This window comes from Coenobita brevimanus, chromosome 43 (genome assembly GCF_032717465.1).
Source record: "Coenobita brevimanus isolate Jiangsu-jjx chromosome 43, ASM3271746v2, whole genome shotgun sequence".
Classification (NCBI taxonomy): domain Eukaryota; kingdom Metazoa; phylum Arthropoda; class Malacostraca; order Decapoda; family Coenobitidae; genus Coenobita; species Coenobita brevimanus.
The window spans coordinates 6,417,666-6,561,844 of record NC_136996.1 but is presented as its reverse complement, the minus strand read 5'-3'; the positions used below and the strand labels follow the sequence as shown (position 1 = coordinate 6,561,844).

At 42.0% G+C, this 144,179-nt stretch overlaps 1 protein-coding gene across 1 annotated transcript; it reads right to left on the bottom strand.

Annotated features, from left to right (window-relative positions):
* Positions 1–61,634: 61,634 nt before the first annotated feature.
* Positions 61,635–142,531, bottom strand: LOC145397796 (uncharacterized). Its single transcript, XM_080270818.1, has 6 exons — positions 142,468–142,531; positions 141,718–141,879; positions 70,865–71,053; positions 63,191–63,295; positions 62,649–62,710; positions 61,635–62,297 (listed from the first exon to the last, which is right to left on the bottom strand). The coding sequence occupies exons 1-6, from the start codon at positions 142,529–142,531 to the stop codon at positions 61,635–61,637; spliced, it is 1,245 nt and encodes a 414-aa protein (XP_080126944.1).
* Positions 142,532–144,179: the final 1,648 nt, after the last annotated feature.

Genomic DNA, 144,179 nt, shown 5'->3' with positions numbered 1-144,179 from the left:
CCAAAACATCATTAATATACTGAACCCCAGCAATAAAATAACACTAGAATACAACGCTAGTCGCGAAGAAGTGCTATAGAAAGGATGCAGGGCAGTAGTATTGTCTCACTCAGCCACTGAACTACGGGAAATAACCTACAAAAAGATGAATTATTCCTCCCAGTTATGATATAGTTATGACTCAGCGTTGAAGAGAGAGAGATGGAAATTTTATTTCGAGTTAGTGTAAAAACAGCAATGTCGTCTGCCTGACTTCTTCCCTTGGCAGCAATGCAGGTGATGACGCCACCTTGTGCGTGGAATGTGGGATTTCCAGGCCATTCAGCACGAGGACGCATATCTAATTTTCCCAAGTGGAGGGGTTATATATAATTTTCACTGAGTTATTCTGTACGACAAGGCGGACTAAAGCTACTTAAAAGCTTCTGAAAGTATCAGAAATAAAATATAAAACGTCTACATGATATAAAAACATCTGGCCACCCCTGGGACTCAACTCGTAGCGCCAGGAACACAAAGCACTCATCCGCTGACGTCCTTTTGTACACTAACTCTGCTAGATGCAGACGACTTCAAGCATGTTTAAAAAATCTCAGGATGATTGAACAGAAAAGGTCTTTATTAACCCTCAGACTGAGAATGACTTATTTACTTTGTTCAAGCCAATAACACACCCCACCCAACCCCATTCCAACCCTCTCCAATCCACCCAACCCCGATCCTAACCCTTTGCTCCCCATTCAACATCGCTCGTACCCCATTCCACTCCACTCAGTATCTGGTCCTACGCCACTGCACCCCACACAACCTGGATCCTACCACGGCTGAAGAGTCACACTATCGTGACAATGAAATAGGATACAAAAACCCACACTGGCAGATGAAAAGATATATTTCCAGACAGTTTAGGCGACAGCCATCACCCTCTTCAGTGGATCTACAGACCACTCTTGGTCTGCAGATCCACTAAAGAGGAGGACAGCTGCCGCAGAAATTGTCTGGAAATACATCTTCTTTCGTCTGCCAGTGTGGGTTTTTGTAACCTGATCCTACCCTTCTGCAGCTCCCTCAAAAGACGGATCCTACCCCAATGCACCCCACCCAACCCCGATCCTACCCCAATGCACCTCATCCAACACCAATCCTATCCCATTGCACCCCACCAAACCCCGCTCGACCGCAGTGCACCCCATCCCATCCAATCCCAATCCAATCACGCTGCACCCAACAAAACCCAAATCCTACTGTACTGAATCCCAATCAACCCCACTCCTGTCCCACTGCTTTACATCCAACCCCGATTCCACCACACTGCATCCCACCCAACCCCAATCCTGCCCAACTGCACCCCACACAAAGCCAATCCTACCACACTGCATTCTGCTTAACCTTGATTATGCCCCACTGCACCCCATTCAATCCCGTTCCTATCCGACTGCACCCCTCCCAACCAAGATCCTACACACTGCATCTCAAACAACCACAGTCCCACCCCACTACACCCCACACATTTTCGATCATACCTCACTGCACTCATCCCAACCCCTATTCTACCCCATTGCACTCCACCCAACCAAGATTCTACCCAACTACAACCAATAAAGCCCGGATCCTACCCAACTGCATCCCACCTAAACCTGATTCTACCCCACTGCACACCACCCAACCCAGATCCTACCACAATGCACCCAACCAAACATCACTCATACCCCACTGCACCAAACCCATCCCCACTCCTACCCTACTGCACCACACTCAACCACGCACTTCTACCCCACAGCCCCCCCACCCAACATCGATCCTACACCACTGTTGTGTTGTGTTGTAATATTCTCTCCGCACTTGTTGGGGCACGGGCAAACAAAGAGCCCGTCAGGGAAGAAGCAGAAAAAAAGCTCTCCAATGAGAGCATAGCGGGGACAGCAAACGGGCAAACAAGGGAAAGGCGGCTGAGGCAGGGGAAGTTGCGATGGTTGGTGGTGAGATCGGCTGCCCGATGATCGACGAGTCAGGGCAGGGCTTGACGGTGGATGATGAGGCCGGCAGCACGATGGTCAAACGAGGGCAAGGCGGGACGAGCCAGGTAGACAGCACGGTGCCGATGGAGGAGGCGCTGACAAGCTCAGGCGGAAGCCGCCCCGACGCTGCCCTCAACCCCCACGCCCCTGATGGAAAAGGCAAAAAAGACTCGCCCAGCTCTACAGCAGCAGCAGGTGAAAGCACAGAGGGGAGGCCAGGTCCTGGTCGTCACAGATAGCACAGTCCCGGTCCAGGTTGTGGCGGAGGGAGGGTCGTCGGCCGGGTAGTCTAGGGCCGAGAAGCCTCGACCTCCTGGTGGGCAGACCAGGGCACTCCCTCAGATAGAAATGACGGGCCAGTCCCTTGGCTGATACGGCTGCTGTGGAGAGCTGCTGCGGATGTCACTGATTGCATTGCGCAGTTGACCCTTGTGGCGGTGTGGTGCGGTGAGGATCTGTCCGTTCTCCCCTTTGGGACTAAGATGCGAATGAATGTGTTTGAATGGATGAGTAAATGGGGAGTGTGTCGTCCTGTCTCGGCTATCTCCCTTTCCTTGAGGGAAGCAGCCTAGGTATATAGATAGATAGTTTATAAGACTCCAACATCCATGTATACATTGGCCTTGGTCACCTAATGGCAGCTCTCAACACTGCTTGATCTCTGGCAGCTTCCCTATTCAGTCCCTCAACTTTGTTTCCCTTGGAATACCTGTGTCACTTTCATCTGATGGAACTGGCTCATTCTTGTAGTTTAAATATACAGACACCACCACGTTTCCCTTAACAGGCTACCTTGACAGGCTGGGTTAGCACTCATGATGGATTAAAATATATATATATCTATCTATCTATCTATTGCCAGACGCCTCAATCCCGTTTGGGGTGGCCACAAACAAATCGCCTCCAAGTCGCCCTGTCCCCCGCCATTTCACTCCCCTGCTCCCAGCTCACACCCCCCTCTCTCATATACCTCTCCACCCCATCCCTCCATCTCATCCTCGGCCTCCCCCTCCCTCTTTCCCCCTCCACCTCACTCACATACACTCTCTTCGTCAGTCTTTCACCCTCCATCCTCTCCACATGGCCAAACCACCTCAGTGTGTTCCTCATAACGCTTCCTATCACATCCACATCAACACCACAACGCTCCTTTATATCCTCATTCGTCAGCCTGTCTCTCCATGTGACTCCACAGGCTCCTCTTAAATAACTCATTTCCACTGCTCTCACTCTTGACTTGTGTCCTTCCAACAACGTCCAAGCTTCACTTCCGTACGTTAGAGTTGGTATCACAATACTGTCATGTAGTAACTTTTTCACTTCCATGCTCACTTCCCTGTTTCTTATCACTGCTTTCAAGGAACCAGCAACCTTTCTTCCCTGCTGTACCCTTTCAAGCACTTCACCCTCCAAACCTCCATCCTTACTCATCACACTACCCAAGTACTTAAACGTACTCACACTTTCCAATTCCTCACCATCCAACCTCGCTGTACATTCACTGACTTCACCTCTCTCAAAGACCATCACTTTACTCTTCCCTACATTCACCTTTAGATTCCGTTTCTTACACACTCTCCCAAACTCATCCACCAAGCCTTGCAGCTCTCCTTCGTCTTCACTCAACAACACGGTATCATCTGCAAACAACAGTACAGGGAGTTTCCAAACACTATCCTCTCTCACCATGGCCACTCCAACATCCACTACCCTACCTTGTACCTCTTTTATTACCCCATCCATGTACAGATTGAACAACCATGGAGACATGACACATCCCTGTTTCAACCCAACCTTCAAAGAGAAAAATTCACTTAGATCACCATCCACACGCACTGCAGCCTTCGCACCATCGTACATACTCTTCACAGCATTCAACAACTTTCCATCTACTCCATATATTCTCAACACTTTCCACAATCCTTGTCTATCCACCCTGTCATATGCTTTCTCCAAATCCATGAATGCCGCATACAACTTCTTTCCCTTCTCTAGAAACTTTTCCACTAAAGATCTGAGAATGAATATCTGATCTACACAACCTCTTCCCTTCCTAAAGCCTCCCTGTTCTTCTCCAACTAATTCCTCTGTTCTTTCTCTAACTCTGTCAATAAGTATCCTACCATACACTTTTCCTATTATACTAAGAAGACAAATGCCCCTATGGTTACCACACACTTCTTTTTCCCCTTTTCCTTTGTACAAGGGAATAATTATACCTGACTTCCAATCCTCTGGGACTCTACCTTCCTCCCAGGCCAATCTGCACATCTTCCACATCCATTCTACTACTATCTCTCCCCCATGCTTCAGCATTTCACCACACACTCCATCAATTCCTGGGGCTTTCCCCGATTTAACTTTCTTCATTGCTTCCACAACTTCTATCCTACTGATTTCTTCCTGTCTTCTCACCTCCCTCCTTCTCCCAGCCATTCCCCAGCCACTTATACTCGCATTACTTCCATCCTCTACGTTCAACAATTCCTTAAAGTGTTCTCTCCATCTGCTCACTTTTTCTCCCTTCTCCACTAGTAATCTACCATTTTTATCTTTCACTCCCCTGCTAACTTCACTTCCACCCTGTCTTACTCTTTTCACCTCTCTCCAGAACATTTTCTTACAGTCCCTCCACTTTACACTCAAATTTCTTCCAAATTCCTCATCCACTCTCTTCTTACTCTCTCTTACTAATCTTTTCACCTCTCTCTTCCTTTCTACATATAACTCTCTCTTCCGCCTCTCAACCTCTTCCACGCCCCTATTTCTCATCCATTCATTGTATGCTTTCTTCTTTTGTGCCACAGCCTGTTTCACCTCTTCAGTCCACCACGCTGTTCCTTGCACCCCCCTCTGTCTTCTCTTCCTTCCACACACCACATCACATGCTGCACATATTTCTTCTGTAAATATTCTACACACACCTTCCACGTCTCCCATCTGCTCCAATTCATATTTGCCCAATCGTTCCTCCACTTCTCTCTTATACTCTGCCTTTTTCTCATCCTCCTGTAGCCTTTCCACTCTCCTTGCAACTACTCCTTCCTCTCATCTTTCCCTTCTTCTATTCCTCCAACTTTCTTGTACTTTAATTCTGGCCATCACCAAGTAGTGGTCAGAAAGTCCACTCCCCCAACCTCTATACACTCTTGCATCCATTACACATCTTCGCATCCTTTCATCCACACACACATAATCAATCATTGCCTTCCTTTCATTCAGTTCACCACCCACCCTTCTCATCACTCGCCATGTATACCTGTGAATCATTTTATGCCTGAAGAGGGTATTGGCTATCACCAACCCCTCCCAGCACAAATGTCCACTAACGCACTCCCATTCTCATCTATCTCAGCAGGCACACCCCACTCACCAACTATTCCATCCACCTTCACATTCCCAACTTTACCATTCATATCACCAATCAAAAACACTCTCTCATTCCTTCCAAACTTTTCCATGCACACTTCTACATTTGTCCAGAACTCTTCTCTCACTCTTCTAGCACGATCTTGCGTTGGCGCATACACACACACAATCGCCCACATTTGTATTCCAACTTTCAACTTTACCCACACAATCCTTGACCCAACTGATCCATACTGTCTTATGCTCCTCTTCCATCTTTTACTCACAACTATACATACTCCTTCCTTTGCCCTCTCATTCTCACCTACTCCTGCACATATACCCCATCCATACTCCCATTCTCTCACATTTTCTCCTCTCCATTTTGTTTCAGTTATTCCACATACATCCACTTTCGCACCCTCAAGCACCTGGACAATCTCTCTCTCTTTCACCTCATCATTCGCTCCCCTTACATTCCAGGTTCCAATTACAATGTCCTTTGTCCTTTATATAAATATATATATATAAATATATATATATATATATATATATATATATATATATACTGTATATATATATATATATATATATATATATATATATATATACAGTATATATATATATATATATATATATATATATATATATATACTGTATATATATATATATATATATATATATATATATGGTAAATAAAACAATAACAATACTGATGATAATAATAATAATAATAATAATAATAATAATAATACTGCTAGTAATTGCTAATAATAATAAAAATTAATAATAATAATAATAATAATAATCTATCTATAGCCAGACACCTTAATCCCACAAGGGGTGGCCACAAACAAACTGTCTCCATGTCGCCCTGTTCCGTGCCTTTTCACTGCCCTCTCCCCAACTTATATATACTGTACCCCCTTCTCATATAAGGTACCCTCTCTGCTTCATCCCTCCATCTCATCCTCAGTCTCCCCCTCCCTCTCTCCCTCTCCACCTCATTCACATACACTCTCCCAGTTAGTCTCTCACTCTCCATCCTCTCCATATGGCAAAACCATCTCATTGTATTTCTCCTAACGCTTTCTATCACATCCACATCCACACCACTATGTTCTTTCATTTCCTCATTTGTCAGTCTTTCTCTCCATGTAACTCCACATGCTCCTCTCAAATAACTCATTTCCACAGCTCTCACTCTGTCTCTCCAACAAGGTTCAAGCTTCACTTTCATACGTTAAAGTTGGTATCGCAATACAGTCACGCACTGACTTTTTTACTTCCATGCTCACTTCCCCGTTCCTTATCACTGCTCTCTGAGAACTAGCATCCTTCCTTCCTTGTTGTACCCTTTCAAGTACTTCACCCTCTAAACTTCCATCCTTACTCATCACACTACCTACCTGGTAAGTACTTAAAATGCACTCACATTTTCCATTTCCTCATTATCCATAATAACTGAAATACCAAGGGGAGACCACAGAGAGGCAAGACAAGAGACCGAGCAAGACGGGCATACGGACCCAACCACCACACACCCGTCTTCCCCTCAACAGAATCCACGAGAAGTACGTCACCCTGCTGCATTACCCTCTACCTGGACCAGCGCTCACCATGATCAGGGCAGGATCTGTGTACCAACAGACTCCCCAAGTAGGACCGCGACGACGCCCACCATGTTCGTCGGGGAAAGGACGCCCACTGTGCTCCTTTCACCTACTGCCCCCTGTAGGACCGCAATGATGCCAACCGTGCTCGCCAAGGAAAGGACACCCACTGTGGTCCTTTCCCCTACAGCCCCAAGCAGGACCGCGACGATGCCCACCATGCTTGTTGGGGAGGGAATGCCCGACATACTTCCCTCACCTGCAGCCCCCACTTGGAGCAGGACCGCGGTAACAACCACCGTGCTCGCCGGGGAGAGGACGCCCACTGCGCTCCTCTCACCTGCAGTCCCAGGGCATAGCAGAACTGCAGTGGTGCCCACCGTGCCCATTGGGGAGGGAATGCCCACCAGGCATCCCTTGTCAGCAGCCCCCACCAGAAGCGGGACCACCACGACGCCCGCCGTGCTCACCAGGGAGATGATGCCCACTGTGCTCCTCTCACCTATATTCCCAAGGTCTAGGAGAATCGCAGCGGCGCCCACCGTGCCCCTTGGGGATGGAATGCCCACCGTGCTTCCCTCATCTGCAGCCCCCACCGGTAACAGAACCGTGGTGATGCTCACTGTGCTCGTCGGGGAGAGGATGCCCACCGTGCTCCTCTCACCTGCAGTCCCAAGGTCTAGCAGAATCGTGGCAGTGCCCACCGGGGAGGGAATGCCCACCGTGCTTCCCTCGTCTACTAACCCTGCGGAACCCACAGACGGTCACGCCCCTTGCTCACCTCACTCCTCGAGAGGCTGACTGGGAGGCCCCTCCTGCTCACCCCACACCACAGGGGGCAGAGCTGGCTCCCCAGCGGAGTCAAGGCTGGAAGGGGTCTGGAGCAGCCCTATAATGAGTCTGGGGTACGATCACTACAACCAGCTCCCCTATGTCACCAGTTGCTGTCAGACTCCTGGAGAAGGAGAAGCCACAGGCAGCCCATGTCAGATTCCTGAAGAAGGCAAGACCACAGACACCAGTCACCAAGGGACACCCCCAGGACTCCCAGCCGAGACCTCCCCAGACCAGCCAGCAAGCTGTCCTCCACCAAGGGTAGCTGCAAGGCAGCGCGCCTACTCGACCTATTCAGCTCCAGCCCCGAGAGACGTCGCACCTACGGAAGCCCCTCCAGTGAAAGGCCTCCCTCTACACTGCCCAACAGCCCTCAACTGACAATCTGGCATACAATAGTGGTCCTGCACCCCTTCAGAGAGGGCACACATGATGGGACTCCTCCCACGCCTGGGCTCCACCTGCAGTTATCCTATCTTCCTTAGTCTCAAACTCCAATCCCTGTATCTCCCATAGTGTGTGTAATCTTTCACATTGTATTGTGCCAAGCCACTATACTCTTTATGTGTAATATACGTGGAAGAGTGGTTAGCCTGTGTTTTTGAGCCCTGTTCCTCTGGTTGCATGCTCTAGACCCAGTCTTGGAAAGAACCCAACATCAGATCCTCATACTCTGAGAGCAAGAAGTTGAACTCTGAGTACATGGCATAACAATTACAATAATAATAATAATAATCATTATCAACATCATCATCATCATCATCATCACCATCATCATCCGGACCTCCTTTCCCACCCTAGAGCGGGGTGAGGAGTAGCAGCATCTAGACAGCCTAAGTTCCCCAATACAATGGGCCATGCTTCCATTCACTCATCATTCAAGCCCCCGGAATCCTGGCTGTATCTGATATGCCAAAAACTTGCACCACAATCTGTAGCTTCACATAAATGTATCCGGCAATCAATGATAATCATCATCATCATTATCATCATCATCATCATAATAATAATAATCATAATAATAATAATAATCATCATCATCATCATCATAACAATAATCATCATCATCAAACAGTAATAATAAAATCTAAAATAAAAGTTTGAGAGAGTGGGGGCCTTATTTATAAAGTTATGCTGTGTGGCTGCTCATGCCCAGATACACCTATGTTCTATCTATCTATCTATTGCCAGACGCCTCAATCCCGTTTGGGGTGGCCACAAACAAATCGCCTCCAAGTCGTCCTGTCCTCCGCCATTTCACTGCCCTGCTCCCAACTCACATCCCCCTCTCTCATATACCTCTCCACCCCATCCCTCCATCTCATCCTCGGCCTCCCCCTCCCTCTTCCCCCCTCCACCTCACTCACATACACTCTCCTCGTCAGTCTTTCACTCTCCATCCTCTTCACATGGCCAAACCACCTCAGTGTGTTCCTCATAACACTTCCTATCACATCCACATCCACACCACAACGCTCCTATATATCCTCATTCGTCAGCCTGTCTCTCCATGTGACACCTATGTTATACCAGTAATTTGTTCAATTTGCAATCATTTTATATCCAACTGGTTTTTTGGCAACATATCCCAAATCCAAATCATAAATCAAGCTTTGCCCATAGTTCATTGAAATTGTAGGCATAGAAGCTCTCCTACATTTTTACCCATAGCATTTTCTAATAAACATGTTTTAACAAAATAAAACAAAAATATCACCCTGACAAAACAAGCAACAAATAGATAGAGACAAGACATGCAATACACAGACAGACAAAACAAGCACACCAACAGTGAAAGTTCAGCAAAAGTTTCCAAGATTACTGACTCATTTTTCCACATTTCTTTTTTCAATTTTGATTTTTTGGGGGTGATTCATCGGATTTCTTGACTATCTATTACAAATGACATAGATCTGGTAGGATGCACATTTTATGGCAGAAAAAAAAAATGAGAAGGAACTTTGATAAACATGCAGTTTCTATTAACCAATCATGATGGCTTCTTCTAACCTATAAAAAAAAAAAAGTAAAATTTATTCGTTCTCACAATGCATAGGTTTTTGTCCTGCTGTTGCTTATTTCACACAGATCAATGATGGAAAAAGTACTAAGTTAAAGCCTACTTCCTTCCTATGGCACTTCTTCATGACTAGCATCATATTCCAGGCCAAAATAATTCACTAAAACACACCTCTTGATGTAGTTACTGATCCTGGTTCATCTGAAATGTGAACCTAGTGGACTGCAGGCTGAATTTTCCCAAGTTAGGTTCCTGCAGTCCACCACCCAACTTTCAGAGGATGGGGAAGGAATTGAAGGACGTTTATTTGGCCAGGGTGCTTCGTTTATGTTGCCAGGGAGCTCCATCACCCGGTCATATCAGTACCATCACATGAAAGCATCTCCTCCAACGCAACAGCTTCCTTGGAAACGAAGGCTTTTATTCCTGGCCCAGTCTCGCCATACTCTATCAGGCATTTCTCCCATTGCCATACGTCTCTTTACATTCTTATCGCTTCTACTTAGTATTACAATACAACAAACTAATTATTAATACTCACTATAAAGATTTAAGACGTCAATGTCCAGAAAAAGTAAATTAACTTTCCGCTGCGGGGCTTACACGGTCATCGCTATGGCAACGTGCATGGCGGTATTTGTTTATATTTATTTTTAGCAGTTTTTACTAGGATCAAATATATTTAAATTAATTATTTTCAATCAATACAGAAATATAGCCACCAGATACGTACGCTTATATTGATTTACTTTCATTCAAGTTAACCCAATTCTGTATTTTGTAATACGGAGTTAAGAAGACTTCATCAAAACACAAACCATAAATTGATAACATTTACGAATGGATTTTCGTACTTAGTGTTGATTGATGCACTTTTGTCCTTTTTATAGAGTTGAATTAAATTTTTAAGTTATATTTTTACTGACTGGGTTAAACTATAAAACTAGAAAATGACCCTTCCTCTCATGCCCTTCCTTGATTTCCTTTTCCTTCATGCCATTCTTCTTTTCTTCCTCTTAACCCATCCTTACCATTCCTTGTCTATTTTTTTTTTCTTCCTTTCCCTGCGTTCTATTTACCTTCTTCCTTTTTCCTCCTTCCTCTATTAATCCATGTCATCCCAGGCATTTTTGCAGTTTTATACCCACCTAATCCCGGACCAAAAACGGAAAAAATTTTTATTGCATAAAAAAATCCAAAAGGACATATAAATCTAGGAAAAGGAGAAAAAAAGTACTCCTTATAGGAGAAATAAGAGCAGGATGGCCGACCATCGTGTTTTTAGCCCAGTTTCCCAAGCCGCGAGCTACGTTTTCCTACCCAGCCGAGAAGGATGAGAGAGAACGGGTGAGGAGAATGGGGGATTCCTCGTTCTCAATATCCTCCTCCATTGGCTCATATTCCTCCCCAGAGAGTCATCCAGGTCTTCCTCTCCTGAAGAATCACTAAATGAAGGGACAGAAGGGTCCGTGTGATCATTTCAACAGCCTCCTCCAGCCCAATGAGGCGGAAACACGGCGTGACTTTCGCAACACCCTGACATTATGACGGACAGTGGCACTCTCTACCCACCCACTGGGGGGGGAGGGGCAAGGTAGCTCAGAGGTAGAGCTTCGGGCTCGTGACCGGGGGGTCGCGAGTTCAAGCCGCACCCGGGTCTGCCGTGCCGGGAGGAGTGGCTCCCTCCTGTAATCTAGCGGGGCTATATGACCTTAGATGTTTAGCTCGGGGAATTCATTTTTCCATTACCCACCCACGGACTGCACGCAGAACCAAACTCAGTACTACAAGTGCTTGGGCACAGTGTTGCCAATACATCAAGCAACTCCTTGACAAAAAATTAGCTAGATTGAGGCAGTTTGAGACATGCTACAGCTCTCGAATTTAGCTGTCGGCACCATCACGTCGGTGGGATTAAGCGAAACGCTTGGTACTGTCAGCACAATAACGACGGCGGGATGTTCTCTCCTCTTAATCCTTCCTTATCATTCCTTCCTTCTCCTGTGTGTGTTTTTTCCATACTCCCTGTCTTCTTTAAGCTTTCTTTCTTTCCTCCTTTCTATATCCTTCCTTCCTTCCTCCCTGTCTTCTTTCTTTTTCCCTTACTTCTTCCTCCCATCCTCCTTGCCTGCTTTCCTTCCATCTTGCTCATCATTTTACCTTTTTTTCCTCTTCCTTTCTCTGCTTTACCTTCTCCCATCTTCCTTCTTACGCTTCTTCTTTTCTCAGTCCCATCCTCCTTGCCTGATTTCCTTCCTGAAATACCGGCCGTGGGAACTGAAGACACCGCTACACCCCCAGGGGGACACTTGTGACTGGTGTTTGTATGTACCTGAATACGAGATGTACCAAGGGGAGACCACAGAGTACGTGCTACAAGAGACCGAGCAAGACGGGAATACGGACCCAACCATCACGCGCCCCTCTTCCCCTCAACGGAATCCACGGGATGTACGTCACCCCGCTGCATTACCCTCTACCTGGACCAGCATTCACGAAGATCAGGGCAGGATCTGTGTACCAACAGACTCCCCAAGTGGGACCGCGACGACGTCTCCCATGTTCGTCGGGAAAAGGACGCTCACCGTGCTCCTTTCACCTACAACTCTAGTAGGATTGCGACGACACCCACCGTGCTCGGCGGGGAAAGGACGCCCACCATGCTCCTTTCACCTACAGCCCCAAGCAGGGCCGCGACAACTCCCGCCGTGCTCGTCAGGGAGGGAACGCCCATCGTGCTTCCCTCACGTGCAGTCCCCGCTGGGTGTAGGACCGCGGCGATGTCCACCGTGCTCGCCGGGGAGAGGACGCCCACAGTGCTCCTCTCACCTACAGTCCCAGAGCATAGCAGAACCGCGGCGGCGCCCACTGTTCCCATCGGAGAGGAAACTCCCACCGTACTTCCCTCGTCTGCAGCACCCCACCCCCCGCACCCCCCTGAGAAATAACACACCTGACGGGACCCCTCTCACGCCTGGGCGCCTCCTGCATGCAGTTACTCTATCAGCCTTAGTCACAAATTCCAATCCCTGTATCCTATAGTGTGTGTAACCTACCACATTGTACTGTGTCCAACCACTGTATTCTTTATGTGTAATATTGGTAAGCCTGTTTTTTCAAGCCCTGTTCCTCTGTTTGCATGTTCTGGACCCGGTCTTCGAAAGAACCCCATATCAGACCCTCGTACTCCGAGAGCAAGAAGTTGAGCTAAGAGTACGTGACATAACATTACTCACTCCACCATGGTCTTCACTTTGCCTTAGCTACGAGGTGAAAATGAGTTTCCTTGATTACTAGTCAAATCAACCCTCCACTCCTGACTACACTTGCTGGGAGGTGTTGGGAATCTTTGTTACATAAAAAACTAACTCGGCCATACCAGTCACCTAACCTTGAGGCTGTGGTCGTGGTTGTTGTTGGCGTGGTGGTGTTAATGTGGTAGTCGTAGTGTTGGTGATGTCGTGGTGGTCCTGGTTGGTGTGGTGTTGACAGCGTAGTGGTCTAGTGCAGGTGTTGTCTCAGTGGTTGTGGTGGTGTGGGCAGTCACTGACTTCCTATATCTCCATCACACCAGACTCGCAACATCAAGGCCAATATTCTCGGTTGTGGAAGCTCCCTAATATCTTTCCCAAGTGATTTATTACACCATACTATCCTCATCTGTTATATAAGTAGCCATATCCAAAACAACCAGCTAAGCGAGAGGTGTTAGGGAGCTTCCTTAACCGACAAGAATATGAGCCGAAGTCCCATTATGACTGATCTGGGTTAGCTGGAGTGCAAGATGGCAAGGGTGCTGACAAGAAGCTTACACGTGGTGGCACTGTGTTCCCAGTATGGAGTTAGGCGGCTGCAACATCCACCCAGGAGCCAATCTCTTTTTAGGAGGGCTACTGGACCTTAAGATAGGTCACTGCCCCCGAGAAATAGGCCCTGAAGCCTTTGCCCAGAGTCGGACACGTAAAAAAAATAAAAATCCCGATTACTACAAGGGAGCGCGGATCTCTGCACAGTGTATGTGCTGCACTGTACCTGTAGGACGGCCCATAAGGAAGTTACTTACCTTTAGTCGATAGGTTTCCTCAGGTAATACTGATATTCTTGGGTATATTAACTGTACAAAGATATGCAATATTTTACTATATGATTAATAAAATTATTACAAAAATTCACATCAAGCAATACAAATTTGACAAGGCGAACAAAAACAGTTTCTAGAAAACCAGATTGCAAGGTGTGGCAAAGACTAAAACATTTAAACAACTTAGCCACACAAACATATGGAAGAATTTCTTCTCTTAGTCAGTTGTCTGTCAGTGGAATAACATGTCCAATACAGCTGTGATGTCTGTTACAGAAAATCAATTTGTGAAAATTTATAATCAGATAAAACACACACACACACACACACACACACACACACACATACACACACACAGACTACGATGGTTGATAAGTTATACAGACTAGCTAAAGAGGTGAGCCATGATGGACCAATGGGTGCAACTGATCTCATTTATTTACATTAGCGAGTTATGTGCTAAGATACCAGCCAGCACAAACTCCTGGATGCGTTGCACAATATTTCTTCCTCAAAACTGGTTGATTATATTTAGGAAGACAGGCTAATCACCTTTATACCAATGGAACTTGTAACAAATTTTCGTGATCATGATCCCAAAGGTGACTGAGATTTTTCCAATATTTAAATGCCATCAGGGGCCCAGGTTGGTTTCTCTATCTATCTATTGCCAGACGCCTCAATCCCGTTTGGGGTGGCCACAAACAAATCGCCTCCAAGTCGCCCTGTCCCCCGCCATTTCACTCCCCTGCTCCCAACTCACACCCCCCTCTCTCATATACCTCTCCACCCCATCTCTCCATCTCATCCTCGGCCTCCCCCTCCCTCTTTCCCCCTCCACCTCACTTACATACACTCTCTTCATCAGCCTTTCACCCTCCATTCTCTCCACATGGCCAAACCACCTCAGTGTGTTCCTCATAATGCTTCCTATCACATCCACATCAACACCACAACGCTCCTTTATATCCTCATTCGTCAGCCTGTCTCTCCATGTGACTCCACAGGCTCCTCTCAAATAACTCATTTCCACGGCTCTCACTCTTGACTTGTGTCCTTCCAACAATGTCCAAGCTTCACTTCCGTACGTTAGAGTTGGTATTACAATACTGTCATGCAGTAACTTTTTCACTTCCATGCTCACTTCCCTGTTTCTTATCACTGCTTTCAAAGAACCAGCAACCTTTCTTCCCTGCTGTACCCTTTCAAGCACTTCACCCTCCAAACCTCCATCCTTACTCATCACACTACCCAAGTACTTAAACGTACTCACATTTTCCAATTCCTCACCATCCAACCTCGCTGTACATTCACTGACTTCACCTCTCTCAAAGACCATCACTTTACTCTTCCCTACATTCACCTTTAGATTCCGTTTCTTACACACTCTCTCAAACTCATCCACCAAGCCTTGCAGCTCCCCTTTGTCTTCACTCAACAACACAGTATCATCTGCAAACAACAGTACAGGGAGTTTCCAAACACTATCCTCTCTCACCAGGGCCACTCCACATCCACTACCCTACCTTGTACCTCTTTTATTACCCCATCCATGTACAGATTGAACAACCATGGAGACATGACACATCCCTGTTTCAACCCAACTTACAAAGAGAAAAATTCACTTAGTTCACCATCCACACGCACTGCAACCTTCGCACCATCGTACATACTCTTCACAGCATTCAACAACTCCCCATCTACTCCATATATTCTTAACACTTTCCACAATCCTAGTCTATCCACCCTGTCATATGCTTTCTCCAAATCCATGAAAGCCGCATACAACTTCTTTCCCTTCTCTAGAAACTTTTCCACTAAAGATCTGAGAATGAATATCTGATCTACACAACCTCTTCCCTTCCTAAAGCCTCCCTGTTCTTCTCCAACTAATTTCTCTGTTCTTTCTCTAACTCTGTCAATAAGTATCCTACCATACACTTTTCCTATTATACTAAGAAGACAAATGCCCCTATGATTACCATACACTTCTTTCTCCCCTTTTCCTTTGTACAAGGGAATAATTATACCTGACTTCCAATCCTCCGGGACTCTACCTTCCTCCCAGGTCAATCTGCACATCTTCCACATCCATTCTACTACTATCTCTCCCCCATGCTTCAGCATTTCACCACACACTCCATCAATTCCTGGGGCTTTCCCTGATTTAACTTTCTTCATTGCTTCCACAACTTCTATCCTACTGATTTCTTCCAGTCTTCTCACCTCCCTCCTTCTCCCAGCCATTCCCCAGCGACTTATACTCGCATTACTTCCATCCTCCACGTTCAACAATTCCTTAAAGTGTTCTCTCCATCTGCTCACTTTTTCTCCCTTCTCCACTAGTAATCTACCATTTTTATCTTTCACTCCCCTGCTAACTTCACTTCCACCCTGTCTTACTCTTTTCACCTCTTTCCAGAACATTTTCTTACAGTCCCTCCACTTTACACTCAAATTCCTTCCAAATTCCTCATCCACTCTCTTCTTACTCTCTCTTACTAATCTTTTCACCTCTCTCTTTCTTTCTACATATAACTCTCTCTTCCGCCTCTCAACTTCTTCCACGCCCCTATTTCTCATCCATTCATTGTATGCTTTCTTCTTTTGTGCCCCCTAAATAATCTGACATGATACCTTAACCATGGCCAGCTATGCACGAAAGAGGAACATATTCAAAAAGTGATGCAATGAGAACTTACTGTGATTACACTTTGTCTACAAAAATATACACAGCACTTAAGCAAATACAGCTTGTACCTCTTCAATACAGTGATCTACATTATTCTTAGTAAATACTGATGGCTTTATTCAGCTCTGGAGTGACTTTATGTAATGTATTTGGATTAGATACAGCCTTCATTAACCCCTTCACTATTATGATCCTCTTTTCACTGGAATGAAATTAGGTTTTAGTGGCGAAAAGACAGAAAAGCCTTCGCTTGAACTACTTCATAAAAGTGGAGGTACTATCACCACCACCACCACCACTAATACCATCATCATCATCATCACCACCACCTTACTCCATCCTGAGTACCCCTGGATAGGAGATAGACGTGACATGCAAAGTATAGTGACTTGTAGCCTATATACTTTGGACAGATCTAAGCACCTCTAGGTTACCTTATCCTTACACAACTTTCTCACTCTCTCAAACACTCCTCTTCCTTCTCTTTCTTCAGTGTACTGTTCCACTCACTTTTTCCACACCACATAAGGTCTGCCTCTACCAACACTGCCCTCGTACCTCATTTTCACAACTTTGCATGTTCTGTACAGAGGATTTACTCTCTAGATTTTTAACTTTGACAGTTCCTTTTCATATGTCTTCATTCCTCATGAATAGGACAACTCTAGTATATCATTCCAGCTAACATATGATCATCAAATTTAACCGAGTCACGGGAATACTGGTGTTTCTCTATCTATAGCCAGACAGTTTAATCCTATGTGAAGTGGCCACAAACTGCCTCCATGTCGCCCTGTCCTTTATCATTTCGCTACCCTCTCCCCAACTTACACCCCCTTCTTTCATATACCGCACTACTCCAACCCTCCACCTCATCTTTGGTGTCCCCCTCCCTCCCCCCCTCCAACTCACTCACACACACTCTCCTAGTTGGTCTCTCACTCTATCTTCTCCACATGGCCAAATCACCTCACTGTATTTCTCCTAACGCTTTTTATCACATCCACATCCACACCACAATGCTCCTTCACTTCCTCATTGTCAGTCTCTCTCTCCATGTGTTAATACTGTAATTTTTGTCTCAATGACTAATGAAACTAGAAAAAGAGAAGATTAGACAGCCTTCTTGTCCTTCCTGCAAATCAACACCTGGGTTATGACAGGGAACTGTGTGTGTGTGTGTGTGTGTGTGTGTAATTCACCGGGTCGGTCAGGATCACTTGATGATCGTGATCGTCAGCTTTTACCCTCCCGGAAGGGAGCTGAGAGCTCATATAGTCCGATCTAAGGGCAAGGCTGTGACCTTCACACTCGTACACACCCGTCCCCTTGCTCAAGGGGGACAGTAACCACCCACTTCGTCAGTGAAACTTTTCGCAACCTGAGCGAGGCGCGAACTCCCGTCCACCAGTTGGCAAGCGAGAACGTTACCACTGCGCCAGCGAGCGGTGTGTGTGTGTGTGTGTACGTTTATGAGCATGTGTTTGTGTCTGTGAGCATGTGTGTGCGTTGTGTATCTCAGTCAGCATTTATTCCCTCCACATCCACACCTATAACCCTTCTCACTCAATCTTGTTCCTCCTCAGAAACAAACCACTTTCCATTACACACCATCCTGCCTCTGATAATCCACTACATTGTCCTTTCACCTGAGCACAAGAGCCTGTGTAAAAGTGGTCAACATATGCTTCCCTACATTATTCTGAGTCTAAACTTTCTCCCACAACACGCCACCCTGCCTCATGCACTCCACCTTACCATTCAAGTGGTGGGAGTGGCTCAGTTGCACCAGATGAAAAACACTACCTACTCCATTCTCATTTACACACAAGGTTGCTTTCTCATCTAACCAAACTTTGAATTATCAAACTTAATCTAATCCAACTTAATCTATCCTAACCTATCCTAATCTAGCCTAACAGCCTATCCTAACTTAACCAGAACCCAGTCGAGTCCCATGCAGCCAAACATTACCAAAAATAACAGCACACATACCTAGGTTTTACCACAACTAGTGAGGAGCCAGACACTGATGAGGACCCTACATGTGGTGGCACTGTGGACCCTGTGTGGATCTGCTGTGGCAACTATCCAGGGGTCAAACCCGAAATTTCTCTGCACCTCACCATGAGAATAACACTGGCCCAACCCTGGAGAGGTGCTGCCTTCTGCAAGGGGGCATCTGGTGTATGTATTGTACTGTACCCCTAAAACAGTCCCACAGAAGCAGTTATTACATGTAGCTGATGGGTCGGCTTGGCCAAACAGACTGGATTAAGGAAGAACTATGACTAACAAAAAGAACAACTGAACAAAACTGTGTACTATGGTGTGGTGTGGTGGTAGATCTCTTGGGTCTGACAAGGCTGTATCCTACAAACTATGACTGGAGTCCTGGAGGTGAACACAGGGTTTTCTACTTTGTAAAACGTTACCAGGGACATACAGTAATATCCTACCTTTAAATATTCTGGACTACAGCAGCCTAGCCTCAGGTCTCAACACTTTCAAAAGAATATCAGAGATGTATTAGAGATGGTCATCGCTGTACCTAGGAGATAAAATGTTATCAGGGCCATAGCTCTGTCTCCTACCCTTCAATGTACTGATTTTTTTTTTCTTTTTAATGCAAAGAAGAAGAGACCAATGGCCAGAAGCCTGAAAAACTGTTCACTCCTAGATAAAATAAAAACAAAATCACAGAGACAAATTCAAGATACATACATTCTGAGATGCCTGGACACACCGGGTTTAAAAGACTGGAGGTCATAGACAACAGGAAATATACACAGAGGAAGACAGCTCCAGATTACTAAGGTAACCTAGCCACCAGAACTTCAATTCCAAAGGGAGATTCATGGAACTTGCGATTAACGTTTTAACTTTTAAGTACATGTAATGCAATCTAGGGAAGTAGGCACACAATCTACATTTAAATATTGTGTACTATGGTAGCCTATCTTTGGGCGCACACACTCCAAAGGAGGCATATGGGACTATCAACACCCATTACCATGAATATATTATACAACTTAAGAGTTCGCCTAGTTATCTATCTATCTACCTACTGTCATATGCCTTAATCCCATAAGGGGTGGCTTCAAACAAATCCCTTCCATACAGCTGTCCTCTATAATTTGGCTGCCCTCCCTCCAACTGACCTCCCTCCCCCTCATGTCTCTATCCCATCCCTCCTCTCATCCTTGGTAATGTTAGGAAAATAATTGTGAAGCATAACTAACCCCTTCACTACAAGGTGCCTTCAAGTGGTGGCACTGATATAACAGGTCGGATCCACTGCCCATCCCTAACTGCTTCACTTCAAGATGTTGGTATAATTCTGAATAACACTTTCTGATGGCATTAAGCAAATAGGTATGTAAGTAGGTTGATAAGAAGGTAAGTGGGTATGAACGTAGGTTGGTTAGTAGGTAAGCAGGTGTGTAGGCAGGTTCATAATAATGTAAGTAGGTTGGTAAAGACAGAGTAAATTATCTTGTGGTAGCAGGAAAATTGGTAGGTGTTGGACAGCCTTCATGTGGTGGCACTGATACAACCTGTCAGAATCACTATCCATTCCTAACTCACTCCTAACCCACTAACCACCAGGCGTCTATATAATACTGAAGTGAATTATTGACAGGTACCGTAAAGCCTTCATGTGGTGGCATTGATATAACCTGTCGGAATCGCAGCCCATTCCCAAGCCTCACACCACAAAGCATCCATACTAAACAAACCCCAGTGGTAGCAATGAAACCAGTCTACCATACCAACTGGATTATGGTGTGTCTTTCATGGGAAATAAAATAGTTTGGTGTTACCCACAACAAAATACAATAAGACACTGGAGGGACACATCTGTTTTACCCTATTAATACCACAGGGGGGGACTGAGGTATATTGTTACATGCATCATATTGCACTTAAAATTAATACACCCTCCTGTAATGTTTCTTGTTTATTATTGTGGATAAAATGTAATGAATTTATTGGTCTGAATTCATAGTCTACATTACTGTACAGCCAATAAATGGATGACTGGTGGTTCAGTGAGTTAAGGTGCTCCAAATGACTTCGGTTGAGGTCACAGTGTACAACCACTGTGATAAGGAACTGAAGAGAGAGAGTGCTAGAGATTGAGCAGCATGGAAAGCTGCCAGCAGGTGACTTTATAAATGAAGAGCAAAACGAAACTGGATTTGGCCCATGAGAGTTGAAACCAAGGGATAGTTAGGGTTTATGGTTCACATAATGCCACTTGAGGGAGAAAACTGGTCACTCATTGTTCAGACATTGCTGGTCTGGGTTGCTGGGCAGGACAATTTGTTGGAAGGGTACATGACCTACAAATCTCCACCTGCTGTCAAGCAGTTGTAGAACTCATAGGTCCAAATTTGGAGTTCCTTCTATTTATGAACTTTTAAAAATTACCAGTGTGGTCTTTGTTAGGACTACTGGCTTTGATGGGTTAAATGTGTGGACTGAACAGCATAGCTCTTGATGGGGCAATAAAGGACTAGATGATACAATCATTAACATACAGAGACTCTTGTAGTGAAGGAGTTATATACAATAAAGGACTAGGTGATACAATTACAGTATTAACATACAAAGACATTTGCAGTGAAGGAGTTATATACAATCCCTACTAACCTTTTACTCAGAGGTGTGGTGCTAACAAGGAGCCTACACGTGGTAGTGCTGTGTACCCTGCGTGGCATCCACCCGAGCCAAATCTCTTCACACATCCATGCACTTCACCACGGGAAGGATCCTGGTCCACCCCTGGTGAGGCACTGTGTACCACAAGGGGTGATGGATCCCTGCATGGTGTATGTACTGCAATGCACTATAACGGTAGGATGGTCACACAGAACCCCTGTGGTCAGTGGGTCTGCTTGACCAGACAGATCAGGGTTTAGCAACACTACCAACAATAAGACGTGTCTCCACTACACAAAAATTGTCTGGTGGTAGGGATAAGTAACTAAAAATGATCTAACAACTTCAACTAACAGAATACTTTAGCTATTGATCTAATCTACTTTTGCTTGACCTAACCTACCTTAATCTAACCTTGCTTTGCCTAATCTAACCTTATCAAACCCTGCTTTACCTAATCTAATCTATTCTATTAACAGCTTAGCCATCTACCCTACCCTACCCAAACCTTTCTTCATCTAACCTAGCTGAACCTAACTCAATTTCTGTGCAAATCTAACCTTGCTTAACCTAATCTAACCTTATCAAAAAATCTTTAACCTAATCTACCCGACTCTACAATCGCTTAACCATCTAACCTACAGTAACCTTGCTAACCTAACTTAACTCAACTCCTTTTCTGTGCAATCTTCTCACGCAATAGTTAACTCATACTCTCAGTCCATCATGAATGTAACAGGTCAACCATGCAACTGTCTTCACAATTATGTATATCCCTCTGCCTATTACCTCCATTTTTTTCTTTTTAATACAATGTGTCCTGGCATCTCAAAATGAATGCATCTGAGTTTGGTTACAATTTTCCTTGGAAGAGCACTTTTTGCAGGCTTCCAGTTTTGACTTTTCTTACAAAATCTAATCTAATCTAACAAACCTATAAATAAATAAATAAATAAATAAATAAATAAAATATATAAATAATTTTTCACATTATTAGAAATGGGGTTGTCAGAAAAAAAGTGAAACAATGTTAGATGAAAGCCAGGATAATAGTGCCAGAGAGGGATGCCTTCAGGTGGTGGCACTGACAAAGAGGCAGCTCCACTGCCAAGTTATACAATCATCCTTTATCTTCCTTCCTATTTCCCCAAAAGGAAGATAGTGGCCTGTGTTAAAAAGGACTGTTTCAGCCTGATGTCCACAGGGTTTACTTTCCAATGAACCTGGGGTGAGAACAAGCCATAACAAAATACAACAGACATCCTAGGGCAATATGTGTTACTACTACTGAACACTGATACCACAGGGGGGGACTGTGGATATATGCTACAATATACAACACTATACATTATCACTAACTACTGTACTGCAATACACATTTATAATGATGTCTATTTAATTTTGTTGTGGCTATCATTCGGAGATTATTATTTAGCTAAGGTATTCTGCTGTGGAGTTACAAATGATCTCATTTTTCATTCATTCATTGCCAGACACCATGTATCCCACACGGGGTGGCCAGTGGCTTAGAGTTAATTGTTTTACAGGGAGGGGCACTAATCCTCCACCAACCCCACTTGACACGTACAAATGATCTCCACTAAGATTTTAACAATGTTTTCATTTAGTTTAGTTTATAAAGCTATAAGGCACAAGAGAGGGATGCCTTCATGTGGATGAACTGATAGGATCATGCAGTGGAGCTGCCTGTTTATACAAATGTGTCTCAATTCCCTCCTCATCCCCTCTCACTGTGGAATTTAAAATCATCCTCAAGAACACCTTTAACAATGCCCTCCACTACATCACAAAAATAGGCACTGACAAGAATTCTACACATGGTGACCCTGTGCATCCTGGGTGGAAAGGCTGTTTCATTCATCCAGGAGCCAAACCTCCTCTCACTTCCCTGCACTTTGCCATGGGAAGGACCATGGTCAGACCCTGGTGAGGCACTGTCTACCATAACAGTGCACTGGATCCCTATGTAGTGTACGTACTGTACTGTACTATACTCACACAAGATAAAATAACTAAAATAGACCAAACCTTACTTTCCTTTCTATAAATTCATTTTAAAAGGCTTTGCAATGATGGAGAACACATACAGTGGCAAAGATACCGTCAAGCAAGAGTACTATTTTATACGAACATTCCTCACCTCCCTCCCTATCTCCCAAAACATGATGGTAGATGCTGAGATAAGAGTAACTTTAGCCTCCAGTGCACCACCTTCACTAACATATGAAAAATGAAAAAAAAAAAATATATATATATATAATGGTATATATATATGTATGTATGTATATATATATATATATATATATATATATATATATATATATATATATATATATATGGTGACAGTACAAATAAACTGGCACTAGATATGGCCTAATCTCTTACACTAACATACCCTAGTCTAATACACCAGACATATTCACATCTAACTCATTAAAGACATATTCACATCTAACTCATTAACAAACAATCTTCTGGTCAGTCTCTCATTCTCTATATCTCAACCTTGGTCTCCCCCTCTACCTCATTCACATACACTCCTAGTCAGTTTCTCATTCTCTCCACCTCATCCTTGGTCTCCCCCTCTACGTCACTCAAATACACTCTCTTACAGTCTCACACTCTCCATCTCAACTTTGGTCTCCTTCTCTAACTCACATACACTCTCGTAGTCAGTCAGTCTCTCTCCATCTCAACCTTGGTTTCTCTCTATCACTCACACACATTCTCCTAGTCAGTCTCTCATTCTCTATATCTCAACCTTGGTCTCCCTCTCTAACTCACTCACATACATTCTCCTAGTCAGTCTCTCACTCTCCATCTCAACCTTGGCCTCTCCATCTACCTCAGAAACACACACTCTCTTAGTCAGTCTCTCTCCGCCTCAACCTTGGTTTCCCCCTCAACCTCACTCAAATACCCTCTCTTAATCAATTTCTCACTCTCCATCTCAACCTTGGTCTTCCTCTCTAAATCACTCACATTCACTCTCCTAGTCAGTCTCTCATTCTCTCCATCTCAATCTTGGTCTCCCCTTCTACCTCACTCACATACACTCTCCTTGTCAGTCACTCATTCTCTACACCTCACTCACATACACTCTTCTAGTCAGTCTCTCATTCTCCATCTCTTTGGTCTCCCCCTCTACCTCACTCACACACACTCTCCTAGTCAGTTTCTCATTCTCTCCATCTCAACACACACTCTCCTTGTTGGTCACTCATACTCTAGACCTTACTCACATACACTCTCCTAGTCAGTCTCTCAGTCTCGATCTCTTTGGTTTCCCCCTGTCCCTCACTTGCACACTCTCTTAGTCAGTCTCTCATTCTCTCCATCTCAACCTTGTTCTCCCCCTCTACCTCACTCACATACACTCTCCTAGTCAGTCATTCCATCTCAACCTTTGTCTCCCCCTCCATACACTGCACTCTCTTAGTCAGTCTCTCATTCTCCATTCTCTCCAAGTACCTCCCCTATCACATTCCAACACATCCACATTATTATTAAAATATCAAATGTTTACAGAGAACAGTATTTCAAAATTTTGACTCTAAGGCTGCTATGGCTCCCTCCCACTTAAATATAAATAAATTACTGTCACCTGGAAGAGATGCTAGAGTTATCCTGGTCATTAGAGGGGTAATGGGGATAGTATTAACACCATCTTGCTCTAATTACTCACTCTCACTCACTCGCTGGTGCTAACATTCATTCATTCATTCATTCATCATGATGCAATTTTGAAAGGGCACTTGCGATGTAGGGTTAAATTTAGGTATCTGATCAAGTGGGGTTGGCGGAGGATTAGTGCCCCTCCCTGTAAAACAATTAACTCTAAGCCCTTGGCCACCCCGTCTGGGGATACATGGTGTCTGGCAATGAATGAATGAATGAATCTCTCCAGCTAAATTCTATCTAACTCTCTGTCTATCTGGCCACCTATCTATCTATCTATCTATCTATCTATTTAATCTACCTATCTATCTATTGAACACATGATTCAATTTCAAAAGGCAACTTGTAAGGAATGGATAAATTTTGATTGTAATATATATGATCTCTCCAGTTAGGTTCTACCTATGTCTATCCAGGTACATATCTAACTATCTATCAGTCAATCTATCAATTGATTTTTCATCTACTTAAGCTGAAAACTCTGCTAGGACCCGCCAAAAGTTCTATTTTAAAAAGATATTCCTATGTTTAATGGGTTAATGAAGGCTCTATCAAATCCCTTCTATTTCAAAAGTGTACACAATGCTGAAAATGTTTAAAATCATGTAATGAATGCAAGAATTAAATTTTAAAAAGATATTCCTGACCTCAGTCGATTTTTGAAGACTATATCTAACAGCTCCAGTTCAAAAATTCAATTCCTAACCTAAGCACTATTAGAAAATGGATAACATCAAATTAAAAATGAAATTCCTATATAAAGTGTGCTCATGAAGGTTTTGTCGTACCCCTCACGTTTTAAAAAAAATCTATTCTAAGCTGAATCTAGTATTAGAATATGGTAGGAATAACATGAACAAGTCATCTCTGGTCCTAATTACTTAATATACTCACTTATTCTCACCCAAGGAATCACACACTATTCCCATCCCACAATTCCCAGTCAAGGAATCACACACACTATTCCCACCCCAGAATTCCCAGTCAATGAATCGCACACACTATTCCCATCCCACAATTCCCAGTCAAGGAATCACACATACAGTACTATTCCCTTCCCACACCTAACTTTACGATTATTATGAACATCCATCATCGTCGTCGTTGTCGTCATCATCGTCATCATCATCATCATCACCATCACCATCATCACCATCACCATCATCACCATCATCATCATCACCATCATCATCATATCATCATCATCATCATTATTATTATTACTAATATTATTATTAACCTGATTTTCTTTTTCCCAGCTATAACATACAATAAATAACCATATTATCCAGAACACAACACTCTTTTTACTCTAACTTGGCCTAAAACTGCCATCTCTCCATCTTGAATGCTGGGTTAAATGCGTGATTAGCAAGAGAATATAATGCCTGTCATGAAGAAGTGCTATGGAAAGCCTGTACAGATACAATATTATCTTTTTCAGCCATTGAGTTATGTGAAATATGCTGAAAAAAAAATGAAAAATTGGACCAAGTTAAAATAAAATGAGTATGTAACCTTAGGACTCTCCAGAGATGAACATACTTTTACATCATCATCATCATCACTATCATCATCATCATCACCATCATTAACATCATTATCACTGTCATCATCATCATCATCATCATCATAACCACCACAACCACCACCAACATCATGATTGTCATCACCATCATCATCATCGTCATCATCACCATCATCACCACCACCACCATTGCCATCTTCACTATCATCATCATCACCAGCACCATCACCACCACCACCATCACCGTCTTCACTAACATCATCATCACCAGCACCATCACCACCACCACCATCTTTATTAACATCATCATCATCATCATCATCACCATCTCACCTATGGAAATAGCAAAAAGGCCCATCCACACAGTCAGACAAGTGTGGTGAACTGAGGTACCATCCACTCATTTGACACAGTTTTTAGAGTATGTTTCATGTAACCTGACAAAGATCTGTAAACCCTTAAAGCTCAGTTGATGGCGAAGGTTAGTCAAGGAAGCTCCCTAACACCTCTTCCTTAGTTATTTATTTTTGAATATGGCAGGTTAATATCAATTTGTGTGTTATATAGAATTATTTAAATGCAAAGAAGAGGATGCTACTTAGGAAGAGGTGTTATGGTAGTATTAGAATGATTTAAATGACACAGTAGACGATAGTATTAACAGGCAAATAAATAACTTAGGAAGAGATGTTTGGGCAGTATTAGAATTATTTAACTGACACAGAAAAGAGTAGTAAGGAGTAAGTAAAATAAATCACTTAAGGTGTTGGGGTGGTATTAGAATCAAATGACACAGAAAAGGAGTAATATGCAAAATAAATAACTTTGGAAGAGGTGTTAGGGAGCTTCCTTAAGTGATTAGAATACAGGCCCTAGTGTCATCAGATTCTGACTAGTAACAAAGGAGACTCATTCCTACCATGCTTCAAAATGACATGTTGTACAGTATGGATGAGCTGAGAGAGAGAGAGAGAGAGAGAGAGAGAGAGAGAGAGAGAGAGAGAGAATCAGCATTAACCAGAACATAATAATGAATTTACACAATTATCCTTTTAAATACCAATGGATATCAGAATAACATGTGAACAAAATAACAGACCTATAGAACATGTGAGAACAAAATAAGACCTACAGAACACGAGAACAAAATAACAGACCTACAGAACACATGAGAACCAAATAAGACCTACAGAACACTAGAACAAAATAAGAGACCTACAGAACATGAGAACAAAATAACAGACCTATAGATCACACGAGAACAAAATAACAGACCTACAGAACACATGAGAACACAATAACAGACCTATAGAACACATGAGAACAAAATAACAAACTTATAAAACACATGAAAACAAAATAACAGACCTATAGAACTCAAGAACAAAATAGCAACCCTATAGAACACATGAGAACAAAATAACAGACCTATAGATCACATGAACAAAATAACACACCAATAGATCACATGAGCAAAATAATAGACCTATAGATCACATGAAAAAAATAATACACCAATATATAACATGACAACAAATAACTGACCTGCAGAAGACTAATTCAAATCTAACCCTACTTACGTGTAATTTTTAAGTCATAGCACATTACACAATACTGTACCATATTAAACAACACAATATTGCATTACATATCCATCAATAAATTAAATAAATATAAAAGCCTCTGCCAGCAATTATAATAAACTAGAAAAAGTAAATGATAATCTACACACATCCATGAAATTTCCTGTAGCTAAGTAAAACTGTTGGATGGCAGTTACAACTGAATCACAACTGGGTCTGCATACCATATATATCAAAGCCACATTAATTATACTTAAACAATAAATAATAAATTGTTGTTGCTGTAGTGCTAGCCCAGTCACTGATCTAGCAAACCCATCAACCACAAGCAAAGCAACTGCCACTGCAGGGCCATCTCATGCAGTTAACTGATGATCCCTTGTGGATGACAGTGGAACTGACAAGGCATAAGCTGGGAAGCTGCATTTTGTGCAGGTAAGTGTATGACCAGGGTTTGGCATAACCTGATGGTTGTCTGACTGACTTTGTTGGATCGGTGTGAAGCCACATGTGGAATAAGTGTATACCTATCAGGTGGAGCCATGATTCAGGATTCCCGAGGCTGGAATGGTTAATGAATGTGTGGCCCATTTCATTGAACTGACTGTGTCTGATAGGTAAATGTGAAGCTATGTGTGGAGAAAGTGTCTGATAGGTAAATGTGAAGCTATGTGTGGAGAAAGTGTCTAATAGGTAAATGTGAACCTATGTGAGGAGAGTGTCTGATAGGTAAATGTGAAGCTATGTGTGGTGAAAGAGTGTCTGATAGGCAAATGTGATGCTATGTGTGGAGTAAGTACTGTATCAGGTCAAGCCAGGATTCTACAAGATCAATGATGAATGAATCTGTGTGTGAAGCATTTAACTGGGCACAGCATACTGATGATATGTTTTTCCTACTATGATGATGATGATGATGATGATGGATAAAATCATCCAGTGGCAGATAAAATAAAATAATTCTGTACACATCTGGATGGGCATACAATGAACCTACATTTCAATGAACCTGCATTTGTGCATCATGATGGCCAATGAACATCAGATTTAACAAACCTTCAGATCTAATATCACACAGATGTTCCCAATTAATCAATTATACTCTATAGAAGGAATACTGAGGGTAATTTCTCTCAGTAACAAAGTATGAGGGATGGTATGGAACAAAGTATGAGGGTGATGCAGAGAAACACACATTAAAGAATGTAAGGAATGATGTTCTGCCCCTAACTGACATTTATCACATTAACACATTTCTCCAACATGCATTTCTCTGTATCAACCTTCATACTGCAGATCATTCCCTGTATGAACCCTTATACTGCATATCAACATCTCAAAACTAAGGTACTTCATATAATACTAAAAAAAAACAAGATACAGTGTAATGAACATATACCCTGATGATGAAAAATACAAAGACAAGTGTATGTTTTGACAATACATATCCTGTATACCATTATGCATGCAGGACCATACCTTATCCAAGAACGCAAAAATTTAACGGAAAAGAACAAGCTAGCAAAACACAAATGGATGAGGGGGTGTTAGTATGAAGAGTCATGCATGTGAGAATGGACCGTGTGTGTGTGTGTGTGTGTGTGTGTGTGTGTGTGTGTGTGTGTAAGAGGAGAGTGATAGCCAGAACTAACTCTTCCTCACTCTGGCAAAGTAGATATTGGGGAAAGGGTACCTGTGAAAGTGGAATTGCAGTACTGACTATGTTTGTTGTGTCAGAAGGAGAATGACAACCAGAATTAACTTTCCCCTATGCTGGCAATGTACACACAGGGCTTGGGCATTTTGTATGAAGAGTATTATATGTGCTGCTAATATCAACACACAAATACTGATACTGTACATATAGATATCTTGTATGTTATACTCCTTTCACCTTAACTTAGCCAAGACTTTTGTACTTTTGCAGCTCATTCCACATAGACTTATGGTAGAATGAGGCAATATTAAAGATCTACATCCTTCCTATAGCACTTCTTCATGACTAGCATCACAGTCTTACAACTCAGCATTAAAGATGGAAGGATGACAATGTTGGGCCAAGCTAAAGTGAACAGGGTAAACAGAGGGTCTTCTATATAAATTTTTAAATCTCAATTGTGTATGGAGGAGTGCCTAGTGGTATAGATCTTTGAATGCCCAGTCAGAGTGATGGACTTGCGCCTATCTTATCTTTTTTTTAAAGAGAGAGAGAGACAGAGAGAGAGAGAGAGAGAGAGAGAGAGAGAAACCAAAGGTCTATTAATTTGTAAAAAAAAAAAAAAAAAAAAAAATCAGATCCATTCAACATGCCTGGACACCCTGCATTTAAAAGACAGATCACAGGCAGAGGAAAACACAGTTTAAGGAGGAGAGTTCCAGAGCTGACCTGTTGCATAGATGAAGGACAGAGTATCAGTTAACCCTTGTGTTACAGAGATGGAGAGAAACTGAATACAAGAGCTATGCAATGATGGGTGATGCAAGAACACTGTAATGCAAGTAGACAGTTCAGGAAAGCAGTGACCTCTGAAGTGGTAATACAGTAGTAACCTCTGAAATGGTAACAGTCATCTCTGAAGTAGTAACAGTAACCTCTAAAATGGTAACAGTAACCTATGAAGTGGTAACAGTAACCTTTGAAGTAGTAATAGTAGCCTCTGAAGTGGTAAAAGTAACCTCTGAAGTGGCAAAAGTAACCTCTGAAGTGGTAATAGTAACCTCTGAAGTGGTAATAGTAACCTCTGCAATGGTAACAGTAACCTATGAAGTGGTAACAGTAAAGAGATAAATGTGCAACAGTGTCACAAAGAATGAGAGGCTGAAAGATGTGTGGGGACCCTGGGATAAGCTACTTAATTAAAATATTGAGAGAGAGAGAGAGAGAATAATCAACATCATGCCCAGTGAAATGGGTCACACACTCACTCACCATTCCAGCCCCTGGAATCCTATAAATACTGTACATACATACATATATACTGTACATACACACACACACATATACACACACATATGCATGCATACAAATATACACACATACATACATACATACATGCATACACACACACACACATCGCTCGCTGGTGCAGTGGTAACATTCCCGCTTGCCAACTGGTGGACGGGAGTTCGCGCCTCGCTCAGGTTGCGAAAAGTTTCACTGACGAAGTGGGTGGTTACTGTCCCCCTCGAGCAAGGGGACGGGTGTGTGCGTGTGTGAAGGTCACAGCCTTGCCCTTAGATCGGACTATATGAGCTCTCAGCTCCCTTCCGGGAGGGTAAAAAGCTGACGATCACGACCATCAAGTGATCCTGACCGACCCGGTGAATTGCACACACACACACACACACACACACACACACACACACACACACACACACACACATTCACACACACACACACACATGCACACACACACACACACACACACACACACACACACACATGCACACACACACACACAAGCACACATAGGCCTACATATATACATACATACAAACATATATCATAACTTCTTTTCCCCACTTCCAGCAAGCACAAGGAAAAAACACAACAGTGAAACACACACACAAAACACAACACACACACACACACACACACACACACACACATACAAACCATAATGACATGCATATATATACACACTATAACATACATACATTCGTCATCATCATCACCATCACCACCACCACCACCACCACCACAACCAAAACCATCAAAATCATCATCATCATCACTATCATCATCATCATCACCACAATCACAATCACTATCACCACCACCACCACCATCTTCATCAAAGTCACCATCATCATCACCATAATTGCCATCATCACAATCACCACCACCACCATCACAATCAGTCTCCACCACCACCACCACCACCTCCACCAACACTATTACCATCACCATCATTATCATCACGAACACCACCACCACTATCACAATCACTATTATCACCACACCACAACCACCACAATCATCACCTAAAAACCCAATTCTCACTATGTACAGTATATATATATTAATTTTTTTCCACAATACATACACAATATAATCACACATTTCTAGTCCTCTCCAGCATCCATTTTCCTTCCCCCCAAAGGAGAATGTTTACTGGGTGAGGTATTTCTCTCTCTCTCTCTCTCAGAAAGGATGGCAAAGTCTCTCTCTCTCTCTCTCTCAGAAAGGATGGCAAAGTCTCTCTCTCTCTCTCTCAGAAAGGATGGCAAAGTCTCTCTCTCTCTCTCTCTCTCTCTCTCTCAGAAAGGATGGCAAAGTCTCTCTCTCTCTCTCTCTCTCTTTAAGGGCAGCCACTTAGAAAGGATGGCACTGTATTATAAAATCTCTTACTCTCTCATTAAGGCCAGCCACTTAGATAGGATGGCACTGTATTATGAAAATCCCCCCCCCCCTGTCTCCCTGTCTCTCTCTCTCTCTCTCTCTCTCTCTCTCTCTCTCTAGCACTGAATGGAGAGACAGATTTGAAAAATGATATATACAGATATAAAAATAGACATTCTTGGACAGATATATGGATGGATGGGTAGATAACTACTGTACTCTGATAGATGAACATAGAGATGGATGGATGGATGGATGGATGAAGGAAGGACAGAAAAGGAAAGGATAAGATGGAAAAGAAAGGAAGGAAGGAGGAAGGGAAGGGAAGGGAAGGCAAGGGAAGGGAAGGATGGATGGATAGAGAAACAGATGGTTGGATGGATGAAATGATGAAGATAAATGGAAATACACAGACTGATGGATACATACACAGATACACAGAAAAAGAAATACATATCCAGGTTGATATATAAAGATATACAAACATACAGTATACTGTAATGAAAAACAGATTATAAAAAATCCAACATAAAATATATATGATATAATGAGAGAGAGAGAGAGAGAGAGAGAGAAAATCCAGCCTATTTACCTAAAAATTCCTTAACCAGTGGCATTTTCAAGGTAGATCACAAGCTTACTTCCCCTGATGGTATGACAAGGAAAAAAAAAAAACTCTGACTGGGGCATGCCAACCACCAGACCACCATCAGACCACCACCCTCTCACCCACCCACCCACACACACCTCTTGGGGATCATATCTACGCATGGCCATCACTCTAACTGGGATTTTTAAAAACAGTTAACAATTCTCCTTTCACACTTACTTGGCCTAGGCTTGTATTCTTGTCAGTAAAGGAAGCTCCCTAACACCTCTTCCTCAGCAACCTATTTTTGGATATGAGTGGGTAATATACTTTTACACAATATTTATGTAGAGTGTAGTGATATCACATGGAGAGACAGGCTGACGAATGAGGATATAAAGGAGCGTTGTGGTGTTGATGTGGATGTGATGGGAAGCGTTATGAGGAACACACTGAGGTGGTTTGGCCATGTGGAGAGAATGGAGGGTGAAAGACTGACGAAGAGAGTGTATGTGAGTGAGGTGGAAGGGGAGAGAGGGAAGGGGAGGCCGAGGATGAGATGGAGGGATGGGGTGGAAAGGTATATGAGAGAGGGTGGTGTGAGTTGGGAGCAGGGGAGTGAAATGGCGGGGGACAGGGCGACTTGGAGGCGATTTGTTTGTGGCCACCCCAAACGAGATTGAGGCGTCTGGCAATAGATAGATAGATAGATAGTGGTGATATCGGAAGGGTTCATGTAATACAGATGGGGACAGTAGAGTGCAATAAGCAAAATAAATCACTTATGTGATGGCATGAGGGAGCTTCCTCAACTGATATGAATGAGGGTCCTACAAGTTCACCTTTTTGTGGCTAATTTCATGTAGCTCAGTGGCAGAAAAAGACAATGCTATGGCTCTGAAGAGATGGCAAATTTAGGCCAAGTTAGAGTAAAAAGAGTACAGACACAAGCAACAGAAAAACACACACACACACACACACACACACACACACACACACACACACACACACACACACACACACACACTACAAAACTTATCCCTTTCCACATGAAGCAATTCTTGTTGTTTAACCCTAGCCCATCTGACTGAGCAGATCCATCAACCAAATGTAAGCTACTTTTTAATATACAGCTGTCTCATATATTCCATTGTGTGTGTGTGTGTGTGTGTGTGTGTGTGTGTGTGTGTGTGTGTGTGTGTGTGTGTGTGTGTGTGTGTGTGTGTGTGTGTGTGTGTGTGTTATGTTCTGTGTGTGTGGTATGATGGGTGTGTGGTATGTTGGGTGTGTGGTATGTTATGTTGTGTGTGGTATGTTATGTTGTGAGTGGTATGTTGTTTGTGTTATGTTGTGTGTGGTATGTTGTTTGTGTTATGTTGTGTGTGGTATGTTGTTTATGTTGTGTTGTGTGTGTGGTATGTTCCTTTTGTGTTGCGTGTGTGTGTGGTATGCTGTGTCTGTGTGTTAATGTGGCATGTGTTGTGCAGCATTACATTGTCTGTGCTGTGTCTGTGTTAGGTTGTGGGTGTTATGCTGTGTGTGTCTGAGTTATGTTGTCTGTGTTAGCATGGCATGTGCTGTCCAGTGTCCATTATGTGTGCTATGTTGTGTTTTATTTTATATAAGGACGAAGGAACCAAAGGCCTATTCTACAAGCAGGGCACATGTCTTCTGCTTTCCATCCAACTCAATCTAACCTGATAACTTTCTAGAGCTGGGTAATGTTCAGATCTAAGCCTAGGTAAGTGAACTCAATCAGCTCTATTCAAGGATGCCTCTGATGGTTTCCCTCAGGAGTGTGGGGAGTTTAAATGGTGAATGAATGAAACTATCCTTTCCCAAACTTATGACCTTACCACACAAGACACTGTTTAGATATCCATAGGTGATTAAGCACATAAGTATCAGTAATAACAACTAATAATAACAGCACTAATAATAATAACTACAAATAATAACTAATAATAATAATCTGGTCTTTTGTTTCCAGTAAGTGCCAGTTCCTCCAAAAATCACTAACATTCGAGATGCATTTGTTACTTCATCATCACATCGACAGTATGACATAACAGTAACATTCGAGATGCACTTTGTTACTTTATCATTAGACTGACAATTTGACCTAACAGTAAACAAAAGACATCAATGGATATACACAGATGGTTCCCAGGCTCTTAGTGTGTGCTTTGGTTGAAGTTATGACACCTGATTTTAGCTTTACTTCCAAAGTCAAGGTGTAAACACTGATACTATATATACTCTTAGCACAGAAACTCAACCACAAGCAGAGTCCAAGCTGAGACTAACATTAAAAACAGCATTACACAACCTCATTTCTTTCAAAAGTTTCCAGCAACTATGAAGTAATTAGCTGGCTTTGGTAACTGGCTAAACAATTGTCTCTCACCTTTCTCCCTATCCCATTGAAGGACTGACTGACTATAGCTGTTTTATCTTAACTTGGCCCAGATTTTTGTCCTTTTGCAGCTTATTTCACATAGCTCAGTGGTAGACTAAGACAATGCCGTGACTCTATATTCTTTCCACAGCACTTCTTCATGACCTGCATCACATTGTAGCATTAAGCTCTTGTTACAAATCAGTATACCATCAGATGGCAGTGCTAGGCCAAGTTAGAGTAAATGCATATAACTGATTGAAATATTGCTGATGGTACAACTGCCAGGGTCACATGCAACCAGAATTTAAAAAAAGGATAGTGGACTGCAGGATGAGAGTAATTTCAGCCAAGAGTCCACTGAGTTCACAAGTAGATGAACCTGGAGCTACAACAACAACAATTGTTCAATATGGGATGTCCACCTTAAGTATTAAAACACAAGGCTGCCTCATAAGATCATCCACACAAGAAATTTCACACAGGGTTGGTTAAAACATTCATTCACTCTTGCTCACTGGCCATGCACTCTGAGCTTTATGTGAGACTGTTGTTGCAAATGCGTGCACTCATTGCAAAACATGTCTCAACTCAGTGCAAGCCAACACGAGAGAGAGAGAGAGAGAGAATCTGCTAGGTTAAGTAAGGAAGAGTCAGCTCCTGCTTTAATACTTGGCAGACAACAGTGAATTCTGAAATATTTTTGAGTTTTAATCCACAATACACTCCAAATCAATGAAGGCTTTGGTGCCCCTACAATAGTAACCTAATATTCTGAAGCTGCAAATATAGACATGAAACTTCTATGGTTGTTAATTAAGCCAGGATGAGGAAGAAATAAACACAGTGGGAAGAAAAAGATACAACCTATATATGTATAGCAATCTTGATCTGAAGAACCCACAGTGTTTTGAGAGAGAAACCAAAAAAAGACCTGGGACAAAGATACAGAGTGTGACCTTGGAGATAAGGGACTGAATAGGTATATGTAAAGTATAGTACAAGTATAGTAATCTCAATCTGAAAAACCCACAGTGTTTCAAGAGGCAGACCAAAAAAGACCTGTGACAAAGATACAGAATGTGACCTCAGGGATAAGGGACTGAATAGGTGTATGTAAAGTATAGTAATCTCAATCTGAAAAACCCATGGTGTTTCGAGAGGCAGACCAGAAAAGACCTGTGACACAGATACAGATGTGACCTCAGGGATAAGGGACTGAACAAGGAGGCTGCAGGGTATCGAGCTGTGTGAAGACCAAGGCCGACGTATGCAAGCATGTTGGAGCCTTTATAAACGATACAAATGATATGATTACCCAGACTGCAATGAAGAGAGATGAGTCATATACAGTAGTTCCTTTGATGTAGAGAACAGCAACAAAGAGAGTATGTGGAAATCTTTTAATCTGATAGTCACCTTCTCAGTCTCATCTCCAGTTATTTCTCCAACATTTCCCTAGCATGGAGGTCTCATAGCACATACATTGCATTCACCTATCTTTGTACCTAAAGTGTGAGTAAAACATATATCACAGGTAATCAATGCAACCAAAACACATGCTCAAAGTCTGGGAACTACCTATCCACATCCATTCAAATCTACATGAAAATTATTACCCATAAAGTTATCTACCTATGGACTGACCCCTTAATCCTAGAAGGGATAGCCACTAACAAACTGCTTCCACGACACTCTACTTCATTAGGCTGCCTTCCCTCCAACTCATGCACCCTTGTCTCTAACACTGATAATTATACAGCCAGTGAAGAGGGATACCATTCTTCGGCTGCAAGGATATATAAATGCCCCTCAACTCCTGCACTATTCAACCGACACCAAAATATATGCAACCATCATCATTACCATCATCATCATCATCATCCAGATCTCTTTTCCCACTTAAGGATGAGGTTAGGTAGGGACCAGGAAAAAAAAAAAAAAAAAAAAGTCTAGGGGAAGAAACGTACCTAACCAACTTAACACACCCCATCACCATCACCACCACCATACCTAAACTTTACATGCATCATCATCTCCATCATCATCACACCAAATCAAACCTAACCTTAACACAACTTAACCTAACAAAACTTAATCAACCTTAACCTAACCCAACACTGTATTTTCTTTTATATTTTTTTGAAACTTAATATTTTTCTAGGGCTAATTCTGAGTAAAAAATGCTAAATCAACACAGGTCCAATTCTCAAGCATTAGAGAGCTACAATGAATCATGACGTTATGGGCAAAAATGATCTAATACCTCTCCCTTTGCAACTCACTCTGCATATACTACTTCTTCATTCTCCTGTATGTTATTACCGAAAACAATGCCAGTACTAAAACAATATGACATACAGGATAGTTTTAAGGTTCAATATGTATGATAAACTGCTTAGCATGGGTTTTAGGTGAAATGGGAGGCTCCTTAACACCTTTTCCTATGCAACTTACTCTCTGCACTGTACCTCATCATTCTCCTTTATGCTAACAAACCAAACTCACTTATCGTACATAAACTTTGCTCATATTAATGGGCTTGTTCTTCCACATGCATGGCCTAATATTTAAGAGAAGCACAAGGCTACAGCAAATGTAATTAAATCCAGTACAGTATAAACGTTTCTGGAATGACATCACGCAAAAAATATACATATATATCCATCCATCCATCCATTGCCAGACGCCATGTATCCCAAACGGGGTGGCCTAGGGCTTAGAGTTAATTGTTTTACAGGGAGGGGCACTAATCCTCCACCAACCCCACTTGACACGTAGGGATGCCAACAGCATCTGGTGTTCCCAGGCGGTCACCCATCCAAGTACTAACCAGACCCAACAATTTCTTAACCTTACCCTATAAATTTCAAGCACATAATAAAAAAAGAATGGCTCCTTTCTGTGGCAGGCTTGAGGTAGTTGAGTCATTTGCCTCATGGTTAATCCCCCAGTGGGGAATTTCTGACAAATGAGAGGGCCTCAAACCAAAGGCAGGAGCAATTAGTGGGGAACCCCCATAGATAGAGTCAGCGGTTGAATTAAGGTATGTGTCTCACCAGCCAAATTTTCACACCAATCTGGAAAGGCAGGTAAATATTAACAATGGGTGGTGGTGGCTGAATTAGCAGAGAGGTGGTCTGCTGTCCTAATAGTGTATGGTGTGTTTAGACTGCATAAAATGAAATATTGTGGTTTGTGGATAATGTGGGGTAATGACAATAAGGCTGAAGAATGTGTATGGTAATAGGGGTACAGTTGTAAACAAAGTGGAAAGCAGAGTGGCACAAAGAAAATGGCTGGTGCTGTGAAGGTCTTGATACAAATTATTAGTGTGTAGTATGTAAGAGAATTGCTTGAATGTGTTAGTAATTCTGTACACACATTAACATGCACAATACATACCATACATACAAATATCCACATCTATCTATCTCCATCTATAGCCAGATGCCTTAATCCCATAAGGGATAACCACAAATAAATCACCTCCATGTTGCCCTAACCCTTGCCATTATGCTTCCCTCCCCCCCCCCAACTCACACACCCCTCTCCCATACACTGTACCTCTCCACTACATCCACATACTTATACATAGCAGATAGGAAGGTCAATAATACACAGACATCTCCACACTGACCTCATCCGATATCTTCCTGGGTTTGTCTCTGGCCATCTGTCTCACCACATGATAAAAAAAAAAACTTCCACACACCTCTGGGAGACAAACTGTTGTGTAAGGCACTCTGCTAATCTCCAACCACTACACCACCTGCCATTATCTATAAGAGAAAATGGAAGTTATACAGACTGCATGAAGGGAGTGCGGGGAGGAGCAAACCAAGGATGAGATGGCTGGATGGAATGGAGAGATTTATGAGGGAGGGGTGTGTTGATTGGAGAATAGGAAGCCAAATGACAGAGGAGAGAGCAATATATAATAATTTTATTCCTAGGTAAGCATTGTATTCACTCTCTACAAACAAATTACTATATTCTGGTAAAAGAACATTTACACATTCAAATAGGTATGATTAATGGGCATTTAGCCAGTTTAAATACTTCTAACTTAAACCTAAAACTTTCTAAAACAGTATCTCATTCCTACTGTATATCCTATATATGCAGAATAAAATGTTATGCATAAGCTATGAAATTAAAAAATATAAACTGAAGCAAACATACAATGGAATTTAGATTGTTTGTGACCCCCAGTTTATCTGACTGTAAAACCCAGTTGACTCCAAGCTACACTCATTGTTGTTCTTCTGCAGTCCATCATCCTCTTTTATGGACAGGGAGATAGCTGAGGAACATTTGTAAACCCGGGCAGTGAAGTTGCCTTGTTTTATCAGTGCCACCAAGTTATGGCATTCCCCTTCAGCAATCAATCATTTCCTGTGGAACCCCACGGGATGCATAGGGCCTCAATGAACTCTCTCCACCAATATTTGTCTCTTGCCATCTCCTTCAGGTCCCACCAACACTCCTCTCCTGCTTCTTTTTTCATTGTCCTCAACCAGGTTTCCCTCGGCCTACCTCTACCTCTTCTTCCTCTAGCAATCCACTCTGGCACATCCTGTATTAAACAACCTTCTTTTCTGTATATGTGCCCCAGCCACTTCCAGTGAGACAGTCTCACATATTCATTAACTGGTTCCACTCTCGTAATATCCCTTTCTCTTTCATTTGCAACTCTGTCTTGCCACTTTACCCCAAGAATCCTTCTCAGTATTTTATTCTCAAATCCTAATACTGTACTTTCTGATCTGTTGCAATTGTACTGTACCATGACTCATGCCCGTAAATTAAAATTGGTCTAACCATGGACTTGTAACTTTTCACTTTAGTATGTACCGAAAGCATATTATTATTCCAAACAGATTTCAACATTCCAACAGCTCGCCAAGCCTGTCTAATCCTCTCCTCAATTTCATTGTTCAATGATCCATTAGATGATACAATCGTTCCCAGATATTTAAAGTTTTCAACATTCTTCACCACATTATTCCCAATTAGGGTAGGAGCGTTAGTATCCAATCAAAAAGTGCCATGTATTTATTTTGATCGTATACTTCAACTTGAACTATGTGCAAAAGTAACTTCGTTTACCCCTCAAATCCTTCAACAGTCACTAAAGTTTATATTAAGAGCAATGCCAAATATCTGTGGAACATCATTTTGGATATACATATATATATGGTATGTGATTGGAGTTAATGGTAGTACCAGCAAGTTCAATCACTTGACCGCTAACTCCAACCACATTCCATTAAAAATCTAAATGCCTAAATTTAAGCCCTCTCCCTCTAGGATAGTATTTTCCAACATAAAACCTTGAAAAAATTGTATTTATCTCTTGCCCTTAGAGGCCTAGTTACAAAATGAAGAGAAGCAAATTTTCTGGGGAAAAGAAACACATGATGAATGAGGATGCAAATAGTGTTTAATATACTTGCAAATAATGATAATACAATATATAGCTGAGCTTAGCAGTTTTAACCTTGTTCCTCAGAATTAGTAGGCTAACCATGTTCCTGAAAATAAGTTGAACTGCATATGTTCTTGGGAATAACTTAAATAAGTGTTCGTATAAATAAGGAAACTAATCATGTTGCTAAGAATATGATAATCATGTTAGTTAGCCTACCAGTAACCACATTCCTGAGAATAATTTGAACTATGGTAACCTCTTTAGTCCCATAACATGAGAATATATAAAGTAAATGTGTTCCTACGAATAACAAAACTAATCATGTTCCTAAGAAAAAGTAACCATGTTAGTTAGCCTGCATTGGCCTATGAAGCATAGTTTCTGGAAACTAAAATACAAGGTAAAACTACTTTCAAAGATCATTCTGGCATGAAACTTACTCCGCACTAGAGAAACATTATAGGCCTACAGGTATTACACTATTCCTAGACAACTCTTCCCAGCTGCTAGTACTCCATTTTCAACCTTAATCGTAGCAGTTCTACCCTGAATCACATCAGTTATACATTTATTTTGAATAACACAAACTTCATCTGGTGTCACTGGGAAAGAAAGGTCTTCAGAACTGCCCCAAACAAAGTGATCTTTCTTAGCTTCCAATTCCTTAAGAAAGTGTACTTCAAGGCCCTCTTCTTCTACTCTCTCTACCCTACCAAGACAATCTTTATGTGTAACAGTCTTTCTACCTCTGGAAGTAGAGTTAATGACAGGTAGCTTCACTATAACCCACGATCCTTGCTCAGATTGCTGTTGAAGATCTATAAACTGCATTGCATTTTCAGTGGACATAGTTTCTACGCCAATTGAGTTATCATCACTGTCTTCCAGCGATACCATGCTGGCTTCTAGCGATTCATCACTGGAAGAATCTCCATTTTCCTTAGCTAGAGTGTTCATTGATGTTGAAACAGGCAGAGGTTCAGACGTCTGAGCGGACTTGCCTTTCTTGGGAAGTTTGGAGTCCTTTTTGTATTTCTTGAGCTCTAAAGCTCGTTTTGCATTGCGTTCCTCTTCCAGCAACTGGATTGTGGCTGATGAAGAAAGAGCAAAGGTCTTGTCTCTCATGGTTTTTTTGTACTTAGGACCTTATGTTTTATGTGGTGATGGGAACCACTTATAGTTTTTAAATGCAGGGTTGATAGTTGATCCTTGTTTGGGCCTGTTCTTCATGCTTGGTGATAGGAATGTCTCTTTTGATGGTATTCTGAAATTAACTTCAGCTTTTTTTTGTAAGAGAAACCTTTTTACTTTATCAGTCAGGGCCAAACCACATGTTGTTGCTTAGCAGTGTATAGAAGGTTGAATGTTATTATACATAGAGTCCACACATTCTGCTTCTTGAAGTCCTTGCTGGACTAGAGATGCTTGGGGAGAATCAGTTTGTACACCAGTATGCACATGAGTCAGAAAATCAGTCTGTGTCCCTTTCTCTACCATACCACCTTGATCAATTCCATCAAATAGTACTGTAGAGCAAGCCTTCATTGCTTCAGGTGTGATCTTTGAATAGTCAGGAGCCTCAGGATCAAATGGATGAAGTCCACATTTCTGGAAACCATTAACAGTGTTTTCCTTCTTGCAAGCCTTCTTATACATAGAGAGAAAGACTGGAGCAAAGTAAGTCTGGTTAAGTGTTTCATCAGGGTGATCCTCTTTACCAATCTGCAGCTGCTGTCCTCCAAGCCTTTTTCAAGGGACTAAACACTGAGATGTCAAGTGGTTGCATGAAGTGAGTTGAGTTTGGGGGCAACCCATACAATTTTATTTGTAAATCCTTGAGATCTTTAGCCAAGTAAACTTCATGAAACTGAGCGCGCGATGGGCGGGGGGTGGGGGGGTGCGCAGTGTACAGGATGTCAACGGTTTCTGTATAGGCCAACACACGTAACCCTCACTTGTTCATAATATATTACAATTTTTGCAGAAATAGTGGTCTTAATAAATTTAACTCATTTACCATAGTCATCACCTTATCTATCACTGTGGTCGACTGATTGACCAGTGTGGTCGATTGATTGACCAGTGTGGTGGACTGATTGACCACTATGGTCGACTGATTGACCAGTGTGGTCGACTGATTGACCAGTGTGGTCGACTGATTGACCAGTGTGGTCGACTGATTGACCACTATGGTCGACTGATTGACCACTATGGTCGACTGATTGACCACTGTGGTCGACTGATTGACCACTGTGATCGACTGATTGACCACTGTGGTCGACTGATTGACCACAGTGGTCGACTGATTGACCACTGTGGTCGACTGATTGACCACAGTGGTCGACTGATTGACCACAGTGGTCGACTGATTGACCACAGTGGTCGACTGATTGACCACTGTGGTCGACTGATTGACCACTGTGGTCGACTGATTGACCACTGTGGTCGACTGATTGACCACTGTGGTCGACTGATTGACCACTGTGGTCGATTGGTTGACCACTGTGGTCGACTGATTGACCACAGTGGTCGACTGATTGACCACTGTGGTCGATCACTGATCGGATACTAACACAGCACAGTATATAAGAAAGTGTAGACACCAGGAAAATTATGAACCCAGTAACACATGTAAGCTTAAAAATGATGTCATGTCGCATGAATTCAATCATTTTGGAAGAATAATATTTTGTGATCGAATTCTAACACAAAGAGGATTTTGGGTTTAGTATCCGATCACCTGTCCTTGCTAGGACAATGTGCAATTTAAACAAGTATTTCGATTATCCTAGTGTTATTCCAACATTCCACAACAACATGATATCATAAAATTAAACAGAAAACGCAAGGAAATATAATTTTAGAATTTATGAAAAATGTACTACTCTTACGGACTTTGATAAGAATCGGGAGAAAATAGACAACATCTTATCTTTCGAGTATGGTAGAAGCTAAACTGTTTATCCCATTTACTTCATTTTTTCACATAACATTTAGCTTTCATTCCTCTACACTTTGGTGGTCTACCAGATAACATATCTTTGTAGTTTTTCTAGTAGCAGTTTTTATTCAAGAAAAATTGAAAGTGATCAGACACTAACACAGTGATCGGATACTAACGCTCCTACCCTACACAATTGATTTGGTTCTCCGCGTTCATATTAATAATTTCAGTCTTTCCACAATTTATTACCAATCCCACTTTTTCTCCTTCCTCCATCAGACAATCGAGCACCCTCTGCATCTCGCAAATACTTCCGCAAGTCAGTACAACATCATCAGCATAGTCCAAATCCATCAGCTTCTTATTTTCTTTCCAGTTAATTCCTGCACCTGTTCTCCTTACAACCTTTTTCATAACATAATCCATAACCAAAACAAACAACAATGGCGAAAGAACTCCTCCTTGAATCACTCCTGACCTAACTTGAAATGGATCACTCAAAGAACCACCCACCATTACCTTACAAAAAGTACCTTCATGAAGGCTTCTAATAATATTTACAAACTTTTCTGGTATACCATAGAATCTCATAATTTTCAACATAGCTCCACGTGAAACACTATCAAACGCCTTTTCAAAATCCACAAAACACATGTTAAGTGGCATTTTCATCTCATTAGCTTGTTGCATTAGATGCCTTACAATAAAAATCTGATCATTACAACCTCGACCCTTTCTAAATCCCGCTTGTTCTTCTCTTAAAATTTTATCAATTACTGGCTCTATTCTGTTCAACAAGATTTTGGAAAAGACTTTTGCAACTACAGGTGTCAAAGTTATCCCCCTCCAATTGCCACACACACTAAAATCTCCCTTTTTTGGTATTTTTATAATCACTCCATTCTTCCACTCTTCTGGAATTCCACCATTATCCCAAGCCACATTAAAAAGTTTCAAAAGCGCATTCATCAACTCGTCATTTTCCACCTTAAGCATTTTAGGGAATATTCCATCCTCACCTGGAGCCTTAAAATTCTTTAACTCCTTTATAGATTTTGCTACCTCTTCCAAAGTTATAGCCTATCCCCTGTTTCTATCTGCAAATCTCTCTCGGCTGGCAAAATGTCCTCTTCAGCTGGGATTGGTCTATTTAGAACAGATTCAAAGTGCTCTTTCCATCTTCCTTTTATATCCAAATCTTTAGTCATCAAATTACCATTTCTATCTCGTACAGGTATTTCCTTCCTTCTCCTTTCAGTCCCAGTTAACTCCTTTATGGCCTGATACGCTACTCTTGTGCTCTGACCGTCATTTTTACTTAATTCAATTTCTGCATCTGTCGCCTTTTCATCATATAGTCTCCTCTTATCACGTCTAACGAGTCTTTTTACTTCAGAATGTAAACTCCAGTACTTTGCTCTAAGTACTTCAACTACCTGGCCATCAACATGTTGTTCTTCACTTCTTAACTTAGCCTCTTTCCTTTTCTGAATTACATTCCATGTTTCATCTGACATCCACTTTTTCCTTCTCGCTTTTCCCCTTCAGCACCAAATAAAATATACATTAACTGCTGGTGTATGAACTCACCTCCATTTTACACAACGTGTGTAGCTGGGACCGAGTAAATGCGCAAGCTGTGCTGAGAAAATCCGCTGCATACTGGTAACTACATCATGTGAGTCAGCCTGAAAAGTGAACTGAAAATGCTACAGCTTTCAGACTGACTCTGTCTGACAGGTAATTATTCAGCTAGACGCAGAGGGATGGGACTGGAATGTACTGGTGTTGTGATGAGGAGGGGTACACTGAGATAGTGTGGGCATGTTGAGAGGATGGAGCCTATGGAGGAAGACAACTGGATGAGGAAAGACCTCAGGGATATGGGACTACCTCAACAGGGAGGCTGCCAGAGATCAAGCAGCATGAAGAGCCACCATTAGGGGATCAAGGCTGACACATGCAAGCATGTTGAAGCCTTTCTAAACAATACAACAATATAGAGGCTGTCTGAAATGTACACAATGTGACTCTGGCTTTTAAAATTTTGTGGCTAAATTCCATGAAAATAACAAAGAATCTGTCAATATTAGGAGATGACAGCCTCCTACCCAAGTGTGTTCAGTGGTCTACCCAAATGTGTTCAGTGTCCAAAGTGTGTCTCTTCTAGAGAATTAGATTTTCTGTGTTTCTGTGACACACAGACAAACCAGCAACCAGTGCTTATTAAGGGTGGCTCAAGTTAGCGTAATACTGAAAATAACAGAATGTTCTGATCTGGATTGCAAGGCTGTCCACGGTTAGGTTTCAATGTTTTAGGCTGATTAATGGTCTACCCCCTGGGGGTAGGGTTTTTTTTCAAGAATACTCCCAGTGACCCTCCCCGGAAAACAACTAACTAAACAAAACAAACAAGAAGCCTCGGACGAGGACTGACCAAACGTTGACGACCAAGGACCGGACAAAGGACATTGCAATTGGAACTTGGAATGTAAGGGGAGCAAATGATGAGGTGAAAGAGAGAGAGATTGTCCAGGTGCTTGAGGATGCGAAAGTGGATGTATGTGGAATAACTGAAACAAAATGGAGAGGAGAAAGTGTGAGAGAATGGGAGTATGGATGGGGTATATGTGCAGGAGTAGGTGAGAATGAGAGGGCAAAGGAAGGAGTATGTATAGTTGTGAGTAAAAGATGGAAGAGGAGCATAAGACAGTATGGATCAGTTGGATCAAGGATTGTGTGGGTGAAGTTGAAAGTTGGAATACAAATGTGGGCGATTGTGTGTGTGTATGCGCCAACGCAAGATCGTGCTAGAAGAGTGAGAGAAGAGTTCTGGACAAATGTAGAAGTGTGCATGGAAAAGTTTGGAAGGAATGAGAGAGTGTTTTTGATTGGTGATATGAATGGTAAAGTTGGGAATGTGAAGGTGGATGGAATAGTTGGTGAGTGGGGTGTGTCTGCTGAGGTAGATGAGAATGGGAGTGCGTTAGTGGACATTTGTGCTGGGAGGGGGTTGGTGATAGCCAATACCCTCTTCAGGCATAAAATGATCCACAGGTATACATGGCGAGTGATGAGAAGGGTGGGTGGTGAACTGAGTGAAAGGAAGGCAATGATTGATTATGTGTGTGTGGATGAAAGGATGCGAAGATGTATATTGGATGCAAGAGTTTATAGAGGTTGGGGGAGTGGACTTTCTGACCACTACTTGGTGGTGGCCAGAATTAAAGTTCAAGTAAGATGGAGGAACAGAAGAAGGGAAAGACGAGAGGAAGGAGTAGTTGCAAGGAGAGTGGAAAGGTTACAAGATGATGAGAAAAAGGCAGAGTATAAGAGAGAAGTGGAGGAACGATTGGGCAAATATGAATTGGAGCAGATGGGGGACGTGGAAGGTGTGTGTAGAATATTTACAGAAGAAATATCTGCAGCATGTGATGTGGTGTGTGGAAGGAAGAGAAGACGGAGGGGGGTGCAAGGAACAGCGTGGTGGACTGAAGAGGTGAAACGGGCTGTGGCACAAAAGAAGAAAGCATACAATGAATGGATGAGAAAGAGGGGCGTGGAAGAAGTTGAGAGGCGGAAGAGAGAGTTATATGTAGAAAGAAAGAGAGAGGTGAAAAGATTAGTAAGAGAGAGTAAGAAGAGAGTGGATGAGAAATTTGGAAGGAATTTGAGTGTAAAGTGGAGGGACTGTAAGAAAATGTTCTGGAAAGAGGTGAAAAGAGTAAGACAGGGTGGAAGTGAAGTTAGCAGGGGAGTGAAAGATAAAAATGGTAGATTACTAGTGGAGAAGGGAGAAAAAGTGAGCAGATGGAGAGAACACTTTAACGAATTGTTGAACATGGAGGATGGAAGTAATGCGAGTATAAGTGGCTGGGGAATGGCTGGGAGAAGGAGGGAGGTGAGAAGACAGGAAGAAATCAGTAGGACAGAAGTTGTGGAAGCAATGAAGAAAGTTAAATCGGGGAAAGCCCCAGGAATTGATGAAGTGTGTGGTGAAATGCTGAAGCATGGGGGAGAGATAGTAGTAGAATGGATGTGGAAGATGTGCAGATTCACCTGGGAGGAAGGTAGAGTCCCAGAGGATTGGAAGTCAGGTATAATTATTCCCTTCCACAAAGGAAAAGGGGAAAAAGAAGTGTGTTGTAATCATGGGGGCATTTGTCTTCTTAGTATAATAGGAAAAGTGTATGGTAGGATACTTATTGACAGAGTTAGAGAAAGAACAGAGAAATTAGTTGGAGAAGAACAGGGAGGCTTTAGGAAGGGAAGAGGTTGTGTAGATCAGATATTCATTCTCAGATCTTTAGTGGAAAAGTTTCTAGAGAAGGGAAAGAAGTTGTATGTGGCTTTCATGGATTTGGAGAATGCATATGACAGGGTGGATAAACTAGGATTGTGGAAAGTGTTAAGAATATATGGAGTAGATGGGAAGTTGTTGAATGCTGTGAAGAGTATGTACGATGGTGCGAAGGCTGCAGTGCGTGTGGATGGTGAACTAAGTGAATTTTTCTCTTTGAAAGTTGGGTTGAAACAGGGATGTGTCATGTCTCCATGGTTGTTCAATCTGTACATGGATGGGGTAATAAAAGAGGTACAAGGTAGGGTAGTGGATGTTGGAGTGGCCCTGGTGAGAGAGGACAGTGTTTGGAAACTCCCGGTACTGTTGTTTGCAGATGATACTGTGTTGTTGAGTGAAGACGAAGGGGAGCTGCAAGACTTGGTGGATGAGTTTGAGAGAGTGTGTAAGAAACGGAATCTAAAGGTGAATGTAGGGAAAAGTAAAGTGATGGTCTTTGAGAGAGGTGAAGTCAGTGAATGTACAGCGAGGTTGGATGGTGAGGAATAGGAAAATGTGAGTACGTTTAAGTACTTGGGTAGTGTGATGAGTAAGGATGGTGGTTTGGAGGGTGAAGTGCTTGAAAGGGTACAGCAGGGAAGAAAGGTTGCTGGTTCTTTGAAAGCAGTGATAAGAAACAGGGAAGTGAGCATGGAAGTGAAAAAGTTACTACATGACAGTATTGTGATACCAACTCTAACATACGGAAGTGAAGCTTGGACGTTGTTGGAAGGACACAAGTCAAGAGTGAGAGCCATGGAATTGAGTTATTTAAGAGGAGCCTGTGGAGTCACATGGAGAGACAGGCTGATGAATGAGGATATAAAGGAACGTTGTGGTGTTGATGTGGATGTGATAGGAAGCGTTATGAGGAACACACTGAGGTAATTTGGCCATGTGGAGAGGATGGAGGGTGAAAGACTAACGAAGAGAGTGTATGTGAGTGAGGTGGAGGGGGAAAGAGGGAGGGGGAGGCCGAGGATGAGATGGAGAGATGGGGTGGAGAGGTATATGAGAGAGGGGGTGTGAGTTGGGAGCAGGGGAGTGAAATGGCGGGGGACAGGGCGACTTGGAGGCGATTTGTTTGTGGCCACCCCAAACGGGATTGAGGCGTCTGGCAATAGATAGAGATAGATAGAATGGTCTAAGGCGGCTCCCAAAATGCAAGGACTTCAGTGTCTCATGTGGAAATGGGTTAGGATCTGGTTAGGTTTGGTAAATGGCTTAAAATTTTAATCATCAAGTGTTTCTTTGTGGGTCATGATTTTTTTTTTTTCCTCATTTCACTCATTGGAGCGGAAGAGGGGGGGTCAATAACTAAAATCCACGATATATGACAGAAATGGAAATTAAGATCAAACAAACTAAAAACTCGAGGAAACAGAAATTTCCAAGCTTGAGGTGGGTATTTCTTGACAACCATAAACTCACAAGTTCATATAAACGCCATTTTCACATTTAAAAAAAAAAAACTTTATGTATCTCAAATTCTCAAATGTAAAACATATTTCAGTGCTTGCCCATTCCCAAAATCAGCTTTATACCTTCCAAGAATCACGGATGGCATTTACTGTTGGCGATTTAAATCTCTCAGATCTGTTAAATGGCTGAACTCGGGACCTTTAATGTGTCAACAAGCTACCTTTCACAATACCAAAAATTAAGAGGAAAAGGACTTATACATCAATTAATTGCTGCTTGTCCTCGGAGGCGACACTATAAAAGAAAAAAAAAAAAACATCCAACATTAAAAATAAAATCCTACGTTAACTCCTTGAAGGGAGGTCTTGGCTCAACACCAATCTCTAGGCCTATTCTCCTTATATCTGATAATTACACCCTAATTTAACTAACTTCACAGCTCAATAATGGCACAAGACATCAATTAACATACACAAGGGAGATATCATAAAATTAACTGGACAAATAAGTACTGAATAACAAACCAAAATGATCCGCTCACGGTGACTCACCTTCCTCCCTGCCTCCACGCCATACCCATAATTCCTAAGTGACGTCACACGTATTTATTTTTCATGAATTTTATATATATTTTAATTACGGTTAACCAGGTTATTCAAACGATAATTAATATTCAGATTTTATAAAGAGATAAGCAAAAATCATCTCGTTGTTTTACTTTTTCTGGTACTTTGCCAGTGGCTATATTTCACATCACACCCTAATAATTATCTATCTATCTATCTACTGCCAGACGCCCCAATCCCGTTTGGGGTGGCCACAAACAAATCGCCTCCAAGTCGCCCTGTCCCCCGCCGTTTCACTCCCCTGCTCCCAACTCACACCCCCCTCTCTCATATACCTCTCCACCCCATCTCTCCATCTCATCCTCGGCCTCCCCCTCCCTCTTTCCCCCTCCACCTCACTCACATACACTCTCTTCGTCAGTCTTTGACCCTCCATCCTCTCCACATGGCCAAACCACCTCAGTGTGTTCCTCATAACGCTTCCTATCACATCCACATCAACACCACAACGCTCCTTTATATCCTCATTCGTCAGCCTGTCTCTCCATGTGGCTCCACAGGCTCCTCTTAAATAACTCATTTCCACTGCTCTCACTCTTGACTTGTGTCCTTCCAACAATGTCCAAGCTTCACTTCCATACGTTAGAGTTGGTATCACAATACTGTCATGTAGTAACTTTTTCACTTCCATGCTCACTTCCCTGTTTCTTATCACTGCTTTCAATGAACCAGCAACCTTTCTTTTCTGCTGTACCCTTTCAAGCACTTAACCCTCCAAACCTCCATCCTTACTCATCACACTACCCAAGTACTTAAACGTACTCACATTTTCCAATTCCTCACCATCCAACCTCGCTGTACATTCACTGACTTCACCTCTCTCAAAGACCATCACTTTGCTCTTCCCTACATTCACCTTTAGATTCCGTTTCTTACACACTCTCTCAAACTCATCCACCAAGCCTTGCAGCTCCCCTTCGTCTTCACTCAACAACACGGTATCATCTGCAAACAACAGTACAGGGAGTTTCCAAACACTATCCTCTCTCACCAGGGCCACTCCAACATCCACTACCCTACCTTGTACCTCTTTTATTACCCCATCCATTTACAGATTGAACAACCATGGAGACATGACACATCCCTGTTTCAAACCAACTTTCAAAGAGAAAAATTCACTTAGTTCACCATCCACACGCACTGCAGCCTTCGCACCATCGTACATACTCTTCACAGCATTCAACAACTTCCCATCTATTCCATATATTCTTAACACTTTCCACAATCCTAGTCTATCCACCCTGTCATATGCTTTCTCCAAATCCATGAAAGCCGCATACAACTTCTTTCCCTTCTTCAGAAACATTTCCACTAAAGATCTGAGAATGAATATCTGATCTACACAACCTCTTCCCTTCCTAAAGCCTCCCTGTTCTTCTCCAACTAATTTCTCTGTTCTATCTCTAACTCTGTCAATAAGTATCCTACTATACACTTTTCCTATTATACTAAGAAGACAAATGCCCCTATGATTACCACACACTTCTTTTTCCCCTTTTCCTTTGTGGAAGGGAATAATTATACATGACTTCCAATCCTCCGGGACTCTACCTTCCTCCCAGGCCAATCTGCACATCTTCCACATCCATTCTACTATTATCTCTCCCCCATGCTTCAGCATTTCACCACACACTCTATCAGTTCCTGGGGCTTTCCCTGATTTAACTTTCTTCATTGCTTCCACAACTTCTATCCTACTGATTTCTTCCTGTCTTCTCACCTCCCTCCTTCTTCCGGCTATTCCCCAGCCACTTATACTCGCATTACTTCCATCCTCTACGTTCAACAATTCCTTAAAGTGTTCTCTCCATCTGCTCACTTTTTCTCCCTTGTCCACTAGTAATCTACCATTTTTATCTTTCACTCCCCTGCTAACTTCACTTCCACCCTGTCTTACTCTTTTCACCTCTTTCCAGAACATTTTCTTACAGTCCCTCCACTTTACACTCAAATTCCTTCCAAATTCCTCATCCACTCTCTTCCTACTCTCTCTTACTAATCTTTTCACCTCTCTCTTTCTTTCTACATATAACTCTCTCTTCCGCCTCTCAACTTCTTCCACGCCCCTATTTCTCATCCATTCATTGTATGCTTTCTTCTTTTGTGCCACAGCCCGTTTCACCTCTTCAGTCCACCACGCTGTTCCTTGCACCCCCCTCCGTCTTCTCTTCCTTCCACACACCACATCACATGCTGCAGATATTTCTTCTGTAAATATTCTACACACACCTTCCACGTCCCCCATCTGCTCCAACTCATATTTGCCCAGTCGTTCCTCCACTTCTCTCTTATACTCTGCCTTTTTCTCATCCTCTTGTAGCCTTTCCACTCTCCTTGCAACTACTCCTTCCTCTCATCTTTCCCTTCTTCTATTCCTCCATCTTACTTGAACTTTAACTCTGGCCACCACCAAGTAGTGGTCAGAAAGTCCACTCCCTCAACCTCTATAAACTCTTGCATCCAATATACATCTTCGCATCCTTTCATCCACACACACATAATCAATCACTGCCTTCCTTTCACTCAATTCACCACCCACCCTTCTCATCACTCGCCATGTATACCTGTGGATCATTTTATGCCTGAAGAGGGTATTGGCTATCACCAACCCCCTCCCAGCACAAATGTCCACTAACGCACTCCCATTCTCATCTATCTCAGCAGGCACACCCCACTCACCAACTATTCCATCCACCTTCACATTCCCAACATTACCATTCATATCACCAATCAAAAACACTCAATCATTCCTTCTAAACTTTTCCATGCACACTTCTACATTTGTCCAGAACTCTTCTCTCACTCTTCTAGCACGATCTTGCGTTGGCGCATACACACACACAATCGCCCACATTCGTATTCCAACTTTCAACTTCACCCACACAATCCTTGATCCAACTGATCCATACTGTCTTATGCTCCTCTTCCATCTTTTACTCACAACTATACATACTCCTTCCTTTGCCCTCTCATTCTCACCTACTCCTGCACATATACCCCATCCATACTCCCATTCTCTCACACTTTCTCCTCTCCATTTTGTTTCAGTTATTCCACATACATCCACTTTCGCATCCTCAAGCACCTGGACAATCTCTCTCTCTTTCACCTCATCATTTTATATATTACTAATGCAAGCTATATAGACGTAGAATTGCCATCTCAGTATCTTGAATAATGGTGGTCATCACCGACAATGGAGCAGTGGCATAGCAAGAACTTTCTCTCAGTTCAAGAATATTATGGGGTAAAACAAGACTGTAAACTTACCTCCTCACACCATGGCAGCTGGCGGCAATATATCCTCCACACGCTGACGTTAATTTCTCGTTTATTTCAGTCTGGAAAATTCTAGTTTATCCTACTCTTAACGTCACTGCCATTACCAGCGCCACTCTTCAAAGCTGACATTTCATTGTCATTATTACATACAGGCTTTAGAATTTGCCTGACTTCGCCGGATGAATGTGTTGTATTCATTTCAATAATAATACCTAGGTTTAGCATAGATTTTTGCTAATATTTAAGCAACTATTGCAAGAAACACGATTCTCTGGATTTTTCCCCATATTTTCGTTGTTTAATCAACATTGGTGCAATGTACGAGTTATCAAAGAATCCACTAATTATATGTTATGCTTACTCGTGGCATGTAGTCTCATAGTGGAACTGCTGGGTTGTATAAGATGAAACTTGCATTTGGCGAACGAACGTGAACAAACACTAGGAAACGCAAGTAGTGGGCATGAGCGGCCGATCTGATGAACAAATCGAACCTGAACGAGTTTAAATGAATGCTGAAATGGACGTCGAAACAATCTTTTCTTTCAGTAACCCATGGATGACAACTCTAACACATGCAACTGCATTAACTTCCCTTGGCATTCAGGTATGTGAGTTGTTACGTGGGGATACAGAGGCCTACATCTACTTCTGCTCTGCGACACGAACTCTCATGGAGGCATATGCGATCTTATATGGAAATGTTCACTTATGATTTTGCGGCAGCGTTTGTTCACGTTCATTCGCCAAATGTAAATCCACCCTACCGAAAAAGAGGGACGCACAAGGAGATCGCTGCCCTGGACAAGACTTCTCTTTGTATTTTGTAATTTTATTTGTACTGAATTTTGCTTTAGGATATGAGGTGCGTATGTATATGAATGTATGTGTGTGTGTGTGTGTGTGTGTGTGTGTGTGGGTGGGTGGGTGGGTGGGTGGGTGTGGGTATGGGTGTGTGTCTGTGTGTGTGTGTGTGTGTGTGTGTGTGTGTGTGTGTGTGTGTGTGTGTGTGTGTGTGTGTGACCGAATATTATGTGTGCATATCTGTGTGGATAAATGTTAGTATGCGTATAAATGCATGTCTTTATCAGTGAATGTCTGCATTTACGTTTGCTTGTGTGAATGTGTGTGTGTGTGTGTGTGTGTGTGTGTGTGAATGTCTTTGCTTAAATGTTAGTATGTGTGTATGCTTGTGTGAATGGTTATGTATGTGGAATGAATGTGTGAGGGAGTGTAGTTGTTGCTTGAAAGCGAGATCTGAATCTGTATGTGTGTGTGTGTGTGTGTGTGTGTGTGTGTGTGTGTGTGTGTGTAAAGGGGGACATAAAGTTGCTTGTAAACTATTATTCGTCCTCTCCTTTCCCTAAATTTTCCATCTTTTCTCAATTTTTTATTTAGATTCTTTATTTACCTTTCAGTACAAGCCCCAACACTCTGGGGAAGACTGTCCCTGAAGGCCAAGCAGGGAAGGGTGCATGAGGAAAACAAAATCGGTATCACAGGGCATAGAAGGTACAGAAGGAATTATCATTACAAGCACAATAATGAACAAAAGCATACAATGATACATACATGGTACAAAGTTGGCACAGTAATTATCATTACATGTTTTGATATGAGTGAAGTGGTACATAGATACACACGTATGTACATACATACATGTGCAGTGAGAGGCACATACGCACACATACATATATGTATATATCTATACATATATGTAAATATTCACGCACATGTAGCCACAAACATACTGTAAGTACAGGATAGGTACGCATGTATAAAGATATGGGTATGTGTACAGGCGTGCATACATATACATATGCAACATGCACATATATATGATACTCGTATATTCATATATACATAGACAGGGAGACATATATATACATATACACCCTAAGTAGATATATGTACATAGTCACATACGCAGGTAGGTACATAGAGGAAAAACAACACGATATGCATTATAAAATTACCTCTTGATTCAAAATTCCAGCACTAGGACACTACATGCGCATGCACCTGATGTGTGCCTGTGTGCGCGCGTGCGCGTTTGTGTGGACAACGCACACACACACACACACACACACACACACACACACCAAAATGTCCGATCAATGTTCTAGTGCCAGAGCATTACAATGAAAGGAAGTTGGGGTGAAGGGTGAGAATGTCTTCGAGTACATCAAGAGTGTGATGAAGTAGGTACTGTACACAAAGCAGAAAACAAGAGTCCAGGGGGTCTGAAGGGGATAATAACTGGGCACTTAACGATATGATGTGATAATGCTTCATCCACTGGACTGTGACAGAATTTACATGACCTGTTGGCGGCCGGCCGGCCGGTGATTTCCCCTGGGGAGCGATACCCCAGGCTAGTGCGGGCGACGGCCACATGACAGCGGCGGGTGTGGGTGGGGTGCTTGCCATAGGTGTGTCTCATGCCACGGTAGGTGTCATAGTGCTGGATGGTGACACTAGTGGGACGTCCAGCATCGGTACGCAGGGCTAGGTCCTCCCTGGACTCCTCGAGAAGGATTCTTCTGACAATTGTCGTGGACACAGGGAGGCGGATGGCAGCTAGGGGAAGGTTGCAGGCAGCTAGGGCCAGGCGATCTGCCTGGTCGTGGCGGATGTGACCAACATGAGCTGGGATCCAAATAAAAGAAACCCTGAGACCAAGAGCATGAGCCTGATGAAGGAGAGAGTAGAGGGAGGCGAAGAGAGGGGAGGGGCGTCGGGTGGGGGGAGGGGCGTCGGGGGGGAAGGGTTGCGAAGTAAGGCAAGGGCAGCTTGAGAATTGCTGATGATTAGACCTGGTAGGTGATGAGAGATAAGGAAGTCAAGGGCAGAGCGTTTAGCAGATAGGTCTCACTGGGTACTGCTGGCCCAGTTGGGAACGCCGTGGGAGGTGGAGAAGACGGGGAAAGCAGAGTTATATAGTAAAGGCAGTGCAAGCAGCTCCCGCCCGGCCGTTACCGAGGACAGAACTGTCAGTGTAGACGCGAATAGGAGGGAAAGGGTAAGAGCGGGCTACGGAGTTAAGGGTTTCAGTGATGGAGAGCTGTGAGGGGATTGGTAAGCGGTCAGAAGCAGTGGCAGAAGGTGTGTAGTGCACAGCAGGAGTCGTACGTGTCTAGGTAGCGGGCAAAGGGTCAGTAGGGATGGGAGTGACAAGATCAGCACGGATGCTGGCGGAATCTCGGCCAGAAAGCTGGAGAGGACAGTTGAGTGCTGAACGAATTCGTTTTAGCCAGGATACCAGGCCTGGCACGTGAGTATCCCGGATCCGATCTAGGTGAGTGGAATCTGAGAGAACGTCAATCAGTCGGGAGGAAAAGGATGAAGTGGGAGACGGAGATGTGGTCAGACACTGTGTGGAAAAGCAGACTCCAAGCAAATGAATGAGATCGGTGATGGGACACATACTGAGTTCATGGAGCATGTTAGCCACTCTGGCAGACCTGGGGCAGCGAAGAATGAGGCGCATCGCCCGATTTTGAACCACTTCAAGTGGTCGGAGCTGTGCTAGGGGGACAAGGGAGAGAGGGATAGCATGATAATCGAGAAGGGAGCGAATATATAACAGGTAAAGTGATCGAGCGACGGGGATGCTAAGCCCATGCGAGTCACAAGTGATTGTGCCAAGGAGTTTAAGTTTGCGGTGAAGGCAGGTGCAGATAGTGGAGACATACTGTAAATCTTCCATCTGAAGTGATTCAGTCGAAGTCATCCTGGAAAAACAGAAAACTGGGAAGATATCGAAAACGGTGCATTTTCATGGAGTACTGAGAGAAATTGACTATCTACCCCACGCACCATCAGTATCTCTTGCTAATTCTTTGGGCCAGGTGTTATTAAAAAAAAAAAAAAGACTTTCACAGCCATAGGGAAATATTAGACCCTAGGTGAAACCCTTAATAGATTTGAGTATTTTTCTGCCATGGCTAACCAAGTCTCATCCTGGAACCTGAAGGTGGGGCAGGCTTACTTTAGGAGAGACTCCATTCGCTATCTTTTAAGGATTTGTACTGCTATAAATTTTGCATCATTGGTTACTGAGATACACTGATACAGAGAATACAACAGTAATATCAATAATCCTGGAACTCTCACTGCTGATTCGTGCTTCTGTATCCGAGGGAGTATTACGTCTAAAAGGTGACTTGAATATACAAACAAATTTCCACTATTAATCCTTTATTCATCTAGTTGCATTCGTATTCATGAATCCGCCTCACCGGACTATATGTACACTCAGATGAATGCTCTATACAGAAAAGGGGTAGCCTAACTGTTTAAACCAAGACTATTGCTCGCTAGGGTGGGAAACGAATCCCGATTTCACAAACGAACTTACGATCCATAGAAAAAAGAAGTAATGAGGGATTTTTTAATTTTTTTAATAGGGACAGGCAAACGAGTGATGAATCAGTCCATGGTCCTTGTACTCCAGCAATACTACTACTACTACTACTACTAACGTTTGAGTTATGAGAGGATTTTTCGTAAGTTTGTCTGTAAATCCGGGTCCTGGGCAGTATTTTTGTTGGTGCAGATTTCGTAACACCTCTTCCCAGTGAATTATCTTACCTCTTGCACCTTAGAATGGGCTCGTATCTCAATGATAAAAATTATGCAGTTATTTTATATATATATTGTATGATATATATATATATATATATATATATATATATATATATATATATATATATATATATATATACTGTATATATCATACAAGAGAATGGCAAATTAAGGTAGATAAATCACCTAAACGGAAGTGCTACGATGTCTCGAGAATCCAACCTACTGACTCAAATTATTTACACTACGTTTCCTGTTGGCTAAGGGAGGCTTAAGCTTGAAAAATATAACCCATCTTTTCCTTGCAATATACCAACTCTCCTGTAAAATATGAGCAGCTTTTCATAAGACTATCAGTATGCAAATTTAGGTAATAGGGACGTATTTCAAGCTAACATCGGAGATTTCGTAAAGTCTCTTCCTAAACGATTTATTTTGCACATTACATCGTCATGAACTTTCATGAATGTCGCTGATGCAAACTGTGTCGATATTAAACAGACGTATATAACAAAACAGACAGTAAAGTGTAATGTGAAAAATAAATCGCAAAGGAAGAAACACTACGAAATCGCCTACACCAACGACACTACTGCCATCAGTACAGTCGTAAGCACAGATTGTACACACTCAATACACCGACGCAAAGCAAGAGGCAAGTCGTACTCAGGGCTTCACACCGAACGATGACCTGTTTTTTGCCACACACGCTCAGGGTGGCCTGTCTAGTCGCCCTGGCCTGTTCAGGCAAAACTGAACGAGCATGGGTTGTTGTGGCCAAGGCTCTTATCCTTGATTGAGGTTGCCTGTACCGACCACATTCAGGCAGCCAGACAGACCGGCCTGAGTGTGTGGAGTTCTTCAGGGCGGTATGACAAAGTTTTGTCGGAGTGCACGAGGAACAGTTCCCATCTTTTACTCATGCTGTTTATAAAAACTATGAACTACCATCAACAATCTATGTTGTGAAACCCATGCCAAGACTTATTTTCAGTCAGAAACAGAGGCAGAGTGAAGAGAAACTTTATGGTTCACGATTATAATAACACCAAACATAGCAATCATCTATACCCTGACTACTCATTGTGCGACAGTATTTACTAAATGCCAAACTCTGTTCCACACCAATAACATATAACTTGAAAGAACAGTAATATCGCCAAGGTAAAACTGCATTTCTATAGATTACAAATCTGTCCTAATCTACAAGGCTTTAGACAGGCACAGAAATCTACCCTGGAATATTTTAAGGCAAGAGTTAAAGCACATACCGATTCCGGGAACAAAGTAAGAGCTCCATCGTCTGATGAAAGTTACATGTAGCCCCACAATACTTCATAAATCTTTAAAGGTAACAAAGTCGGTACCACAGCACACAGGGTGGTCCATATATTGTGACCCCTCTTGCTACTCAGGCACTAACTTCTCGTGTGGAGAAGGGATGACTCAGCCAATCTTACTAATGACTACTTTACCCCATGAAATTAGTGAGCTTCCACGTAATCAGCTGCATAAAAGAGCAGACACAATAAAGCATGAAATGAGGTACGGGTAATTGAAAAATGATGCAGGGTAGAATCTACTAAAGCTGACTGAGCCATACTTGCGGCACTCAAGACTTTCCCAACTGTGACATAAGGAGGTCATGTTGTGTCCACGCCTCTCGAAATGAACACATCTGAAATTTGGCTCTCTTTTGTTCAGTTTTCCCCCAAAGGAAAGAAGGAATACTGATTAGCACCGAGCCATAATATGGCTATATGGCACTGTAGGGGGAGAGGGAAAATAAAGGCCGAAAGAGACACGGAAATGTTAAGAAGAGAGGCAGGACAGAAAAGCAGAAAAGTCAGTAAGGAGAGAAAAACTGGAGACAAAGGGCCCTTTTTAGCCGCCTCCTACAAGAACTGATACCGGGGAAGTATTCCTTCCCCCCCTCCCCAGGAGGTTTTCCCGGAAGAGAACAACTTTTTTTTTTTTTCCAGGCTGCCCGCATTCGGTTGTTTCTTCTTTGTATAAAAATAAATGTGGATCATCCTGTACTTCACTCGCTTGAGGGCAAAGGTTTCTATTGGGTAACTAAAATCATAAAGTACCCAAACGAAGCCCTGCCCTCTTAAAGTTTAATTATGTTAACGACTCGAGTAACTTGTTTCATCCAGCCATGTAGGAAAATAGTTATTAACTGAAAGACTGTCGTATTTTCTTCCAATCCGAGTTCACTTTTACTGTCTAACGAGAATCAGTACACATTAGCTCTAACTGCCAATGTTACTAACACAGGGGAACGAACTGAGTACTCTAGATTCGTTATGACTACAGATTTGGTCAACTTGCCTTTGCATTTTCTGGTACCTCGGCAAAATAATGTAGTTATCCTATGAGAAGTTTAGAAGACATGATCATTAGAAAATGCTAGATAATGTCTTTAAAAAAAAATGTGGATAAAAATAATGGAAGAGAAGAGAAGGAAAGTGAGGGAATGCAGATTTTGTAGCAAAAAGAGCAATGGACATAATAGCAGCAGAAATCAATAGGTACCTCCAAGACTAACGCAAAATAGCAGGAAATAAGCGATTGTTAGAGGTTCCCAGCCAGTAGTAAAAGTTGTCCCATGGAGTAGGAAATCCTCTGACAAAATTTAAGGGAAGCAGGTTGACATTTTGGAGATCAATTTCTTGTTTAAAACATGACTTCCTGTAAACAGGCTACCACAAAACAAGAACAGAACTGAGGGTTATTCATCTACACTCAAAGTTTCCTTGAACAGTCCCCATAAGCAACTAGAGGGGCACTCAGTGGAGCGCATCTCTCCGACAAGGGCAATGTAATTTCCAAACCACTTCATAATGGGTTAAGTTTTCTTATCACTGATTAGAGTTTCACTAAAAATGTTTTCCGGTTCCAGAATCTGTAATATAATACGGATCGGTCCCAAAAGTTAATGGATTGTTCCCTGGGACGCGGGCTATCTGCCCACCAAATTTGGTCCAAATCTCTCACTTAGTTTTTGAGTAGTCCTGCTATCAGACAAACAATTATCAAACAAACAAACAGGGCTTAAAACACATTCTCCTTGTCGGAGAGAATAAAAACAAAGCAAGCGTCCACAGAACTTAACAGTTTTTAGTATAGAACACAACGGTACAATAAAGACGTAAGGCTACAGTGACGAACCTGAAACTGAGGCGATAAAAAAATATATGGATGTGTGAAGATATGTTATCAAATATCCTCGAAAAGCAAATCAGAGAAGTGATCCTGTCAACATTCCACTTGAGATCGATCATCGACCACCCAACCTACGATTTCCATAAAGCCACCTCTTTGGTTTGGAAATTTTAATATCTGGTAAACTACACCTCACGACTCCCTCCCTTAGTCATTGAATTTGATGTAAGAATACACCGCTCACACATATACATAACTCACTAAACTTAAAGCAATATATTCTTGAAGAGCGAACAGTTCTAACTCAACACTGTCTATATTTCACATATATGTCAAGGTATCGTCATACTAGATTCTCACGACAGTGCATGTTCTTCCTTTTCAGTTTCACGTAACCAGAGAAGAGTCTATTCAGGTGCACTTCACGAAAGAGTCTTCTTCCTTTTGTGTGCCTCGTGCCTGATTTTGTGCACGACTGTTTCTTTGGCCCGTCTGTATTCCTTAGATTGTTTGAACGCCACCATCGCTCTCGGTCTATTCTTGTAGATGAACTTGCGGTGGAATTTTGTCCGGTGGGGGTCCCTGCTGGGTAGGTCCTGTGATTCTTCCTCCCCTTCCCCCTCTTCCATCCCCTCTTCTAGCAGCGACAGGTCTATCATCTCGGTGACTGGTGTGAACTTGATACCCTGCAGGTCTGCTGTCTCTCCTTGTGTGGCTACTGAGCTTTGGTTCTCCTCGTCCCTCCTAGCAACGCCTGGAGTTGGGGTCGACTCATCCCTTACATTGGAAGTCTGCACATGAGTCTTCTTTCTTTTTCTTCTCCTTCTCTTCCTCATTTTTCGCTTACAGATTTTTCTGAGGTACCTGTCCTCCTCTGAAATTTCCTCTCTTCCATGTTTTCTCAGTAATCTTCTCTGTTTGTTTCTCCTTCTACCTCTTCCTTTTCTCCTCCCCTTCTGTCCTCTTCTCCTCTTCCCGCTTCCTCTTCCTCTCCACTTCCTCCTGTATCGACGGCATGGGTTCACGGGTATCGAAGCTGGAGTGGTGGAAATAGGGGAACGACTAGCATCTAGCGGTGTGCTTGCCTGTGGTGGGGGTGAGTGTGGTGGCTGTGGTGGTAGTGACGGGGGCGACGGGGTGGTGGTGGGGTGTGAGGTTGCTTTGGTTGGCCGGGACGGGAGGTTGGTTGTGTAGGTTATGTTTGTAGTGGTTGTGCTACGATTACTATCACCATTACTTATACTGTGACTAACATTAAATTCACTATTACTATCACCGCTGCTTATACTGTGATTCAGGTTACTGTGACTGTTATTAAATTCACTATTACTAATATCACTTTCCCTACCTCTACTACTTCTATATACACCACCATTATTAATACTATTAGTGCTATTTGTAACACTTCCGCCGCCACTCGTGTAATTAGTCGTTACCATCCCAGGAAAGAGATGGTGTGGCTGCTTCTCAATGGTCCTCAGTTCCTCCAGTTCATTATCTGCAAATAAAAAAGATTAATTACTGAACGGCACGCAAAATATAAAGATAAAATTGTTCAACCATAGTTCCAAAGACAAATTTAGTGTCAACGGTGTTTGATCTTTGGCTTGTAGCTTTTTTTTTTTCTTTTTTAGTAAATATATTTACCGACCTTTGCCAATCGAATCAATAAATGTATTACTGTACTAAAAACATGTATGCCTAAAGTATATATATGTGGCACTCGAATTTAATATTTATAAACAGTTTAATATATCACGGCAAATTATACCCACGCGTAATTACCATCAGAGATAGGTATCGAATCTTGGCCAAATGGGTTCTCAGTGCTAGCCATAACAGCTGAACTAAGAGAAGTACTGAAGTACTCTTTTACCCGGACTATGTTATAGGTCATTACTTAGATAAATTACAACTGCTTGCATCTAACTAAATGATAGAAATTCACGCCACCTCATTAGATTCCCGTCTGTCTCACCTGGGGTTTGTCTGATGCAGGTACCGAAGAAGTTGATGTAGTGTTGGCTGCAGGCTGAACAGTAGCGAGGACCAACACACGCCTCGCACCCCCGCATCGAGCATTCTGGGGGACAGGGATGGTTAGGGGGGGTGGCATGGTTGGGGTAGGAGGATGGTGAAGGGGGGGTAGTGGGGGTAAGGGGACAAGTGGTATTGTGGGAGGGAGGTGGGATTGTCAGAGAGAGGAGAGAGAGGTGGTGAGGTGGTGCTGAGAAAGGGCAGTAGGTTGTAGAAGCGAGGTGCATTGAGAGGGTGGTGGTGTGAGAGAGAGGTGGTGTTGTGAGTGGATGGTGACTTTGTGTGAGGGGAGTATTGCTTAAGGGTGTTGGTGCTGTGAGAGGGAGGACGTGTTGTGAAAGGGTGGTGATGCTAGAGAGAGGGTGTTGGTGTGAGAGAGAGGTGTTGTGAGAAGATGGTGTTGTGAGAGAGAGATGGTGTTAAGAGGGTGGTGGTGCTGTGAAAGGTGCTTTTTTTTTTTTTTTTAGGTTCTTTATTTACCTTTCAGTACAGCCCCAACTCTCTGGGGAAGACTGTCCCTGAAGGCCAAGCAGGGAAGGGTGCATGAGGAAAACAAAATTGGTATCACAGGGCATAGAAGGTACAGAAGGAATGATCATTACAAGCACAATAATGAACAAAGGTATACAATGATACATACATGGTACAAAGTTGGCACAGTAATTATCATTTTATGTTTTGATTTGAGTGAAGTGGTACATAGAAACACACGTATGTACATACATATGCAATGAGAGGCACATATATGCACACATACATATACGTACATTATAAATCTATACATATACTGTATGTATATATTCATGCACACATGTAACAACAGACATACTGCATGTACAGGATAGGTACGTATGTATAAAGATATGGGTACATATACATATGCAACATGCACATATATATAATACATTCATGTATACACAGACAGGGAGACATATATATACATATACACCCTAAGTGGATACATATACATAGTCACATACACAGGTGGGTAGATGGAGAGAGAGAAAAAAAAACACGATATGCATTATAAAATAACCTCTTGATTCAAAATCCCAGCACTAGGACACTCCATGCATGGTGTTGTATTCTACCATAGCTTAACTTGTAACTTGTCGTTTTCTTTATTTCTATCATTTTCTTTATATCGTGTTGATACACTTGTACATTATCCCACGACTCATGTACACGTTAGGTGCAACTTTGTAATGAGTATCGTCTCTGTTTCTCCCTCTACCTGTGTATGTGACGATGTATATGTATCCATTTAGAGTGTACATGTATATGTCTCCCTGTATATGTTACACGGGATTCGTGTAACCACTGATTTCATGGAATCCCTAGAGAAATTGCGAAATGAGTTTAACTTAGGATTATGGTTTGGTTAATTTAGGCTGCGGTTAAGTTAGGCTGGGATATTCTAGGCTAAGTTTAGATTAGGTTAGGCTAGGTTAGATAGGTTAGGTTACGTTTGTTTAATTTATATACACAACATATTCATATAAATTAACCTAACCTAACCTATCTAACCTAGCCTAACCAAACCTAAATATAAACTAGATTATGCCAGCCTAACCTAACCGCAGCCTACATTAACCTAACCTTAATAAACCCATTCTAATTTAAACTCATTTCATGAATTACCTACGGATTTCATAAAATCGCTGGTTACACAAATTCCCTGTAACATGGCTACGGTATATGTGGATGGCATATATGTGCATGTAACATATGTATATGTATGTACGTCTGCATATCCATCCATCCATCCATCCAACATCCAATCCTACGTTGCCCCATGAGGAGCGTAGAAGCCCGGGGCTAGGCAGTTGGTCCCGACATTTAAAATGAGAGTGACCAGCCTCACTCATCCCTGAGTGGCACTACGTGAGCAATAAACCCCAATCACCCCTTGGATATAAACCTTCACCGGCTCAATCCGACTGGAGCACAATAATTACCCACTAAACATATACCCATATATTTATACATGCGTACTTATCCTGTACATACAGTAGCCTATGTGTGTGGCTACATATGCGTGAACATATACGTATATGTATAGTATGTATGTGTGCATATGTGCCTCTCTCTGCATAAGTATGTACGTATGTGTGTGTTATTGAATCCCTTTGCTCATTCCTTAACTTGTAATGATAATTATTGGATTAACTTTGTACCATGTATGTGTCATTGTATCTCTTTCTTCTTTACTGTGTTTGTATTGTTAATTACTTCTATATCTTTTATGCCATATATGTGTCAATGTAACCCTTTGCTCTCATGCACCCTTCCTTGCTTGGCCTTCAGCGACAGTGTGCCCAGCAGTGTTGAGGCGTGTAGTGAACGGTAAATAAAGAACCTAAATAAAAAATGTTTATAATCCTTCCCGTTCTGCAAGTTTCCTGGATCATTCATATTGGTTTAAATAGTTTTGTGAAAGGCGATCAGATTTTCCAGTCATCTGATAATAACCAGTTGCTGAAAGCTCTCACAGTTTTAACATATTTATAGCTCTTCCATCACTCTCACAGTAAGGATCCATTGCTGGGGGTAATACTTAAAATATATAATTTGCATTGGCTGGTTCCACGATAAATGTATGCTTTACACAGCGCAGCAGAAAGACCTTACCAGTTCAATACGTATTCCTCCAGTTTGTTTTCTGTATTTTTCTGACAGTTTTAACCCCCTTCCACTCCCCCCACCCACCCCCGTTATTTTCATCTCGTTTCTTAAGCCATAGCTGGGATTGTTTCCGGCGTAATGGAAGACTTACTCAAAAGTACTCAAATGTACCCAAATTCATTTACTTTTTTGCTTTTCATTTTTCTTTTTCACTATTTCTATGCGGATGTATGATTTTTCCTGTTGATTATTTTTCTGTTGACATTGCTCCCTTGGTATTATCCATGTCCTTTGTGTTTTACTTTAAAAGCACATCATCATCATCATCATCATCATCATCCCGCCTCTTTTCCTACCCGAACGTGGATGACAAAGCTAAAAAAAAAAATGCAACAAATAATTTATACTCCTATATTACAAACATCATCAACCTGTCATTACAGGCGAAACTAGAAAGCACTCAAAGAGCGCATACCTCCGCCAGTGTCATTGCAGGATCCGAATCCAGATCCGCCCCAAAATTTAATAATTTCTTTCTTGGCCAAACGCCCACCCTTCCACAAGATTTCGTTGAAATTCATTAAGAACTTTTGGAGATATCGTGTGGACAAACAAATAAACAAGCAGAAAAACTTAGGTGAATACATAACCTCCTCCAATTTCGTTGGAGGAGATAAAAAATACTATTTCTGGCATTCTCGATTCTGCCAGAACTCCCGATTTCATTTTCTTTTGCCTTGTGGTCAAGGTACTTCGTTATCTCACTGCACGTGTGGGTTATCCTAATCATCCAGCAGTAGGCTACTACTCTTTTCCTTATCTACATTACTGTATGATAAAGATATATTCTTTTTTCATCTGACACTTTGCTTCTTGTTTGTGTGCATGGAAAAGTTTGGAAGGAATGAGAGAGTGTTTTTGATCGGTGATATGAATGGTAAAGTTGGTAATGTGAAGGTGGATGGAATAGTTGGTGAGTGGGGTGTGCCTGCTGAGATAGATGAGAATGGGAGTGCGTTAGTGGACATCTGTGCTGGGAGGGGGTTGGTAATAGCCAATACCCTCTACAGGCATAAAATGATCCACAGGTATACATGGCGAGTGATGAGAAGGGTGGGTGGTGAACTGAATGAAAGGAAGGCAATGATTGATTATGTGTGTGTGGATGAAAGGATGCGAAGATGTATATTGGATGCAAGAGTTTATAGAGGTTGGGGGAGTGGCCTTTCTGACCACTACTTGGTGGTGGCCAGAATTAGGATGCAAGTAAGATGGAGGAATAGAAGAAGGGAAAGACGAGAGGAAGGAGTAGTTGCAAGGAGAGTGGAAAGGTTACAAGAGGATGAGAAAAAGGCAGAGTATAAGAGAGAAGTGGAGGAACGATTGGGCAAATATGAATTGGAGCAGATGGGAGACGTGGAAGGTGTGTGTAAGATATTTACAGAAGAAATATGTGCAGCATGTGATGTGGTGTGTGGAAGGAAGAGAAGACGGAGGGGGTGCAAGGAACAGCGTGGTGGACTGAAGAGGTGAAACAGGCTGTGGCACAAAAGAAGAAAGCATACAATGAATGGATGAGAAATAGGGGCGTGGAAGAAGTTGAGAGGCAGAAGAGAGAGTTATATGTGGAAAGGAAGAGAGAGGTGAAAAGATTAGTAAGAGAGAGTAAGAAGAGAGTGGATCAGGAATTTGGAAGGAATTTGAGTGTAAAGTGGAGGGACTGTAAGAAAATGTTCTGGAGAGAAGTGAAAAGAGTAAGACAGGGTGGAAGTGAAGTTAGCAGGGAGTGAAAGATAAACATGGTAGATTACTAGTGGAGAAGGGAGAAAAAGTGAGCAGATGGAGAGAACACTTTAAGGAATTGTTGAACGTAGAGGATGGAAGTAATGCGAGTATAAGTGGCTGGGGAATGGCTGGGAGAAGGAGGGAGGTGAGAAGACAGGTAGAAATCAGTAGGATAGAGGTTGTGGAAGCAATGAAGAAAGTTAAATCGGGGAAAGCCCCAGGAATTGATGGAGTGTGTGGTGAGATGCTGAAGCATGGGGGAGAGATAGTAGTAGAATGGATGTGGAAGATGTGCAGATTGGCCTGGGAGGAAGGTAGAGTCCCGGAGGATTGGAAGTCAGGTATAATTATTCCCTTGTACAAAGGAAAAGGGGAAAAAGAAGTGTGTGGTAATCATAGGGGCATTTGTCTTCTTAGTATAATAGGAAAAGTGTATGGTAGGATACTTATAGACAGAGTTAGAGAAAGAACAGAGAAATTAGTTGGAGAAGAACAGGGAGGCTTTAGGAAGGGAAGAGGTTGTGTAGATCAGATATTCATTCTTAGATCTTTAGTGGAAAAGTTTCTAGAGAAGGGAAAGAAGTTGTATGCGGCTTTCATGGATTTGGAGAAAGCATATGACAGGGTGGATAGACAAGGATTGTGGAAAGTGTTAAGAATATATGGAGTAGATGGGAAGTTGTTGAATGCTGTGAAGAGTATGTATGATGGTGCTAAGGCTGCAGTGCGTGTGGATGGTGAACTAAGTGAATTTTTCTCTTTGAAAGTTGGTTTGAAACAGGGATGTGTCATGTCTCCATGGTTGTTCAATCTGTACATGGATGGGGTAATAAAAGAGGTACAAGGTAGGGTAGTGGATGTTGGAGTGGCCCTGGTGAGAGAGGATAGTGTTTGGAAACTCCCTGTACTGTTGTTTGCAGATGATACTGTGTTGTTGAGTGAAGATGAAGGGGAGCTGCAAGGCTTGGTGGATGAGTTTGAGAGAGTGTGTAAGAAACGGAACCTAAAGGTGAATGTAGGGAAGAGTAAAGTGATGGTCTTTGAGAGAGGTGAAGTCAGTGAATGTATAGCGAGGTTGGATGGTGAGGAATTGGAAAATGTGAGTACGTTTAAGTATTTGGGTAGTGTGATGAGTAAGGATGGAGGTTTGGAGGGTGAAGTGCTTGAAAGGGTACAGCAGGGAAGAAAGGTTGCTGGTTCCTTGAAAGCAGTGATAAGAAACAGGGAAGTGAGCATGGAAGTAAAAAAGTTACTACATGACAGTATTGTGATACCAACTCTAACGTACGGAAGTGAAGCTTGGACGTTGTTGGAAGGACACAAGTCAAGAGTGAGAGCAGTGGAAATGAGTTATTTAAGAGGAGCTTGTGGAGTCACGTGGAGAGACAGGCTGACGAATGAGGATATAAAGGAGCGTTGTGGTGTTGATGTGGATGTGATAGGAAGCGTTGTGAGGAACACACTGAGGTGGTTTGGCCATGTGGAGAGGATGGAGGGTGAAAGACTGACGAAGAGAGTGTATGTGAGTGAGGTGGAGGGTGGAAGAGGGAGGGGGAGACCGAGGATGAGATGGAGGGATGGGGTGGAGAGGTATATGAGAGAGGGGGGTGTGAGTTGGGAGCAGGGTAGTGAAATGGCGGGGGACAGGGCGACTTGGAGGCGATTTGTTTGTGGCCACCCCAAACGGGATTGAGGCGTCTGGCAATAGATAGATAGATAGACTTTGCTTCTTTCCTTTCATCTGCTCCTAATCATGCGCTCGGTGAATTTGTAAAGCTATAGGTTTCTGATCTGTGAGCCAGGATAGAGGAATACTAATCATATCCTTGTCTTATTTAGACGGAAGCAATTTCCTGCTCATGGATGGTGGGTTTATTAAATGCCTTCCACCTCATTCTTTTTCTTATTTAGCTTTGGCTAACACTAATTTAAAAAAAATGCCTGCTCATAGTGTGTATGTGTATGTATGTGTGTATGTGTTTACACACACACACACACACACACAAACACACACACACACACACATATATATATATATATATATATATATATATATATATATATATATATATATATATATATATATATATATAAAGATGGACGAGGAAAGGAGACGGCAGAATCTTGTCTTGTCTAGTTTTTCGTGCAAAAACAGATGTAAGTTACGAAAGGGAATCGAATGTAAATGTATTCGAGATTCCCACTTCAAATGTCCAGTGTTACGGTGACAGTTTGAGTCTTTATTAGGGTACAGGATAAACAGCCTACATGACGCTGCTCCTCGTGCAGTGCGTAGAGGGTTAGCGGGAACTATGGCTAACGAATTAACAGTATTCATTTTCCTACTTTAGCTAAACTTTTCTTATCAACCCCAGACTTACTAACTGGTAGAGAACCCACTGCGATTCATTTTGAGCTAGTAGAATCGAATATGTTTTCTCCCATATAATTACCATGCTAATCCTAACGCATTATTGATTTTCCTAATTTACTATCTTCATCTCAGTTTATTAATATTCTTACTTTAATCAGCCTGCGTACATCAGCATCTAACCTCGCCTTTCCCACTTGTACAGAACCAGTTACTCCTCTTCTTGAGTTTGCAGAATCCTAAAATCTATCTATCTATCTATCTATAGCCCGACGCCCTAATGCCGCAAAGGGTGGCCGCAGACAAAACGCCTCCAAGTCACTCTGTCACCCACCATTTGACTCCCCTCCCCCCAACTCACCCCCCCCTCCCTCATATACCTCTCAACTCCATCCCTCCACCTCATCCTCGGTCTACCCCTCCCTCTCCCTCCCTCCACCTCACCTACATACACCCTCTTAGTCAGTCTTTCATTCTCCATCCTCTCCTAAAATCAATACCTACATTCTAGTCCAAATTCGTACTCCTACTTTAACCACCTCAATTTTATCAGTCAATAATTCGACTTTATTCGCTTATACACACTGCGCTATTTCTTCAGCTTAAAGACTCGCAAAATTTGTATCCCCACCCTAGGACAAAATTCGTTCTCTTACTGGAAACCTAAAATTTTATCATCACCGTAGTAGATAATTTGATCTCCTACTCTAACCAGCCTACAGTATTTATAACCTTACTCTTACCATTCTTACTCCCATCAATCTACAGTATTGATATTCTTACCCTAACCAATCTACAGTCTTTATATCAGTCCCTAACCACCGCCTTACTCACTGGTACAAAACCCACTGCGCTTCCTCTTGAGTTTGTAGAATCCGCGAGGACATGAACGCGAACAGGACGCCTTCTGCCTCACGCCGTCCCTGTGCAACACCAGGAAGAAGGGCGGCTTGCACGAGAGACACCCGTTGAGCGGCGAGCAGCGAGTACACCCGTAAGAGCACCCCATGTCCACCACAACACCTGCACGGAAGAAGGAAAGGAAGAGTTAGGTCAGGGGAAATATACAGATCTTTACCATATACATGCTATCATTCGCTCAATATTCACCACAACACCTGCATGAAAGTTAGGTCACGGGAAATATGAGAATCTTTCTCATGTGAGAAACTCTTCCATGCGCTCCTTATTCACCACAACACCTTAACGAAAATTAGGTGACGCGAAATATTAAAATTCTGTCATATACTCCATGTCCACCAAAACATGTGCACGAGAAAAGAAGAGTTAGGTCACGGTTAATATAAAAATCACCACATATCACCTCCACGGAAAAAAAAAGAAGAGTCAGGTCAAGTGTAAGTAAAATACAGTAAAGAATCCATTTATCAAGGAACTTCAAAACTTATCACTAGATCTGTCTTACAGGCGTATCAGCACAACACATACATACCACAACACATGCACATAACAAGGATATGAATCGCTTAACATGAAATACTGAAAGCGCCGTATTACCATTATCCATTGATTATCCATTTTTTTTTTTTTTTGTCCCATCAAGAGCGTAGGGTCCCGGGGCTTGTCTAGTTAGTCACAACGTTAAAAGCAAGGTTGACCAGCCTCACTTTCCCCTGAGTGGAACTATGTAACCAATAAATCCCAACCACCCCTCCGACGTTAATCTTTAAGGGCCCCATCCCGTTAAGGAGCCTTAACTCACTAAACCACCAGGGGTAGTTTGAATATATGGTTATCACTGGATGTAATAAACTGTTTTCTGGATTACAAGAAGCAGTTTGGTTGGCACTCAATGTAAAGTCAACCTAAGGGTGCACAACATCGAGTGAGTGGATGGTGAACCTCCCCATCAACCACTGAATTATTTATCTTACACTCCATGTCCACCACAACACTTGCTCAGGACGAAGAAAATAATCAAGTAATAAGGAATATGCACATCTCTATTGCCCAAAAGCACTTAGCTACCCAGTAACTTCAGCTCTTGTTAAATTTCATCTTTTATTTCTAGGATTTTTTTTGCACATAACAAAGAATATTCAGCTGTAAAGTGTGCCTAAGGGAGCTAAAGATTAATCCGCACAATCCAATTATTTAATATATATTCTTGTTATTTCCAGATGATTTTATTCAGCTTAGGAGACTTTTCGGACTGGAGGCGTTAGATGTAGCATTCATTACCGTCTACACTTCAGGAGATTTTCGGTGTGTTCTGGTGGTAGCAAAAATGCAATAATTATCGCGTCATCTGATTCGAGGAGTTAATGGAACTAGGGGAAGCAACAGGAGCTTTTTCGCCAAATGAGAGAAAATTATATTAATTCAAAGAGAGAGAAGAGGTGAGTATGCGTTTGTGTAGATAACTTGTGTGAAAGAAAATACAGTTTGATGTGTGTGTGTGTGTGTGTGTGTGTGTGTGTGTGTGTGTGTGTGTGTGTGTGTGTGTTTGAGAGAGAGAGAGAGAGAGAGAGAGAGAGAGAGAGAGAGAGAGAGAGAGAGAGAGAGAGAGAGAGAGAGAGAGAGAGATGGTGCAATGCAGAACGAAATCTCTGACACAAATTCTGATAAAAAGCTAAACTCAAATTATCAAAACCTCCATCATGCAATAGATGCTCCCTCGTGTACCAACTTCCACCACCCAATCCAGACTTCACGCACTTCCAACCAAGAACGACATTTTTCATTCTATTTTTGCTGTTCTCAGACTAAAATACTCAGCTTTGGTAAGATTTTAAGGAAACTTACACCATACGTAACCTCTCCTGTTCGAAGGGTGCCTCCTAATTCAACTGAAATTGTATAGAGGTTCGTTCGTATCGTTCGTATTGTTTAAAAGGTTCCAGTATACTTGCATGAGTCGGCCTCGGTCACCTAATGGTTGCTGTTCATGTTGCTCGATCTCTAGCACGATCTCTGTTTTGTCCCTTATCCCTGACGTGACAAGGTATCGCTTCGTCCCAAGTCTTTTTCGGCCTGCCTTTCACAGCTCCACCCTCAGCATTCACTCCCCTCACCTTCCGCACCCAGTTGTCATCGTGCGACCTCTCCACATACCTAAACCATCTTAGTCTGTCCCTTCTCATCACAATGCTAATGATGACGAGTTGACATAGATTTCATTTGTTTCCTTTTAGCTGATTCTCATAAAATATTAAAATTATCTTGCAGCAGCAAAACTGAAGAGTTAATTATTAAGGATAAAATTACCCGTGTTATTGTCATCTGGGGGGACATAGTGGTCAAGAGGTAGAGGAGTGGCCTGATGATGATAAAATAATGAGATCAGCACCGATTGGGGCAGGGTAAAGTCTGAAGATCTGATTGTCATGAAAACAGAGTCTGCTAATCATCTACACGACTCAACGACATGCCATATCCACCATCCCCTCAATTCCTTCTCATGGATCATTTTAAGCAGTCCTGGTATATTTCACTTCTCAGTTCAGTAATGGTATCCAGTTACTGACAAATTTGAATTTGATATCACCATATTCACTGCATCTCCACAAGGTCTCACTGACACGTCACGAACCCCTCCCTTCCCACTGCCATACTACCAAATCCTAACGTATTGTCCCTAGCGTTCCACAGTCATCATGGTGTGTATTTGGTCAAGTGCCAGAGCGACAGTGAGGTTTGTAGTGATTTATTCCTCTTCTGGTATGCAGTAGGCACACTGAAAAAGGCCCGCTATCCTGTCAGTCGCACATAAGAACTGAAAACTGTAAACACCAACTGCTAGAACTGGGGAAGAATATTGGACCTGTGGGAAGGGAAAGATTGGTCTGCCTCCTCCATAAGACACATGGCATCTACAATAGTATTAGATGAGGGGACTTTAGGGCTCTTCAGTTAATGGTCTTTGTGTGGTGTGTTGTAGGAGAGTAATTTTGCGTGGTGCTGTGTAAGAGAGTAGTATGGCATGTTACGTGGTGTGGTGTGGTGTGGTGTGGTGTGGTGTGGTTTGCTAGTCTAGGGGGAATGAAGCAACTCGAGTCCTAAGATTGTTAATGAGAGATAGACTAACAAAATCGCTCTTAGATATGTTCTCTCTCTCTCTCTCTCTCTCTCTCTCTCTCTCCCTCACACACACACACACACACACACACACACACACACACACACACCTCAATGGGTGGTCCCACAGACAAGTCTCCCTAGCAGAAGCCATCACTTCCCCCCTCCAGCCCCCCCCCTCCCTCCCTTAGAATTCACTGCACGTACACCCCGCCACTGCAAGAGGGGCCACCATTATCTGCTTATCTAGCTATATATCTATTGCCTGACGCCGGATCCTGTGAAGGGTGGCCTCTGCAGATGGACAGTAACGACCCTTCTTACCCACGACACGCCTCCCTCTCTTCCATACTCAGCACCTTGGGTCGTATTTTCGTCAGCTAAGGATGACTTGCTCTAACTTGGCCTATACTCTTCTTACTCTAACTTGGCCTAAAATTCCCATCTCCTCATCTTCAGTGCTGCGTTCTAAGAATTGACTAACACAAGATTATGCTGCTATTCACAAAAGAAATGCTATGGAAAATATGTAGAGCGTGAACATTGTCAATTTCTGTCTTAGAGCTGCAAAGGACGAATATCTGAGTCGAGCTAAAGTAACAACATTATAGCTCCTTCTCCTACAACGTTCAGGTCTCCATAAAACACGTAAATATTATCTTGTGTGAGAATAAATAAAGAATACAGAGAACACAGAAGAGAATAATGTATAATATGCAAAATACCTGTGTGTGTGTGTGTGTGTGTGTGTGTGTGTGTGTGTGTGTGTGTGTGTGTGTGTGTGTGTGTGTGTGTGTGTGTGTGTGTGTGTGTGTGTGTGTGTGTGTGTGTGTGTGTGTGTGTGTGTGTGTGTGTGAGAGAGAGAGAGAGAGAGAGAGAGATGGGGGGTATCATAGTGTCTCCAAATCCTAGGACAATAAGACCCTAAACAATTTGGCTGTGAATTTCCTATCATAATAAGCTCAAGAAATTCCTAGGTCACCTAAAATGTTAAAACCATCAAGATTCGCGTTCTGGCCAGGAAAGAACTTTGTATCTTATTCCAGCTAACAACAGACGATTTTATTAAGCTCACAGGAACCCACCGTAGATAAGGGTTAATCTCCGGAGAGTATGTAAGGAAGGGTTCTTGGAGCAGGAAACCCGAGCCACCAGACCTCAGACTATTGTATCTATCTCTCTTATTCCTGTTGTGAAGGTCAGAATTAAGCGTCAGTCGGTGGTAGATGAACTGGTCTTGATATACGGGCGGAGGGTGTGACGGCAGAGTGCTTAGAGGGGTTGTGGAAGGCACGGGCGAGACTTCAAATCCCACCTGCTGTAGTGAGTAGTTTGTGTTGTTGACATCACCTGAATACTTTTTCACGACTCATGGTAGTGGAGAAGGATGCTTTCACGTGGAAGCACCGTAATGACCGGGTGACTCCTCTCCTCAGTTATAGAAACGTCCCTCAACTCCCTCCCAGTTCTCAGAAACGACTGTGGACTGCAGAAGGAGGACAACTACAGTCTGCAGTCCATTTGGTTCATATATCGGATGAACCTAGGGCTACAACAACAGCAGCAGCAACAACAAAAACAACTACTGCTGCTGATGATACTGATGCTACAGTATTACCACTACTACTACTGCTACTTCGCTAGCTACACCGACACGTCACACAATCACATGAATGCCATATGATATAGGACTACAGTCAAACGATGCTCTTCACCTTAGGAAAGATCCCATGTACTGAAGTTGTTGATGGAAACTGCTTCTAATCTCCTCACCCGCAAGCTAAGATTGTTCGGTGGTAGCAAGGGAAAAACAACATATTACGAGTTCGTCCTTAATCCAGTCCCGAACGTGATAAAACCGCACCTAAGACAGTATACAGGCAGTGGATATTAGTGCGTAATTGGTGACAGAGTGGCGTTTAACTTAGGGTAGTTGGCTACTATACTCATTGTACTATATCTTGGCTTAAAATTACCATCTTCCCATCTTCAGCGTTGAGTCGTCACTATTAACACAAGAATATGATACTAGACACGGTGCATGTGTTATTGTCATTTTCGAACATTGAAGGACGTGAAATAAGTCGCAAAAGCACAAAAATTACAGCCAAGTTAAGGTGAACAAAGTATAGACTCCAAGGACGGGCTTGCTATCCAGTGTCCAGGCTCAAATAATAAACACCTTCAGTCACACAACGCCATAGTTCTTTCTCATTTTTGTTACTACGAGATGATTGTATTCAACTTACAGGATAACTCTCGTAGTGAAGATGTTAAAGGAGGCTCTGTCTAACCCTTTATACCCCTCATGTCTGAAAGTTTCTTCTAAGCTGAAAAAAGTCGTCTGGAGATAGCGAGAATACATTGTAGACCATCATAATGAAGCAGTTTATTGGTGACATGCGAGTGCAGCGTGTTTGTGTGTGTGTGTGTGTGTGTGTGTGTGTGTGTGTGTGTGTGTGTGTGTGTGTGTGTGTGTGTGTGTGTGTGTGTGTGTGTGTGTGTGTGTGTGTGTGTGTGTAAGTTTTTTTGCTAGTCCACAGCGACTCCCTGATCCTTATAGCACTTCCATTACCTTCCTCCCTGACGCATCGTATCAGATAGAATCGTCCAGCGACAGAGAAACAGCTACATAAGGACTAATACCCAGACGCAGAAAAGAAGTAAAGGAGGTAAAATATTATGCAAACTTTTGTCCCCAACTATACCAACCTCAAATATATATATATAATGAAAAAAATATACGAATCTTAGACTCGTATGCAAATGAAGGGTGGCAGCGGCGATGGGGATCAAGACTGATGAATGGATAAGCCAGGTGGGTGAGATGGATGGGCCAACTGAGCGGACAGGAACCATTTTTTTTTTAGCATAACCTTAAATCAGGTTATGTGTGTGTGTGTGTGTGTGTGTGTGTGTGTGTGTGTGTGTGTGTGTGTGTGTGTGTGTGTGTGTGTTCTTGTTGGTTACAGACAATTTTATTCTGCTTAGGAGGGGGGAAGAGGGAGGGGGAGGCCGAGGATGAGATGGAGGGATGGGGTGGAGAGGTATATGAGAGAGGGGGGTGTGAGTTGGGAGCAGGGCAGTGAAATGGCGGGGGACAGGGCGACTTGGAGGCGATTTGTTTGTGGCCACCCCAAACGGGATTGAGGCGTCTGGCAATAGATAGATAGATAGAGAGGTTTTTCGAACTGGACGAGTTAGATACAGTCTCCATTATCTCTTTCAGTGTAAGGGTGTTCTGCCAAACTGAATAAACTCGTCCGGTGAAAGGAAGAATAACAGAAAATACATCATCGGCAGCAGATAGTGTCTCATTTTAATTTATTCTTGCTAATTTCAGACGATAATATTTAAATTACGAAAGATATATCGAATTAAAGGAAAAAAAGTTATGTCCACTTCAGTTCACAGTTTCTTTTACACTGAACAAAATCATGTGAAAATAGCTATAATAATAATAATAATAATAAAAAAAAAGGACGAGAACTGAAGGAGATAAAACATTCAGCTTGAATGACAGGGGATGGACAGGCAAAGCTTTCAGTATATATCTCAAATGTCACGCCGTTAGTGACAGAATCAATTATTTATTCAGGTATTTGGCCAAAGTTCAGCCGATATTATGTTCAGTATGTCAGCCAGCCTAGTGCACATAGTTAAGCTCATCTGACAGTAATCTGACTTGGTGGTAAACTAACGTGGGCTCATCAGCTTCAGGCACAAGTTTTACATCACATCCCGTGGCGGTGTGGCTGACATAATGTGCCGTTCCTGCAGGCCCACATTGCCCCACACCAGGGCCCTCTCATGTTGCACCAAAGCTGGGCAGGGCAGGGCAAGGCAAGGCACGGGAGGGCAAGACAAGGAAAAGCAAGGGAGGGCAGGCCAGACGTCGGAGGGTAGGGCAGGGCACCCATATAGCAGCACACGCTCACCCGTCTTCTGTTCAGCACTCTGTTGCAAGAGCTGATTGTCTCCTGCCAGTTCTTCATGTTTGCCCGCTGGTGAATTTTTGCAACTTCCTTACCCCGTATAACCTCTAGTCTTTTTAATGCAATGTGTAATGTGCCAAGGTATCTTGAAAATAAAACAAAAGAATCTTGACTTTGGATCTCCTTAATAGAATTTCCCTGGGAAAAGTATCCGGTTTGCTGGCTTCCAGCCTTTGGTTCTTCCTTTCTGCATAAAAAATGCAAAGGGCAAGATGGGGTTGAAAGATAACAAGACATGGCAGGGCGGGTGAGAGGAGGACAGGCAGGGAAGGGCAAGGCAGAAGAGAACAGGGTCAGCCAGGGTACGAGAGGGATGGGCAGGGTAGGGCATAGAGGAAGAGAAGGGCAAGGCGGGAGAGAGCAGAGTCATCCAAAGCAGGGTCAGCCAGAGCACGGCAGGGATGGGCAGGGAAGGGCATGGAGGAAGGGCAGAGAAAGGCAGGGCGGGGCAGGACAGGGCATTGCAAGGCAGGGTAGGGTTAAACAGGATAGAACACAGCAATATAAGGCAGGGCAGGGCATTACATGGTATGGCAAGGGCAGGGGGCCAGGGCAAGGCAGGGCAAAAAAAAAAAAAAAAAGGCAGGACAGGACAGGACAAACAAAGACAGGGTAGGGGTACGAGAGGAAGACAGGACAGGGCAGGGCAGGGCAGGGCCGGGCATGACAGAAGAGGACAGGACATAGCAAGACAGGACAGGGAGGGGAGAGCAGGGCAGGACAGAACACAGCAAGACGGGCAGGACAGGGCGGCTGATGAGCTAGAATGACAGTGTAGGTTCGTGTGGAGGTGGAGGTGGGCGTGATAGCTGAAGATATACTGCACAAAAAAAAAAAAATACTACACACACTCTTTGCCATGCATGTTGTTGCGTAGAATATGACCTGTTCCTGTGTGTGTGTGTGTGTGTGTGTGTGTGTGTGTGTGTGTGTGTGTGTGTGCACTTCCGTGTGCGTGGGTATCTAAGCAAACACGATCAGGAGCAATCAAGTTTAATGCCATACGTGTGTGTAATTATCCACGCGTGCAAAAGTACATGCAAATTGTGGTTCGTCTCTGTTTTACCTTACCAAGAAACACGCACCCTTTAGTAAATCCTTCGTGACCTCTTATTCCACGATACCTACCAACCTACTTACCTATGTCCCTACTTATTCTCTCTCTCTCTCTCTCTCTCTCTCTCATTTACAGCTGAGTATTTTCCCTCTCACTGTCTGCCTCGATAGGGTCTAGTTTATAAAAATGAGAGACTTATAAGCATGTGCTGCTGCCTGTACTAAGAGAAGACATTTTTTATCCTAGATGTCTGGAAAACTAATGATAAAGGGAAAAAAATGAAGACGCCCCTTGGAAAGAACAGAAGGCTCAATATTAATGCCTCTCAGCTACACAAATCAGGTTTTAAACGCACGCTTTCTCTTGAATAGGACTTGCAATAGACAATTTTACAGGTAGGTCCCCAGTGGTTCTGCTGGGGAAGAATTGAACTTAGGTTTTGTCAGTTGTGAGATGAACACACTAACCCATTCACCACCACCACCCCTCCCCCCACAATTCACAATCCCCTCTCCCCTCCCTACCATTCACCACTACCCTCTGACAAGCTGAATGCTACCCCAGGCCCTCTGAGGTCCCCCATTCCTCATTTTCCCCGCTCTCTCATTATCCACGCATTTTCTCCCCACTCGGTACGCCACATTACCTGCCTGTTCCCTGTGCGCTCACCTTCAGCCCCCTGCGCAGGTTTCAATTACGGCAATGACCCCCTCGCGTGACTCAGGCAGCTCAAATCCCCGCTAGGAGGTGAGGAAATAATTGCTACTCCGTCCGGGATAATTCACGGGCGAGGAGGGGCGGTTTACAAGAATCGAGCCTGAAACTACCCTGGATTTCTGGAAGGTTACGAGTGAGTGTGAGAGATCAAGGAGCTTACTGGGAAAAGCTCTATAAAGTTATCTGTGTGTTTTAGTAGTATGAAGCTTCTGAAATTATGAAAAGTTACACCTGAGATTATGGAAAGTTACGGGGAATACTTACAGGTTGAGTTTACTGGAGAAAACCCCGTAGACTTATTTGTGTATTATAACAGTGTAAGACCTCTGAGATAATATAGTTACAAACAAAACCTACAGATCAAGGACTATACTAGCCCGATCCCTTTAAAATCATTTGTTTATATACTTACTGGACCGATCTCTCTAAATTTTGTGTGTGTATTAATAACAAAAGACCTTTGGGTTTGTGAAGAGTTACGAAGAATATCTGTAAATCAAGGTTACTCGACGAAGCTCTCTAAAATTATTTGTGTATTTGTAATTATAAAAAGTTATGGTAAATACTTATAGATCGAGGAGATTACTGGGCAAAGCTCTCGATGACGTTAGGTGCTTAATGGAACTACAAGACCTCTGCAATTTTAAGTTAGGAAAGATTGTTAGAAATTAGGGAGCTTAATGGAGGAAGCTTTATAGGTTATGAGTGTACATTAGAAGAATAGGACCTTTGGGATTTTGTAAAGTTGTAGACCAAGGAATTACTAGACTAAGTTTCCTTGTTTATGAGTTTACACTGAAACTAAAAAATCTGACTGTTAGAAGGTTACGAGCGATGGTTAGAGTTAGCTTACTGGATAAAGTTCACTGGGTTATGGGTGTATTATTGAAGCACATGACCCCTGACATTTTGTAAAGTTAGGAGCGTTTGTTAAAGACCTAGGAGCCTAGTTATGGGTGAAGCTTAGAACTGAAATTACAGTGGATTCCCGAAAGGTTAAGCGAGGTTGTTGATCAAGGAACTTACTGCAGTGAGTTTGTTTCCACTCGACAATGATCTACTGTATAACAACTTTCATTCCAGCTAATGATCAAGGGTAGTATTTCTGGAGGGAAGATTAACTAGTAACCAAGGAGACTCATCCCTGCCTCATAACCATCAGTCATATGCTTGCCCAATCTGAAGTGTGTGAGGACTGCAAAACCGAACGAACAATGTGGTAGTGAGCGCTAACTTAGGATGGAGTTTGGAAGAAAGTATTTTGTTTCAAGAGTGGCCTAAAGTTTAAACTCAATTCGTTCCTCACATCTGTTAAACCCACAAATGGTCGTTCAAGCCTACGACTGAAAGGCTCATCGAATTTCATGCAACACAGAATTTAACTTACGGAAGGGATTCATCTCTGTCATAAAAAAACAAACAAACCGACTGTGGACGAGCCTTTGTATGTTAAGAGCGTATATTAGAGGTGCAAAACTTTTGAGATTTTGGAGAGTTACGAGCGATTACTAAGGATCAAGGAGCATACTGGAGAAGGCTTTTCATATAATAGGTGTATATTTGTCCTAACACTACCGAGGATTCCTGCAAAGTTACAAGGAATTATCCGGTGATCAAGGAGCTTACTGGACAAAGCTCTCTAGATTATGAAGCTGTGAGTATACATCAGAACTGAAAGACCTTTGTATATTATTAATGTTGTTTGCGGATATTAGGAATCACGGAAATACTAGACTAAGCTATCTTGATTATCTGTGTACATTGGAGCTAAAAGATATGAGATACTTGGAAGGTTAGGAGCAATGGTTACAGATCAAGGAGCTTACTGAAGAAAGCTCTATGCGTCAAGGGTACATTATAGAAGAGCATTTTAGAAGAGCATGAGACACTGCAACCCGATGGCAAAGGGCAAAGAAACATGAAGGTGATTTGTTTGTTGCCACCCTTTATAGCCCAGGAGCATTAAGGAGACAACTGGAAAAAAATTAAGCGATTAAAACGTCTGGCTGTACAGTATACAGGCAGATACATAAATAACAACTCTGAAATTTTGGAAAAGTGTGAGCAGCTTTTAAAGAGCCAAATCCACCATGGCTTAATGGAAGGTTAATAGCGACGGTCGGAAATCAAAGAGCTTACTAGAAAAAGCTCCTCTGGTTATTGGTGTGCTTTAGGATCAAAAGGTCGTTGAGATTTTGAAAAAGTTACACGCAACTACGACTTTGAGATACTTGAAAGGCTACCAGCGACTGATAAGCTGATGAGAGAAAGCTGTTTAGGTTAAGGGTGTATGCAGGATGACGAGTGGATATTAAGTACGTTCAAAGGCAACACTCCGTAGATTACGAGTGTATACTAGAAAAGTGAATGGAATGTTATGAGCAGTCGTTAATGATTTAGGAGTGTAGGTAAGGGTGAATACTGGAGAGAAGAAAAATCTGAACGTCTGAAGGGTTATCTGTGAGTGTTATAAATGCAGGAACTTACTCGGCAAAGCCCTCTAGGCTATGAGGCAACTAATCAAATTTTATCGGATTTTGAAGAGTTACGAGCAATTATTTAATTCCAAGGAGCTGGCTGGACAGAAATCTTTATGTTATGAGCGTCCACTGGAACTAAACGACCTTTAGTGATTTTGGAAATATACTAGCGACTGAGAAAACATGTGCTTACCAACCCGCCTCGCACTCATCAGTGTTACTACACAGAACCTGTTCCTTAACTGCCTTCTTGCATGAACAACTTGTTGAGTTTTATCTCTCTGTCTTGCTATATCTGCCTATTTATATCTTATGTTTTTGTATTAATCAGTTTTATGATCTATCTATCTATCTATCTATCTATCTATATATATATATATATATATATATATGTTTCCTCAAATCCATACTTCTACCTTGCTTTTTCACACGTTCATTTAAAATACAAAACTCTATCCTTGGCCTCCCATACATCCTCTTACTTTGAGCTCACTCGCATATGCTTTATTCTTCACCATAGTTATATCTGTTCTCTCTATATGACATCTTATAAGCCCACTCTTGTCTATCCTTTAACTTCCTTAACATTTTTTATGGATTTGAGTATATTTTTCTAACTAATTACATCATTATCATCATCATCATCACATCGTTTGCGGGTCTCAGTAGTTTATCCTTGCCAATTTACATCACAATCATCATAATCTTCATCATCATTATCATCATCATCATCATCATCATCATCATCCTATTCCCCACTAATGCATGTGGTGTGGAAGATTCATGTATATAAGCAAGAAATTATAAAAGCCCGAGGACTTTATAATACACACACACACACACACACACACACACACACACACACACACACACACACACACATATATATATATATATATATATATATATATATATATATATAAAATACCCAGTGAAACTGGCCACATATCCAGTCACTCAGCATGCAGGCCTTTGAAGTTCTCCATCCCGTCTTCCAAACGATTCACACAAAATAGCGTTTCATAATATCGCCAAAAACACTCCAAAAACATCTCACAAGTCCTGATTCTACTGCCTTTGCTCTAGATTTCACGTAACGATGCCACACCAGTATCTCACGCCCTTATGCTAATGCCGCAGCCAACAAACATTCCTTCAGTCATCCTATCGCAGCTTCAGTATTCAGTTTAATGTTCCGCATCAATACTTTCATGGTACCAACCACGTTTCCCCTTTGCATCACTCTACTTTTCACTTCCTTCTCATATTTCCCTATCCTTTTCTGTCACTTCACCAGTGTGCTTAAACTCTTATACTGCTGCTGTTATGTCTGCATTCGACAGCATATCATACCATAAATCACCTTTTCCAACACCGAGAACTATACTAATACCTGCATACACTTTCAGATATCGTTCATCACACAAAACTTAAAATTTCTCTTTCATTTTGGAGCACACTTAGGCCTACACACTGTCCCAGACTGTTTTATCAAATTCACCATTACACTATTGTACCCCCACCCAAACTAGCTGCTTATTTTTAGAGCAGTTTGTATTCATTTTCTTTCCAGACTCTTCCTTAGGTATTTCTTTAATTTTCCGTACTGATATTTTTACTTAACTCTCATTCTCAGGAACATAACGATAAGTGTTCCCAGACTTCACACAAAATCCCTTTAAACTATTAGCTATACCAAAATCCTGGAACCATCATTATGGAGCTTGTGTATTTCTGCATTACTGGCGATGAAGAGCATCATTTGAGCTCGGAAAAAAATATGAGCTGGAAAAGTACGAAACATTTCTCGAAGATTTTTGCCCTAACACACAATGTTTCACATTTTTTTTCATTTATTATGTGTAACACAGCACCTGGCGCACTAAATATACTTCGATAGAATAATTGTTTCGTGCCAAAGTTAAGAGAGGGCCCTAGAAAAGAAAATCGTCACTTCTCCACATAAATACAAAAATTAAAATGAAAGGAGTGAGGAATAACACTCTCAGGCTTCCATAACTCACTCTCAGCCGAATAAAAACCGTTTGCCTAGGGCTAGAGTAAACTACTAGAGAGGACTCGACTATCAGAGCGTTAATTACAGGTTCGGGGATCGAACACTAAGGCTTGTTTGAGGGAGCTGGGTAAGAATTGTCGAGTCTCTCAGAACCGTGCGCTATACTTTGCCCCCACTAGACGATTACTCTCACTTTATTTACCAAGAAACCTAACCTAGCCCAACCCTAACGGACAACCCTAACACAGCCTAATAGACCAACATAACCTAACACCAACAAACTGGCTTACCGTAGCCTAAACCTCCGTCGAAAAGAAAAAAGTGGCCAGATCGACCGTCAGGTTACTCAGCGTACGTTGGAAGCCAGAAGACTTGTGATCAAACATTTCCATAGTACAGTGTAAACAGCGATCCCTTATTTTCCCCTTCCAGACTAGAATAACATAGTCTGAGACATTAAAGAGTAGCTGATAACCGAACTTCCCTTGGTGGCATTACATGATCGAAAAACCTCATCTCTTGGAAATCAACCCTATACAAGGCCATTATTCTGACAGGTGTTAGATTTCCAGGGAACATGAGAATTAGAAACTGATATTTAAAGGTAAGATTATATCCAAGACTTCATCTCTAATGGTAAAATACATTATCAGAGTGACCGTCCTACCTTAAGAGCAAGTTAGAAGCTCCCAAAGCTGACTTCAGGCATTCGATCATGTAAACGTTACCAAGAGTTTCAGTCGATCTCCTACCCCTAAATATTCTGAACTACAATTGCCTAGCCTCAGGTCCCTAAAATACGCTAGGGGTACTATGGGACTGGCTATTACCGAGTGATGAAGGCTTAGATTTATCACCTATCGACAACAGGAAGGTCATTATGATACACAGTTCATTTTTATCAAGTCACGATCTTCTAAAGTAAGACAGGCAACAATCAAATTTACAGTCACGTCCCCCCACTGTACTGCTGGGTAAACAAGGACGAAGAGGGCACAAATTTCGCTCAGGAGCTTGATCGGTCGAGGAATCGAACTAAGGTTATTGCAGTTTCGGAATGGATGAGAGACACTTTACATCATCAACTCCCCTCTTTCATAGAGCTTTTCTAGTCTACTTTGTGAAATAATTTTGGAAGACGGAACGCTGGTTTTGGGAGAAGCTTAATTTCAGAAAGTGTGAATATTCGGTATCATTGCGTAGGCGACTTAAAGAAGCGGGAGTGTGGTAGCTGAATCCCCCACACCCTTGAAACTGGTGTAGGGAAACGACCATCCCATAAACCAGCAGCCCTGTGCGTCTTCTGGTTCATATCCCAAAAGAAACCGAAGAGCCTCGCTGGAAATCTCCTCTTCCATGGTTAACATTGACTCTAAGCAATGATGATGATGATGATGATGATGATGATGATGATGATAATGATGATGATAAGATACAGAATGATAATGAAAATCCTGAAGGGATTTCCATTCTGGCTGAAAAAGGGCTCCATTAACCCCTCCAACTGCCAAACATCTTTCTTGTTTCCTGTGGGCAGCGAAACCTTCTACAGTCCAAAAGATGTTGTACCTGTGTGTGTGTGTGTGTGTGTGTGTGTGTGTGTGTGTGTGTGTGTGTGTGTGTGTGTGTGTGTGTGTGTGTGTGTGTGTGTGTGTGTGTGTGTGTGTGTGTGTGTGTGTGTGTGTGTGTGTGTGTGTGTGTGTGTGTGTGTGTGTGTGTGTGTGTGTGTGTGTGTGTGTGTGTGTGTGTGTGTGTGTGTGTGTGTGTAAACTTGAAAATCATCCTGCTGGTTGAGCTTTATGGGATGATGGGTGGGCGGGTGGGTGGGTGGACAGGCAGTGTGGGTGGAGTAGTTGGGATGGAGTGGGCAGAGCAGAAGGGTGGGTGGATAGGCAGAGTGGGTTCGTGGATGGGCTGGGTGTGTGGGGCGCGGAAGGGTTGGGTGGAGTGGGATAGGGTCGGGTGAGGTGGGGTAAGGTCAGCTGGGGTGGGCAGAATGGGTAAGTGGATGGGAAGAGTGGGTTGGTGGGCAGTATGAGCGGGTGGGAAAGTGGGCCAGGTGGGTGGGTGGGTAGATGGGCTGGGTGGGTAGGTGGCTGAGTGAAATGGGTGGGGAGGTGGGTGCTGCGTGGGCGGGATAGGTAGGTGGGAGGAAGTATGGCTTCCTGGAGGACAAGACAGGAGTCGGGCTATGTTGCTAGTATTAAGAGAGGATCACTAGACTGAAGAATTTTAGAAGACATTCTCGAAATTGGATGTTCCCCTGTTGGCTGATGAAGCTTGCTGGGGTCTGGTCATAAAGAGGAATTGCCGCTGCGGGAATATGTAGACTTATTAATAAAGCATGTCGGTGAGGCTAGAGGCAAACACCCATAAAGAGAGCAACGACCGATAAGTGGCCTAAGAGGTGAAGGTAAGTGGGCATACATCGCCTGGATTACCCTTGGCTATACCCCAACTCCGCGACTACATGTTGTGGCCAGATAAATAGAGAAGTGATCTACTGTCCTAAAAGACATGAGTTCGACCCTTAGGCTGGGAGAAGTTTAATGAATGAGGTTCGTTAAAACAGACGTAACAGATATTGTGAATGACTCGCCACTAAAGCCATGCCCTAGGTCAGTCAGTCAGTCAGGCAGGCAGGCACGCACACACACACACACACACACACACACACACACACACACACACACACACACACACACACACACACACCAAAACTCTCCTTCCAAACTTAACTACGGAAGAGACCATTACTTATCAGACTAACACGCTCTCCTGGCAGTACCACAGACGCTCCGACGCACTGGAACCCCTGGGCGCGCTGTCAATACACCAGAATATAGGGTGACAGTGGAACATCGCCGAGCGGAAAGGGGGTTTACCCGTAAAACCTGGAGTATATGGGACCGTGATCTGTTCTGCGAATAATGGGGGCTGAGCTACTGAATGTCTTATAGGTATCGCGTGTAGCCGCAATGATATGTTGATTATATGTAATTGAAGGAGCTGAGAAAAGAAGGATTAGAGGAAGAGGAATAGGAAGAGGAGGAGAAGGAAAAGGAGAGAGAGGAAGAGGAGAAGATGAAGAAGAAGAAAGTTTAGATTAACTCCATGACTACGATGACGTGTTATTAAATTTAAAACCACGGATGATTTTTATTAAGTTTGGAAGGCCCTCAACCGGTGAAGGAATTAACAAGGGTAATATTTAACTCCTCAAGTTCAACGAGTCTTCCTTAAGCTGGATAAAATTGTCTGGAGGTAATGCAAACGAAATTAAAGAAAAAAAAAGTCGGCCTCGATGTGAAGGAAATAAATGCCCATCGACTGCACGAGGGTCACTGAGATGGACAATTAATTTTTCCAAGTCCCAGTCTTCCCCTAGAACATCTGGATCATTTATACTGTATTGGTGGGTGATCAGGGATGAAAGGAGAAACTAACTTTGTCGTAAAGTCTGACTAGCGTAGTGAATTTACGAGGATGGTACTGAGGAGCCTAAGGTTTCCAGGTCAGTGTTTTTGGTACCAGGACCCCGAGATAAATTTACGTAACTACCTCCAATAGCTACGATATTACGTGTATTTTAGATGCAGGAACATCTCTTGGAATGGTCCTGTCCGTCAGTCACTCCCTAAGGTTTTCGAATTCCAGAAGCTTCACTCCCATAGACTCTACCGAACCCCCATATTAAGGCTCTCGTGCTCCTGCATCTATGTATTACTTATTTCCTTTTCTTTTTTTTTTTCTTTTTTTAGAAAGGTCAAGGAAAGGTTAGTCTAGAAGCCTCCTATGCATCTCGTTCTTCCTTAAAAAAAAAAATAATATCAGAAGTATTTTCTTTTTTTCAGGGAGGACAAGAGATGGAGAGTACAGAAGTTTCCCAAGACTCTCCTTCTTCGTCATGAAAGGCAGTTATTCGTAAGGTGTTTGTGAATCCAGATCAATGACTGAGCTTCATGAACACACTATCAACTCCTCCTCATAATTCAGATTTGTTATTCCAGGGAGGACAAGAAGAGTGTCAAAGGTTCCCACGCCTATCAATCCATCTGCGAAGTAAAATGTTACTTGCAAGAGGTAATCTATCCTAACAATGCATGTGAATCCGAATTTAGGGATGAGATTAAAGAACAAAAAATTTACTATGAACTCCCTGTCGTAACTCAGATGTGGATTTGCAAGAAGGACAAGGGAAGGGTGCAAAAACTTTTCATGTCCCTCGTTCTTCCTGGGGAAAAAACATCTTGTTACGAAAGGCTACAGATCGTAAATTGGTTTGTGAAACAGAGCTCAGATTTAGATATTTACATATACCTAGCCCCAAACTTTAAATATAATGGTATTTTTGGATACTTCATTGGGCCTCTCATGGGTCTGCACGTTTCTCTCATTCTTTTCTTGCTAAAGCCAGATGATCTCTTTCAGAGGAGAGTCAGCCGAAGAAGAAAGGAAGAGTTAACATTTTAGTGATATTCTAGACATCTTTATTGTTCATTTATTCATCTGTTTATTTATACTGTTTATTTATTTATTTACTATACTCTATTTACAAATGGCGGAACTACCATTTGACGCTCACTGCCTCAGACTTGATGGTGTAAATCCCATTCAGGTAATCATAAAGGATCCTAACCAGTTCTTACGATGGAGAAGCCGCCATAACAGTGAATTATCAAATATTACTCAGCTAGTCTCTTTTGTTACATTATTATACTCAAATTTAGTTGTGTTTGGTAGATGTATGAGTGAAGAGAGAACTACAAACAACCAGTCTTACACAAATCTTACGCTCCAGAAATTTTATGATTACGGTCTCTGGCTGGTGGCTCTATCAGAAAGGATCGGAGCTCTAATGTCTATGGCCATTATGGTTTACCCTCCTAGCCTCTCTCTCTCTCTCTCTCTCTCTCTCTCTCTCTCTCTCTCTCTCTCTCTCTCTCATTTTTCGTTCATTCTTCCCTTTCTTTCCCTTTTTTCTTTATTTCCCCATGAAGCTCCACCTCCTCCTCTCCTGTTTCGTCCCATCCCTTCTATCCCTCTCTCCATTTCCCCATACAGTTCCTCCTCCTTCCCCCCCCTCCTCCTCCTCCTTCCCCCCCTCCTCCTCCTCCTCCTCCTCCTCCTCTACTCTTTCCTACCTTCCCTTCCCTTCTCTTCACTCCCTTCCCTTCTTTTCTCCACACCTTCTTACAACTCCTTCACCTTTTCTTCTCATTCCATTTGTTTCTTTCTTCCGTTCCGTTCTTTTCTCAATCCCCTTCCCTTCCCCTCTCCACTCCTCCATAAAGCTCCTTCTCCTCCTATCCTCCTTCTGTTCGTACCCTCCTTCTCTCCCAATGATCCTCTTACTCTTTGTACCCCTTTCATTTGCTTCCTCCTCTTACTTCTGTTTCCGTTCCCTCCTCCTTTTTCTCCTCTTTTCCCCTCCCACTACCTACTCTTCGCTTCCTCTTCCTTCCGTTCGTTCCTCCCTTCTCTCTTCCTCTTCGTTTCAGTCGTTCTTTCCTTCTCTTTTCCTCTTCTATCGTCCATTCCTCCCTTCTCTTTTCCACTTCTTTTCGTTCGTTCGTCCCTTCTCTTTCCTCTTCTTTTCGTTCATTCCTCCTTTCTTTTACCTCTCCTTTTTCTTCGTTCCTCCTTTCTCTTTTCCTCGTGTCTTTTCCTTTCTTCCTTCCATTGTAATCCCTTCGTTTCAAGAAGAAGGGTTAAATTTAATCGACAACACCTGGGTCACTAAGTCTAACAATCTTTATTTAAGTTTCCGTTTTCCCCAAGTCTCAGGTTTCCTCTAGGAGACGACCTACGATAAGTCAATCTGTAACCGAGTATAGTGGGGAAACAAACGCTGTCCACTAGTCTGACCGGTCCTGCCTCTCTCCATTCCCCCATAAACTCCTCTGTTTAACGCATTCCTGGTCGCCCGTAGCATGTACTGCCTCAGCCTGCACGGTAAATGTCTCACTGTCCACGCACTTTACTGTTACGTCCTGTGCCTGTGTCTGTTTACTATAGTGTCCTTTACATTTGTGGTCTATTCCTACTCCAAGCGAAATACCCAGCTGTGGTTTTGTCTTGTCTCATTCCCTAAGCAGTTTATGGTTCCTGTTCGTATGTGTGTGTGTGTGTGTGTGTGTGTGTGTGTGTGTGTGTGTGTGTGTGTGTGTGTGTGTGTGTGTGTGTGTGTGTGTGTGTGTGTGTGTGTGTGTGTGTGTGTGTGTGTGTGTGTGTGTGTGTGTGTGTGTGTGTTTTCCATATTGTACTTTTATCTTCGCGTGCTGTACCTTCTCTTACCAAAATACATCCCTATACCTGTGTCTTGTATCATTATCCCCGTTGTTTATTGCCCGTTCTGTGCATGCAATTCACTTTGTTATACCCTGCCACTTTTACACTCATACCTGGTTTAAAATTGCCGCCTCGCTTCGAATGCTGAGATACACTAAATTAACGCCAGAATATTATGCTAGTCACGAAGAAGTGCTTTGGAAGGATGTAGAGCCTCGCGATTGCCTATTTCTGCCACTGAGCTGTAACAGAAGACTAACAGTAGAATATGATAGTAGTCACGAAGAAGTGCTATAGAATGACATAGAGCCGTAGTATCGTCTTGCATGCTTCTGACCTACGTGAATTAAGCTGCATAGGGACGAAAATCTAGGCCAAGTTAAGCTGGACGAATTACTGTACTCGTTTATCGCGTGTCCTTAAGTCACTGTACCGTTGCGTGTTTCACCTTCTGTACCCCCACCAAGACACCCCACTGTGCTTGCGTCCGGCCGTATTCGTCTCTGTCGCTTTTACCCTCGTTAGCCGGGATTCTCGCCATTACAGATTAATCATTTGTACGATAAGGAAACATTTTATTTCTATGTATTTAGCTCTTTGCATGCGGAAAAAGAGGTCGGGATGATGACTGATGACTGATAATAAATGATGAATGATGGATAATGATGATGATGCATGATGATGGATGAGTGACGACGACGACGACGACGAAAACGACGACGGCGATGATGATCCTGATGGTATTCATTTTAACAGTTAAATCTTGAGGGACGATTTATAGCAAAACTGTGGCTAACGGCAGAAATTTCATCGCCACTGGATCATCGCCGATAAAAAAGATAAATAAAAATAAATAAATACTTAAATAAATAAATACTAACTCAATTTAGCCCCGTAACCTCCACGGATGACTAATTTAATATGCTTTGACTAAAATCCAGGGTGACCATTGCTTAAAGACCTTAGCCCATTACAACGATTAACATTACTCCATTACATTTAAATATTACTGCAGACTGTTTTGATTTCTGTCCTGTGTCACTGTCATATCCTCTCTAATTGCTCTCTGCGGTGTTAGGTAGCTATGGGAGTGACAGCAGACGTATGTATAAACACTCTTAAGCACAAATTAAGTTTAGGAGAGTTCATAAATATAACCCCAGATGATTTCACTCCCATGGTCTGATGGTTAATAATTTCTTTCGTTTTTTAAAATCATATATTCAGGTGCTAAACACAACATTCTTCCCCTCAAAGGGCATCTATTTTTTTTCCATAATTTTCGCCTCGTGGATGTCCTTATAAAGATTAAACATTCTGACAACTATATTAACCTCCAAAGTATCATATTCTGCCTTGCTTATTCCATCTCTATTTATCTTATTCATCAACTCTTGTCTCTCCTATTAACCCCTTTATACCGATGGCGTACATTCTCATTTATTCATGCTGTCTCTAATTACTTTATTTAACTAAAGAACAATCCTTATTAGGCAAGAAGTTAACGAAGGCTAAATCTTAAATTAATAATAATAATAATAATAATAATAATAATGATAATAATAATAATAATAATAATGATAATAATGATGATGGTGATGATAATAATAATAATAATAATAATAATAATAATAATAATAATAACAATAATAATCATAAGATGAAGAAGAGGAAGCTAAGAAGAAGAAGAAGTAAAGACGAAACAGTAAGAAAAAGAAAGAAAGGAAGAAAGAAAGGAAAAAAAAAGAAAAACAAGTAGAAATACATCACTATGGGAATGGGATAACCTCATACAGAACAGAACCATTCATTTAGGCCCCTTAACTCGACATTTGGATAAAGTGTCTGGGAACGAAAGTGAACCTGAAAGTGTTGTGAACAAGACGCATGAGAACGAAAACAGGAACCTAACACAAAAGCAGATATTACTGAGATGATGATAGACGCCGAAAGAAAAAGAGGGAAATCAAGAAGATCTGTTGCCCCACTAATAAACTCTCCTAAGCTTCAATTCTGTGTTAGATCCCTTGCTTATACTTTCATCTTTAATTACACTGCTATCAAACTCTTCACAGCTAAATTGGAGTGAATATGGAGCTGTGTGTACTGCTTCTTCATACATTTAGCTTCACTCATACAGTAGCCAGAAACTTCACTAATTAGGTAAACATGCAACTATTTATATAATTATATAATCCCGTTTACTGTAGGCTATACTATTGTCTTCAGTCATACATTTCTCAAACATTTCACAGCCAACACCAGAGTCAACATGAAGCTGTGAGTGGGATGGCTTGCTTATATTTCTATCTTAACTCGTATAGCTATCAGGACTCTTTCTAAAATAGAATAAATATTATGTGTGTAAATTGCTTGTATGTAAGATTCATTTTCAAGCACGCAGCTATCATATATTTTACAGCCAAATCAAGGTGAATGTGTAAGTTTTATATATGGCAAAATATGAACGACTCATTAAAGTGTTCAACTGTTGCGAACACTTGGTTGTCATAGAAAGTGGCTTAGAGTTTTTATCTTCACTCTGTTGACGCGTATTTCATATCCTTGCTACTATACTCCTTTTACTTAAACTTGGCCCAGATCGTCGTCCTTTTGCAGTTTATTTCACCTAGTTCAGTGGCAGAAAGAGACAATATTGAGTACTACATCATACCCATAGAACTTCGTGGCTAGGAACATTTACTAGCGTTTGTCTATTGTTACAGCTCATCATTTAAGAAGGAGGGATAGGGATTTTAGGCCAAGTCAAGGTAAAAGGAGTATATCAGACAATTTCAATCATCTAAAGAAACACTATATGAACTAAAGAGGTTAAAAAATAGCCTCCATTAATTTCATGAACACAGAAACTATCCCATAAATTGAATAAAATCGTCTTGTGAAGAATTAGAAAACACGTCATCGGGTTGAATGGGTGAAAGACGAGGCCAATGATGTGATGATGATGATGATGATGATGATGGGGTAATTAGATGATGGCCTAACATGTAATGATGAGATGATGAGGAGAGATTGAAGAGGAGTTCAGTTTTACGAGATCAGATGATAGTGGCTGGGATTAATGAGCCAAAAGAGGGTTTTAATTTAGAAGAACAGGGGAAATTAATGAGAGAGAGAGAGAGAGAGAGAGAGAGAGAGAGAGAGAGAGAGAGAGAGAGTTTATGGATATACTACTACAGTTACTACATTTCCCTTTCTTCCCATCTCGTCTAGTCGAAGCTCTCCTTTGGACCTCTTTCTTTTCTTAACCAAACCATTATCGTCTCACCTTACACACGCTCAAGGTATCTATAATTTACCTTCATCAGCTCATTATATACCAGGTAATCTGGCCTCATCATCCTCATCATTACAACACCAAACCTGCCTCCTGGATTCCTTCATCTTCATAATATTCTTTCGTCTCACTATATCAGTTTTCTGGTTTTGTGCTTGTCTGTTCTTCGCGTTCTCATCCAGTTTTGTTATTGCTCTATGGTTCACTTCTTCTCTCTTCTGTCGATCGTCTCATCTTCCCTATCGTCGGTCTTCCTCTTCCATCCATCGTCTTTCCCTTCACCTCTTTTCACGGCTCTAGTTTCTTAGTTTCTTTCGATTATGTGTTTTTGAGTATGCTCTTTCTTAATTACTGTAGGTTGCATTATTAGTCTCTCTCTCTCTCTCTCTCTCTCTCTCTCTCTCTCTCTCTCTCTCTCTCTCTCACCTCACAACCTTCCTCTACCCAGTAACCACGAAACACCTCCTTCTCTCACTCCTTTCCCTTCTCCTACCTACTCTCACTACCTACATCATCAGGGGTCAATTAGCTCGATAGAGGAGATAAAGAAGTCATTAATGGGTGATAAGGATAAATGTGGAAAGGATGGTGATGGCCTAGAGGAGAAGCAAAAGAGATGGAGGAAGGGTGTGGAGAACTGATGGAGAAAGGTTGAATGAGACCGTATGAGAGTGACGGGAATGTGGTGGAGAGGAAGGGAGGGGGCGACGAGAGTGAAGATATCTTGAAGGAGAAGTGAAAGTGAGGGAGGGAGGGAATGTGGGAGAATTGATGGAGAAGGAGAATATGAGACCATATGAAAGTGGCTGAGGAGGAGAATGTGGTGGAGAGGAAAGCAAGGGGTGAAGAGAGGTGTGGGAAAAATATAATTGTAGCTAGCAGAGAGGAAGAAAGTAATCACGGAAGAGAATGGTGAAGGGGAAAAAGAGGCAAAATGGTGGAGATGACCTGGAGAAACGGAAAGGATACGAGGAAAGTATGATTCATAGGGGATTTATCTATATCTACCTTCCAGTCTAGATAGGTAAACGAAGTAAGATAGACAGACATATAAATGGACAGTTACATGAGTAGAGAGACAGAAAATAGATTGCTAGGAAAATACACAGCTATAGGTAAAAAGAGAGCGAGAGAGAGAGAGAGAGAGAGAGAGAGAGAGAGAGAGATCTAACTGGCTTAGGATGAGCGAAGTGAGGTTATATTAAAATGATAAAAATCTAGTTCCAAATTTCCTGTTTTTCGCTGTTAACCAATGACAGCTTCCCCCTATTGCCTCCTCAGTCACCTTTAGCGATGATGATGGTGAGCTTACGAACCATTAACATGAGGATTATTAGAGCTGTTACCAAGGAATTCATAGTGAGCTTCGCACCTTCTCAATAAATCTTACTATGCTGGAGAGTCATTTCGCTGGTATACAAGAGAGTGGACCGTGGAAATGACCCAGAGAGAGGGAGGGAAATGAAATGCAAAGAGAGATGACATAGTGATGGGAAGAGAAAGACTGAAGATGACAGGTAGGGGTGGGAAGGAGAGAATAAGAATGGAAGAGAATTTTTGGAAAAGAGAAAGCTGGATGGGTAATGGGAGAGGCCTATCAGGTGTCCTCTCTCTCTCTCTCTCTCTCTCTCTCTCTCTCACACACACACACACACACACACACACACACACACACACACACACACACACACACACTCTCCCTCGTGATATTTTGCATATAATTGAATACACAATTGCAATATCGAGACACCTTCAGTGCCTCCCTCATTTTAATACTTCGATTCATATAATCAGAGATATTGGTTCCCTGTAAGCTTTGGAGAGTGAGGTAGAATAAAAATTAACTGAAACTTAAAATTTAAAATGTAAAAACTCAGCCATACAGCCACTTTTTTTCTTCTTTTTTTTAATCAGTTGCTTGGGTTTCTTTATGTATGTTTATTTTTATTCTTGCTTCATTTTTTTTTTTTTTTTTTTTAGGATTCGAACCCTTAACTAGGGACATTCAGGTCGTGAGATGATCCCGCTACCACAGACGCATCGCAACTACAATCAACTACAATCAACTACAGTCATGTAATATTAGCCTGAGAAAAACACGAAGTCCGTCCTAAAAAAATCGAAAGGGGCGGGTAATATCGTGAAAAGGATGTCGAGACAGACAGACAGACAGACAGAGTAAACGAAATATTCTGAAGGAAAACATATACCTTCCACTAGCACCCCATTTTTTATATAGCAAATAAATATGTGGCCGTTTTCTACAACAGCAAAAAATCACCATAAGCAAAACTGTGCGTGAAGCCAAATTAACCATGATTCACAATCCTAAAATTAAAGTCAAATTAACACTTTCAATTCAGATATATTTTCCATCTAATTCTTCCTTTTCCTAAACTGTTTATTAAGCCCAGGAGAAATTTTTCGAAGGAGAGAAGTTAAATATAGCCTTCATAAACACCTTTGCAACTAGAGGCGTGTCCTAAAGTGAGGAAAATCGCTTGGTAACTACAATAATAAGCTCCAAAAATACGTCTTAGGACTCGAAAGGGGTTACTGATCTTAAAATTGCCGCCACCTTCATGTCCAGTAATATTTCTCTGGAGTCGTTTTACTGAGCGAGCGGACACTTTGATGATGCATTTCGTAATTGAATTTGGGGTGGTCTGGGGTGCGGCTTTTAATGAAATGTGTTGCTCGCGTGTGTGTGTCGCCGGCCCGCCTTGCAGGTTAGGGGAGACAGAGGACAGTGATTGAGATGTGGGCAGCAGATGTTGGCATGAGGGAGAGTAGTGTTCACCCTGTTTCTTCAGTGGGAATTAGGGTTGGGATGATGATGATGATGATGACGATGATAGTAGTGGTAGTGGCAGTGGTGGTTGTGGTGGTGGTGATGATGGTGGCGGTAGTGGTCGTTGTGGTAATGACAGTAGTGATGGTGGTGGTGATAGGGGTGATGATGATGATGATGATATGAGAGTAATGCTATTCCTAAATCTGCGTCATGTGTGAAATGGCTGGATCGAACCCCGGATCGAAGGTATAATTTGGGCATGAGATCAAAGTACGAGGTCACTGTGCAAAAAAAAAAAAAAAAAAAAAAGAAGAATGTCACGCCCATCATTTATGTATGATTCGCAATAAAGCTGGGATGGTGATGATGATGATGATGATGATGATGTGCCACTGAGGTTAAGGTTATGATGACAATGAAGACGATGATAGTGATGATGTCATTGAGACTAAGGTTATGCTGATGGTGATGATGATATGCTAACCGTTGCTCTGCCTCAAAACAGATGGCTAAATCAAGAGTAAAGATCTGAATGAAAAATAACTAATCCATGTACAGTAGTCAGTTCTGTGATTAGCCCTAATAAATAAAACCTACACAGGTGGTTAGAGCTTTACCGAATCTATACAGGTGGTTAGAGCTTTACTGAGTTCTTTACTGTCAGGTCATGGAATAAACACCATAAAAACAGGGAAGGATATTCAACACCGCGTCTGAAACCAGGCTAGGGAGGAGGGTAGGGAAAGGGGATGGGGTGTCTGGCCGCAGGGGTTCAGAGCCAAGATTCGTTACACCACAAGGGTTATGTGGATCCCCGTGGTCGATGTGGCTGGAGGCGGGCATTAGGCTGATACTGATAGCCTGATTGTGTCTTCTTGGCGGGGCAGGATGGATGGGTTGATGAACAGTAGGGGATGAGAGCAGAGGCGGAGAGGGGGCATAGGAGTAGAGGCGGGGAGAGGGTATAGGACTGGACGGATGGGTTGATGAATAGTAGTTTAGGAAAGTATGGCCAGGGCGGGGAGAGGATATAAGACTGGATGAGAAAAATGATGAGAGAGTGGGGAAAGTAGAAGATAGTATGGTCGAGGTGGGGGTAAGGACTGGATAAGAATGATAATGGAGAGAGGACTAGTTAGTGAAAATTGTAGAGGCGAAGAGGGGATAGGGACTGGATGAGAAAAATGATGATGTAATGAGGAACAGTAGGTGAAAGAAGGAGCAGGGTGGGAACTTGGGGTTGGTATTAGACAAGAAGAAAAGAAGGGAAGGCGTTAAATAAAGAAGCAGGAAAAAAGACAGAAGGAGTACAGGAAAAAGTAAACGTAACTAACTGGAGGCCAATCAGTTCATAACGAAGTAAAGTAAATTAAACTAAAGATCAGAACAAATTGTGAGAAAAAGAATGGAAAAAAGACACAGAAATCAAAAGAGGGAGATACTAAGGACAGATTCAGAGGAAAAGAAATAGGGACAGTGAAGGCAAGGTACTGGAGGAGATAGGGGCATAAGATGGAAGACATAAGAACGACTGAAAGACAGAGGAAGGCCGCAAAGAAAAAAAAAACAGAGAGAGAGAGAGAGAGAGAGAGAGAGAGAGAGGCGGAGGAGCTGGAGGAGAGACGAGGAGATGGATGAAAGATGCAAGAAGAGGGAAAGATAATCAATGGAACTAAGGGAAGGGTAGAGAGTGAGGAAGATCCAGACTAGAGAGAGAGAGAGAGAGAGAGAGAGAGAGAGAGAGAGAGAGAGAGAGAGAGAAATTGATGGAAGGAGGGACAGAGTGACAAGAAGGACCGATTGAAGAAAAAAGATGTGCTGAGGAAAGACAGAGTGATACAGCAACATTTGAGAGAGAGAGAGAGAGAGAGAGAGAGAGAGAGAAAAGAGAGACAGATGGGAGAGAAAAAGAGAGGGACAGACAGATGAAAGAAAAAAAGAGAGACAGATGGGCGAAAAAAAAAAAAAAGAGAGACAGATTGAGGTTGGGGTGAGGATGATAATTTTACCGCAGGGTCTCAAGGGTGCAGTTTAAATCACATCCACCAAGCACCTTCAGACAAAGCTTCCTCCAAGGCGTGTAAGGAGGGAGAGAGGGAGGGAGAAAAATAGATGTTAGTGGGAGCAGAGACAGACGGGTGAGGGAGAAGAGAGTGGGAGAGACTAAATAAGACTGGGGTGAAGGAGGAGACAGAATGAGTGACAGAAAGAGATGAGAAAAAGGGAAAGAGCAAGGGTGAGAGAGGTGTGAAAGAGATGACAGAGAAAGGAGAGACAATGGGACAGGGAGAAGGGAGTGGGAGAGATTAAAGGAGACTGGAGTGAGGAAGAAGACAGAATTAGGGAGAGACAAATAGATCTTGATGAATGAAAAGACAGAGTGATGCGGCGACATGTAAGGGAGGGCATAAAGGAAGGAGAGACAGACGATAGAAAGAGATGAGAGAGAGAGAGAGAGAGAGAGAGAGAGAGAGAGAGAGAGATGGGAGCTGAGATGGACAAGACAAGTTGACCACAGTGCCTCAAAGGGGTAATTAAAACTATCACCTCCAAGCACTTCCATCTAAGGCCTGTCGCTCGCAAAAGGACACTTAACCCTCGATTCAAGTAGGTTTAGGACCCTCCCTACCACCTTTTTCTAACCACTCCTTTCTATGCTAACTTGGTACAGATTTTCGTTCTTTTGCAGCTTATATACTGTAGCTGAGTAGCAGAAAATGACAATACCATGACCCTACACCCTTTCCGTAGCACTTCATGGTTAGCATTACATTCTAGTGTTAATCTATTGTTACAAAGCAGCAATCAAAATGGAGAGATGGAAATTTTAGGCCAAGTGAGAGTGAAAATAGCATAATTTTCTGCATACAGCACATCAGTATTGTTTTCTGTGCAGAGACATTTTGTAACGATATGGGAAGGAGGTGGCGGAAGACGCGGATGAAAAAGAGTAAAGATTTATTTCCGAGTAGTTTCCTATGGGAAAACTATACTCCTTTTACTTTGACTTAGTCTAAAATTACCATCTCTCTACCTTGAATTCTAGGTTGTAACAATAAATTACTAAGAGAATATGGTGCTAATCACAAAGAAGTGCCGTGGAGAGGATGTAGAACCATAGCACTTTTATTTAGCCAAGGAGATACGTGAAATACGCTCCAGAAGGACGAAAAATGGGGCCAGGTTAAAGTAAAAAGTGTGTAGTTGGGAATAAATCTCGGCTTTATTTCACCCGTATCTCCTTACACCTCCTTTCCAATGATTTCTGAGTCATGTATGAAATCGTTGTCGGTTACTATAATTTTTTTTTTCCTTAATGTGACCTAAGTTTTCGTCCTTTTGCAGCTTATTTCATGTAGCTCGGTGGCTGAAAAAATACAATGCCACAGCTCTACCTCTTTTCCTTATCACTTCTTGACCACCATCACATTCTAGCGCTGATCTTCTGTTAAAGCTCAACAATAAAATATGCAAAGGGATAGAGAGAGAGAGAGAGAGAGAGAGAGAGAGAGAGAGAGAGAGAGAGAGAGAGAGATTTTAGGCCAGGTTAAAGTACAACAGGTATAAAAAACATGAATCACTTACAGGAGAGCACACAAAATAAAGCTATAAATAAACAAGAAAGAGGTGTTTCAGAGTCTCCTAAACAGACAAATATAAGGTCCTGTGACTGAAAGGTGGGATCAGGCAGAGAGGTATGAGTACCCCGAGCAACATAAGTCTGCGAATGAAGCCTTGAGAGTCACGAGGGATGATCAACCCTGCAACTACAGTCTTATGGGTTTATTCATGCAGGCTAAGTTCTACAGGTTTATCTCTACAGGTTAAGTTCCATTGGTTTATTTTCTATAGACTATAAGTTCCACAGGTTTATCTACAGACTACGTTCCACAGGTTTATCTACAGACTACGTTCCACAGGTTTATCACTTCAGGCTAAGTTCCATGGGTTTACCTTCACAAGCTAAGTTCCTCGGGTTTACTTTTGCAGGTTAAGTTCCACGGGTTTAACTTTGCAGGCTACGTTCCAAGAGTTTATGGATGTTGGCTAAGTTCCACATGTTTACCATCACAAGCTAAGTTCCCTGTCATCCGGGTGAGGAATTGGTCATTTTTTTTTTTTTTTTAACGCAAGGAAGAAGGAACCAAAGGCCAGGTACACTAACTTTATTTTGCGGGATAGATGCTCCGTTTTTTGAGTCGAAGTTCGCAAAAAAATAAATAACTAACAAATAAATAAAATAAAATGCACGGCTTGATCCTGAGATACATAAAATAATAACTGATAAATAAATGTCAGTAAATAAGTAGATAAATAAGGAGCACAAACTTTAATCTCAATAAGCCTATCTCACGTCTGGTTAATTTGCCTTACTGACTCCGAGGACTTCAAATGCCCTACAATGGCAAGAGGATGCATATTCAAGTAAGGCAAGATCCTGGGTGGCTGGGAGTTGCAGGGACCATACAGATGAGTCAGTGTACTACAAAACCTGCCAGGACGCACAACGAGAGCATTATTTGTTAGTCTCGTATCAAGTGACACACGCAACTGGTCTAGACGTGAGGGAGACTAATGTGCATCCCTTCTGACTCTGTTTAGTCCATTCAATGTTGCTGTTACCAGACTATTTTATTCTGCTGTGGAGAAGCGTTTCGAACTGTCTTCCTCTGTCTGTGTTTCTTACTGCCTATGATCTCCAGTCTTACAAACGCAGTGTGTCCGGGCATCTCGAAATGTACGGATCTTGAATTTGGCCTTCTGTTATCTTGTTTTTGTTTTTCCTTGGAGGGAACAAATTGCGGGCTCCTGGACTTTGGTTCCTTCTTCCTTGCATTAAAAAAAAAAAGAACGAGTTGCTTTCATTTATCCTTTGAATACGAGAAGTTTTTGTCATGCTGAATAAAATCGTCAATAAATGAAATAATACATCATCTGACTGAAGGGTTTAACGTGGAAATATATTAACATCTCTCAAAATTAAGATCCAGATAATATGAAAAGTGGAGTTGCGGCCAATAGTTCCTTTTCAGACTGTCTAAACCTATGAATATATTGCTAGGCTAATATTAAATGGTTAGTTAGATGGGCGAGACTGACGGATGCCTATCAACCACACGGGGCCATTAACCTCTTTAATCCCATGAAGTGTTTTCCTCTTTTAAGTTTGCTTTTTCAGACGATTTCATTCCTTTCGGGAGAAGTACAGTATTTCGAACTGAAGGAATTAAATACAGTACTCGAATAGACATCATTAACCTTCACTACTAGGGGTCCTTCCTAAAATAAAAAAAGACCGTCTGAAGGAAGGAAGAATTAGAAACAAAAAATGGTGGCCAGTGAACGGAAGGCAGACAACGACATGGGTTTGCAATCTGACATCCATCCGTGACATCCATCTCCTCACTTCATTCATCCGGTGCCACTGAAACGTTATATTTATTTATTTATTTTATACGTATGAGTAAATGGAGAGTGAGTCGTCCTGTCTCGGCTACCTCCCTTTCCTTGGGGGAAGCAGCCTAGGTATATAGATAGATAGATAGATTTTATACGACTTTACAGTTAACCTTGCACTCTCCAGACGCATTTATTTTGCCTAAGATAGTTTTTTTTTTTTTAATGGACGGGTTAGACTTGATTTATTAGCTACTTTTATAATAACAACTCTCTGCATTAGAAAGTCTGGAACTATCAAAAACAAAATTGATACCTCTCTCTCTCTCTCTCTCTCTCTCTCTTTCTCTCTCTCTCTCTCTCAATAAACCTACTAGAAAATAATCCCCATCGAATATGCGGCTCCAAAAGTTAAAATTACCTAAATTTTTTGTGTTCTCGCATTTCCTCCGCCTCTCGTCTCTCCTCCCTTCTTCCTCCTATCATCTTTATCTCCTCTTTTATCATCTCTACCTTCCCCCTCTCTTCCTCTCCTCTCCTTCCTCCTCTCTTCCTCTCCTCTCCTTCCTCCTCTTTTCCTCATCTCTCCCTTTCCATCATCACCTTCACCATCTTCCATGTACAGACAAAGACAAAAGTTAACTTACTACTTCGCTTCTTTTCCTGTGCTAGCTAATTTTTCGAAACGGAGAGATATTTATTTTGCTTCTCTTGCCATAGATGATTCCCTCACTGTCATTCACGAACCCACACAGACACAGACACAGACACAGACACACACACACACACACACACACACACACACACACACACACACACACACACCATTCAAGCCTGGCTCCACCTCATAGGTATAACCTTCCACCCATTTTTTTTTCCTTTATAAATGTGGTTTAAATTACCTACAGGATAGAGTCAGTTCGTCGATTATTAAGTTTCGGATCTTGATCTTGGTCACCTAATGGGGGCTCTCCACGCTGCTCAATCTCTGGCTGACTTCCTCTTCAGTCCCTTATCCCTGGGGTCACACTCTATGACCTCGTCCCAGGTCTACTCTATTTCGATCTCCCTCATGCAACCCTATCACTGACGTCCACACTTCTCACCTTCCCCACCCAACTGCCATCCTCGATCCTCTCTACATGCCCAACCCATCTCAGCCTACCCCTCCTCATCACAACACCAATACATCAGTACATTCAAGTCTCATCCCTCTTCTCAACTCTTTAATCACAATCCTAGCTCCCCCCCACCCCTCTTCAGCTTCACATGTATGCACTCAACATCCATCGAATCATTGTCATTTCTGTACGTGTGAGCCAACGAATATCCTTATCCTTTACTGCCCAGGTCTCATTGCCACTGAGCATTACACTCTTAACAAATACCGCATACAAAGATCCCTTAGCACAGAAGAAGAGCCCTCTCGGTGTCAGGAGAGGCAAGAGCTCCTTGAACTTCTTCCAACCATTCCTAACCCATGCTAACCCCATATCATGTGCTCCTCCGTACATAATTCATCCAGCTTGCATGATCCCCTGTCAGCTCCTTGGCTTCAACTTCCATACCCTCTTTTTTTATATACACATATTTATACATTTTATCCATACCTATTCTTCTTTAACCACAACCACCTTCTTCTTGGCCATAACGCCTCCTCCAACCTTCAAACATCATCATCACCATCATCAAACTCACGCCTTAATGTTCTTACACATAAATCATTTTAATACTTATTCTTATTGGCCATAAAACCTTCACCCATCTTCATACTCATCATATTTATCAACATCATTATCATCATCATAATCATCATCACCATCAACAACAAGAACAAAATCACTCCAACAATTTCTTACTCATTAACCTTATCCATCCCTCTTTTTGGCCATAATGCCACCTCCCACCTTCAAAATCATCATCATCATCGTCAAACACAGCCACATATATCTTTTTACTCGCACCAGGCACAAATTGGGGGAGTGGGCGGAGCTGTGGGGGAGTATGTCCCCCTTATTTCCGATAGATCAGTGATTACCAAAATATATGCAAAAAATCTTGTTGCACTTGTACTTGCCTACCTGTATAATACTTTACTATCACGATTGGCAATTACAATGAAGGCAATTTTGCTAGGAATTACTCAGAAACCTCCCCTCCCCCCCCCTGCAGAAAAGTATCGTAGGTGGTAAAAATCAGGAGGATACTGGGGGCGAAACCTCTCAGTTAGGACAAACTAAGTTAAGATAGATTCGGATGGGCTGGATCGTTAGGTTTTCTATAGGGGAAATTTATACAAACGATATCTGCACTGGCTACGGCTACTGTGAATGCGCAAACGGTCTTGAGAATGCACACTAAGGTGACGAAGAACTTCCTGTACGGGGTAAAGTTTGTACATCGGACACCGGCCCTGACCATAAGAGTATATCTTTTTTAAATCATCAGTCATCTCCATCCCTTTTCCTCTTTAAAAACACACCTCTTCCCACCTCCGATTATAACCTTATCACCTTAACCTGTCCTATCGCTCCGGTACGGCCTGCGGACCCTCCAAAAAAACGTCGTCTCTGGCACATTGGAGCTGCGGATTGGGAGGCCCTCAGGCAGTACATCTTTGATTTTCCCTGGAATGATTATTGCTTTCATGGCCGGGAGCCATCTGGGTGTGCCTTGCGAATTACGGAGGTTATTCTCTCAGGCATGGAAGCATACATTCCTTTCTCATATCCTTTGACTAACGCAAGAAAGCCTTGGTTTAATCACGCTTGGTCTAATGCTGACCGCAACAAGGAGAGGGCCTATAAAAGGTACCGGAGCCAACCCACCCCTGAATCACATCTTTTATACATTTCTGCCCGGAATCGTGCTAAGTCTGTTCTTCGCTCTGCTAAAAATAATTTCATCCGTACAAAATGCTCTCAACTCTCCAACTCGAACTCTTCCCGCTCCTTCTGGCACCTTGCCAAAAACCTTTCTAACAACTTTACCTCATCATCCTTCCCTCCTCTTTTCTACACTGATGGCTCTGTAGCTATTTCTTCTACTGATAAAGCAGATCTCTTCGCTCAGACTTTCTCCTCCAATTCCATCTTAGACTATTCCGGTGCTGCATCACTTCCCCCCTCTGACTTCCTCATGGCTAACATTAAAATTTCTTCAGCTGATATATTTTCTGCCATTGCTGGCCTCAGTACTAATAAGGCATATGGGCCTGATGGAGTCCCTCCTGTTGTTCTCAAGAACTGTGCTTCTGTGCTTACACCTTGCCTAGGCAAACTCTTTCGCCTTTGTCTGTCAACTTGTACCTTTCCTTCTTGCTGGAAGTTTGCTCTCATTCAGCCAGTCCCAAAGAAGGGTGACCATTCCCAACCCTCTAACTATCGCCCAATTGCTTTAACATCCTGTATCTCAAAAGTTTTTGAGTCTATTCTTAATAGAAAAATTTTAAAGCATCTTTCCTATCACAACCTTCTTTCTGATCGTCAGTATGGGTTCCGTCAGGGACGCTCCACAGGCGATCTTCTCACCTACCTTTCAGACTCCTGGTCATCCTCCTTTCGGGACTTTGGCGAAAGCTTTGCCATTGCACTTGACATCTCAAAGGCTTTCGATCGAGTCTGGCATAAATCTTTAATTTCCAAACTGCCCTCTTACGGTTTCTATCCTTCTTTCTGTACCTTCATCTCTAGCTTCCTTTCTGGTCGTTCTATAACCGCTGTTGTAGACGGCTATCGTTCTTCTCCTAGATCTATTAACAGTGGTGTTCCTCAGGGCTCTGTCCTATCACCAACTCTTTTCGTTTTATTCATCAATGACCTTCTAAGCTGTACATCTAACCCTATCCACTCATACGCTGATGACTCCACCCTTCACCTTTCCATTCGATTCCCACAACGTCCATCTCAGCAGTTACTTCAACAGGCAAGGGATGAGGCTATGGCACACCTAATGTCTGACTTGGCTCGTATCTCTGACTGGGGTAAAAATAATCTGGTTGTTTTTAATGCATCAAAGACTCAGTTTTTGCACCTATCAACCCGACAAAATTATCCGCAGGTATACCCACTTATGTTTAATAATACTCAACTTAATCCTGCATCATCCTTGAACATGCTTTGGGTTTCATTTGCTCGGGACTTGTCTTGGAAAGATCATATTACATCTCTTGTAAAATCTGCTTCCAAGCGATTGGGTGTGCTAAGCCGACTCCGTTCCTTCTTTGTCCCTGCACAATTGTTGACTCTATACAGGGGTTTTATCCGCCCCTGTGTGGAGTACAACTCTCATGTGTGGGGAGGCTCCCCGCATACAGCTCTTCTCAATAGGGTGGAGTCAAAGGCTTCTCATCTCATTAACTCTCCCCCTCTTACTGACTCCCTTCAACCTCTGTCTCTTCACCGCAATGTTGCATCTTTATCTCTTGTCTATCGCTACTTCAATGGTCACTGTTCCTCTGAACTGTCTGCATGCATTCCTCCACTTCTACGACGGGCGCGTAGCACCCGTCTAGCAGCAAACGCTCACCCCTTTTCTGTCCAACTCTCTAATGCAAGAGTTAACCGTTACTCCCAGTCCTTCATTTATGCAACAGGTCAGCTCTGGAACTGTCTCCCTCTGTCTGTATTTCCTGCTTCCTATGATCTCCAGTCTTTCAAACGCAGTGTGTCCAGACATCTCGAAATGAATGGATCTTGAATTTGGCTCTCTCTTGTATTTTGTTTTTCTCTTGGAAGGAACAGTTTTGCGGGCTCATGGCCTTTGGTTCCTTCTTCCTCACATTAAAAAAAAAAAAATTTGCAGACCCACTCTCGTACAGCTATTAATTACATATTAACCAAACATAAAAGAAAACTGATAAATAAAAGCGTGTGTCAGTCATCAAACGCCTTACATCGCCCCCAACATCCCCACTCCTCTGTCACCCCCCTACATACCCACCCCCGCCTCACCCTCCACCAACGTCCCTTTCTGAACCTCCTGCACCATTAACGATCACTGCAGCTGCGAGACGGAGGGGACCGTGCCGTGGGCGGTCACGGGGACTGACTCTTGGTACCTTGCTGTCACCAGCTCACTCACACTCGCCTCCTCCTCATCGACAACGTCAACAAGTTCTGAAGAGAGAGCGTGGAGAGCCGGGGAGAGAGTAGAAAACTGAGGAGAGGGCGTGCAAAGGTGAGGTGAGGGAGAAAGGATTTGAGAAGACAAGTATAAAATAAGAGATGAAGAGCTGAGGAAGGGGAAATGGAGGATGAAGGTACACTCAGGAGCAAAATCCTGTCTCTCCTCACCTCCCCATTTCCCTTGTTCTCCATTTGCCCTAGGCAGAGCCGAGGAGAGGGAGTAGGCACAGGCGGTAACAAAACCACCTTCCTCTGCTGGTACGTCATAAGATGGGTTGGGCATGTTGAATGGATGGAGGGGGACATTCGGGTGCGAAGAGGTGAGAAGTGTGGACATCGAAGGTATGGTTGCAAGATGCACACCGAAAAAAAACTGAGAAGAGGTCGTAGGGCGTGACCTTAGGGATCAGGGACGAAAAAGAGAGCCTGCCATAGATCGAGCAGAGTGGACAGCTGCCATTGTGTGACCAAGTCCGAAGCATGAATGCATGTTGGAGCCTTTATAAACGATACGGAGGGGATGGCATGAGGTGGCGGTAGTAGGCACAGACGGGGAAAAAAAAAAAACACGTGTCCCTCCACCTCCTTCCTCTCTACCTCTTCTACTCAGAAGAGAAGAGGGGAAGAGGTGGATGACAAACTGTAACAAAAGTCGTGTCTCAGCATCTCCATCCTGTGTACCTCTTCTCCTCGGAAGAGGAGAGGAAAAGAAGTGGAGGACAGACGGTAACAGAGGTGGTGTCATAAAAGACTTTGTAGTTACTTGTAGTGGAGTTTTCTATATATTAGACTTGTGGGCGAGAGGTTGTTATATTTGAGTAGCTTGTAAGTAGATAATCTTCTTTCTCATTTGTCATGTAGTGACAGGAGAGGTAAAGAATAGTATGGGACTATTTTTATTTGTCTTGGAAATATTAACAAGTCTCTCACACAGAGCGCAGTATAAAGTAGAGTCCCGCTAGCTATCTCTCTGTCTCGCTCTCTCTGTCTCTCTCTCAAGTTGCTAAGCCCTTCTCCCTGCGACCTGTCTGTTGTATGGCTAGCTTCTTTCTGTCTCGCTGTCACTCCCTCTCTCTCTCTCTCAAGTTGCTAAGCCCTTCTCCCTGCGACCTGTCTGTTCTATGGCCTGTCTCCTTCTGAGCTCTCTTTCCTAAATTCTGGTGTAGCAGGGGTTGTGTCACGTGTGTTCCTTGTGAGTGGAAAGCTCTAGAAGCCTGTGTGTGAGTATGTGTGTATGTGTGTGTATGGTCACCAGGCGCTGTCGTGTGCCTATAAAGCATTCCTTGAGTTAAGAGTGTGTAAGCATGTTTAGCATTGCTCGATTCTCGCAGACACAATACCTTCTCATCATCTGACTCCCTGCTTCTATCTGTCTCTCTATCTATCTATTTATCTATCTATCTATCTATTATGATTTGTAATTATAATATGGAGTCCTAACATATGCTCGGCCGCGCGAAAATGGCGTACCATCGACAGTTAATAGTCATAACATATTAATACATATTACATACACATTATAATGAACTTATAAGCTAATTAAATGAAATACATAATATTGTAAAAGTAACATAATTGTATGAATATTGTATACATATAATATTCATAGTAAATAGTGATTATTCAGTAATATTACATTTTAAACAAGTTGTATACATATTTGAATAAATGCATTAAAGTAAATTATTTAACTGTAATACAGTATGTACTTGGGTTATTGTAGTGAAATGCATAACTGTGTTGGCCTTATAATTGTAGTTACATTTTGTTAATGCAACTGTTACATAAATGGTACATATTGTTTGTAGTTACATAATTGTAGTTTTACATAAAAGTTACATCTTGTTAATGCAACTGTTACATAAATGGTACATATTGTTTGTAGTTACATAATTGTAGCAAGTGTAACATAATGCAATCGTTTGTCGTTACATAATTATAATATGGAGTTACATAATTGTTACATATCGTTTGTAATTACATAATTGTAGCAAGTGTAACATAATGCAATAACATAATGCAATCGTTTGTAGTTACATAATTGTAATAACTGCAGTCCTGACAGTGGTGTGTCTCCACATTTATCCTCTGTACCCCTCCTGATAAGAAAGGGAAGCCAGGAATATCGAAGAACTAGCACAAAGCCGTAATAATGGTTATATGACACTGGAGAGTAGAGGTGGAAGACAGACAGTAACAAGAGTCGTCAATCTCCACCTCCAGCATCAGTACCTCTTCTGCTCAGAAGAGGAGAGAAGTGTTGGAGGAGAGACAGTAACAAAATCTTGTCTCTCCACCTCCACCCTCTGTACCTCTTCAGCTCAGAAGAGGAGAGGAGAAGAGGTGGAGGACTGTCCTCCACCTCTTCTACCCTCCTCTTCTTATCAATAGAGGGACAGAGGAAGGAGATGGAGAGACACGACTTTTGTTAGTCTCTCCTCTACCTCTTCTCCTCTCCTCTCCTGAGCAAGTGAGGTACAGATGAAGGAATATTACAGACACGATTTTTGATTCAGTCTGTCCTCCACCTTTTGTCCTCTTGAGCAGAAGAGGTGAAGAGAAAGAAGGTTGAGAGACACCACTTTTGTTACCGTCTGTACCGTTCTCCAGCAGCCCACCTTCCTCCTTCTGGGGGATGGGGAGGGGACTGAGGGACGTTTGTGTAGCAAGGCAACTCCACCGGCTTGTTGTTGTTCTTCCTCTCCTCACTTTGTTATCCATTGCACTTGCTACGAGATAGCAAAATAAGGAGAAGAAGAAGAACAACAACAACAACAATAAAGACAGAAAAACAAGAAAAGGGAAGAAGAAGAAGAAAAAGGAAGAAGAAAAAGGGCAAGAAAAAACGTCTTCATGGTAAATTTGCTGATAAATGTTGGCTAGATTCAGGGCCGGACAGCGCACATTACTCCGTCGTGCCCTGAAATTTATGGACTTCGATCAAGAGCGACGGCGATAACTTGACATCAGCCTGGGACTAATAACTTTACACAAACTTGGAGATAATTTGGCAAATAACTTAGCTATAATAACCTGCCAAGAACTTGGTGGTAATTCAGCGATAATCAGTTTACATCAAACTTATGAAACCGTTGTCATAACACGTCAGTAATAATTTGGTAAGAACTGCACAACAACCTAATAATTAATGCAGATATCAAGAAGAGCGTTCTAAGAGTGCAACGCCCGTGTCCACCAAACAACCTTACTTTTAGCTTGGCTCTGTGACCTCGACTTTCAACCTCGACCTTCGATAGATTCCTCTATAATTTTAATTACTTTATTCTTGCCTGACCCATAATACCTTCATTATTTGGCTCAAAAACTGTATGAGTTAACCTTACCCTGTGGCCTTGACCTTTGACCCTTTCCTGTGACCTTGACCCAAGACTGGTAGTTCTCAAAATCGAATCCCCTTGTCCTTGCCGTAGACGGAACCATTCCTAAAATTTTGGTCTAAATCGGATAAAGATTGTTTGCGTTGACCTTGCCATGTGACAATGACTTTCCAGCTGTTGTTCTCACAAACTATAGGTACAAGACACCCACCACCATTATATGGTCAAAATAAGATCAAAACGGCTTTAGTTATTTTGTTCAAACACAGTCACACATGTTGAACTTTTACGTTGCCCTGTGACCTTGACCTTTGACTGATTGTTCTCAAAATCGAATCACTCCGAGCTTGGCTTACCCTCAAAGCTTCACCAAGTTTGGTTTAAAGTGAATCAAAACTGTGTTATTTGATCTTGCCATATGATTTTATTGTGACCTATAGCTGTCAAAAACAATGAGTAAACCCACTGGCTGGCCCTAACCCTCAGCCCTTCCACAATGTTTTGTTAAGTTCAGATGGAAAATTTGTTTTGTTCACACACACACACACACACACACACACACACACACACACACACACACACACACACACACACACACACACACAGAGGCATGCACACGAGCGCACGCGCGCAAAGCATTATATGCTCTGGGTTACCGCCCGCGAGGGGTGTAATAACAGCGATAACAACATGGAAATTACAGTGATAACAAGCAGGAAAAAAGAGCGACAGCAAGAATTGGATGTGTGACTCTGTACACGGCAGGTTACTCACATGCCTTCACTTAAGCAATAGCGATAAGGAGATAACAGAGATAAGGACAAGGAAGTAACAGTAATAAGAGAAAAATAACACAGAAATAGCAACGCTAATAATAGGTAAATAACAGTGATAACAACAAGGAAATCACAACAACGACAAAACGTACATAGTGACAGATTTACGAGACAATAACAAGGCATTAATAACGAAAGATAACAGCGACAACAGGGAAATAAAACAGACATAACAGCACTGACAACAGAAGGGTGGACAGTTCTGCAGACGGCAACTCTCTGGGGGTATCCATTACTTATAAAAGGTCAACTGGCCCCCGACGCATTGATCTCGACACACCACCTCACTCCCACTCCTCTTCCTCCTGCTACTGATACTGCTGCTGTTTCTACTGCTGTTACTGAGACTACTGTTGTTACTGCTCCTCCTCATCCTGCTTCTACTGCTCCTTTTCATCCTTTTTTGCTCTTAATCTTGCTACGTCTATTCCACCTCCTCCTACTACTTCAGCTGTTCCTCCACCTGCTACTATTACTCCTTCTGCTACTTCTACTCCTCTTCCTCCTGCTACTTGTGCTGCTCCTCCTCCTGCTACTTCTAGTGCTCTTAATTCTCCGTCTTCTACAGATTCTGATACTGTTACAGTGACTGCTGCTACTGCAGATACGAACACCGCCTCTCTCTCTCACTGCTCCTTTCCCTCCTTTTGCTACTGCTGCTGCTCTTCCTTCTCCTCCTGTTATTTCTTCTCCTCTCCTCCTCCTCCTCCCCCTCTTGTTGCTGTCTAGTTCGTGGTTACCTGTACATCGAAAGGGGATCAAACTGGCTGTCTGCACTGACTGGCTATTAAGGCAGCTTGTGTACCTGCTTGATCTGTTTACATTACCTTGCTGTTCACTCCTCCTCATCCTCCTACCGCTACTTCTAGTCATGTTTCTCATGCTGTTGCTGTTAATGTTGCTGCTACTGATACTGCTGTTCTGACTACACCATCTCACCTTTCACAGTTTTTTTTTTTTTTTTTCCTGCGACTGGTACTGCTACTGCTGCTGTCAAAACATCATTTCATCCCTCACTTTCCCTTGCTACTTCTACTATTATTGCTATTGCTACTGCTACTGCTAATCGGATTAAACCACCCCGGCCTAACAACTACTACTCTTTCTCTTTCTGCTCCTGCTAATGCTAATCTTGTTTATGGTTAACTGGACTACGCTCGGGGGTCATTCCGGAGATCAGTGTTACCTAATGATGCCTATGTGTCACCGGATTATATTGTTAAGTGATTTTATGTATACAAGGACGACATTGTTTTTATTTACGTGCTTTATTTATTTATTCTTTATTTATTCTTTTTTGGGGGGTTAGGGGTACGATATGATTATGTTGGCGATTTGTTTTCTTAGTTTGTGTAAAATATCTCTCATCCAATTCCTTTATGTCCCATCAGGAGCGTAGAGGCCCGGGGGTAAGCAACTCATTCCTGAGATTTAAGACTAGAGCTACCAGTCCCGCTCGCCCCTGAGTGGCATTTATGTGAGCAATAAACTTCATCAACCCCTTACATGGAAGCCTTAACAAGCCCCAGCTGGTTATAATACCTTAATTCACTAAATTATCAGGTATCCATTTGGTTTAACACCCCGCAGAGTAAATGGTTTCTTTGGTCACAGGAAACAATTTGGCTTGTCCGTCGGTGTAGTGATATGAATGTTGCACTATACCGAGTGTGTTGACGATGGACGCCCCAACTTCCCCACTTTATTGTTAGTTTGTATTACCTGATTTTTCTTCCAAGATATTTTGAGCACATGACTCAACTTCTTATTCTGGTTATGATTTTATTAGAATCGGGCATTTCCTGATTATCTGGCTAATATGTGTTAGATTACTTTTTTACCTGGAACTATTACGTGTAAGATCAATAGGAATTGGGTTACAAACTGAATTACTTTATGGTAGCCTAGTTCCTAGCTGGGGGATCACGCAACCGATCAGCATTATCTGATTCGCCAGATTTTGTTAGCCTGATTTTATAGCTTACCGTTCTCATAAAACTTAACCTCTTTGTAAGCACGAATATCTTTGTAATAATGTAACCCACGATGATTCGACTAACCCTTTCACTACGAGGAGACCATTTCCATTTAGTCATGCTATCGCTAGACTATTTTATTAACATCAGGAGATACTTCTCGAACTGGTGGGGTTATATTTAGTTTTCATTTACTCCTTCACTACTAGAGTGGACTACTGAGCTGAAGAACTTTGCCACTGACAAAAATAAAATACGACATTCTTCACGTCCTCGGGCTAAAGGGATTAAGCTTAGAATATTATGTTTAAACTATGGTTCGATTTTAACCTTTCCAAAATGCAGTTCGTTATATATTTAGCAAAATCATACCAAAGTAAATTAAATACTTGTTTGACCACTGTGAGTATAAGACAACTCCTTGAAAATGAGATCTAAGGAATGTAGACGCCGAAACTTCACGTCCTGTGTAAAACTCATATTTGATGAACAACAAAGGTAAAAGAGCGGCAACAGTTTGTAGATCTGATAACAGTCTGTACATTGATTCGACATCATCATATTTTACTGTGAAGTTAAACCCATCGATTCGTCATAAAAACAGCCCCACTGATATTATAATGCCGCACTAGATGTGTCTGGTATTAGTTCAAGTGCCTGAGTGACGTATGAGGCCTGCAGGGGATCAGACCTTTGCTGATGTACAGTAGAGGAATTACTGGACCAGGGAAATGTGCTTCTTAACTCAGTTTAAGTTGAATATATTATAAGAAACTAGAAAGCAGCAGAGGGCGCATACCTCAGCCAAAACTAATGAATTTATGATTTACTGTTGTAAAACCTGTTTTCTGCCCGATGAATATTTTTTACGATCTCACATAGTAATTTAATTCTACGGTTTTAGTCTGCTCTGTTACACTGTCACATTTACAAAGAGAACATACCTCAGCCTTGGCTAAGAAAATTTATTATTCATTCCTGCACTTGGGTTCAGATCCACCCCAAAATCTAACCAACTCTTCCTTAACTCACTGCCCACCTATCCAATGGATTTCACTGAAATCCATTATCAACTTTTAAAAATATCTTGTAAACAAACAAACAAGTAGACAGACTCGGATGGATACATAACCGTCCAACTTCACTGGCGGAAGTAAAAAGAACTGTAGGATAATGGCAGAAAAAAAAATATAGGCAGAGAAAAAGATGAAGAGATAAATTTCCATATCTTCCAAGCTGGAATGGAATAGGCAAACAGTGAAGTTGTCAAAGTGAAGAAAATTGGTAGAGAACTTTTTTTTTTCTTTCGCTGCAGGTGATTATAAACACTGTTCAGAACTTTTTCTTGTTAGGGTCACCTACAATTAGATCTCTCTCTCTCTCTCTCTCTCTCTCTCTCACACACACACACACACACACACACACACACACACACACACACACACACACACACACACACACACACACACACACACACACACACACACACACACACGCTGGTGATTCTACCCTTCACCTTTCAGTTTGGTTCCCGCAACTTCCAGCTCAGCAGTTACTTCAACAAACAAGGGATGAGGCTATGGCACACCTAATGTCTGATTTGGCTCGTATCTCTGACTGGGGAAAAAATAATCTTGTTTTTAATGCATCAAAGACTCAGTTCTTACAACCATCAACCTGACAAAATCTTCCACAGGAGTACCCACTAATGTTTAATAATATCCAGCTAAATCCTGCATCATCCTTTAACATGTTTGAGGTTTCATTTTCTCAGGACTTATCTTGGAAAGATCATATGACATCTCTTGTAAAATCTTCTTTCAGGAGATTAGGTGTGCTAAGCCGACTTCGTACCTTCTTTACCCCTGCACAGCTGTTGACTTTATACACGGGTTTTATTCGCCCCTGAGTAGAGTACAACTCTTATGTGTGAGGAGGCTCCCCGCATACAGCTCTTCTCAACAGGGTGGAGTCAAAAGCTTTTCGTCTCATTAATTCTCCTACTCGTAATTACTGGCTCCCTTCAACCTCTGTCTCTTCGCCGTACTGTGACATCTTTATCTCTTTTCTACCGCTACTTCAATGGTTACTGCTCTGAACTGTCTGCTTGCATCCCTTCACCTCTACGGCGGGCGCGTAGCACCCGTCTAGCAACAAACCCCCTTCCCTTTTCTGTCCAACTCTCTAATGCAAGAGTTATCCGTAACTCCCACTTCTTAATTTATGCAACAGGTCAACTCTGGAACTGTCTCCCTCTGTCTGTCTTTCCTACTTTCTATGATCTCCAGTCTTTCATACGCATTGTGTCCAGGCATCTCTAAATGAACGGATCTTGAATTTAGCTCTCTTTTCTATTGTTTTTTTTTTTTTTCTTGGAAGGAACGATTTAAAGTGGGCTCTTAGCCTTTGGTTCCTTTTTTCTTGCGTAAATACACACACACACACACACACACACACACACACACACACACACACACACACACACACACACACACACACACACACACACTATCGAACGCACACACAAAAGCAAACATAAATACATACATACACACACACATACAGACAGTATACACTTACACTCATACACATAAACATATTCATACAGTATACACATGTAACAATGAACTGGCAATCTATCCATTTGCCTGTGTGTACCAATCGATCAATAGGTCAGTGTGTACATCTGTGCCACACACACACACACACACACACACACACACACACACACACACACACACACACACACACACACAAAGTTCAAGTCCAGTGTGGGAGTTTGGGTCGGTAAGCCTTAAGAATTGAATGATTTATCTCTCCAAGTAATGCTGGCCCCTCTGCCTCTGTCTAAAGCCGAATGCATTAACACACACACACACACACACACACACACACACACACACACACACACACACACACACACACACACACACACACACACACGCACGCACGCACACATACGTACACGCACACGCACACATACATACACGCACACATAAGCACGCAGTCATATACACACTACTTACGAGTGTCTACCTATATATATATATATATATATATATATATGCATGGATGCATCTATCTGCCTGTCTGTACTCGTCCATGTCTGTCTATCTACCTATGTATCTATATGTCACACTCAACACATACAAAATACACGAGTACACAGACATGCACACAAATACTCTGTGTGTGTGTGTGTGTGTGTGTGTGTGTGTGTGTGTGTGTGTGTGTGTGTGTGTCTGTCTGTCTGTGTGTCTCTCTCTCTCTCTCTCTCTCTCTCTCTCTCTCTCTCTCTGAGCGTTTGGTTCGGTATGCCTTTAAGAGCTAAATGATGTATCCCTGCGTTCAAAACCTGTCCCAGCCCAAAATGTTAAAGGGAAACAATAACAACATCAACAACACCAGCAACAGCGACAATATCATCAATAACAAAAATATCATCAATAACGAGAGCATCAACAATAAAGACAGTAACAACAACAGCAATAATAATAGAAGAAGAAGAAGAAGAAGAAGAAGAACAAGAACAAGAACAAGAAGAGGAAGACGAAGAAGAAGAAGAAGAAGAAGAAACCCAGAAATCCCTCAAGGACCCAGGATTCTTATTTACAAACTTTCTTGGGCTTTAGCTGTGCATTTTATCGCCTAATTAGACTTGACCTTCACTCATCCGTCTACCAATCCCTTCATTACCAAACTCTCTTGTCCTTTGGCTGTTTATAAGATGCCTTGTATATATTTTCCCCTCACTAATACAACTACCAAACCATTCACGACCGAACTAGAGTGAATAGGATGTTGTGTATAAGATTGTTTTTATTTTTGCCTACACTCATACACCTACCATATATTTAGCAATCACATTCTCTTGAACTTAGGCTGTGTATAATTTACCTTGAATATACTTTTGCACACACTCTTAAAGATACCACATGCTTCGTAACCACATACTTCATACAGGTGCATACTCCATACACACTCCATACATACTTCATTCAGCTCTATACTTCATACACAGTTCATACATACTTCCTACAGCTGCATGCTTCATACATGCTTCATACATACTTCATACATACTTCATACACCTACATACTTCATACATACTTCATACACCTACATACTTCATACATACTTCATACACCTACATACTTCATACATACTTCATACACCTACATACTTCATACATACTTCATACACCTACATACTTCATACGTACTTCATACACCTACATACTTCATACGTACTTCATACACCTACATACTTCATACATACTTCATACACCTACATACTTCATACGTACTTCATACTCCTACATACTTCATACGTACTTCATACACCTACATACTTCATACATACTTCATACACCTACATACTTCATATGTACTTCATACACCTACATACTTCATACGTACTTCATACACCTACATACTTCATATGTACTTCATACACCTACATACTTCATACATACTTCATACACCTACATACTTCATACATACTTCATACACCTACATACTTCATACGTACTTCATACTCCTACATACTTCATACGTACTTCATACACCTACATACTTCATACATACTTCATACACCTACATACTTCATATGTACTTCATACACCTACATACTTCATACGTACTTCATACACCTACATACTTCATATGTACTTCATACACCTACATACTTCATACATACTTCATACACCTACATACTTCATACATACTTCATACAGTTACCGATAAACTTTGCAACCAAACTCACGTGTGCTTAGGTTGTGTATAATCTGCCTTGTATACACTTTTGCATACACCCATAGCGTTGCCATACACCTCATGACCCAACCAGGATGAAATATTAACGTAAAAGAAACACGAGAAAAACATACTATTTCTGATGATAAAGTGATAAGGAGACTTGTTTATTCTCCACAATGGCTAACCCTCTCATGCTCCGGAAAACTCTAGTATATTCTTCTACCTAACATTATACGATTTTCTTCAGCTGGGAGTTAGTCATAGGAGCCCAGAGTGTTAAGATCCTTAATAAAAACGAATCATGTTACTTAGACTAAGGTAAATAGGGAAGAAGTAGAGAGAAGAGGGAAAGAGACGAGGTAAGAGAAGAGGTAAAGGGGAGGAGTAAAGGGAAGAGGAAGAGAAAATGTAAGAGAAGAGGAAGAGAGAAGAGGTAAAGAGAAAAGGAAGAGAGAATGGGAGAAATGAAGAAGCCAGGATACGAAGAAAAGAAAAGAGAAAAGGAGAGGAAAAGGGAACAGGTAAGAAGAATACGTAAAGTGAGGGAAGAGACAGAGAAGACAAGAGGCAAAGAGAAGAAGCAAAGGAACAAAGAGAGGAGGCAGAGAGAAAAGGAACGGAGTAGAAGCAGAGGTAACTTGAATTCTTTAGGATGAAGACAGCGGAAGAGAGGCATAAAGAGGAGAGAGTAGGAAGTGAGCAAGAAGCAGTGAGTTCAAATAAAGGAGAGAGAGAGAGAGAGAGAGAGAGAGAGAGAGAGAGAGAGAGAGAGAGAGAGAGAGAGAACGTCTGTACGTGTTGGTCATAGTGTTGCCTAATAAAGAGCATAATAGCAAAGTTACTGAGATATATATCTATATATCTATCTCTCTCTCTCTCTCTCTCTCTATCTATCTATCTATCTATCTATCTATCTATCTATATCTATCTATCTATCTATCTATCTATATATATATATATATATATATATATGTCTGTATGTATATAAAAGAGAAAGAGAGAGAGAGAGAGAGAGAGAGAGAGAGAGAGAGAGAGAGAGAGAGAGAGAGAGAGAGAGAGCCTGCGTTGGTCATACTGTTGCCTAATATGGTACTTAATTACAGCAAAGTTAATTACAGGACCTCAGGAGCCGACACAAGCCACGTCTAGGTCATTATCTTCTTCCTTATACAAAATTCAGTAACCTCTTCAGCTCATCGACCCCCCTCTCTCTCTCTCTCTCTATGCAGCCCATTTTATTAACCTGAATAAAATCGTCTGGAGATAGAGAAAAGTAATGCGATATCGGTTTCAGTAAATCAACCCCCTTAAACTGACGACGTATGTTTTCATTTTATTCTTATCTTCAGACGATTTTATTCAGCTGTAGAGAGACTTCTGACACTGTCGATTTTAGAAATGCCCTTCGTTATCCTCTTCAATATTAGACATCTTTCCTAACGTCACTAACATCATCTAAAGGTTATCTGACTGCAGTAATGGAGGCGTCATCGAGTTGAAGGGGTTAAAATGAGGGGTTAAAATGGGTCTATGATTTGTTCACTAAACGGCAAACTCAATGCGAGTCGACAATAATATTAATAATAATAAAAATAATAATAATAATAATAATAATAATAATTAGAAGAAGGAAAAGAAGAAGATGAAGAAGAAGAAGAAGAAGCAGAGGAAGAAGAAGAAGAAACAAAAAGATCAATAATAATAATAACAGTAACAATAATAAAAATCATCATCATCATCATCGTCATCATCATAAGTAGAAGAAAAAGAACAACGTCGACAACAACAACAACAACAATAATAATAATAATAATAATAATAAAGAGAAAAACCACCACAAGAGTCTGTAAACCTGAGTCTAATAGTATCCTAACAGAGATTTTACCGCCTAATATAACTTTAATCGCTGGTCATTATCCTTCACCCACTCAGTACATTAAATAGAGCTCAGTGTAATTTTTTCTTTAAATTTTGTTCACCTTATTATTATTTTTGTTCCTTTTTGCAGTCATCGTGTCCAGTTCATAATTATAGAACTAGAATTCGTGCATGATCATAATTACAGAACTAGAATTTGTGCATGATCATAATTATAGAACTAGAATTTCTGGGTGTCTTCAGTGCACCCCTGTCCTTGAGAATTGGGAGCATCGACCCCTTCAGCCTAACATGTGCTGTACATTTTATTTTATTCTTATTTCCAGGCGAATTTATTTTCCTTTAGGGCAGACTTTCAAACTCCTGAGGTTAAATATAGTCTTCATTTCAGTCTTTACTACAAGAGGCATATCCCATTTGTCTATCCATATCCAAATACCTTAAGCACGGAAAGGGTGGCCACAAACAAATCGCCTCCATGTCACCCTGTCCTCTGCAATCAGGCTGCCTTCTCTCCAGCTCTCACCCCCTCCTCTCAAATATTCCTCAACATCATCCCTCCGTTTCATCCTCGGTCTCCCCCTTTCCCCATTAACTTAGCTGATTAAAACTGAAAGCAAGATAAATAACCTAATAAAATACATAACGGTAGTGAAAGGATTAAAATACAGTCGTGTGTGTACCCAGGTGTCAATGTTTACATCAAGGAAAGTATTCTTGTTACATTCGGAGGGTTCCTTAAATCTCTTCCTTGGTGATTTATCTTCCTTATTACACCTTCCTTAAAATTTTCCTCTTAGGTTCCTTACAACTCTTCCTTAGCGATTTTTCCTCCATGTTTCAACATAACTTTCGTCTGGTAGGCTCCTTACATATCTTCCATAGCGATTTATCTTCCTTCTTACACCTTAGCATTCCCTATTACGCCTTAGCATTCCCTATTACACCTTAGCATTCTTCGGTCAGGTTTCTTACATATCTTCCTTACTCAGTCAACATCCTTATTGCTGCTTAAATATTCTCTTGCAGGTCATTCGTATCTCCATGCATAGATAAAGATTTAAAAAACAGCTCGCAAGAATGTATTAACGCATCAGAAACAGAAATAACTCGCTAAGGGGGAGGTGTTAGGATGCCCACTACGTTAACGAAAATACTGATACAAATCTCTCTCTCTCTTTCTCTCTCTCTCTCTCTCTCTCTCTGATCATCAACAACTCTTAGGCCTGTAAATTCTCGTCGGTAAAGGAAGCTCGTTAACACCTTTTTCCTAAGCGGTTTATTCTGCTCATCACACCTTACTGACCTATTCCGTGTTACATAATTCCTTCCAACATAACCATACTCTGCATAAACAACGTACTAAAGGACATTAACCAGCCATACTCAAAAATAAATCGCTAAGAAAGAGGTGTTAAGGAGCCTCTTGACCTGACGAGAATACGAGGCCTAGTTTTACCTGGGGCCGCCTCTTTCTATGGCCACACCGCTGATATCTCGCTCGTGGGATTCCTACAATAATGATGGAAGCGCTGGTAAGAAGGGAAGCATTGACTGTAAGGAATGTGTGTGTGTGTGTGTGTGTGTGTGTGTGTGTGTGTGTGTGTGTGTGTGTGTGTGTGTGTGTGTGTGTGTGTGTGTGTGTGTGTGTGTGTGTGTGTGTGTGTGTGTGTGTGTGTGTGTGAGAGAGAGAGAGAGAGAGAGAGAGAGAGAGAGAGAGAGAGATTCGAAGAAGAAATATAAGAACGAATACAGCAACAATTACCTGCCTCTATTTACGACCACGCACTAATTAAGCAAACGACAAATAAGGTGGGAGATAATAAAGAAGAAAATACCAACAATGCAACAAGGAAGACCAAGGAACATAAAAGGATATGAAGTAGTATTAGAAACCTGAGTAAACAGTAATTAAGAAGGGCCCCATGAATCATTGGCAAAGGAAATGGTTACTCTGTCTTTGTGATTCTGTAAAAGATGGTGTTTATATCCGAAGTCAAAAATACAGTACTACAATTGCTTGTAATAATATTAATAATTATATTAATGACAATAAAAATAGTGACTAGTCTTCATTATCATCATCATTATCAGCCGCATCATCATCGTCATTGTCATCTCAACCTTGATTCCTTCCTAAAGTATGAGGTGAGGCAAGATCCAGAAACGAGGAAAAACATAAAGATACAACCAAAAATCCACATCGTTAGCACTTCCGATGTTTAGGATATTTCTCCATAACCCATTAGGTACGATGACGCTATATACAGTGTTTGAAATAAAGAATGAAATTTTAACTGGAAGGGTTATATGTTGTATGCGTAGTCTTTATTAGCCTTTTCCCTGCTAGATGTTCTCCTAAAGCTGAATATAATCATGTAGCACCATCGTCATAAATTTTTCTTAATCATTATCTCAGTAGGATTAACCCCCTAAATCCGGTGACGTATTTTCATCTTTCTTTTATCATCTTCAGGCGATTTTATTCAGTTTAGGGAGATTTTTTCGAACTGGAGAGGTCAAATGTAACCTTCCTTTACCCTTTCTCTAAAGAAAAAATCTACATAAGATTAAATAAAGTAACTGGAAAGTAGAACAATCGTCTTCCTTTACCCCTTCACTAACAGAGGTCTCCTTTGAGCTCAACAAAACCACCTGGAAATAGAAATAAAAAGTCAATAAAGCAGGTCATAGGACTGAAGATATTAGAAATAGAAGCCGGATTCACAGAGGCCCTGCACGACATCCAAGGAGTCTCTCTCTCTCTCTCTCTCTCTCTCTCTCTCTCTCTCTCTCTCTCTCTCTCTCTCTCTCTCTCTCTCAAGTATCGGCACGGAATACTAATCAGTTTCAATCATTTATTAATTGCTTCAGTCTTTATTGCCCTACCAGGAACGTAGGCGCCCCAGGCAAGGGAAGGCAGTCCAAAAATTTAAGATTAGTGCCCAGTCGCCCGTACTTGAACAGCAGTAGTCCATGTGATCAAGAAGCCAAATTATGCCAAAACATCACATTGTTTATAAAGCCTTACGAACCACATCTGATTGAAGCGCCTCAACCCACTAGAGCAAGAGGCTTCCATTAGTTGGCTATAACGTTACCACTCAGCGTATTAAATAGTTTCCTGAGTTACATGAAACCATTTGCTTCCTCGCTCAATGCAGTCACCTAAAGAAAGAAAAGAAGTTATTGAGTTACTCTCCCCCATACCCCTGACTGTGATTTTTTTATTTCATATTTTAGTCTCGCTACCTCCAGGCAATTATAGTCAATTTAAGAGAGACTTTACGCTCTGACGAGGTGAAACACAGCCTAAAAAGACGCCTTCACTACAACAAGATTCCTCTTAGAAGAAAAAAAAATCATATGGAGCTTGCAAAACACTAATGGAATATGTCACTGGATTGTGTTCAAATAATTTGGTTTTAAGGTGGAGTCAGGATATCGAAGGTCTGGATGATGTGTGAATGGCTGTGTAGTCCATGTCACTGGGTACACTGACTGATAGTTCTTATACTTCTGTTCCGTATTACTGGATCCTAATGCACCAAATCCCTTAGGCGAATGATAATGATGATGATGCTGAGGAGGAGGAGGAGGAGGAGGATCATGATCATGATAATATGATGATGATGATGATGATGATGATGATGGCGATGGTGATGACGAAGGTGATGATGAACAGCGATGGTGATCATGAATGTAATTAAATAATTAAGTCAAGCTGTGTATGTGTGTCTTTCTGTGCGTTTGTTCGTTTTCTTCACGTGAACGGTAATAGATATCGACTTAGTTCTTTTTACCATAGGTCAGGGTAAGCCCAGGGAGTGTTAGAAAAATACCAAACAATAATTTCGGCGATTGCGCGTGACGCGACGGCGCAAAATTGTCGATAATCGCGACACGCTAATATATCTGTCTGTGCGTTTGTTCGTCCCTTTCGCAAGAACTGTAATATATACAGACTTTATCGTTTTTGCATTAGGTCGGGGTAATTCCAGGGAGAGTCAGAAAAAAAATGGCGATCGCACGCGACACGACGGCGCAATTTTGTTGGCAATCGCGACACGCAAAAATACGAGAAAATAATTGTTCGACTTTCTGGTCAGAATTGGTCACTGTGAGCTCAATAACGGTATGGAAACAAATATAATGGTATTTGCAGACATTTTGTAATGAAAGGCTATTAGTCCCACAAATTTTTCCGGACAAACACTAGTAATGATAATAATGATAATGATAATAATAATAATAATAATAATAATAATAATAATAACAATAAGAGTAATAACAATAATAACATCCAAAACAACATTAATTATATAAATCAATAGCTACACCACGACCCATCTTTGCTTCCGCTCTAGTTTCTGTTTTTTTTTTTTTTTCTGTTCTCCCGCTGTGAATAATTCGTGGCTCTGAATGAGGGAACCGGAGTAATAATGAGCGTGTTGACTCAGGACAAACAGTAACTGGTTTTTAATTTTCCCGCCAGTTTACCTACCTGCTTGCCTGCCTCCTTACCAGCCTATTTACCAGCGTCCCTGCTTACATGTCTACCTACTTACGGCCTTCCTACTTACTTATCTATCTATTTACCCGCCTACCGGTACCTAATTTACCTGCCCTCCTACTTACCATTCTATCTAATTATCTGCCTACCTACTTACCAGGATGGCTGTACTGACCAACGTGCTTATTAGTGTATCCATTCACCAGCCTGCCTTCCATGCTACCTACTTACCCGCCTACCTACCATTACCAGTCTTCCTACTCACTAGTCTGTCTACTAACTTGCTTACCTACTTTCCAGCCTGCATACTAAGCAACCTACCTATCTACCAACACAGCTATCTGCCTACCCACTTACCTGCTTTCCCTCATAATTACTTATCTACCTACTCACATGTATGCCAACCAACCGCTCTGCATACCTGTCAGCCTTCCTACCTGCCACTGTGCATACCTTTCGGTCTGCCTACCTACTATTCTACTTACCTGTAAGCCTACTACCTACCACTCTGCACACCTGCCAGCCTGTTTACCTACCACTCTACATACCTGTCAACCTGCCTCCCTACTATTCTACATACCTATCAACCCACCTACCTACCTAGCACTCTACATACCTGCCAGCCTGCCTACCTACCACTCCACATACCTGTCAGCCTGCCTACGTACCTACCAGTCTACATACCTGCCAGCCTGCCTACCTACCACTGGCGTAGTTATGGCGGTACCTGGGGGGGTGCCCGGCTCCTCCATTCAGTCCCTTGTCCCCCGCCCCACTGCCTCCGTATTAGAAATTCCATTTATTTACTGTGTACATATTGAGCAGTAATGTCCCCTCCGGGTGAGGGGTTGGCCCCACCTTGGCCCCCCCATCTCTCAAGCTAAGTCATTGCTATCTTCCACTCTACGTACCTGCCAATCTGCCTGCCTACCACTCTGGATACCTACCATCCTGCCTATTTAGCACTCTACGTACCTGCTTTCCTGCCATCCTGCCAACCTACCTACCACTCGGGCATTAGCAGAATATAGTCATTACGATTTCTCATGTCCCGGAAGGATTACTAAAACAGATTGTATAAACCCACAGACCAGAGACCACTCCTAAGCTGAACAGTATCGTCTGGCGGTGGCAACAGAAATGCAGTTCTATTTACTCATGCCTTGAAGGTTTAACGGAAGTATTTTTAAACCTCAAGAAGCCCGTTCGAAATTAAACAAAATTATCTCGGTAGTAGCAACAAATTATTTTCAAAGTTCGCCGTACTGAAAGGATAAATATTCATAGCTTTATGTAAATGACGATAAGAAGGCCGGTAGTAACAGTGGGTTTGGTAATGAAAAAGATAATGATAATGGTGGTGGTGGTGGTGGTGATGATGGTGGTGGTGATGGTGATAATGTTGACTGTGGTAGTGACGCTGCCTATAAAGATTAAGCTAATTATTCAAGCCTGGCTAGGAAGCTAATTATTTAAACTTGGCTAGGCTGGGTTGGGTTGGGTTGAGTTGGCTTGGCTTGGCTGGCCTGAACATTGTTGAGTTGTGGTATTTGGATTGGATTACGTTACGTTGGTTTGGGGTGAGTTTAGGTGGACTGCGATAGGAGGGGTTAAATCAAGTGAGTCTGATTTAAGTTTGGTTTGATTTGGTTTGAATTGAGTTTGGTTGAGTTAAGCTGGGTTCGGCTGGGTATGACTGGAATGGGTTGGGCTGAGTCTGGTTGGAATGAGTTTAGTTTTGCTGGGTTAGGCTAGGTTAGGATAGTTTAGGTTACGTTAGGCTTGGTTTGGATGAATTGACTTCGGTTGTGCTGGGTTCGGCTGATGTGGGTTGGGTCTGGCTGGATTGGGTTGGGTTGGATTTGGTTTGGTTTGGTTGGGTTAGGTTACGTTGGATTAGGGTGGGTTTGACCGGGTTTGGTTGAGTTGGGTTGATTTAACCCTTTTCTGCAAAGGAGCCTTTCTAAGCAGAATAAAACTGTCTGGTGACAGCAAGAGTGATGTAAAAATGTAATACGATAAGCAGGTTGGCAATAATAGTGGGTGTGGTAGTGAGATGTTGTTAGAGTGATGATGATGATGATGGTGGTGCTGATGATGTGGTGACAGAACGACAATGATGGTAATGATACACATGACATCATTCTCGTACTTACTGTTTGCGTTAGGTTAAATTAGTTTAACTTAGGTTGATTTGGGTTGGGTTGGGTTAGAATGGATTGGATTCTCTTCGGCTGGATTAAGTTAGGCTGGGTTAGGTTTAGTTAGTTAATATATAGCCTTCGTTATTCCCTTCAGTACGAGGGGCTCTCCTAGGCTGAAGAATACCATCTGTTGGAGGCAAGGTTAAAGTAAAAACAAGACGATTGGCATACTGGTAGTGCTAGTGGGTGTGGTAATGGTAGCAGCTATAGTGGTGATGTGAAAATGAGAGTAGTTGTAATGAGCAGATCGATGATGGTAGTGATACGCCTGTGATCATGCCTATTGCCTACCTATCATTTTTTCCTTTTAATATTCATGGACAAGGCGTCACTAGGAACAAAACTTCCATAACTGACAGGACTATGTTAATCCTTTGCATCCAATTATAAAGTTTATTTTTGCTACCTCTAGACCAGTTTGTTTGCCTTGGAGAAAATGCGTGTAATGATGGGGTTAGAAGTAGTCGCCATTAATTATTCATTCACTACCTGGTTTTTCTACTACAACTGAATGAAATCGTCGAAGGCAAGCAGAACAGATTCAGAATACGTCATCGGATTGGAGAGAGAGAGAGAGAGAGAGAGAGAGAGAGAGAGAGAGAGAGAGAGAGAGAGAGAGAGAGAGAGAGAGAGAGAGAGAGAGAGAGAGAGAATATAATTTCATAAACTGAAAAGTGAAAAAGGTGAATGCACTACACCTTGCCTAAAAATGCCTATAAAACACACACACTCATTATGAACAGAAATTTGCCTTAAGGTTGTAAAAAAGAGAACAATTTATCACATAACCTCTTCAGTTTAAAGGATCTCTCATCAACTAAATAGACTCGTCTGGTAAGGTAGTTAATTACAGGGTCAAAATCTGTTATACACACACACACACACACACACACACACACACACACACACACACACACACACACACACACACAAATATCCTCGGGATTATAATGCTGATCAATATACAGGAGATATATGCCGGTACACACCAAAACGTTTAAAGAAGAAAAAAAATCCGACTCTTCAATTAAAGACGCATTTTTACTGCATTTTTTTCCATCGCCAGACGGTTTTATCCAGCTCCAGGGGGGATTTTCAGAGTGGTGGGGTTAGATACAGGGTTCACTGGCACCTTGGTCTCGTAAGTGTTCTAATCTGAAGTAAGTTGTCTAAATATATCAACAGGGCGATATGGAGGCGATTTGTTTGTGGCCACCCCTTACGGGACTGAGGCGTCTGGCAATAAATAGACAGTATAATAAAAAAATGCATCATCGGATTGGGGAGACTAAACTCTTAATTAATATGTAGGCTTCCACTGCTGCCATAACACTCAGGAAAGAATTTTAAAAAGTAATCATTTCCAAACACAAACATTTCCCTTGCCAGACTAATAAATTATAATGTGAAAATGCCAAAAGCTAAGCCACAAGATTTCATTATAATTCACCCTTGCCGTTGTAACCCCATGAATACAATTAGAATATTTATAAAGGAATAAAAAAAGATGGAAGATGGACAAGGATAGTGGGTGAGGGAGTTCATCCATTTACTTGATGTAGCGTTGCCTTCAGGTGATTCTGCACTGAGTTACAAGCCAAATAATTTCTTGTAACCCAGGAAATCATTCACTACGTCGGGTGATAACCATATAACTAACTTGGCCACTAATGGTCTCTTGGAGTGAGGCGTTCCAACCGGATAAGGCCTATAAAGGTTTATGTGCGACGAATAAAGTTTATTTTTTATTTTTTTTATTTTTTTTATGCGAGGAAGAAGGAACCAAAGGCCATGAGCCCGCAATAAGAGTTCCCTCCAAGAGAAAAACAAAATACAAGAGAGAGCCAAATTCAAGATCCACTCATTTCGAGATGCCTGGACACACTGCGTTTGAAAGACTGGAGATCAGAGGAAGCAGAAAATACAGACAGAGGGAGACAGTTCCAGACTTGACCTGTTGCATAAATGAAGGACTGGGAGTAACGGTTAACTCTTGCATTACAGAGTTGGACAGAAAAGGGATGAGAGTTTCGTGCTAGACGGGTGCTACGCGCCCGTCGTAGAGGTGGAGGAATGCATGCAGACAGTTCAGAGGAGCAGTGACCATTAAAGTAGCGATAGAAAAGAGATAAAGATGCAACAGTGCGGCGAGGAGACAGGAGTTGAAGGGAATCAGTAAGAGGAGGAGAGTTAATGAGACGAAAAGCCTTTGACTCCACCCTATTGAGAAGAGCTGTATGTGGGGAGCCTCCCCACACATGAGAGTTGTACTCCACACAGGGGCGGATAAAACCCCTGTATACTGTAGAGTCAACAATTGTGCAGGGGTAAAGAAAGAACGGAGTGGTCACTCTCGCCTTAAATGCCTAGACTAGGCAGCCTAACCTCGAAACCCTACGCTTCAAATGGAACAAGAAAGGACTGGATGATAGATATGCAAAAAATGAAGACAGCAGTGCAGTTAGTCAACTCCATGTTTGACAACACTCCACTCAAGCTAATTTTATTCCCTTGCCAGGTAACACTGCACTCAAGTTATGATCATCCCCTCGCCTGATAACATTTCACTCGTTAGAATCGTCTCCTTGCCAGATAACACTCCACTCAAGTTATAATCGTCCCCTTGCCTGACAACACTCCACTGGTTAGAATCGTCCCCTTGCCTGATAACACTCCACTCGTTATAATCGTCTCCTTGCCTGATAACACTCCACTCAAGTTATGATCATCCCCTTGCCTGATAACACCCCACTCATTATAATCATCCCCTTGCCTGGTAACATTGCACTCAAGTTATGATCATCCCCTTGCCTGATAACACCCCACTCGTTATAATCATCCCCTCGCCTGATAACACGCCCCTCAAGTTTTTTTTTTTTTTTTTTTTTTTGGGGGGGGGCTTAAGCTTTTCGTTTTCTTTTTTTTTTCCATAAAAAATATTTGTGCACCTCGCCCCTCTCATGATCGAAACAACTCTATTATCCTATTCCGGCTAACACTAGTCGATTTTATTAAGTGGAGACTGGATCCTAGGAGACTAAGAATGTCAATCACTCCTTTATCTTTAGCATATGTGTGTATATAAAATTTTACCTGCAGACTAGCCACGTACATTCACCATTATTTTTGCCTCCCGCTCTCAACTTTTCTGCACCAGGCATCTTATAATATATTGATCCTGAACTTCAGCACTCCCTCATAACTTTACAATTCAAGCTTCTTGTCTCTCACCTTTTACATTATTTCGCCTGACATTTATCTTCGGACATCGCAGTCACTGAAACACTTATCTTACATCTGTCTCCTACATCATCATCACATCAACCTTTACAGTCTGGTGATTTTTTTACATTAATGCCTTCTACAAGGCGTTTTATTAACGTTAGCAAAGACTTTTTAAACGACGTGAGTTAGATGTTGCTTCTCTTATCCCCATCGCTACCAGACACCCTTTCTCAGGTGACTATATTCGTCTGGGCAATTCATGAATAAAACAAGAAGTACTCAGGACGTACAACCGTGTGACATTAGCCTTCGATATCTTCCCGTCAGAATCGAATTACTATACTCCATTCATGCCTAACCTTCAACACTCCTACCAACCTTGCTTCAGATCAAATAAATATTTGAGTTGACTTTGCCTAGTGACTCCTTTGACCTTTCCGTGTAACCTTGACTTTTGACTGAGTATTCTCAGCTGAATATCTTTATCCGTATTTTGACCTGAACCTCTCCACAAAACTTAGTGTATATCAGATGAAAACTGCTTAAGTTGACTTTACCATGTGATCTTTATCTTTTACCTATTGTTCTTTAAAAAAAAAAAAAAAAAAGTCAACCCCTTTGGTGATCCTCGTCTCATGCGCCAAGTTGGATCCAAATGTGATTAAAACTTTCTTAGTTATTTTGTTTACACATAAACATACGGGCTGACCTTGCATTGCGACCTTGATGTTTGATTTATTTAAAACCCTTCGTCCTTGCCTGACCCTTAATCGATCTACCAAAATTGGTTCAAAACGGATCAGTACTGTTTGAGCTGACCTTGTCCTTCGACCGTTTTCTGTGATCTTGACCTTCGAGAGCTTGTTTTCAAAATCTAACTCCTTTCTTCTTGTCTCATCCTCAACCATTCCACAAAGCGTGATCTACAGTAAACTAGATAAAACATGTTGAATTTGACCTAGTCCTGAGGCCTTGATCTTTGATCTCCTGTTATGAAATAAAATACACTTACTCCTCGGCTGACTCTCCATACTGCTTTTGTATGATTAATATCAAATAAAGACCGAGTTATTTTGTCCCCCTTCATCCCCCTACCCCGAGTGTAGTTAAAATCGGATATAATTTCTTCACGTCAATTTAGCTGGGTCTAACTTAACACTGACCTAGCCCTGTGACCTTGACCATAGACCTATTGTTCTCGATAACAATAAGTCAACCCATTGTCGGACCCCAACCCTTCTGTGACATTCTGGTTATTATCGTCTAAGAACTGAGTTATTTTGTTCACGTACACGCGCGCGTGAGCCAAACAAGTCATAACATCTGAGCTGGCTTCCCGAGCGCCGGTGTAACGAAAATTACGTCCTCGGGCAGAGAGACACCTTCAAGTTCGTAACACCTATTTTTTACAATTTCTCGCCTTCACTCACATTCTGATGTCCCTTATCTTCGAGTTCTCTCTTGTTGCTCTATTATTTCACCCCTAATTTGACATACTTATCTTCAAGGTATACTCTTTGCCAAGTTTTTGCTCATCTTCAAATCATCTCGTTGGCTGGAACATTTCACCCAGAACACCAGCTGTCCTTTGTTAATGTGGGAACCGTTAGATATGACGCTGATATTCGTGTTAAAAAGAACGAAATGGCTATAGTCTTTTCACCTTAACTTGGCCATGATATACGTTCGTTTGCAGCTTTCTTCATGTGACTCAGTGGCAGCAAAAGACAGCGCTACATACTTTCCGCAGCACTTCTCCGTGACTCGCATCATATACTAGAATAAATCAGCTATTACATCTCAGCACTGAAGGTGGAGATACGACAATTTTAGGTCAAGTTAAAGTTAAAAAAAAAAAAAAAAGTATAACAGCAGATCTTAGTTTGGTGTGTAACCTTGGCAACGACTTCCTCTTTGCCAGGGTAAGGGTAGCGTTAGGGGCCGGGTACACTTGCCCCCGAACATATGATCGACGAGACGAAACGAATCACCGGTTAGAGCTGCTTCAATATTCGAGTTTGAACGCTGGACGGACTCCTGAGCCTCGTTTCCTCTTGACGATCACATGTTCGGGGGCAAGTGTGTTCGGGCCCTTAAACAGGAACTATAGCTCACGATTGTACAAGCTCACTTCTTTTTCTATTCTCCATTTTCTTGCCCTTCACTTATTACATCCTATTCCTTCTATCCAGCACCTTGACCTGCCATTCTTGTACTCATGACCATACCATTATACATTTATCTCTTCATCTCTGTAATATATATTTTTTACAGATGTGAATGTCTATGGCATGTAGGATGACTGCTAGGCCTCAGAGAACGGAAAATCAAATCTTTACCTCAGCTCGGAAAAGTGATCATAGCACTGTCATCTCAAGCTTCTGCATTATCAACCCTTTGACTGTTGTATGTTTCTGAGAGCTGAATAAAATCACCCGTTGTATAATGGAATATAATACTGTACGACGTTCTTTATTCTCGGCCGTTTGGTTAATCTTGGGAGGCATTAGCATTATTGGTGTCCGAGGTTTCTCATGAAGACGGTAAAACAGTCTGTTGTTGGCTGAGATAAAGCGCAAAGTAAGCATTTTACCGACTAAGAGTTAAAACGATAGATCATTATCATATTCTGTTCTACCGTCCAATCATTTATTCTCCCATCAGGAAGGTAGAAGCCCAGGTCTACGTTACTTACCCTTCACATTCCAGGTTGGAAGAGGCAATCGTTTACCCCTGACTGGCACTAAGTGGACAGTAAACTCCAAGTATCTCTCGAATATAAACCCTCATGGGCCAAATGCGGTTGGAGCATCTCAACATATTTGAGTACCAGGCTCCATTTGATTACATGATTGCCCCCCCCCCACACACACACACCCGACATATCACCTAAGCTGCGAGTATGTTACACTAGTGCTCAGACCCCCTTAGGGCCTTGTCAAATTGAGATCGGACTTACTATAGGTAACGTAGGTTCGCAGCACTTTTTCCTTTGGAGTTCATTGTTTACATTACACCTAAACATTTTTGTGTTATTTATATAGATTATATATTGACATAGTTTGCATACAGAGGTGTAATATACTGAATAAATCGCTAAGAAAAAGGTGTTGTGAGTCTTCAAAGTCACGCAGAATACGGCCTATATTCTGACGTAAACTGTCCGATCGTGTAGGTCGTGCTAAAGTCGGAACAAAACATGCCATTTGATGTAGCCACTGTTTGGGCAAGCCGTTCCCCAGCGCCAAGAGTGACGAAGGTAACTCTGAAAAACCTTATGGCCAGAACGTAACCTATTGAAACGCGGTGTTTTTATTGACCATTAATCCAACCAACATGACCAGACAATTTGCGTCAGAACATGGGGCGTACCCCAGAGGACACAGGAGACTTCGTAGCATCTTTCCATGGTGACTTGTTATTCAAATTACACTTTGCCATCTTATACACTACTAAGGAAGACTGTATTAAAGCTGGTACTAAAACATTTAATCAACACAAGAGAGTACCAAGGTGTAATATCAATATAAATCGCTAAGGAAAAGGTGCTATGAAGCCTCCTGTGCTACATGGAATTCGATCCTGTATATTCCCTCGATCTTAGTTTGACGAAACCCCTACAATGAATCAATGTTCCCGCCATGACTAGGTCTGTATTCTCGTCGCGGAAGGGGGCTCCCTAACACCTCTTCCTAGCAATTTATTTTTTGATGCGGCTGGTTAATATCAATTTGTGTTATTTATGCTGAGTATGGTAGCATTTGAATGACTTAATTGATACAGAATAGGGCAGTAAGATGTAATAAGCAAAATAATTCGCTTAGGAAAAGGTGCTACGGAGCTTCCTTAAGATATACTTAATAAGTGCTTGAAAGGGTACAACAAGGAAGAAAAGTTGTAGTTCCTTGAAAGCAGTGATAAGAAACAGGGAAGTGAGCATGGAAGTGAAAAAGTTACCGCATGACAGTATTGTGATATCACCTATGATGTACGGAAGTGAAGCTTGGACCTTATTGGAGGGACACAAGTCAAGAGTGACAGCAGTGGAAATGAGTTATTTGAGAGTAGCATGTGGAGTCACATGGAGAGACAGACTGACAGATGGAGAGGATGGAGAGCGAGAGACTGAGGGGTAGAGTGTATGTGAGTGAGGTGGAGGGGGGAGGGAGAGGGAAGGGGAGGCCAAGGATGATATGGAGGGATGGAGTGGAGAGGTATATGAGAGAGGAGGGTGTGAGCTGGGAGCAGGGCAGTGAAATGGCGGGGGACAGGGAGACATGGAGGCGATTTCTTTGTGGCCACCCCTTACGGGATTAAGGCGTCTGACAATAGATAGATAGACAGACAATAATCAAAGTAAACTGCTAATGAAGAGATAGAACGTAGAGTCCAATGCCAGTGAAAATATGACTTATAAATCACATGAGAGTCCTTACCCTCTGTCGGCGACAAATAAATCTTAACTACTCTCTTATTGCTTCTGCCAGCTAGGAGTGGTACCTCGTTAGTAAAAGGGCTAAGGATGACATAAAAACGCAGTGGTGGAGGGGAGATTCACCTTAACCCCTTCAGCTAGACGATGTGTGTGTGTGTGTGTGTGTGTGTGTGTGTGTGTGTGTGTGTGTGTGTGTGTGTGTGTGTGTGTGTGTGTGTGTGTGTGTGTGTGTGTGTGTGTGTGTGTGTGTGTGTGTGGGCGCGCGCATTTTATTCTATCTCCAGACAACTTTATTTATTTACAGGAGCATCTCTAGCTGTGAGGAAGTCAATCGTTGCCATGTCTAAGACCTTCACTTCGAAAATTCTCCCGTAAGCTGAACAAAATCGCCTTGTAACTGAGAGAGAAAAAAAAATACGATAATACGTCACTGGAGAAGAAGGGCTAACCAGTTTGGCTTGAGAAGGTCATTTGCATCTACTTCTTCCTGCATCCAAACCAATGTCTTCAGTTTGGGGGAGACTTTTCGCGCTAGAGGTGTTTGCTGTAACCTTCATTAATCCCTTCGCTACGGGAGATCTTTCCTGTCCTGAACCAAATCGCGATGAGGTAACAAAGGAATCTGATACAAAGAGAAAGGGATCGAAAGGCATAAATTGAGGATACAGAAGAGTCGGCAATGATAGACGTTAATGGGATATAGCACTGACGTAAAGTTGAAGAATGGAGGAGAAGGTTGTAAAGAATTATGACAGGAGGTGAAGAAAAGAGTGTATAAAAACTGATAGCGATAAGAAAGACACGTAGCAATAATGACAGTGTGAGGTGAGAATTATGAGGAGATATGTAGAGCTACGTGTTCGATTTTATGAGAGGATTGAGTTGTTAAAATTGAGAACAGTGGAGGTTATGAAAAGGATATAAGAGAGAGAGAGAGAGAGAGAGAGAGAGAGAGAGAGAGAGAGACAGACAGACAGACAGACAGACAGACAGAGAGACAGAGAGAGAGACAGAGAGAGAAGAGAGAGAGAGAGAGAGAGAGAGAGAGAGAGAGAGAGAGAGAGAGAGAAATTCCTTCCTTTCAACAACCTCACACAAATTTCTTAAAAAATAAAGCCAAGTCAAACAAAATCTTCACCAAATTTGCCTAGACATCCGCAGGTCGCTAACTCCACTGTTTTCCTACCACCTATGCACAGAACCACAAACCCATCCCCATAAAATGAACTAAAACAAATAAAAAACAGTAGTAAAGCACAACCTGTAACAAAGGCGAATAGCAATAAAAAAAGGTCAGAATGTGTTCAAAAAAGCTCCACTCATTCGCGTAAAACTGTACATGAGATAGTGGTCTGAGATGAGTTGATTCCTGGTGGGTAAAAATTCATGACCATCACATAATGTACGCAATAAACAGGCGTTCCGTTCAGAGGTAACTCGATAGCCGTAACTCACTCGCTGTGATGATGATGATGATGATGGTGTGTGTGTGTGTGTGTGTGTGTGTGTGTGTGTGTGTGTGTGTGTGTGTGTGTGTGTGTGTGTGTGTGTGTGTGTGTGTGTGTGTTTACCTAGTTGTGATATACAGGAAATGAGCTACGCTCGTGGGGTCCCGTCTCTTTTTCTCGTTAAGCCAAATTTTGCTTTGAACTCGTTTTAGTTTTTAGATTGGACGATCTCTTTGTCCAGGCTGTTCTACAGGTCTATGCATCTGTATGGAAAGCTATAGTTCTTGATATCCTTCAAACAATTTGGTTTTTTCAGTTTCATTCCATGTCCTCTTGTTACTCTCCCATCCCATACAAACAGATCATTTTTATCAATTTCATCTATTCCCATCATGGCCCTGAACACTGCAACCATGTCTCCCCTTTCTCTCCTTTCTTTTAGTGTAGGAAGGTCCAGCTTTTCCAGCCTCTCTCCGTAGGACAGATCTGCCAGGTTGGGGACCATCTTGGTTGCTGTTCTTTGTATTCTCTCGATCTTATTTATGTCTTTTTTCTTGTGTGGGGACCACACTACTGCCGCATATTCCAACCTGGGGCGGATCATGGCCACTATCAATTTTTTCATCATTTCCTCATCCATGTAATCGAATGCCACTCGTATGTTAGTCAAGAGATTGTACGTCTCTCTAACTATCTTGTTAATGTGTTTTTCCGGTAACAAACTATCCTGGACCAGCACCCCCAAATCTTTCTTCTCTTACTTTTTTTATTGGTTCATTACCCATAATATAATTCAGTGATGGAATCTTAATACTTTTACCCATTTCCAATATCTTACATTTTTTTTGCATTAAATTTCATTTCCCTCATCTCGCTCCAACCTTGGATCCTATTCAGGTTTTCCTGCAGCATTTTACAGTCTTCCTCGACTTCTACTCTCCTCAAGATCTTTGCATTATCAGCAAACAGACTTGCGTAACTGTTCACTCCATCTACCATATCATTTACATAAATCAGGAACATTACTGGCGCTAACACCGAGCCCTGTGGGACTCCACTTGTTACTTCCCTCCATGCGGACATCTTGTTCTTTATTACTGTCCTCATTTGTTTGTCTCTCAAGAAGTCTCACATCCACTCCAGGACGTTTCCCTTCAGTCCTCCTATGTGTTCCAATTTCCACATTAGTCGCTTGTGGGGTACCATGTCAAAGGCTTTCTCCAGATCTAGATACACACAATCCACCCAGCTGTCTCTCTCCTGTAACACGTCAATCACTCTTGAGTAAAAGCTCAACAAGTTGGAAACACATGACCTTCCACTTCGGAATCCAAACTGGCTCTCAGCCAATACGTTCGTGTCCTCCAGATATTTTAGCCATCAGTCTTTCAGGATTCTCTCGCATAATATTGCAATTACGCTGGTCAGGGACACTGGTCTATAATTCAGGGGTTCTTCCTTGTTTCCTCCCTTATAAATTGGTATGTGTGTGTGTGTGTGTGTGTGTGTGTGTGTGTGTGTGTGTGTGTGTGTGTGTGTGTGTGTGTGTGTGTGTGTGTGTGTGTGTGTGTGTGTGTGTGTGTGTGTGTGTGTGTGTGTGTGTGTGTGTGTGTGTGTGTGTGTGTGTGTGTGTGTGAATACTCTTGCTGCCTGCAGGAGATTTCATTCAACTTGGGATAAAACCATAGCACTAAAACCTCTCTTAAATCTCCATTAATCCCTTCAATTCAGTGACCTCCTTTATAGGTTTATGCTGGCCGCCTCCAGACGATTTTAATCAATTTGGGAAAGCGCCCATGTAGTGAAAGAGATAACGGAGGCTTTATCTACCCACTTTCATATCGAAAAGTCTCTCCTAATATTAATAAAATCTCCTTTAAATAACAATGAAATGGAATAATATACCACCGGATGGAGAAGGGTGACCCATTTAATGAGATGCCTTTCTTTTTCTTTATTTTCTTTTATTTTTTTGCTGCCACCAGACGATTTCATTCAGCTTGAGGAACAGCCACCACGGGGAAGTAGTTAGAATGTCTCCCACAACTTCAGCAGTGAAAGGAGTAGACAGCCTTCATCGTCAGCCGCTTCGTTTGATGACGTTTTTATTATCTAATTTCCACTCCTCCCAGACGATTTTTCTTAGGTATGGGGAGACCTATCGTAGCAGAAATTATCACTGCAGTTGGCCTCTAACCTTTCCACTAGAGAACGCTTCTTGAAAGCCAAATTAAATAACACTGGCAGCAAAAATCTTAGCTAAAAAAAAAAATCATATTGAAAGGGACAGACCTAGGCAAAGAGTGAATATGTGGTTAAACGTATAGAGAAGTGATAATGGCAACAGATACGGCACTGACGGAATATAGGAAAGAAATGTTAGAGAAGAAAAAGAGCACAACAGAGGGAGAGAAAGACATCTAAAAAACTTCATTACGAATACTGAAAGAACAAAGAAGGTGAGAACGTAGCAACATAAAAAGTCAAGAATCTAGATCAACATATACAAATGTACAGAAAGTTGAGTAACTATATCAACAAATATAAAAAGTAAAGAAAGACAAACATCTATTATCAATAAATACAAGAATATAGATACCTTGGCACCTTGATCAACAGATACAAATGCACAAGGTCAAGCACCTGTATCATCAAATGTCATATAAATACAACAATGCAGAAAGGCAAACATCTCTCATCAAATCCCTCAGGGGTCAGTCTGCTGAGGGATGACGGAACTGACTAATCCTTTCTCTGAGATGACGCTCATTTTTTACACGATTCATGTTACTTCCAGACGGTTTTGTTGCCCTCAAGAGGGAATTTTCAAATGGCAGAGGTAAGTATTGTAGACTTCATTAACTCCCTCACCATAAGAGATCTGCCCTACACTGAATAAAATTATCTTGTAACAGCATGAATAATTATGAAAGACGTACGGTAACCGTATTGCACTGCAGAGGACAGAACCTGTAGATACACGTGAATGCTGGAGAAATTAATACCGGTACAACATTACACGTTTGGGGCTGCAAACTAATCAAGAGAGACTGCAACCTTTTCAGTCCGTAAGAATATTATAGGTGGTAAGGTCTCATTACGATCTGATACTGTTTCAAGACAATGTGAGAGAACTGTTCCCCCTTGAATGTTACAGGTTAGTTTTAAACAATCTCATTAGGATTTGGCTCAGTTTCAAGACAGTGTGAGAGCTATTCCTCGCTTGAATTTCATAGGTTAGTTTAAAAAATCTCATTAGGATTTGGCACAGTCTCGAGAAAATGTGACTGAGCTGTTTACCACCTGAATATTACAGGTTAGTTCAATAAGAGCTCATTAGGATCTGGCACAGTTTCTAGACGGTGTGCTAGAACTGTTTCCCAACTTCTTATATCAGGTTAATTTAGCAAGATATCATTAAGAACTGGCACAGTTTCAAGACAGTGTAAGATAAGTATCTCCTTCTCAAATATAACAGGTCATTTTAACACGCTCTCTCTAGGATTTGGCACAGTTTCGAGACAGTGTGAGAGAGTTGCTGATCTCAACTATATAAAGGTCTCTAAAAATCGACCGATGTAAACTTGCCCTAGATACTAAAGAAACAAGCGTCGTCTTAGGTAAAATTAATTCATAAGTCTGACAAAAAAGGAAGGAAAAGATAAGGGAAGAAATACTGGAAACAGCTTTTTGGAATCTGAAAGTTTAGAAAGACGCGGGCATTGGTTTCTGCTGATGTTATGAAGAAAGCGGGCGTCTTATTCCTATAGGTATATGGGATATTTCATAAACTTGGGATAATCATCTGGCGGTAGCAAGAGTAGAACAGGACAGGGCATTATCCTCTCATTAAGTACCTGATGGACTGGTAATAGTGTTCTCGGTTCGTAACTCGCTACGACAGAGTGAGGTGGCCAGAGATTTTTCTATCATGTAAACGCATAAATCGGTCTCCTACCCTTAATGTTCTGGACAGCGGTAGCCTAGCCTCAGGTCTCTTCTCTCCGAAGAGGACAAAGTGGAATTGGTGTTACTGTTACCATTATCTTCGTGAAGTGGTTAAAGAATTTTATGTGTCAGTGAATGAATGGCTAACTATTTCTTGTGAGAAAGCTACAAGCTACAACGTAAGGTTGTATGTAAAAACAGAGAACTTCATGAAAACGTCCTTAGAAGCCAATACCTTCATTCTAGAAAATAATGCCTAAGTGAAGAACAGAAACAGTTTTGACAGACTATTGCCCCATTGTATGTAAGCTGAGAAAAGAGATGCACCTTAAAAGCTCCATTAGATATGTGCTACTAAAACAAAACACACACACACACACACACACACACACACACACACACACACACACACACACACACACAAAAGAACTAGAGAATTTACTGAACGAGTAACTGAGAAGCATGTGGAGTACTTGTTAGCTCACTTGATGGAATAATTACCTCGTAATCACAAGGACAGAATTATCCTAATCTCCAGCGGGGATTAAATACTTTCACCCTAAAAGAACTGGAAAATTACTTGGAAAAAAATATCTTGGCACTTTCAACCTATGGATCTAATTCTAATCATATTCATGCTGTGTCCTGACGATTCTGTTTTGGTTAAGCCACCTTTTTCAACTTCGGGGAATAGACATATCCTTCATTAACCTCTTCAGGACAAGGGTTCGGTGCTTTAGAGGCATGCCTTCACGCGGTGGCACCGATATAATTGGGCAACTCCACTGTCCGGTTTTACAACTCAGCTTCCTCCCTGCCCCACTGAAGGAAGATGGTTGACTGCAGGGGAAGGGCAACTTCAGCCACCAGGTTCAAGTTTCTGGTCAACGTAGGGCTACAACTACTACTAGTACTGAGGTTCTATCCTAGACTGAATAAAATCTTCCGACAGCTACAAGATTAAAACTATAAAGCACTCACAGAGGGCATACCTCCGCCAATGCCACTACAGGATCCGGATTCGCCTCCGTCCCAAAATTAAATAAATTTTTTCTTGGCCCAAGACCAACCCTTCACCAAAATTTCATCGAAATTCATTGAGAACTTTTGAAGATATCGTGTGGGCAAACAAACAAAAAATTCCTGGATCCGGATGATTACCCGGATCACCACCAAAATCTAAAGGATTGTATCGTGGGCCATACCCTACCCTTCCAAAAAATTTCTGCAAAATCCGTTCATAACTTTTTGAGTAATCCTACTAACAGACAAGCAGACAAACGAACCGACGCCGGCAAAAATAGAACCTCCTTGGCGGAGGTAATATGCAACTGATCATCAGAGGTTAGAAGGAAAAACTACAAATGCCGTATTAGCATAAAAATTTACACCTAAAAAGCCAAAGACTGAGAAGGTAGACAGCGAGATAAGCCGAACTTGCAGAACAGGTTACGAATCTAGGAAAAATAATCTGCATCTTCAAAAAATAAATAAACAAAAGGCAGACAATGGGCAGAGTCGATGCTACAGAAGTTAAAGCAATAAGAGAACAAATATGCATCATAAAAGTCAAGGAGTTAAAGGAAGATAAGAAGTTACATACGAAAAAAAATAATCTACAGCTTAAAAGTCAAAGAGTAGAAAGCAGAGAAGTTGCATAAGAAAATATAATCTATTTCTTTAAAGTCAGTGGGTTAAAGGTGGAGAAGAAAAGTTATATTAGGAAAAAGTAATTGATCTACATCTTAAAAAGTCAAAGAGTGGAAGGCAGAGGAGAAGTTATATGCGAAAAAAAATAATGTACACCTAAAAAGTCAAAATTTGGAAGGTAGGGAGGGAGTTAGATAAGGATAAAAAATCATATACATTTAAAAAAAACAGAAGATTGCAAGGTTGAGAAGGAGCCGAGCCGAACTTACTGTTGAAGTCCGGGAAAGAGCCGACGTCGGGAGAGTTGTGGGTGAGGCTGAGGAAGAAGTGGTTGACGAGCATCAGCTGAGTCGCCACCATCTTGCCACCACCCCCTCCACCTCCACCTCTACCCCGCCCCTCCTCCACCCCAGGCCCCAAACATCCACTTCCTTCCCACCATCCACAGTAAGTTTAGTCCATCTTGATCAGCCCGGATTTTACCTCTCCATTTTAGACAATTCTTCACCAACAGATCTTGCTTTCTATTCTATTTTTTCCTCTCTTATTTCTCCACTCTTCCACTTCCTTCTCACCATCCACAAGTTGTAATCCATTTAGTTCCGCTTCTGTTTGTGCTTTCCACTTTAGATGCCAAGATTATTCACCCTTACTTTTTTTTTCTTCCTCTCTTTTTTTGTCCACTTACACTTTTTTTCTGTTCCACTTCAGGCTCCACTCACCCACCTCCTCCTCTCCACTATCCACAAGTTTCAAGACCGTCTGATTTTTTTTTTTCCCTTTACATTTGCTTTGATGTTCACTGAATATTTTTCACCTAAGTTCTTCTCCACCTTTTCATACCTTCACCTGATATCCTTAATTATGGATTCATGTTTCTTGATATTTTTTCCTGTCCTCAGTTTCCTCCACTTACTCCACTCCCACTTGTCTGTCCATCCTCCAGCCTCCTTCCTCTCCCTGAGTGGAAGAAAGAGTTCTAGGAGGCGGTGGGAGGAGACTTATTTTGTTGATCTAACCTCCTATCTTGGTTTCTTGTCTGGATTTATGGGGTGGAGAGCTGTAAGCAGATATTCCTGTCATGTTTCTCACACAAAACTACTAGTTGAACAAATTTTCCTCGGTCTTTGTTGAGTTTCTGTTTTTTTTTCAATTTCACTACATATCAGAAATGTCCCGTCAAGATTCATTTTTCGCATATCATTACTTATGTTTGTTTTTTAGGTACCACTGACAAGACACCAAAAACCTCTGTCTTATATGTCTGTTAAGTTTCATTTTTCACTGTTCATCCAAGTTCGTGGACTGTCATTTCATTAGTCACGAATTACAAGTGCTCAGAACTTTGTCCTATAGTTCTGTACATTTTCATTTTTCATTTTTTATGGTCGTTGATTTCCATGTACTTGTCACGATGTATTTAACAAAACATCAAAAGTTCCTGTCCCAAACTTTTCTGATCCCAGTTTTCCCTGTCAAAAGAAATATACACCATAATGAAAATGATCCTCCTACTGATAACACAAGTCACGTTCACTGTCTCTTTTTGTTTCTAGTTTACGGTTGTGAAAGTTGACAGTAAACAGCAATCTGAGTCAGGAGTGGTTGTTTATACTTGTGCGTCCTTATAATGTTCCTCAGCGCCTTAATAAGAAGCTGTGTGCGCTGAGGGATGGCTCGGTAATATGAAATGACTCGCGTTTTATTTCATGTAATTTGAGTATAATGTACATAAAAAGATATGAATTTAAATGATTATATTAATTTGCCAGGTCCTTGTTGGGTTTAGATATTAGGTCCATTCAACTTGTACTTTTGTTGTTGAACTTTACCGTCACTACCACATCAGCGACTCTACCTCGCCACGAAAAACAAAGCTTGAGATTAATCCCTGTCAACTGCACAGGGGTCCTCAAGACACAAAACCAAACTCTGCTAAGGTCCAGTCTTCCCCTGGAATACCGCACGCAACAATCAAATTCAACTCTAGGTCCTCACTGCTGAACGAACAGGGACACGGGAGAAACAAACTTTGCACTTCCTGTCACGCACTTTATACCCGTCCACTCCACAACTACGCACTCCACCACGCCCCCAGCCACGCCCACCGCCACGCCCTCTCCTCCACCTCAACCACCACAGCCCCTCCCACCCTCCTCGTAAAGTGTGGGGAGCAATGAGCGGCGGACACACGAACACACCCCACCCCGGAAGCGTACTGTACTGTTGATATCAGACCCGCGTGTAGCAACATTGATCGTGTTAAGAGACTCGTTTGACTACTGTGCACGGGCCAAGTTCTGAGGCTCATTTGACCGGTTTGCTTACCTGGGTGGATGTCCCTCTTACCTTTTTTACAGCGTGAGTTTATGCTGTGTGTTTTTTTTTTTACAAGGAGTTTTGTTTTAGCTTCCGCGCATGTTTTATTCATGTCAGCACCCAGACGCCCGCTTTACTGCTTCATACACCTCAAACCATCACACAAATCACTGCCAAAAACCCAAACTAAACACGCTTATGTTACTTTCTGAGCCTGAGGAAGAATCAAAGCGTAAACTTGACCTTACCGAGGAGAGAAAAATAAACACTTCACCCATACAACTCCAAACGAAAAACAACTCCACTTCAGCTTGCTAGCGCCGTATAGCACTGGGTCAGAGTACCGTGGCTTCCATCACGAGCTGAGATTAACCCCTTCACCACAAGACGTCTCTCCTACGCTAAAAAAAAA

Coding starts and splice junctions, on each gene's coding strand:
- LOC145397796 (XM_080270818.1), bottom strand. CDS start 142,531: ATGACAGGAATATCTGCTTACAGCTCTCCACCCCATAAATCCAGACAA. Junction 63,296..70,864: donor GCGCAGTGGGTTTTGTACCA/GTGAGTAAGGCG, acceptor CCTGTCCCCCAG/AATGCTCGATGCGGGGGTGC. Junction 62,298..62,648: donor ACCATCTCTTTCCTGGGATG/GTAACGACTAAT, acceptor CCCCCACCACAG/GCAAGCACACCGCTAGATGC.